Raw genomic sequence first — 108,449 nt, forward strand, 5'->3', positions numbered from 1 at the left:
GAGGATTTCCTTGCTCTTGTACTCAATTCCCTTTGTAATAAAGGCCAACATTCCATTAGCCTTCTTCACTGCCTGCTGCACTTGCTCATTCACCTTCAGTGACTGATGAACAAGGACTCTGAGATCTCTTTGTATTTCTGCCTTACCCAACTCTACACCGTTCAGATAATAATCTGCCTTCCTGTTCTTACTCCCAAAGTGGATAACCTCACACTTATTCACATTAAACGCCATCTGCCAAGTATCTGCCCACTCACCCAGCCTATCCAAGTCACCCTGAATTCTCCTAACATCCTCATCACATGTCACACTGCCACCCAGCTTAGTATCATCAGCAAATTTGCTAATGTTATTTTCTATGCCTTCATCCAAATTGTTAACGTAAATGGTAAACAGCTGTGGTCCCAATACCAAGCCCTGTGGCACCCCACTAGTCACCACCTGCCATTTCAAGAAACACCTAAGTTACAGAGAAAGGTTGAACAAGTTAGGTTTTTATTCTTTGGAGCGTAGAAGGTTGGGGGGGGGGGACTTGATAGAGGTATTTAAAATTATGAGGGGGATAGATAGAGTTGACGTTGATAGGCTTTTTCCATTGAGAGTAGGGGAGATTCAAACAAGAGGACATGAGTTGAGAGTTCGGGGGCAAAAATTTAATGGTAACATGAGGGAGATTTTCTTTACTCATTGAGAGGTAGCTGTGTGGAACGAGCTTCCAGTAGAAGTGGTAGAGGCAGGTTTGGTATTGTCATTTAAAGTAAAATTGGATAGGTATATGGACAGGAAAGGATTGGAGGGTTATGGGCTGAGTGCGGGTCAGTGGGACTAGGTGAGAGTAAGCGTTCGGCATGGACTAGAAGGGCCGAGATGTCCTGTTTCCGTGCTGTAATTGTTATATGGTTATATGGTTTTATATTAAAGCAACAAACCCCCACCCACCCACTTCTGCAAAAAGGCATCAGCCCCCTCCACCCACTAAGCAAGCTATAGCAAAGCCCCCAATAAAGGCCATGATCTGCAGTACAACAATTAGATGTATCACAGGCTCTCTCTCTCCCTAATAAAGGGAAAAAGAGGTGTCCACTTTCACAGTGAAAGGGGAGATGTAACAAAACAACTTGTTGATTTACAGTTTTAAAAATCTATCACACCGCTTTTTTTCCCCTGAGTTCTCTGCCCAGAGAATTAGGAACAATCTCTCCTCCATCAATGAGAGAGAGAGAGTGCAATTCACAAGTACAGAGCCCACTACAGCTGATCTGCTGTTCCTGATTTCCACTTCCTCCTGCAATGTTTCAATTGGTGGCACCAGAATCAGCCCATCCAGAGAACTGCAAAATCTTGGAACCCCAAAGGCGCACTTGTCCTCAGGATATCGAAAAGCAGCCGGTCATGAGCCCTCAGCAGCGGGTCCCACAACAGCAAAGAACCAAATTCCGAGTGTAGTTTCTGGTCAGGGTTTCAACAGAGCCCCATCCACCCTGAAAAGCAAAAAGAGAGACATCAAAGGTAGAAATTAAGCTGTTTTTGTTGATGGAAGAGATTGCTGAACCTCTGGCTAGGATCGTTATGTCCTCGTTGTCCACGGGAATGGTGCCGGAGGATTGGAGGGAGGCGAATGTTATCCCCTTGTTCAAAAAAGGTAGTAGGGATAGTCCAGGTAATTACAGACCAGTGAGCCTTACGTCTGTGGTGGGAAAGCTGTTGGAAAAGATTCTTAGAGATAGGATCTATGAGCATTTAGAGAATCATGGTCTGATCAGGGACAGTCAGTTGGAGTACTGTGTCCAGTTCTGGTCGCCTCAGTATAGGAAGGATGTAGAAGCATTGGAAAGGGTACAGAGGAGATTTACCAGGATGCTGCCTGGTTTAGAGGGTATGGATTATGATCAGAGATTAAGGGAGCTAGGGCTTTACTCTTTGGAGAGAAGGAGGATGAGAGGAGACATGATAGAGGTGTACAAGATATTAAGAGGAATAGATAGAGTGGATAGCCAGCGCCTCTTCCCCAGGGCACCACTGCTCAGTACAAGAGGACATGGCTTTAAGGTAAGGGGAGGGAAGTTCAAGGGGAATATTAGAGGAAGGGTTTTCACTCAGAGAGTGGTTGGTGCGTGGAATGCACTGCCTGAGTCAGTGGTGGAGGCAAATACACTAGTGAAATTTAAGAGACTACTAGATAGGTATATGGAGGAATTTAAGGTGGGGGGTTATATGGGAGGCAGGGTTTGAGGGTCGGCACAACATTGTGGGCCGAAGGGCCTGTAATGTGCTGTACTATTCTATGTTCTATGAACGTGGAGTCACCATTGAGTGTTGTCGTAACTCCGCCAGTGGAGGAATCTGAAGTCTGAGGTTTTGGCTTTGAAAGGCTTAAAGTGATGCCAGAGGTGAGGCCTCACTTGGAGTATTGTGAGCAGTTTTGGGCCCCTTAGAAAAGGTGCACTGAAACTGGAGAAGCATCAAAGGAGGTTCATGAAAATGATTCTAGGATTGAACAGCTTGTCATATGAAGAGAATTGATAGTTCTGGGCCATATTCACTGGAATTCAAAAAAATGAGGGGTGACCTCATTGAAACCTATTGAATGATAAAAGGCCTTGATAGAGTGGATGTGGAAAGGATGTTTTCTATGGTGGGAGAGTTTAAGACTAGAGGGTACAGCCTCAGAATTGAGGCATCATTTTAGAATGGAAATGAGGAAGAATTTCTTTAGCCAGAGAATGGAGAATCTGTGGAATTCTTTGTCACAGCAGCTGTGAAAGCCAAGTCTTTGTGTATATTTAAGGCAGTGGTTGATAGATTCTTGATTGGTCAGGGCATGAAGGGATACTGGGAGAAGGCAGGAGATTGAGGCTGAGGGGAAAAAATTAGGTTAGCCATGATGAACTGGCAGAGCAGACTCGATGGGCCAAATGGCCTAATTTTGCTCCTATATCTCATGGTCTTAACTGCATGATGTGGGAGCTGATAAACTCCATTGAGGTTCCTGGTGACAATTGCTGCTCAAGGAACTCAGGCTTGATATTGATGGCTAGGAATCTGAGCTTCAAACATTGCAATACATTAGGGAGGGGGTGTTATCTGTGTTTCACAAGATAGACACGCCTTTAATTTTACAGAAAGAGAAGAGAAATGTTGTTGTGATTTGGGATAGAATTATGGAGGGAATAGACATAATTCTCTATCTCAAGGGTTGAGAGTCAGGAAGGCTGTGCTGTCTGATTGATGCCCAGTTTCAGGACCTCTAGAGGAGCTTGGCCTTCCCCTGGAGGAGCTAGGGGAAAGGTCCATTTGTTGTGGTCCATGTGGGTACCAACGAGTAGGAAGAACAAAAGAGGATCTGCTGAGGTAATTTGAGCAGCTAGGGACTAAGTTAAAGAGCTGAACCAAAAGGTGACAATCTCTGGGTTGCTACTTGAGCCACGTGCAAATAGGCACAGGGTTAAATGAGATCAAAGAGCCACATGTGCGGCTCAAAGATTGGGGTGGGAGGAGTGGGTTTGAATTCATGGGACATTGGCACCAGTACGAAGAAAGGAGGGAGCTGTTCCAGTGGGATGGGGTCCACCTGAACTGTGCTGGGATCAGGGTCCCGCCAAATCATTATAATCAGGGTTGTTGCTTGGGCTTTCAATGAAATAGCAGGGGGTGGGTTCAGCAGCTTAGAAAAGGGTGGATAAAGTAAAAGGGAGAGTGCAGGAGAGGTTACAGATGTCTCCAGAATAAAAGAGAGAGTTTTGAAAGGGATAATTTAACTTTAGGCAACAAGGAGAGAAACTTGAAAAGGATGATCAGTACAGCACTGAAGGTGAATGTGTGCAGTATGCAAAATAAGGCAGATGATATTGTAGTGCAGTTTGAAATTGGCTGGTATGACATTGTGGGCATCAATGGGTTGTGGCTGAAAGAAGATCTCTGGCTTAACATCCAAGGCACATATAGTGTCAAAAGACAGGCAGGTGGAGTGGAGTGGAGGTGGGTGGAGGGGTGGAGTGGATCCGTTGGAAAAAAATGAATCCAATCCTTACAAAGAAGTGACGTAGGGTCAGAAAATGCAGGATCCTTGTGGGTAGAGTTAAGAAACTTAAAGGGTAAAAAGACCCTAACAGGAGCTATATACAAGCCTTCGAATAGCCGACAAAATGTGGGGGCAAACTACAAAGGGAGAGACAAAACACATGTATAAAGGGCAATGTTATGAAAGTCATGGGGGATTTCAATATGTATGTAGATTGGGAAAATCAGGTTGGTGCTGGATACCATTAGAAGAAACTTGTAGAATACCTGCAAGATGGCTTTTTAGAGCAGCAGTGGTCAAGCCCACTCGGGAAAAGACAATTCTGGATTACGTGGAGTGTGATTGAGTAAAAGAACCCTTAAGAGGCAGTGATAATAATATGATGGAATTCACCCTGTAGTTTAAGAGAGAGAAAATAAAATCATATATATTAGTATTATGGTGGAGTAATACAGTGAACTATGGAGGCATTAGCCAAAGTTGAATGAAAGGGGTGATGATAGTACAGCAATGGCTGGAGCTTCTGGGAATAAATTGATAAATGTAGGATTAGTTCATCCTGTACATTTTTGTAAATAAAATGAAGTGAGGCATTTCATGTTTAATAAAACACAACACATTTTTTTGAACTCCGAAACCTAAACACAAAAGCGTGTTAAAAATCTTTACATAACATCATCACGTCAGACAAGTCTCTTAAAGTGAAACCCCAACTCAAATGGCAGTAGTTGTGAATTATGTACATTTCTCCCAATTATGTTACCCTACACAGTGTCCCCCCCCCCATCCTAGAATTCACTAAAACTGGTGCTGTGAGCCTGTCTGGAACTTGGATGAGCCATCTGGCTCGAGTCTGTTGTTCCATGGATGGAGGAACAGCAAGTGCTTCTGGCTTATCCAGAGGTGCATTGACACTCTCAGGATCATGTTGTGTTGTGTCATGTTGTCACAGTGAAGTACTCAATATCTTGGTGGGCCGGTTTAAGGTGATCTACCAAAACATGTTCATGTTTATCCCTCTTATCAATGATAAATGTCTTTTCTCCCACTTCCAGACAATGGAACGTGCCACCATAAGGGGGCCTAAGGGGTTGTTGGTGTGCTTTGTGGTGGATGAAAACAAACAAGGTGGAACGTAGATCAACAGGAACTCAAGAGTTCTGTACGCCATGATAGGTGAAAAGGAATTAAATTTACTGAGGAAGGGGAACGCTGTTGAGAGGCCGACCAGCCAGCTGTGGAGTAAGGAATGAAATCACTTAGGACTGGTAACAGCTGCCTATATATCAACTCAACCAGAGATGACTTGCAGGTCCTCTTTTGGAGCTCTCTGAGCCTCAGCAGGACCCATGAGAGACGATCATGCCAACACTCATCAATCAGGGAACCACTCAGTGCAGCCTTTAAAGGGGAGGTGAAACCACTCACATAGGCCATTGGACTGTGGGTGATATGCCATGGTGTGATGTAGCCTAACGCCGAGGTTCTGGGCCATTGCAGTCCTGAGGTCTGATATGAATTGTGGACTGTGATCAGAAAAAATATCAGATGGGGTGCCAAACCAGGCAACCCAGATGCAGATGCTTACAAAAGGTTCAAAAAACTAACTATGATAGAGATCTAGAAGATTAAAAGTTTACCAGAAAGGAGCTTAAGAATGAAATTAGGAGAGCCAGAAAGGGCCATGAGAAGGCCTTGGCGAGCAGAATTAAGGAAAACCCCAAAGCATTCTACAAGTATGTGAAGAGCAAGAGGATAAGACGTGAGAGAATAGGACCAATGGAAAGTGTCAAATGTGACACTTGACCAAGTGTGGTCCAAGTGTGACAGTGGAAAAGTGGAACTGGAGGAGATAGCAGAGATACTTAATGAATACTTTGCTTCAGTATTCACTACGGAAAAGGATCTTGGTGATTGTAGGGATGACTTGCAGTGGATTGAAAACCTCAAGAATATAGACATTAAGGAATAGGATGTGCTGGAGCTTTTAGAAAGCATCCAGTTGGATAAGTCACCAGGACCAGACGAGAAGTACTCCAGGCTACTGTGGGAGGTGAGGGAGGAGATTGCTGAGACTCTGGCAATGACCTTTGCTTCATCAGAAGTTCCAGAGGATTGGAGGGTTGCAGATGTTGTTCCCTTATTCAAGAAAGGGAGTAGAGATAGCCAAGGAAATTATAGATCAGTGAGTCTTACTTCAGTGGTTGGTAAGTTGATGGAGAAGACCCTGAGAGGCAGGATTTATGAACGTTTGGAGAGGCATAATATGATTAGGAATAGTCAGAAAAATAGAGGGCTATGGGTAACCATAGGTAATTTCTAAAGTAAGTACATGTTCGGAACAACATTGTGGGCCGAAGGGCTTGTATTGTGCGATAGGTTTTTTATATTTGTATGACGAACACCTATCTATGGCCATTGTTGATACTAAGGGATGACCACTGGCTACCATGGTAAGGAGATGTGTGAAACCTTAGGAGGGAGACAGAAGTCCAACAAGGTCCACATTGACATGGTCAGACTGTCGCTCATGGACATCAGAAGGTGCCAATGGTGCCTGAACATGATGGTGAATTTTTACCTGCTGACTACACTCCAATCACACATGTCCTTCCTCGGCCATGCCAAACAAACTTTAGTGCAATCAGAATCTGTGAGGCCTTCCAGCCCAGATGCAAAAGACCGTGAATGGAGCTGGAAAAAACCTATCTCTAGTTTGCAGGCAATATGGGGCGAGGGTGACCAGTTGAGGCATCGCACAGGAGAGAAAGCCCAGCTTCCCCAAATTTAATGTCATCCAACAGCAGGCCCGTAACTGCTGTTCGTAAGCCCGGACCTCTGGGTCAGTAGCTTGGTCGACTGCCATGCCAGCATAGTCAACCCCAGTGTGTACGGCCTCAAGGGCTGGCTGTGAGAGGTAATTAGCCATGGTGTTGTTTTCCCCTTGATATCCATTGTGAACTCTGATATGTAGTCCAGGGGGCGTTGCTGCCGTACAGATCAAGCATTTGATATTTTGGCCATTGCTTGCACAAGGCGTTTGTGGTCAATGAACACTGTGAAATAATGACCCTCTAGAAGAAAATGAAAATGGCAGACAGCCAGACAGAGACCAAGAAGCTCGCGGTCAAACATGCTGTACTTGCTGTCAGGGGACAGAGCTGACGGCTGAAGAAAGCAAGCGGCTACCACACACCTCCGACCAACTGTCCGTGCACAGCAGCCACAGTAGTAATGACATTGGGTGTATTGGGACGCATTTGAAAGAGCTCATTTTCTATCATCAAGTGCCTCGGTCCTATCCACTGACCAGTCAAGCACTTGATTAGGGGTATAGTCTTTAAGCGCACTATATGGGGGAGCACAGTTTCAACAGCTTGCAGAGTGAAGAGGTAACAGAAAGTTATCATGCCTAAAATGTAAATAGAATGGTCAGTGGTGAGGTAGTGGAGGCAGATGTTGGTAAGACCTCAGACAAAGTTAGGAATCAAAAGGCTGAGCAAGGTGCAATGAAGTGTCCTGAGCTGTGTATATTTCAATGCAACGAGTATCATAGGAGAGGCAGATGATAGTGCTGAAGACGAGGTAGTTTGTTTACAGAGACAACGTGTAGTGAGGGGAGGCTGATGGTAGGGCAAAATTGCAGTCAACAGGATGAGATGTCATGTAAAAGGCAGACAAATTGAAAAGGGTGAGTACAGGACTGAAGGTGTTATATTTGAATGCACGCAGTATATGGAATAAGGTCAATGAACTTGCAGGACTATTGCATATTGGCAGGTAAGACATTGTACACATCACTGAATCATGGCTGAAAGAAGATTATAGGTGGGAGCTTAATGTCCAAGGGTACACATTGTATCAAAAAGACAGGCAGGAAGGCAGAAGGGGTGGCATAGCTCTGTTCATAAATAATTAAATCAAATCATTAGAAAGAAGTAAGGGTCTACAAATTACAACAGGCAATAGAAAATACATACTGAAAGGGCAATGTTAGAATAGTCATGGAGGGGTGGGTTTCAATATGCAGGTGGATTGCGAAAATCAGGTTGGTGCTGAATTCCAGGAGGGGCAATTTCTAGAGTGCCTAATAGATGGCGTTTTACAGCGGCTCATCGTTGAGCCCGTTAGGGGACCAGCTCTTCTGGTTTGGGTGTTGTGCAATGAACCAGAATTGATTAGGGAGCTTAAGGTAAAAGAACCTTCTGGGGAAGTGGTCATGATACGATTGAATTCTACCTGAAATTTGAGAAGGTAAAGTCAGGTGTATCAGTATTACAGTGGAGTAAAGGGAATTACAGATGCATGAGAGAGGAGTTGGCCAGAAATGATTGGAACAAAAACACTGGCAGGGATGACACCAGAACAACAATGGCTGGAATTTCTGGAAGCAATTCAGAAGGCACAGAATACTTAGGCACCAAAGAGGAAGAGTATTCTAAAGGCAGGATGACACAACCGTGGCTAACAGCAGAAGTTAAAGCCAACATAAAAGCCAAAGAGAGGGCATATAATAGAGCAAAAATTCATAGGAATTTAGAGGACTGGGAAGATTTTAAAAACCAACAGAAGGTTGGTTTTTAGTAACTAAGAAGGTAAAAATTTAATGCAAAAAATAAGCTGGCCAGTAATATTATAGAGGATACCAAAAGTTTCTTCAGTTACATAAAGTGTAAAAGAAAAGTGAGAGTGGATATTAGACTGCTGGAAAATGATGTTTGAGGTAGTAATGAGGGTCAAGAAAATGGCGGGTGAGCTGCTTTTGAAGTATTTTGCGACAGTCTTCACTGTGGAAGACAGCAGCAGTTTGGTGGAAGTTCCAGGTGTCAAGAAGTGTGTGAGGTTCCATTACTAGAGAGAAGGATCTTGGGAAACTGAAAGGTCTGATTGTAGATAAGTCACCTGCACCAGATGATGTACACCCCATGGTTCTGAAAGAGGTGGCTGAAGAGATTATGGAGGCATTAGTAATGATATTTCAAGATCAACTAGATTTTAGAAGAACGGGAAATTGTAAATGTCACTCCAGTCTTCAAGAAGAGACAGAGGCAGAAGAAAGGAAATTATAAGGCAGTTAGTCTGACCTCAGTGGTTGGGAAGAGGTTGTAGTCGGTTAATAAGGATGAGGGTCTCAGGTTATTTGGAGTACTTGGTGGCTCATGATAAAATAGGCATGGTTTTCTCAAGGGAAAACCTTGCCTAACAAATCTGTTGGAATTCTTTGAGGAAATAGATAAAGGAGAATCAGTTGATGTGCACAAACACGAGGAAGTATGCAGATGCTGGAAATTAAAGCAACACACACAAAATGCTGGTGGAACGCAGCAGGCCAGGCAACATCTATAGGAAGAAGCACTGTTGACGTTTTGGGCAGAGACTTGTTGCAAAGTTTGCAGATATGAAGATGAGTGGAAGGACAGGTAGTTTTGAGGAAGTACAGAGGTTACAGAAGGACTTAGACACATTCGGAGGATGGACAAAGAAGTGGCAGATGGAATACAGAATCAAGAAGTATATGGTCATGCACTTTGGTAGCAGAAATACAAAGGTTGGCTATTTTCAAAATGGAGAGAAAATACAAAAAAAACTGAGATGCAAGGAAACTTGGGAGACCTTATGCAGGATTCCCTAAAGGTTAATTTGCAGGTTGAGTCTGTGGTGAGGATGGCAAATGTGATGTCGGCATTCATTTCAAGAGGAATAGAATATAAAATCAATGATGTAATGTTGATGCTTTATAAAGCATTGGTGAGGCCTCACTTGGAGTATTGTGAGCAAGTTTGGGCCCTTTAGAAAGGATGTACTGAACCTGGAAAGGGTTCAAAGGAGGTTCATGAAAATGATTCCAGAATTGAATGACGTCATATAAAGAGCGTCTGATGGCTCTGGGCCTGTATTCACTAGAATGCAGAAGAATGAGGGGTGACCTCGTTAAAACTTATCAAATGGTTAAAGACCTTAATAGAGTGGAGGTGGAGAGAATGTTTCCTGTGGTGAGAAAGTCTAAGACCAGGGGACACAGCATCAGAATAGAGGGGCATCCTTTTGGGATGAAAATGAGGAGGAATTTCTTTAGCCAGAGGGTAGTGAATCTGTGAAATTTTATGTAACGGTCAGCTGTGGCCAAGCCTTTATGTATGTTTAAGGCAGAGGTTGATAGATTATTGATTTTTGGAGCATGAAGGAATACAGGGAAAAGGCAGGAGATTGGGGTTGAGAGGAAAATTGGATCAGCCATGATGAAATGGCGGAGCAGACTGGATGGGCCGAATGGCCTAATTCTGATCCTAGATCTTATGGCCTTATCTATAAACCAGCAGTTCTTAAGATCGACTAATAGTCCTGGGGCACACAAGAAATCTACACCAAGCAGAGGTCTAGCCACTGTAGCCAGGATGAAGTCCCATGTGTAACATCACCCACTGAAGCAGAGTGTCACACGTTGTGTCCCATAAGTCTGGATCCTGCTGCCACTGGCGGCCTCCAGTGAGGTTTCGTTACTTCTCACCTTCTCACCAACAGGGGATCCTGGCAGTACACTCACTTGAACACCCGCGTCACACAGGAAATGTTGCCCTGAAAGGGTGTCCATAATGAACAGTTGATGTCCCTGGCAGCCGGAACCCATGGTGTTCACTGACCTCTGACGTCCTGATGTACTGGATATGTCAAAGCTGCAAGGTAAGCTTGGTAAAGCACAGGCCCGGCAGTGTCTGTTTCACAGCCACGGGCATACTTATGTTGGGATCCTTGTTGACAGGGTATTCTGAGGTAGAGAAAGGGGGAGGGCTGATGCACCATGCCCTCGCTGAGTGTAGATTATCAAACATCTTTGCAAGCTCCCTATAATCCATCATGGGTGCCTTAGCGAGGGCTATGTGAACTTGATCAGGCATTTGGGGCATGAAGAGTTCTTTAAAAATAAAACAAGGATGGTAATTTCCCAGGAGAGACAGCATGTGGTCCATTTGCTCCAAAGGCCTAGCATTGCTGAGGCTGGGCAAGGAGAGCAACTGTCTAATGAGCTCAGACTTCATTAGCCCTGAAGTCTGTAAATGTTGAGTTTTCAGTGTTCGGTATTATGTTCAGGTGAGTGTTCAAGTAGATTCAGCACTCATTCAGCCATGGAGTTGCTGAGCAATGTAAGAATGTAAGAGATTTAAGTAGGAGTAGGCCATCTGGCCCATCGAACCTGTTCTGCCATTCAATAAGCTCATGGCTGATCTGGCCGTAGACTCATCTCCACCTCCCTGCCTTTTCCCCATAACCGTTAATTCCCCTACTATGCAAAACTCTATCCAACTTTGTCTGAAATATATTTACTGAGGTAGCCTCCACTGCTTCATTGGGCAGTGAATTCCACAGATTCACCACCCTCTCAGAAAAGCAGTTACTCATCTCTGCCCTAATTCTACTCCCCTGAATCTTGAGGCTATGTCCCCTACTTCTGGTTCAGTTCAGTTCAGTTTCAGTTTATTGTCATTTAGAAACCACAAGTGCAATGCAGTTAAAAAATGAGACAACATTCGTCCAGAATGATATCACAAAAGCACATGACAAAACAGACTACACCAGAAAATCCACATAACGTTTGGCAATCCCTAATCCAGAGTCCGGAGAGGCTGCTGCGTATTAATATCACGCTACCATCTTAGCGCGTTCCCCAGAAAGGAGCTCCAAACCTACTGGTCTCACCCACTAGAGGAAACAACTTTCCTGCATCTATCTTATTAATCCCTTCCATAATTTTATATGTTTCTATAAGATCTCTCATTCTTCTGAATTCCAGTGAGTACAGTCCCAGGCAACTCAACCTCTCCTCATAGTCTAACCCTCTCATCTCTGGAATCAACCTGGTGAACCTCCTCTGCACTGCCTCCAAAGCCAGTATATCCTTCCTCAAGTAAGGAGACCAGAACTGTATGCAGTACTCCAGGTGTGGCCCCACCAGTACCCTGTACAGTTGCAGCATAACCTCCCTGCTCTTAAATTCAATCCCTCTAGCAATGGCCAACATTCCATTTGCCTTCTTGATAGCCTGCTGCACCTGCAAACCATCCTTTTGTGATTCATACACAAGCACTGCCAAGTCCCTTGGCACAGCAGCATGCTGTAATCTTTTACCATTTAAATAATAATCTGCTGTTTCAGTTTTCCTACCATCTTAGTAAAACATGATTTCTTTCCCCTTTCTGGACCCATTCTGGCTCTCTGCTCACATGTCTGTTCTTATCAGCTGTTTCTCGAACTCATTCTTTATTGTTGTTCCCATTATCTTGCCTGCATTACACGTTAAGCTTACTGGTCTATAGCTATCAGGTCGGTGCAGTCACCCTTCTTATGTACTGGGACAATGTTAACCCAGCTCCACTCCTTAAGTGTTTCACCAGACTTCTCAGAATTTTGAAAAATACTTGTTAGGTGTTTGTATTTTTAAACACAGACCTCTTTAAGTACCCTTGGATATATGTTGTCTGGCCCTGGAGATTTATTAACTTTCAGCTGAAACAGGACCTCACTTTCAAAGAACTCTGTGACTTAAAACAACCTTATTTTTCTCTGCACCTACTGGCATATTGCTAACATTTTCACAGGTGAATACTTCAGCAAAATATGAGTTAAGAGTATCTGTCCTTCTCTGCATAATTTAACACTCTGCTATTATTCCTAATACACTCGACTTCCTCCTTGACTTTACTTTTATGACTAAAATATTGACAAGATCTCTTGGGGTCAATCTTAGCATTATCAGCAATATCCTCAACTTGCCTTTTGGCTCTCATATTTTCATATGCCCTATAGTTAACCCCTTCACTATTTTTATGTATTCCTTTTCCTCAATAATTTTTATATAGAACTTTATTCATACATGTGGTTGATCTATGTCTTTATTGCTTCTCTCAACCTTGGGTATGAACATTTCCTGCTGAGTGTGTATTTCCTCTGTAAATCAACTCTAGTTCCTCAACTGACTCAACGTCAAGCAGTTCCTTCCAGTTTATCTTCTGAGGTCCTTGCCGCATCTGCACAACCTTTGCCTTTCTGAAATTCAATGTAATGGCATTGCTCTTTACTGATATACTTCGAGACTAACTAAGTGATGATCACTTGTTCGTAAAAAGGCTCAACAACTTTGGTACTGATTGTTCCGGAATATCAAATCTAGACAGGCTTCCCCTCTTACTGGTGTATTAACATACTGGGTCAATAAACAATCCAGTGCATTGTGGTATAACAAGTTGAAACAGTAACAAAATGCAGAATAAAGTATAAGAGCTACAGAGAAAGGTAAATCATAAGGTGCAAGATCATTAAATGGCAGATTGTAAGGCCAATAGTTCATCATATAGTGTTAGTCTGATAACAGTGTGATAAGTGTGGTCATTTAGCCCCAAGGTGTGTGCTTTTGGGGTGATTTCTTAGTCATTCCTGTGTCTTTGCAACTTTCTTTCCCGTAAGAGAGATGGGAGCGTAGACTTGAATATCTTTCAACAGCCGTTGGTGAGTACTTGACAAAGGGGTGAACGTTTACCGTGGGTATGTGGGGATATGGAGTTGGGGTTCTAATGAATTTGTTTCTAATAATGAATGAAAAAGTGTGCTTGCACAGTGGAGTGGGGATTGCTTCTCCTAATTTTAATGTCAGTGTGTCTGTATGTTACTGTGGTGTAATGACCAGGACTCTGCGCAGTGCTTCATGTGTTTCTCTAGTTCCAGCAGAGCTCCCTGCTCTGACATTCAGTACCTTCACCCAACAAAGGCAAGTCTCCATCCATCTGTTAAATGACTGACTGAACTAAGCCCCTATCTCAGAGATCTGTCTGCATGCTTTCCAGGGTCCCTATGTTTCTTCACATTCCATCATTTGTTATCATCCCCTGGCCTTGCTTGACTCTTCACCTGCATTGCCTCACTTCCGCATAGACACGTAACTTCCAGATTTAAATGGAAAAGTTTCCTGTTACTCATCCACCTATGACCCTCATGGCTTTTAAAAATCTCAAACATCACTCTTACCTTCCTCTGCTCCAATGAAAGCAAAGTCACACAAGGCGAATACTATTAGAATATTCATTCATGCCAGGCTTCTGGCTGGTTACAGGTTTCAATTATAACCAGCGTTTTGATGACAAACTCTGCCATCTTCATCAAGGATGATGCCTGATGGCATCGAGACGTTGAGAAGAGTATATTTGTCAGATACACTGGAAAAGCACTAGATCCTTTTTCATTCATTCATATCCGGTCTAACAGTGTGGCAATATTTGTTCCGATGATCACAGGGAAGGTGAGGATGTAATTCAGCCCCTGTGTAAGGTGGTGGTTGCACAATGGACAAATTGTGACCTAGTGCACAATCAATAAGCAGAAGCTGTGAGTTCCAGTGACCGTGGGTAAAGGGGACTGAGATCGGCAAAGCAGTGAGTTCCAGTCATTTGTACATGTTGTATTGGAGATATAAACACCTAGTACCAATCCCTCAGGACTCTCCACAACCAAGGTGCTGTTCCCAGTGGACTGATCAGTATAAGGTCTAATTCCAGTTCCACTGAGAGCTCCTCCCAGACCCAGGACAAGACAAAATGGCAGTACCGCCCTCTGTGAGTGTAATCGTATTTCCAGTATAATATTCCCACCCAGCCGCAGCGAAGCAACTCCACTGGTCCCAGGATCGGTAAAAGTTGCAGCTGAATTCCAGCACTGGCTCTGGCTATGCTACCATGTAGCAAAATTTGGTGTTGTCGACAGAGAGTTCACGCAGAGTGAACTAGGCCTCAGCTTGTACAAACCAAATGATGGCATTTTTGCTCCCAAAACTCTGGCAGTTTGAAAGCAACCTTGCTGGCTGACATGTTCGATAACTCTAGAATCATTCTAGAGCACCATGGTCACCAATGTAGGCTTTCACAAATAAAAACAAGTGAGGTGTTTTATGTTTAATGTAACTCGTAACACATTCTATTAAACTCCAAAACCTAAACAGGCTAAAAATCTTTACATAATAACGTCATCATGTCAGACCAGCCTCTTAAAATGAAACCACAGCTCAATATTGGTGGTTGTGAATTATGTACATTTCTGCCAGTTATGTTACCCTACAATCCCAAAGAAGAAGAAACATTTTATAGGGTGGACGGGGCAACCATTGCTGAATAATGAAGTCAAAGACAGAAAAAACTCCAAACAGACAGCATACAATTTAGCAAAAATAGTGGGAAACTAGAGGATTAGGAAGCTTCTAAAAGAGCCACTAAAAAAGCAATAAAGGATGAAATATGAAAGTAAGCTAGTCGATAATATGAAAGAGGATACCTAAAGCATTTTCAGTGATCTAAAGAGTGAAAAAGAGGCAAGAGTGGAAATCAGATTGCTGGAAAACTATTCTGGAGAGGTAGCAATAGGGGACAAAGAGATGGCAGATGAACATTCTTCACTATGGAGGACTCCAACAGCATGCCAGAAATTCAAGAGTGTTAGGGGGCAGAACCTCCAAGAGGACCATAAAATGTAGGAGCAGAATGAGGCCATTCAGCCCATCGGGTCTGCTCCACCATTTCATCATGGTTGATCCCAGATCCCACTCAACCCCATAAACCTGCCTTCTTGCCATATCCTTTGATGCCCAGGACTTGCTTTCACCGCAGTCTGTGGCAGAGCATTCCACAGATTCACTACCCTCTGGCTAAAAAAATTCCTCCTTACCTCTGTTCTAAAAGGATGCCCCCCAATTTTGAGGCTGTGCCCTCAAGTTCTGGATACCCCCACCATAGGAAACAGCCTATCCTGAAAATCCAAGTAAATGGACATCCACTGCCTTTCCTTTGTCCACCCTGCTTGTTACTTCCTTGAAGAATTCTAACAGATTTGTCAGGGAAGATTTCCCTTCACAGAAACCATGCTGACTTTGACTTATTTTATCATTAGTCTCCAAGTACTTTGAAACCTCATCCTCAATAATGGACTTCAACACTTTCCCAACCACTGAGGCTAGGAAAATAATAATAGGTCTATAATTTCCTTTCTTTTTCCTTCCTCCCTTCTTAAAGAGTGGAGTGACATTTGCAATTTTCCAGTCTTCTGGGACCATGCCAGAATCAAGTGATTCTTGAAAGATATCGAGCAATGCATCTGTTATCTCCTCAGCAACCTCTCTCAGGACTTTGGGGTGTAGTCCATCTGGTCCAGATGACTTCTCCACCTTAAAACCTTTGAGTTTGCCTCACACTTTTCCCTCTGTAATAGCAATGACATTCGCTCCTGCTCCGTGACACTCATGGACCTCTGGCACATTGTTGTGTCTTCCACAGTGAAGGCAGATGAAAAGTGCCCATTAAGTTTATCTGCTATTTCTTTGTCCTCCATTACTACCTCACCAACATCACTTTCCAATGGTCCATTATCAACTCTCACTTCCCTTTTACTCTTTATATAACTGCAAAACCCTTTGGTATCCTGGTTTATATTATTGGGTAATTTGCCCTCATATTTCATCTTTTCCTTTCTTATAGCTTTTTTAGTTACCCTTTGTTGGATTTAAAAGCTTCCCAATCATCCAACTTCCCACTCACTTTTGCCACCTTAAATGCCCTTTCCTTGGCTTTCATGCAGTCCTTGATTTCTCTTGTCAGCTACAGTTGCCTATCCTCGCCTTTTGAGAACTTCTTCCTCTGTGGGACACATCTTTAATGCACCTTGTGAACTATTCCCAGAAACTTCAGCCATCTCTGCTCTGCCATCATCCCTGCCAATATCGTCTTCCAATCCACCCCTTCTTCCATTGTGATACTGAATCATGTGACTTGTGATTTTCCCTCTCAAATTGCAGTATGAATTAAATCATATTACGATCACTGTCTCCTAAGGGTTCCTTTGCATTAAGCTCCCGAATAAGATCTGGGTAATTACACAACACCTAATCCAACCTTGCGTGCCTCAATGACATGAAGGGCTGTGTTGGCTGAATCAGAGCTTTATGCCTTGGGTCTTTTGGTGGGGTCACCCACGCACACAGGTCAAAGGGTAGAGGCCAAACTAGGAATGGTCGACTGGTCCACCAGGTTCGGGAGTTCAGCTCAGGGCTAACAATCTTGACTGGTCAAACAGAACTGTTGTGGAAATAGCTCTGAGCGTGATGGTATTCTTGAGTCTTCACCTGGCATGGCTAACAGTAGTGAAAACTGAGAGGAACCTACTGGCACAATAAAGGAAGCTCTAGATCAAAACCAAAATTATTTTTTGGAATGTATGAACCATGTACAACACTGGCAAGCTGGCTCAAAGAGCTGCAGAAATGCATCATTGCAATTCACGTATACGGACGACTGTGAAAGCAGATGGACAAGGTCTGGCAGACTAGTGGAACAGTTTTATACTCAACAAGGAAAGATGGTCAGCCTCATGATGGTTTAGCTGTCATTTTGAAGAAAGGCATTGAGAAATGCTTGCTGGAGTAGAAACCAATCAACAGTCGGCTGGTGAGGGTAAAGCTGAAAGGGAAGCAAGTGAATGTGACTGTGATCCAGTGCTACACTCCAACTAACAATAGTGACATTAAAGAAAAGGCTTCTACGGACAGTTACAATTGGAGTTAGAGTTAACATCACACCATGATATAATCATCGTCATAGGAGATCTAAATGCCAAAGTGGGAAATAACAACTCAGACTTCACTAGCGTCATGGGCACACATGGATGTGGAATGATGAATAACAATGGTGAAAGACTGGTGGAGTTCTGTGCCAAGAACAATCTGGTCATAGGAGAGACGCTCTTTCCACACCATAAAGTCCAAAGTTCACCCAGTGGCTGCAACAAGAACCAGACTGACCATTTGATGATCCTTGCAGGATGTAAAGGTGGAGAGAGAGAGTGGAGCAGATACAAGAAGTAATCTCCACCTTGTTGTAGCAGTGATGAAACTCCAGCTGAGAACCACTGGGACCTGAACGCATGTACAAAGATGTGCTGAAGTTGAGAAGCTCAAGGTCACCAGCGTGAGATCTGCCTTCACCATTCAGCTTAAGTATAGATCCCAGGCCTTGCAAAACCTTGATGAAGATGTGTCAGTAGACAAGACTGACACAACATGAAAGCAGATTACCTCAGTCTTCAAGGAGAGCAATGCGACTTGTCTAGGACACAGAGCTGGAAAGGAGAACAGAGAATGGATACAGCAGGAAACATGCACAGTCTGAGAAGAAAGGTGGAACATTAAGAAAAAATTGTTAGATGCAAAGTCAACACCATTTAGGGTGACAACTTCAACCAGTATACACTGAAACTCAGAAGAAGGTGAAGAGACTTGTAAGAAAGGGTAAGAGAGTCTACATGGTAGACCTTGAAGAAGAGGCCAAAGAAGAGCCAATCGAGGTGACCAGGGAAATATATACAAGATTTCAAAACTGGTATGCAGAAAGTTCCAACCCAGATACAGTGTCCCATGAGAGTTAAGAATGGTCTGCTTTTGACAACCAAGAAAGAGCAAGAAGCATGATGGACAGAGTATTTTGGAGAACTACTGAAGGCCTACCTTGACATCAACATTGATCCACCCAAGAAAGATCCCTTCCAAAATTGTCCAGCCCATCCAGAGTTTTAATGTGAACTTCACCTGCACAATTCAGGACAGCCACTTTGAGCTTTGAAGTAAAGAGATGAATCAGATGTATGATGTTGGAAGTATTGTTTAACCTGGTGATTAACTGGGTTATGGGCCAAATGGCTTAATTCTGCTCTGAAACAAGAGAAAATCTGTGGATGCTGGAAATCTGAGCAACACACACAAAATGCTGGAGGAATTCTGCAGGCCAGGTAGCGTCTATGGAAAAAAGTACAGTTGACATTTTGGTCTGAAACCTTCGGCAGGACAGAGTAGGGTTTTAGCATGAAACGTTGGCTGTACTTTTCTTCGTAGATACTGCCTGGCCTGTTGAGTTCCTCCAACATTTTGTGTGTGTGGCTATAATTCTGCTCCTATATCTTATGGTCTTATGACACAACCAATGAAAGATAAGCTGAGAGGCATTAGGTGGACTGTTCTCTGCTTTAGAAGATTTGGCAGATGACCTCGCATACACACCAGCACATGCAAGAGGAAACTCAGTGCCTATGTACATCCTGGACCCAGTCAGCCAGAGAAAGACTGAGACCATGACCCTCAGTGTAGAGTATGGAGGAATGGGAAATTGTAAATGTCACTCCACTCTTTACGCAGTGAGGAGGCAAAAGACAGGAAGTTATAGGCCAGTTAGCCTGATGTCAGTGGTTGGCAAAATGTTAGAGTCCATTATTGAGGACAAGGTTTCGGGATACTTAGATGCACACGATACAATAGGCTGATGTCAGCGTAGTTTCCTTAAAGGGAAATCTTCCTTGATAAATCTGCTGGAGTTCTTTGAGGAAATAACAGGCATAATAGACAAGGGAGAGACAATGGCTATAGTTTACTTAGATTTTCAGAAGGCCTTTGACAAGGTGCCACACACGAGGATTCCATTATATTACAGGGAAGATACTAGTATGGATAGAACATTGTCTGAACGGTAGGAGACAAAGAGTGAGAATAAAGTGGGCCTTTTCTGGTTGGCTGCCTGTGACTAGTGGTGTTCTGCAGGGGTTGGTGTTGGGACCACTTCTTTTCATTTTATATAGTATGTCAGTGATCTGAATGACAGAATTGATGGCTTTGTGGCCAAGTTTTTGAACGGTACAAAGATAGGTGAAGGGGCAGGTAGTGTTGTAGTGGCAGGGAGTCTGCAGAAGTACTTAGATAAATTAGGAGAATGGGCAAAGAAGTGGCAGACAGAATACTGTGTAAGGAAGTGTATAGTCATGTACTTTGGTAGAAGAATAAAGGCCTAGACTATGCATGTTAGGATGTTCTTTACTGTGCATCTGCAGAAGGTCATGAGTATTGATGTGCATAGTCCCGCTGTCTTCAGCCTCCTCAGAAAGTACAGGCATTGGTGAGCTTTCTTCATTGTGCAGGATGTGTTCTGATACCATGAGGAGTTATGTGAGATGTGCACTGAGGTCTTGGTTGGATTGTTCTTTGTCTGGAACTTCCCCCTTGACCTTACTGCCATGGGTGATCCTACCAGGAGCTAAAGGCCATATGGCTAAACTCCAGACAGCATTGGTCAGCATCTCAGAAACTCATAAGCCTTTCGACCATGAAAAGGTGCCGTTCCTTGGAAGAGATTAAGACCTATGTTCTGTAGATCAGCATAGAAACAAGCTTTTTGACTCACCATCTCTGTGGCAGCCAAGGTACAATGGAAAAGTTCTGTGGATTTGAATAACTCAGAAAAAGATGTGAAAGAGTGAGAGAGAAAAGAAAAAAAAGAACTACAGGCCAATCAGCTAACAAGGATTATTGGAAAATGCTGATGTGTTATTAGGGAAGTGATGCAAGGTTAACATGAGTAATCAGAGTCAGTATGTTTATATGAAAAGAATTTTGTGTTTAATAAATATTATATTTCTTTGAAGGGGTAACCAGCATTTAGAGGATCCGGTGGATGTATAGAATTTCCAAAAGACATTTGATAAGATGCCACCTAAAATATTATGCATGGTAAGAAAGGATTTATGGGATTATGTTACATATAATATGTATGTTAGTTAACAGTCTAGTAACAAAAATGAGGGATAAACAGGTGAATGTAAGATGGTTAATTAGTAGCTAGCGGGATGCCTTATGGAATCATGTTTGGACCTCAGCTGATACCACTCTGAATTAATGAGTTTAAATAAAAGACAGAATGCAGTGTATCCATGTTTCTTGATGGCTATGAGTGGGACAGAGTGTCAGCAAAGGTATATTGACAGGTGAAGTGAATGGGCAAAAATAAAGTATCATGAAGAGAAACTTGAAAATATCCATTTTACTTAGAAGAAGAGTACTATTTAAGTATTGTTGATCTATTAAACATTAGTGTCCAGAGAAGAAAAAAACTAAATTAGCACTTAGTTACTGCAATTAATTAAGAGGGCAAATGTTATGCTGGCTTTTTATTGCAAAAGCATGGAACATAAAATTAGGGAAGTCTTACTGAAACTTAATGAGATCACACCCAGAGCACCACCAGTTTTGGTCTCCATATTTAAGGAAGGAAGTATTTGCCTTAGAAGTGGTGAAGATTAACCAGATTAAATCATTGTCTTCAGACGGGCGTTTAGAAAACTGAGAAGTGATTGCATAAAAGGTCTTGAGGATTTGACAAAGTAGATGCTGAGAGGACAGTTCCCCTTCTGTAGAATTCTGGAACTAATCACCCATTTCTGACAGAGATGAGAAGAAAGTTCTTCTGTGATGGCTGTGAACTTGTGGATTTCTCTAACCCAAAGATCTGTGGCTATTAAGTCATTAAATATTTTCATGCTGCGAAGTATGGATCTTTGTTCTATAGGCATATGTTCAAGTTTAATTGTCATTCAACCATACACATGAATACGATCAAATAAAACACATTTCTCCGGGGTCAAGGTTCAAAATGCAGTACCCACAGCACACACCACATATAGTTATAATAGCAGAAATATATACACTCACCAAAGACTAATATAGCCCAAATGCCCGAGTGGCAAGACTGATGGTGCTTAGGATGTTGTTATGGTCCAGCTTGCCATCCACTGAGTGACAACTAGAGGGCAGCACCGAGTGAACACTGGAGGGGCCAGCCCCAACCCAGTACAAATTCCAGTGAGCCCACTGCTCTCTCCCACACCACCTCTAATGTCCCCTATCCTGGTGACACCGCAACATGAGGCTTGGTCCATGCAACAACCAAGGCAATGCAGCTCCCCTGCCATTGGTCTTGCCAATGAGACAGTGAATTGGACTTACAATATTCTACATTACCAATGTCCAACAGAGTGTTATGATCACAATAAAAATGCCCAACATTTGCACTTTTTGTTGGACTGAACAATGATACAACACAATACGCAACAAGTCCAGCTCCATTGCTATTGGGCAATTTGCTGATGGGGTGCACCGGTAGAACTTGATGCTCTTAATATCCAGCAGTGTTTTGCGATTGTGTAAAGGAACAATTGCACCTTTGGTTGAACCCAAGAAAGGCCATGTGCAGCACCCTCTATCCTTTAATTGAGGCCAAAGGTCAGGTCAGTGGAGTAGGCTTGAGGGAGTCTTTGGTGCATTACTGTTCTTGTTTCTTGTTTCAATGCAATTACCTGTCAGCCTTCTGAATTCCTCAGGTTATAGCTCTATCTGTTCGATTGTTCACAGCCCTTCATCATAGAAGTCTAGTGAACCACGTCTAAGGCAGCTAGATTCTAGTTGTGGTCTCACCGATGCCTTGTGAGTTTTTTTAAACTTTTCTACTCCATCCCTCTTTCCATAAAGACCAACATACCATTTACCTCCTTACTTCTTTTTTATGTATGATTTCCTTTCATAAAGTCTGTAAGGGAAATGAGAAGAAGCCAAAATAAGGTGGGGAAAGGGGAAGAAGTACAAGCTGGTAGGTGATAAATGAAACCAGCCAAGAGGGGAGGTAAGTGCAGGGGGACAAATTGAGAAACTAGGAGGGGATAGGTGGAAGAAGTAAATGGCTAAAGGAGAAGGAATCTGATAGGAGAGGACAGTGGACCATTGGAGAAAGGGAAAGAGAAGGGGCACCAGAGGGAGACGATGAGCAGGTGAGAAGGGGTAAGAGGGGAGCCAGAATGCAAAATGGAAAAAGAGAAAAGGAAAGGGGAGAAATTACCAGATGTTAGAGACATTAATGTTTATACCATCAGGTTGGAGGCTACTCAGGCGGAATAGGTCATAAACACAAGAAAATCTGCAGATGCTGTAAATCCAAAGCAACACACACAAAGTAATGTAGGGATTCAGCAGGTCAGGCAGCATCTATGGAAATGAATAAACAGTCAATGTTTCGGGCCGAGACCCTTCATTCATCAAACCTGAGAGTTTTTCATTGTGTCCATACAAGGCATGGACTAACAAACCAGAATAAGAATGGCAAATAGAATTGAAATTTCCTGGTGGCTACCCATTTCAATTTTGAAGAATCTGGGCAATTCAGGAAGATCAAAACAATTGTATTCTTTATACTGCTTTAAATTCCTAGGAAATAGGCCAGCATATCCATTGACATTTTGGTCCCATTAATTTGTCCAATTCCCATCCACTACTTGGGTTGACTGTTAGCATGCTATATCTCTAAATTGAAAACATAAATAAAAGATATCAAAGTTGCATTACATTTCAATAGAATTGTTTTTATTGTCAATTGCATCAGTCTTTTATCTATATAGTGATTGACAAAACACAAGGGGTGATTGATAAGTTTGTGGCCTAAGGTAGAAGGAGTCAATTTTAGAAAACCTAGCACATTTATTTTTCCTACATTTACACACTTACTCCAGCCGTCGTGGAGCATTCGGATCCCTTCTTTGTAGAAGTCAGCATTTTGAACCTCCAGAAGTGGTCCACAGCATGGGGTGATTGAAAGGTTCATGGCCTAAGGTAGGAGATGAGTTATTAACTTCAAACTTTCTGCATTTTCAAAGAGTTTAACTGCATGTGCATGTAACGAGAGCTGTATAACCCATCTCCTTCTACCTTAGGCCACAAACTTACCTATCACCCCTGCTGTGGACCACCTGGCAGTCCAAGATGCTCTCATTACATGCACGTGCAGTTCAACTCTTTGAGTGAAAATGCAAAAAGTTTTGAAGTTAATAACTCATCTCCTTCTACCTTAGGCTACAAACTTATCAATCACCTATGCTGTGGACACTTTCTGGAGGTCTAAGATCCGTATGCTCCACAACCACTGGACTAAGTGCGTACATGTAGGAGGGGACTATGTTGAAAAATAAATGTGCTAGGTTTACTAAAATTGACTCCTACCTTAGGCCACGAACTTATCCATCACTCCTCATAGTAAAGGGGCAAATTTCCTTTCCTGTAATATTCTAGTCCGGTAGTGTTGTGGAATTATGATAGTATTTGATGGGAGTAGATATGGAAATACTCATGTGCATTGTGAAAAGTAAATGCTCCTGAAGTTATTAACCATAGGTTTCTGATAGTTCATTAAAGCTTATGAGCTGTTTTAGAAAGGCAAGGAATTAATATCCAGCTTTGGACAGAAGCCCATTTTGCTAGATCAGCCAAGGTCACTGGAGACAGACTTGAAGAGCTAAAACTTCTGCTGCTATTTCAGGGTTGACTTTATTTAGAACTGAAGAAGATCCCTCACTGAACATGTAATAAAGTGCAGCTACAATAGTTAATGTGATGTTCATGCCATGGATTTCTACTTTTGGAAGCAAACACATAGCACAGCATTATGATGGCACAGAGATATTTTATTTTCAACTGATAAGATACAGAAAGACCAGCATTTCTGTATCCTAGCGAACAGAACTGGTGACCTTTTTATTGTGTTCTATAACCAAATCAAATACAACTACAAAGCTTGACAGTTAAAAGTGTTTTCACATTCATTCATAACAAAAATAGAACAATCTTTATAGACAATCACTTACACTATGAACAAAGCTAACATTTGTTTTGTACTTGAGTTTAATTGATTGTACAGTACATCTCTGCAGGCTCTGAGCTGTCATTCAAGTCCTGGGAGTAGGTCAGCCACGCTATTCACATAGTAAGTTGGGACCAACTTGTGCCGTTCTGGGGAATTACTTTCCTGATGGGCTCTCACTTCTTCCAGGGTAGAAACCCCAGTTAGGGCCAGAATGGTGCGGAGGCCACAATTAGTGCCCATGAGAATGTCAGTGTCCAGCCGGTCTCCCACCATCAGCGTCCTGCTTGGGTCAATGTCGTTCTCTTTCACCAAGCACTTGAACATAAAATCATTGGGCTTGCCGATGACATAAGCAGTGCGTTTTGATGCTGCCTCAACTGCCTTTACCAAGCATCCTGTTCCTGTGGATGAAAGAAAACAGTTCAGGGATATAACTGCATCACAGCACTGAGAGGCAAGAGTCTAAACTCAAACAGCGGCGGCTGAAGCTGCATTTATTTCAAAGTGGCTTAAGACATTCCAATTGCTCCAAGCCTCAGGAATTAATATGAGTAAGACGACCGCATTGCTTAATCTATCATTGTTTCCAAACTGTTAATAAAGTAATTCACAATATTTCTCAGAATGCCCATGTCAGGGTTTTGGTGAAAGGTGCTGTTGTCCACTAGTGACAATGTTTTCAAATTACTTTGGGGGAAAGGTATGCCTCGATTCTGATCCTAGATTGACTGTATTTCAGAGCCAGGACAGTCTGTGACTTGCAAAGGTCCACACAAGTGGACAATGAGTCTTCTTACACTTGGCCTTATTGAGAGAACTAATGCACTTGGAAGTTGACCTTGAAGCTTAGGGATGCTACAATGACACTAAATATTGCAATAGTGGAGGGAAGGAATGTTCAGTTGAGAGATTACTTTGGACTTTTAAAAATCATTTTTGGAAAAAAACAGCATTTATCTCATCTTCCTTACTGCTTTCATCTTTTTGAATTAGTACAGTCCTTCTGCTGAATGTACTTGTACAGAATTTCTGAAGGTAGTTTCCAGATTTCAACCCAGTGATAAAGAACGTTTGGCTGTTTGACCTGAACAGGAATCTGTAGGTAAAGTTCCCCAACACTCTTGGGACAAGAGCATTGTCAAGGTGAATAGCTGCAGTTAACTTTGTAGATGATTTTGAACTTCTTGAGAATTGATGGAGTTTCACTAAGTCAGACAAGTGGAGAGTATTTTGTTACGTGCCTAATTTGCCTTAAGAATCATGGCAAGTCTTTGGATATTCCAGGGTCTGTGCTATCTACGTCATTGCTTTTGTATGTCTTACTAGCTAATACATACAATTATTAGAAGGTCCAGATAGAGTGGTCATGATGCAGATGTTCCCATTAGTGGGAGAGTCTAGGACCAGAAGACACAGCCTTAGAATAAAGATGAAGAATTTCTTTAACCAGACGGTGGCGAATCTGTGAATTCATTGCCACAGGCAGCTGTGGAGACCAAGTCATTGGGTATGTTTAAACTAGAGGTTGATAGGTTCTTGACTAGTTAGTGTGTCAATGATTACAGGGAAAAGGTAAGAGAATGGGATTGAGAAAGAAAATGAATCAGCTATGATTCAATGGCAGAGTAAATTTGACAGCTTAATTCTGTGCCGATGTCAGATGGCCTTATAGTGATACAAACCCAATTGTATCCAATTACAGTGATGGTACTTCATGGAGAAAATGGTTTGACTTTTTATTAATGATATTGTCTGTCAGGCTGAATTAATTTCAATTATCAGCCTATTTAATATAGTCAAGTCTGACATCATTGCCCTAGGAGTTGCAAGTAAAAAGGACAGAGGAAAATTATCAACAGGCATCCATCACTTTATGATTCAAATAAAGTCACTGATAAAGTAGTTGATGGATTCTGGCTGGTATACTACCCCTACAGTGACATCTGGAAACCAAAACGATTCTACTGGAAAAGATGCAAAATAAAACCATGATCATAGCAAATAGCTATGCAGTTGCAATTGACTCATTTCCCAAGGGCATTTTCTGACCTAGGACAGCGCTTAAAATTTCAAAAAAAAAATCTCCCATCAGATTATAACAAAAAGAGAAAAACTGCAGACGCTGGAAATCCAAGTAACACACACAAAATGCTGGAGGAACTCAGCAGATCAGGCCGCATCTATGGAAAAGAGTGAACAGTCGACATTTCGGGCCGAGACCCCTCCAGAATTTCGTTCCTCTCATCAGTTTACGATGGGATTATGATGATCAAAGCAGCAGAATTAATCAATACCTCATTTACATTGACCACAACAGACCGGGAAAGAACAACAACTAAACAATGTCTTCTTTTGAAGAAAGCCTGAGTATTACGTTGAACTGTCATTTATGGAATCAAAGGCCTCCGAATGGAATCAATGACCTTGTTTCCCCAGCCAGATACCATTAACATTCCGGGTCTCTCCCTCAGTGTTAGTCCTGCTTCCTCGGTTCCTTACTGTCTTCCCCGCCGAACCCACACCAATTCCCAGCCCGCCCCGCTAGCCTTCCTCAGCCCTCTTACCCGGAATCCCGCCGCCCTCCAAAGGCAGCAGGGTGTCAGTGTTGGTGGCCAGGAAAATGCAGGCGGGATCCTGCAGGTAGCGGGCGGCCCGGCACAGCTTTGTGTACGTGAAGTGTTCATCGAAGCCAATGAGTACTGCGGCCACAGCGGGGTCCAGGGGCTCGGTCGCCATTGCCGGCGCAAGCCCAGGGCCCGGGCCCGAGTCGGAGCAGGCGATGTTCTGGGCCTGCAGTTCCCCGCGCAGGGCCGCGCCGCCGATCAGATAGACGGAGCCGCAGAGCCCGGCCTCCTGGCGCAGGTACAGGGCAGCACAAGGCGCAGTGCCGAATACTTGTTCGCAGTGCGCTTGGAAACCCAGGCGCCGGAGTTTCTCCACGTACATCTCTCGGCTCTTGGTGCTGTTGTTCGTCAGGAAGAAGACCAGCTTTCCCCGCTCTTGCAACCTGTTTACCAGCGCCGCCGCGCCGGGGATCATGCTGTCCCCTTTCCACAGCACCCCGTCGCAGTCGAACAGCAGCACGTCCACCGAGTCCAGAACCTGCGAGCTCAGATCCCCGCTCAAACGAGTACAGCCAGCAGCCATGGTGAGAGACTGGGCCCCGCACAACGCGGAACCGGCAAGAGCATCGCAAGTCCCGCCCCGGGCCGCTGGCTTCACAGAGCCCGCCCTGCGTGAGCGGCTTTCCCAGTCACCAAGCCTCACACACCATCTCCGCTCCGCCCCTCTCTGCCCGAGCCACTCCCGTTCCTGATTTGGAGCTTTCTGCACACAGCCAGCTCTCCTGATTCTACGGCACTCATACAGCACGCTTTCCAAGTTCATACAAATCACTCCAGTCTCTTACTCCGCTAAAATAATCATCATTCAACTTTTTAAAGATCATAGATTCTGCAAGCGAGAAAATCTGCAGATGCTGGAAATCCGAGCCCCCCCCCCCCTCCACACACACACACACACACACACACACACACACACACACACACACACACACACACACACACACACACACACACACACACACACACACACACACACACACACACACACACACACACACACACACACCAAATCTTGTCAGTCGTTTGAACTTTGAAAGGTCTCGTCCGACAACTAGCTGAGAGTTTGTATTGTTGCTCAGGACCTGCAGAACCCCTTGTGTTTTTAAAGACCAATCAGTCGAACCCTGTCAGTGTGTAGAGCACAAGAGATCAAATGCACACCCATCTGATTGATGAAATCCTGCTTGACAAATTGGCACACGTTCGGACGGCAACTGGAACGCTGACCCTTATTTCTAGGGGGTTGCAGTTTAACGGTAGCAAAGTCTTACATAGATCATATTTAGAGTACTGTGAATAATTTTTGAGTGAGTTAAGGAGAGATTCTTTGGATGTGGTTGACTGCGATGATTATGGGTATGAAGGGAAAGGTAAAGTAGGCTGGGAGCCTAGTCACTGGAGATTTGAAGAATGAGAGATGATTTTATTGAAATGTGTAACTTAGGGAACATGTACTGCACTTGTATGTGAGCCTTCTCTCTTGCACATGCAAGAACTTGCAAATCTGTAGTCCTCATATATGCTTGTATGTAATTTATAGATAGATACAATTTTGATTGATAATGGAATCAGGTGTAATAGGGAAGGTGAGAAGTGTCAGATTGGCTGTGAATTTATTGAACACTTGGGCAGGCTCTGTGATGGATACTTACTTCCTGGTTGTTAGCTAACCTGGCTTTCTAATCACACCATCTACTACTTGTAAGATCAAAAACAGATGTAAATAAACATACAACGAATAGTTTGTTTAGCTTCTGGTCATAAGAGGAAATCAGTTTCAGTTCTTAACATGTCTGTGTGGAAAGCAGTGATCAGCTTGAAATTAAAACAAAGTATTGTTCCCAGACAGCTTTGCAAACAAATTATGTCCATATAGCAGACTATTTTATAGTTGGAAATTTTATGTACACAAGGAAGCTAGCTTCACTGCATTAAGTAGAGGAAGCTAGTTTCACTGCATTAAGTAGAGAAAGCTAAGATCTGTGTCTCCAATTTACTTTTAGACCTTCTGTGTCAAAAGGATATCTGTTGAAAATCTCATATGCAGTTGAAGTATTCCAAGTGGTAGGAAAAAGGTATAAATGTAGGCAGCTGTTCAGGCGTCTTGGGAAAGGGGTAAAGAAAATCAAGAAACATGGAACTAAAGAATTGTACATGTGTTTTAGAATTCCTTTGTGATTGAGAAATCGTTTACTCATTGTGGTTTGTATTTTAGCAATGGCTTATGATTTGGAAATGTTTAAGACAGAAATCCTCTGAATTTTAAATGCGTTGTTTTGATTTAAATGTGTATCACTGAAAATAAATGAATTTTGTTTAAACAGCTTTGTTAGGTGGAAATGTCTTCTCCTTGGTAGGGAGGGGGAACCCATCCTTTGAATAGGCAGATAGTTTTGCTGTGGAGAATAAACAGCTAGTCTTTGAAGATTGGGTAGTTACAGTAAAATCCCTCTATTTTATCTCTTGAGGTGCAGTTTGTTATGTATGCAGTTTGATTTGTACAAATATCACTTCCTTTTTGTAAACTTTTTCACATCTTTTTCTGCTCAGGATTTCAATTTATAGCACACACGGTAGAAAGACATCCATCTCCATCCACTCTTTATTTGCCCTTGAAACAGCAATATCTTTTTAACAAAGTTTTTTCATTTAAAAATCCTGAAGAAAGCTCCCGGAGTCGGGTGATTTTTGAGGAAGTGTTTAACACCTCACCTAGCTTTGTACACAGTGCACTGCAAGGGCAGTAGACTCCCTTTAGCGAGAGTACTTGTGGTTATTTATATCCAATAGAGTTTAAGGTCATTGCTGGAGTTTAGAACTTTGTGGTCAGCAAACCCAATACTGTCACAGCTCAAGAGGCTAAATGGCTTAATCCTACTCCAACTTTTATCTAAGAAGGCAGATCAATGTTTTTTAAAACTGTTTAGTAGGCTTCCCTTATATGTTACTGTTTTTATTTGAATCATCAATTTCATCTAACCCCAGTACAAAGATTCAATGTTGTTTACTGTTATTCTTCAGTACCCAAGTGTAAAGGAGAGCGAAATGATTGCTACTCCAGATCCAATGCAGCATAAAAAAACACAATAAATATAAATACACAAGATTCTATACATTGACTGATTGTATATCCATAAAGTGACTCTAGGTACCGAAACACGTATGTCACATGACTGATAGGAAATGATAAAGTAGGGGTACTGTGGGGTGTGCGGCGTGCCGGCTTGGGTAAATGGGCGGAGTTGTTGATCAGCCTGACATTTAGTGGGAAATAACTGTTTCTGAGTCTGATGGTCCTGTTGTAGCCTCTTCCCTGATGGGATTAGGACAAACAGTCCATGAGCAGGTGTGTGGAATCCTTTCTTGATGGCGGGTATAGAAGAAACTAGGTTCTTCGATAGTCCTGTTCAGTAAGGTGTGATGAGGAGATGTCAAACACTGAGGTTTAGTGACTGAAACCACAAAAGTCACACATCAAGATACACACACTGTAGTTCTTAAAATTACATACACACTCAGTAAAGTGAACTTTGGATAATTGGGACATATGAGACCAGTACATTTTGGCCCAATTAAGTGGCTGCCCCAGTTTGACCATACAAGACCATAAAAAGCAGAATCAGGCCATTTGGCCCATCGAGTCTGCTCTGCCATTCAATTATGGCTGATCCTATTCTCCCCTCCTCAGTCCCACTCCCCAGCATTCTTCCCATAACCTTTGATGCCATGTCCTATCAAGAACCCTTCAAGCACTGCCTTAAATACACCCAATGACCTGGCCTTCACAGTTGCCTATAGTAATAAATTCCACAAATTCGCCACCATATGGCTAAAGACATTTCTCCACATCTCTGTTTTAAATGGGTGTCTCTCTATCCTGAGGCTGTGCCCGCTTGTCCTAGACTCCCCCACCATGGGAAACATCCTTTCCACATCTATTCTGCCTAGGCCTTTCAACATTTGAAAGGTTTCAATGAGATCTCCCCTCACACTTCTCAATTCCAGCAAGTACAGGCCCAGAGCTATCAAACGTTCCTCATATAATAACCCTTTTCATTCCCAGAATCATCTTTAACTTCCTATGAACCCCCTCCAATACCAGCTCATCTTTTCTTAGATGAGGAGGCCAAAACTGTTCACAAAACTCAAGGTGATGCCTCACCAGTGCCTTATAAAGCCTCAGCGTCACATCCCTGCTCTTGTATTCTAGACCTCTTAAAATGAATGATAACATTGCATTTGTCTTTCTCACTACCAACTTTACCTGCAAATTAATCTTTAGAATGTTCTGTACAAGGATCCCAAGACCTTTGCATCTCAGATATTTGGATTTTCTCCCCATTTAGAAAATAGCCTGCACATTTATTTCTACTACCAAAGTGCAAGACCATTCACTTTCCAGCATTGTATTTCATTTGCCACTTTCTTGTCTATTTCCCTAATCTACCTAAGTCCTTCTGCAGCCTACCTGTTTCTCAACACTACCTGCCCCTCCATCAATCTTCATTACATCTGCAAACATGACAACAAAGCCATCTATTACATCATCTAAATCGTTATATACAGCATAAAAAGAAGTGGTCCCAACATGGACCCCTGTGGAACACCACTAGTCACTGGCAGCCAACCAGAAAAGGACTCTTTTATTCCTATTCACTGCCTCCTACCAAACAGCCAATGCTCTAACCATGCCAGTAACTTTCCTGTAATACCATGGGCTCTTAACTTGGTAAGCAGCCTCATGTGTGGTACCTCGTCAAAGGCCTTCTGAAAGTCCAAATATACAACATCCAGTGCATCCCTTTTATCCATCCTACTTGTAATCTCCTCAAAGAATTCCAGCAGGTTTGTCAGGCAAGATTTTCCCTTCAGGAAACCATTCTGACTTTGTTCTATCTGTCCTGTGTCACCAAGTACTCCATAACCTCATCCTTGACAATTGACTCCAACATCTTCCCAACCACTGAGGTCAGGCTAACTGGTCTGTAATTGCTTTTCTGCTGCCTTCCTCTTTTCTTAAAGATTTGCAATTTTCCAGTCCTCTGGCACCATGCCAGAGTCTAATGATTTTTGAAAGATCATTACTAATGCCTCCACAATCTCTAATGCTACCTCTTTCAGAACCCTAGGGTGCAGTTCATCTGGTCCGGGTGACTTAGGTACCCTTAGGTCTTTTAGCTTTTTGAGCACCTTCTCCCTTGTATTAGTACTCACTTCTCTTCCTTCACACCCTTCAACACCTGACACACTGTCTTCCACAGTGAAGAATGATGCAAAATACTCACTGAGTTCATCTGCCATTTTCTTGGGCCCCATTATTATTTCTCCAGCCTGATTTTCTAGTGGCCCTATATCCACTCTCATCTCTTTTATTTTTTACATACTTGAAAAAGCTTTTACTATCCACCTTGATATTGTTTGCTAGCTTGCTTTCATGTTTCATCTTTTCCTTCCTAATGATCCTTTTAGTTGTTCTCTGTAGGTTCTTAAAAGATACACTATCCTCTACCTTCCTGCTAATTTTTGCTTCTTTTGTTTTTACATCAGCTTTGACTTCCCTTGTCAGCCATGGTTGTACTATCTTGCCATTTGTGTATTTCTTCATTTTTGGAATAATCTATTCTGCACCTTTCTCATTTTCCCCAGAAACTCACGTCATTGCTGTTCTGCTATCACCCTGCCAGCATCTCCTTCCAACTTACTTTGACCAACTTCTCTCTCAAACCACTGCAATTTCCTTTAGTTCACTGAAATTCCAAGTTGAACTCAACTTAATTAGCCGAAGATTCATGTAAATAGCTAAAGAGGTATAAAAAAGGCAAACTACTGTTTAATTGAGTAGCAACTGAGTACTGTTTAATTGATGAGAAATTGAGGGTGGAGAGGACACAGAATATACTCTGGGCAGGGGACTTCAATGTCCATCACCAAGAGTGGCTTGGTTGTACCACTACAGAACGAGCTGGTTGGGTCATACTGGATATGGCTGCTAGACTGGGACTACAGCAGGTGGTGAGGGATAAACACACTTGACCTCATTCTCACCAACCTGCCTACCGCAGAAGCATCTGTCCATGACAGCAAGTGACCACCGCACAGTATTTGTGGAGACTAAATCCCATCTCCACATTGAAGAAACCCTCCACTGTGTTGTGTGGCACTAACACTGTGCTAATGGGATAGACTTTGAACAGATCTAGCAGCCCAAAGCCATGCATCTATGAGACACTGTGGGCCATCAGCAGCAGCAGAATTGTATTCAAATACGATCTGTAACCTCATGGCCTGGCATATCCCCCACTCTAACACTACCACCAGGCCAGGGGATCAAACCTGGTCATGCCGAGAACAACACCAGGCATATCTCAAAATGAGGCATCACCTTGGTGAAGCCACAATACAGGACTACTTGCATGCCAAACACCATAAGCAACAAGTAATAGACAGAGCTAAGTGGTCCCACAACCTACGGATCAGATCTAAGCTCTGTAGACCTGCCACATCCAGCCGTGAATGGTGGTGGACAATCAAACAACTCACTGGAGGAGGAGGCTCCACAAATATCCCCATCCTCAATGAAAGAGGAGCCCAGCACACCTGTGCAAAAGATAAGGCAGAGGCAGTTGCAACAATCTTCAGTCAGAAGTGCCGAGTAGATGATCCAGCTTGGCCTCCTCCAGAAGTCCCCAACATCCCAGATATCAGTATGCAGCCAATCCTATTCACTCCACGTGATATCAAGAAACACTGAAAGCATTGTGTACAGTACTGCGAAGGCTATGGGCCCAGACAAAATCCCTGGCAGTAGTCCTGAAGACTTGTGCTCCAGAACTTGCCACACCACTAGCCAATCTGTTCCAGTACAGCTACAACACCTTCATCTACTCGGCAATGTGGAAAATTGCCCAGGTAGGTCCTGTACACAAGAAACAGGAGAAGTTCAACCCAGCCAATTACCGTCCTATCAGCCAACTCTCAATCATCAGCAAAGTAATGGAAGGGGCCATCAACAGTGCCATCATACAGCATCTACTCAGCAATAACCTGTTATGGATGACCAGCTTGGGTTCTGTCAAGGCCACTCAGCTCCTGACCTCATCACCTCCTTGGTCCAAACACGGACCAAAGAGCCAGAGGTGTGGTGAGAGTGATAGCCTTCGACATCAAGGCAGGATTTGACCAAGTGTGGCGTCAAGGTGCCCTAGCAAAAATGGAGTCAATGGGAATTAGGGGGAAAACCCTCTGCTGGTTGGAATCATACCTGACAGAAAGGAAGATGGTTGAGGTGGTTGGAGGTCAATCATCTCACCCTCAGGACATCACTGCAGGAGTTCCTCAGGGAAGTGTCCTAGGATCAACCATCTATAAATCCTTCATCAATGACCTTCCTTCTGTCACAAGGTCAGAAGTAGGGATGTTCGCAGATGACTGCACAATGTTCTGCACCATTCGTGATTACTCAGATAGTGAAGCTGTTCGTGCCTAAATGCAGCAGGACCTGGACAAGACCCAGGTTTGGGCTGACAAGTGGCAAGTAACATTTGAGTCACGCAAGTGCCAGGCAATGGACATCTTCAACAAGAGAGGCTCTAACCATCGTCCTTTGACATTCAGTGGCATCACCATCACCGAATCCCCAACTGTCAACATCCTGGGGGGTTAACGTTGACAGGAAACCGAACTGGTCTAGCCATATAAACACTGTGACTACCAGAGCAGGTCAAGGGCTCAGAATCCTGCAGTGTGTAACTCACCTCCTGATTCCCCAAAGCCTGTCCACCATCTACAAGGCTCAGGTCAGGAGTGTAATGGAAGATTTGTCACTCGCCTGGATGAGTGCAGCTCCATCCACACTCAAGAAGCTGGACATCATCCAGTACAAGGCAGTTCATTTGATTGGTACCCCTTCCACAAGCATCCAATCCCTACTCCATCGACCATCAGTTGCAGCTGATCCCACCCACCTTTCTCATGCACTGTTTGTCCCACTTGCACAACAGCCATGCGAGGACCACCAGACACAGAAACAGTTACTTTCTCCAAGGCAGCACCTTCCAGACCATTGACCACTACCATCTAGAAGGATGAGGACAGCAGATAATTGGGAACACCACCACTTGGAAATACCCCTCCAAGTCATTCACCATCCTGACTTGGAAACATATCGCCATTCCTTCATTGTCGCTGGGTTAAAGAAATGGAATTCCCACACTAACAGCACGGTAGGTGTACCTACACCTCAGGGACTGCAGCAGTTCAAGAAGGCAGCTCATCACCACTTCTCAAAGGCAAATAGGGATGGGTAATAAATGCTGGCCTAGCTGACGATGCTCACATCCCATAAATGAATAATAAATTTAAAAATGTATTTAAATGAAAAACAGAACAAATTTGAATGCTATCAATAGTACTATAAAACTGTGTATTAATTCCTAATTATTATTGATGAGGAATTCATCTGCTGTATTCTTTTGACTGATGCTTAATGAACAAAATCAGTGCAGACACCTAGTGGAGTTAATAGACTACCTTTAAACAATGCTTTTGACCATTCCATTCCCCAAATCTTTATTTTCATTGTAACATTCAAGATGATTGTTTACACCTTTAAATTCTTCATAGTCCCTAACTTGCTGAAATAGTGAAATTGTTTATTTCCACGCCTGGCCATTTCTTGCATCTCCAAGCCTGAATGTTTGAAACTGCAGAGAGCAAAACTGTTCCGAATTGATTTACTGCTTAAATACTGCTTTTTGAACACAAGCACACGCAACTGATGCTATTTACAACTGCTCGCTCTAAGCATAGTAGTGTTTAGTGGCCGTACAAGAGCACGCATCTGAATCAGTATTAGTCTCCTGTGTTCCAACTGAGCTGCACAGAATCCTGAATAAACAAAGGGAATCCCAGCTAGTTTCTGAATTAGTTTTTGTTCTTTAAGAGTTGTTCCAAATAAGCAGCTGCTCTGATCAACCAATAGCCCAATAAACTGGAATCCACTGTATTTTCAATGGATTTTATTTTCCATTGGAGGCATTGATGTTCAAGATAAAAAAGTTATTATTTTCAAAATTCAAATAGGATGAAAATCTAACAAGTATTGTGCATTTCGTGTAATTCACCTGCAGGTAGGATATACATTGATTTTATTTCCTGCCTTAGAAATTTTACTGTCTTATAGTATATTTCTTCCCTTTCACTCATCAGTATTTATACAGTGTACTTCAACTCCCAATTTTCTTCTTTAAAAAGGTAGTCAGGGAAAATGAATCCTATATTTAAAATAAACACTTCTATAATTGGCAGCACTCCAATTATAAAGAATATTTACAAATAATTTTCGGCATTGCATACATAAAATTCCATTCCTAACGTTGTGCCGGGGTGCCAAGGCGTACAAACTACAACTCCCAGCTCTCCCGGCGCAGAGCAGCCGCAGTACGGCACGCAGGACTCCCGGCTGGCTCCACCTTTGGCGGCAGGTCGTAAATCCGCCATTTTGTGTTCCTTGCGACAAGTGAGAGGAAGTCCTGATGAATTCTGAGAATACGGCAGACGGGCAGCGAGCGGCGGGCCTGAGAGGTGCCGGTGGGGAGGAAGGTAACGCCACTCCGGGGCTTTGTGCCGGTGGAGACCATAGGCCCCGGCTGTTATAGAGACACCCGGTCTGGAGGGGTCAAGGCCAGGGTTGCGTTTCCACGCTATCGGGCACGGGGTGAGGAGAGGCCGGTTTATGTGGGATTGCCTCAGTGGTTGAAGCAGGATTCCGGCTCCCGTCTTCTCCAATGAAGATATTCTGTGCGCCACCCCACACGCTGTCCCCTTGTGGGGGGGGGAACTTGCCGCCACATCCCCATTAATAACGCCTCCCACTCACTACTGCTTCTGTTGCCCCACCTCCTCCCCTGGGATGAGGGGCTCCACACACTGGATCCCCATCTCTCTTTTACTGGCCAGCCACCTCCACTCCCTCGATACCCATGGGATCGCCTGCCACCCCGCACTTCTTGATTATCATCCTCAGGCATCAATTGATTTTACCTGCTCCAACTTTCCCCTCGGGCTGGCCTCAGCTATAGTCATCTCTTCACCGGGGTCAGTCCTATGCGCTGTGATTGTCCTATTCCCTCAGCTCCAACTTGCATCCAGCTGCTTGATCCCGTTTCTGGAGACAACACTGGGAGAGGGAGAGAGAGAGAGAGCTGTTCTTTTATTGGAGTGATCTCTTACCATCTTAGGTCTCCCGTTTCCAGTTCTCTAGTAGGCCACTGCATGCCCATCATTATTTCCCCCTCACAACTGCTCTTTCTGGTTATGTAGGGGACCAGAATTTGCTGCTGAGTTAACTGCTTTACAATCACAATGGCTGATTGCCATTTCAGAAATGCTTAAGAAGGGTGAAACACTTAAAGACAAACAAAGTTTGTTCAAATCTCTCAATATAAATTTTTCCTTTGTCTTGCAATTAATTTTGCAATATTGTCAGCCTTGGCTACCTGCTTAATTTAGAAATGTCAAGATATTCTAGTAGAGTGATCCATTATTGGGGATTCTGTTTTTTTATAGCATAGTGTGAATGAATGTAATGGAGTCTTAGAGATCATTTGAAGGGTCAGGAATTATAGCCGCCAACATTTTAACCATTTTATTAGATAAATAATTAATTATGAAGTGCTTTTGTAATACAGCACAAATGTAAATGCAAGTTCATTGAAATAATACATCTACTAAATCAACATTAGCAACGGCCCAACTACTCTGAAAGGACATGATATGCAAAACTTTTGTCTACTTGTTTCATTAAGTGTGCATATTTTCATTCATTGATTAATGGATAAGCCCACAACAAGACATAGATGCAGCAGATCAATGCCTTGAACATAACTTTCAGCTTTTTCATATCCTTCAGTGGCCTTACCACATACTCACTCTATAACCTTCTCCAGTCCTACAACTGCTAAATCACAGCCTACCAACTGTGTTCGCTGACTGTGATTTCAGCTACCAAGGCATTAAATTCTGCAGGTCTCTAAATCTAAACATCTGTCTCTTCTGCTTTCACTACATTTGAAGAGGTCCTCAAACAAACTTTTTATTCTTTACTTTTTCTTTGATCAGGTGTGCTGTTTGTTTGTGGTTTGAATGTTCTCCGTGTGATTGCTTGGATTTTCTGTCCAATTTCCACCTGCCCTGAAAGATTGATTGATCAGTTAATTGGTCCTAATGTTTAGATAGGTGATATAATCTGGAGGGAATTAATGAGAATCTGGGGAGATAACTTTGGATCATTTAGAATTTGTATAAAGTGATGCTTGATGGTTGGTGTGGGCTTTGTGGGTGAAAGGAGCTATTTCCATTAGACCATAAGACATAGGAGCAGAATTGGGCCATTTGGCCAACTGAGTCTGCTCCGCCATTTAATCATGACTGATCCTTTTTTTTCCCCCCTCCTCAGCTCCACTCCCCAGCCTTCTCCCTGTAACCTTTGGTCCAATCAAGAACCTATCAAGCTCTTCCTTAAATACACCCAATGATGCTGTATGTCTCCAAATCTCGCATAGACAGCTTCAAATCCACTGTCCCGAACCCCTCATCGACACTCCAAGTGTCAAACTGATATTATAGCTTAGGAACCGGTACTCTGACATGGGTATTGTGGCTTGAAATAGGACGATAAAACATAGGAGCAGAGATAGGTTGCTCCACCATTCCATCATGGCTCATTCATCATCTCTCACAACCCCATTCTCCTGCCTTTTTCCCATAAAATTTGAAGCCCTTGCTAATGAAGAACCTATACTTTAAATATACCCAAAGATTTGGCCTTCACAGCTGTCTGTGCAATGAATTCCACCACCCTCTTTCTAAAGAAATTCCTCCTTATCTCTGTTGTAAAGGAACGTCCTTCTATGCTGAGGCAATGACTCTGCTGCTATTGGAAATATCCTTTCAACATCCACCCTATCTAAGCCTTTTTGCCCATTCTTCCAATTTGTCTAAGTCCTTCTGCAATTGCATTGCTTCCTCAGCACTACCTACCCCTCCACCTATCTTGTATCATCTGCAAACTTTGCTACAAAACCATCAATTCCATTATCTAAATCATTGACAAACAATATGAAAAGTAACGGTCCCAATACTGACCCCTGAGGAACACCACTAGTCACTGGCAGCCAACCAGAAAAGGCCCCCTTTATTCCCACTCGCTGCCTCCTGCCTGTCAGCCATTCCTCTATCTATGCCAGTATATTTCCTGTAACACCATAAAATCTTGTTAAGCAGCCTCCTATGAGTCACCTTGGCTTATTTTATCATTGGTCTCCAAATTCACCAAAACCTCGTTCTTAATAATAGATTCCCAACACTCCCAGCCTCTGAGGTAGGCTAACTGGCCTATAATTTCCTCTCTTTTGTCTTCCTCCCTTCTTAAAAGAGTGGAGTGACATTTGCAATTTTCAAGTACTCTGAAAACATTCCAGAATCTAGTAATTCTTGGAAGATCACTACTAATGCCTCCACAATCTTTTGGGCTAACTTTTTCCACTCCTGTTCCCTCTCGAATTTCAGCCAGTGTCTTCCACAGTGAAGACAAATGCAATATACTTATTGAGTTTGCCACTTCTTTATCCTCCCATACTACCTCTCCAGTATCAGAGGCTTCAGTCAGGGTAGCTTGAAGAAATCTCTGCTTGACCTCATCACCACATCATATGCAGTGCCAGAGGACTCAACCATTGCTACACTATCATCAAGAACGTCTACCATTTCATACCTCAACTTAATTTCAGGAAATCTGTTCATCTGGCTGGCCACCTTCTACTTGTGTATAGGTCAAGGCAACAGAGGAATTCCTATTGGATCAGGATTCAAGATGTCATTTTCAGGACACAAGTGTAAAGGAAAATTAAGCAATTGATTCTCCAGATCAGTTGCAGTACAAAAAACACATGAGATAAAGAAGACAATGATAAAACATACAATAAATATATGTAAGCTAGCATATATGCACAGATTAATTGTATGTTATAAAGTTATATAGGCACAGGGTGTCTTCATAAGGTGACTGGCAGGAAATGACAAAGTAGTGGTGGTGGGGTGGTTTAGTGGGTGAAATTGTTGATCAGCCTTGCTTGGAAAAAGTAACTGTTTCTGAGTCTGGTGGTCCTGGCATGGATGTTGTGGGAGTGGGTCAAACTGCATGAGAAAGGTGGGTCGGATCTTTCATGATGTTACTGGCCCTTTTCCAGCACTTTTCTGTACAGTTGGCTTTCCTTATCTGCGGGGGATTGGTTCTGGGACCCCCCGCGGATACCAAAAAACGCAGATACTCAAGTCCCTTATATAAAATGACGTAGTATTTGCATATAACCTACGCACATCCTCCTGTATACTTTAAATCATCTCTAGATGATTAATACAATGTAAATGCTATGTAAGTAGTTCTTATACTGTATTGTTTAGGGAATAATGACAAGAAAAAAAGTCTGTACATGTTCAGTACAGACGCAACCATCGAAGCTCTTCTGGGAATGCTGATGCCACCTCGGCATCAGCCGATCCGGATTCTCCTGTGATCTTTAAGTTCTTGAGGCTGTAGTGCTTTACATAGCAGCCAGCCATCCCTTACTAGCCTTAAACTCTTTCCTCTCGCACACAACACAAGTAGCGAACGAATGAGACGCGAGGCGAACAATGATGAACTTCTGGGTTTTCCTGATTTGCGGTTAGTTGAATCTGCATGTGGAACGCGCGGATAAGGAGGGCCGACTGTATATCTGTCCTTGATGGCTTGTAGGCTGGTGCAGATAAAGCATTGGGCAGTTTTGACTACCCGTTGTAGAGCTGCCTTGTCCACTGCAGCAGTTTCCACAGCATGCAGTGATGCAGCATGCTAGGATGCTCTCTACTGAGAATCTGAAAAAGGATGTCAGTATTTATTTTTTTTAAATTTTTTTATTAGTTTTTCAAAACATTTTACAAAATTAAAAACCCCAAATCCCAATGGGGAGCATTAATACAGTGCAAGATTAAGCATACAATAACAATATGCTACAAACGAAGAGAATTTAACAAAAAAGCACCTAAATTAAAGACAAGTGAGCTTAGTGTCCTCCCCAAGCCCCACAACACAAGAAAAAAACAACAACTCCAGACCAACCATCACACAGTATAAAGAGTATAAGTCCGGACAGTCAAACTCCCAGACTGTGAATACACTTAGTAACAGAGGATAATAATGCCTACTACCAGAAAAAAAAAGGGAGCTGAAAGCAAGAGACCGAAAAGAAGAAAAAAAAAACCCTAGTCAAGAGGAAGGTTATGAAAGTACTCGATAAAAGGTCCCCAAACCTTATGGAACTTTAGATCCGAATTAAGAACTGAATAATGAATTTTTTCGAGGTCCAAGCAGGCCATAATGTCGTTAAGCCATTGCGCATGAGTGGGCGGGGCAACATCTCTCCATCTAAGGAAGATCAAGCGTCTCGCCAGGAGAGAGGCAAAGGATAGTATTCGGCATTTGGTCGGACCCAGACATAAATCTGTCTCGCCCCAAAAACCGAACAGAGCAATTAAGGGGTTAGGTTCTAGGTGCTGATTCAGAATACCCAATAATGTAGTGAAGACATCTTTCCAGAATTTCTCCAAGCTAGGACAGAACCAGTACATGTGGATGAGAGAGGCCTCGCCCCTCTTGCATTTATCACAGAGCGGACTAATGCCAGGGTAGAATCGAGATAGTTTAGATTTAGACAAATGGGCTCTATGAACAATCTTAAACTGTAAAAGGCAACGGCGAGCACAAAGAGAGGTTGAGTTAACCGATTTGAGAACTGAGTCCCAGCTCTCCTCGGATAAGGAGCTATTTAAATCCTGCTCCCAGGCCATTTTAATTTTATCCCCAGGGGCCCGTCGTAAGGCTGCTAGTTTATCTCGGATAATTGAAATTAAACCTTTACCTAGTGGATTAATGGAAAGAAATAGGTCCATAGCATTTTTTGCAGGCATTTCAGGAAAGTTAGGAATTAAAGGAGCAGTAAAGTGTCGGATTTGGAGATATCTGAAAAAGTGAGCGTTAGGCAGGTTGAACTTAACGGAGAGCTGCTGAAAAGAAGCGAAGCGATTATCAATGAAGAGATCTTCAAAATGTCTAATGCCCTTCCTGTACCAAACATGGAATGCTGAATCGTACGTAGTAGGTAAAAAAAGGTGATTATGTGCGACAGGGCTAGAAACGGAAAACCCCTGGAAACCATAGCATTTCCTGAACTGAGCCCATATACGCAAAGTGTGTCTGACCAGAGGATTAGCTATTGATCTGGGCAGACTGCTAGGGAGTGCAGAGCCAAGAAGTGCAGATATAGATAATTCTTTAGTGGAGCTCAACTCCATTGCCACCCAGTTAGGGCACTCGGGTTGACCGTGGAAGAAAGACCAGAAGGCAGTACAACGTATATTAGCTGCCCAGTAATATAAGCGAAAGTTAGGTAAAGCCATGCCACCCTCTTTTTTAGATTTTTGGAGGTGGATTTTATTAATTCTAGAGCGCTTATTCTGCCACTGATATGACAAAATAATAGAGTCTAAGGAATCAAAAAAAGATTTAGGAATAAAAATTGGGATAGATTGAAATAAGTATTAAAATTTGGGGAGAACATACATTTTAACAACATTAATACGACCTACCAAGGACATAGATAGAGGTGACCATTGTACCAGACTCTGTTTTATAGCATATGAAAGATTGACAAAGTTTTCACGAAAGAGATCTTTAAACTTCCTTGTGACTGTAATTCCAAGATAAGTAAATTGATTATGGACTACTTTAAAAGGGAGATCACGAAATATAGTTCTTGTGCTTCTTTATTAATTGGGAAAAGTTCACTCTTATGTAAGTTGAGTTTATAGCCAGAGATCTGGCTAAACTGGTCAAGAAGTGATAACATTAGAGGTAAGGATGTAGACGGATTTGAGAGAAAGAGTAATAAGTCATCAGCATAGAGAGAAACTTTATGCTCAACACCCTCTCTCCAAATCCCGGTCAATTCAGGACAATTTCGAAATGCTATCGCCAGAGGTTCTATAGCCAAATCAAAGAGAAAGGGACTTAAGGGGCATCCCTGACGGGTGCCACGTTTGAGATTAAATACTTGGGATTTCTGAAAATTAGTTAGAACAGAAGTAGTAGGACACAGGTACAGCAATTGGATCCAAGAGATGAAACTTTGGCCGAGGTCAAATTTTTCTAAGACTGCAAAAAGGTAGTTCCACTCTATACGGTCAAATGCTTTCTCCGCATCAAGGGAGATAACACATTCAGGAGTCCCAGTTGGAACTGAGTATAAAATATTAAATAGACGCCGAATGTTAAAAAAAGGGAGACGGTTTTTAATAAAGCCTGTTTGGTCATCAGAGATAATGGAGGGAATAACGGTTTCTAATCTATGAGCCAACACTTTAGCTAAGATCTTTACATCAGCATTGAGCAGAGAGATCGGCCTGTACGAGGAACACTCTGTTGGGTCTTTGCCCTTTTTTAAAAGAAGAATAATAGATGCCTCATTGAAAGAGGGTGGCAATTTGTCGTAATTAAACGAGTCAGATAATACTGAAAGTAACTGAGGAGAAAGAAGTGAAGAGAATGATTTATAAAATTCCACAGGGAACCCATCAGGTCCAGGAGATTTCCCTGAGGACAGTGCAGAAATTGCAAAAGATATTTCTTCTGGTGATATAGGCGCATTGAGTTTGGCTTTGAAATCAGATGAAAGTGAGGGGATATTCAGATTCTGTAAAAATTGATCCACAGAGATATTGTCATTCAGGGATTCAGAGGAATAAAGCCGAGAATAAAAATTTTTAAATGCGTCATTAATTTCTAAATGATCCGATGTAAAGTCTCCGTTCTCCTTCCGGATCTTTGTAATATGTTGTTTGGCTTTGGAACGCCTCAGCTGATTGGCTAGGAATTTACCAGACTTATCCCCATGAATGTAAAAGTGGCCCTTGCTTTCGAGAAGTTGGCGTTCGACAGGTTGAGTGGACAGAAGGTTAAATTTAGTTTGGAGTTCAACGTGCTTCTTGTATAATTCAGGGTTCTTAGTTTGGGCATATATTTGATCCAAATCTTTAATCTGGTTAATGAGGTCTGCTCGATCTGCACGGGATCTTCTGTTGAGATTTGCTGTGTAAGAGATTATTTGACCCCTCAGATATGCTTTCATGGCATCCCAGACAATCTGGGATGGCACTTCAGGTGATGTATTAGTGTTAAAATAAAAGGTTATCTGGTCCTTAATAAATTTTACGAAATCCTCATCCGATAGTAAAGTTGAATCGAACCGCCAGTGTTTGTTCCTCTGAGGGAGACCAGGAAAGTTCAGAGAGAGGGTAATTGGGGCATGGTCAGAGATCAGTATACTCTGATAGTCACAAGAGTGGGCAAATGGGATAAGTTGGTTATCGAGTAAGAAATAGTCAATTCTAGTGAAGATATGGTGAACATGTGAGAAAAAAGAATAATCTCTCTCCGTAGGATGGAGGAAACGCCATATATCAGAGATACCAAAATTAGAGAGAAATGATTGAATAGCTAAGGCAGATTTAGTAGGTGATCTGGTAACAGAGGACGATCGGTCCAGTTTAGGATCCAACCAACAGTTGAAGTCACCACCCAATATAAGAGAGTATGAGTTTAAGTCTGATAGTGAGGAAAAAAACCGTTCAAAAAAGTTAGCATCATCAAAGTTGGGGGCATACAGGTTTGCTAGTGCAACTTTAGTGTTATATAGTTTACCAGAAACAATAATAAAACGGCCATTTGTATCAGATATTTTATTATGGAGTTCAAAAGGAATATTTGAGTTAATAAGAATGGAAACTCCCCTAGCTTTAGCGGCAAAGGATGAATGAAAATGCTGACCCGCCCACTTTGACAGAAGCCAGGAGTTATCAAAACAACGAATATGAGTTTCTTGGAGGAAAGCAATGTCAGCTTTGAGTTGTTTAATATGTGAGAATACCTTCCTCCTTTTAACAGGGTGGTTCAGTCCCTTTACATTCCAGCTCACAAATTTAAGTGCACTAGCCATTATCAATTACTAATGCATAAAAGGCAGCAGGCATATAAAAAATCAAGCAGTACAATAGCAGTCTGGGAGCAGAGATGTAAACATAGATTCGTAAGGTCAAATTATAAACATGTCCTAAGCAATAAAGAGATGTTGGAACTGGAAAACCCACCCCAGCCGCACAACCCAAAACTAGACGGCTACCAAAACAAGTAGCTAGCTCTACCAAAAAAATTAACCCAAATACAACTTCCAGATCTGTGTCATTAACAACAGTTCCGTATAAATACTATAGCAAATAATAACTAGTTTATGCACTAGAAAACATAACTACAGATTAGAACACCTTCTGCAGAAATATACAACTTAATACAGAGAAAATCGGAAGAAAACCAAAACTAACCTACCCACGAAAAATTATAGAAGAATAAAGTAAGAGAAAGGGAAAAAAAAAGGTAAGAAGGAAAAAGAAAAAAGAAAGGGAAGGGGAAAATTATAAATTCAAGACGAGTATCAACCATTTACAGAGAAGGGAGAAAAAAATTCAGAGATTAGAAAAAAGTGGTGAAGAAAAGAAAAAGATAAAATAAATAAATATTTAAAGCAAAGGAAAAATAAATCAGCAGTTGAACTGTGAACCGACAAACAGGGAGGCCTTCACTAAAGACTTTGGACCTCCAAAACAAGTTAGAATTAGTTGTAGAACTCTGTAGGTAAAGTTATACAAGAATAAAAATAGGTTACACACACACCACATCCCGGGAGAGATTGTCAACAGCCCTTAAAGTTTCAATGAATAATGTCTGAGTGATTCAAGTGAATTCCGAGTCCAGAGAAAGTAATTTTACTACGAAGATTACTTATCCACCATTTTAGGAGGTCCGATCAGATTCCAAAGATGACTGGATAGCCGGAAGACTTGCCACAAATGCTTCAGCTTCCTTTGCTGATTTGAACCACTTGAATTCCCCGGTATTAAGCTTGATTCGTAGATCAGCAGGGTTACGAAGGGAAGGTTTGAAACCACGATCAAAAAGCACTTTCATTACGCCTTTAAACTCAGCGCGCATCTTTAAGGTCTGGGGTGCAAAATCTTCCACAGAGCGAATGGTTGTATCCTGGAAAGAAAAAGAACCTCTGCGACGTGCCTCCACAATCAGACTGTGTTTTACCTGGTATTGATGGAAACACAAGATTACTGGTCGCGGACGGGAGCCCAGAATTCCGGGGGAAACGTAAACCCTGTGTGCCCGTTCGAGCTCGGGCGGCTTCGGAAGCAAATCTTTCCCGAATAACTCACAGAGAAACTCGGCGAAAAACTTCACGGTTGGTCCCTTTTCAGTCGCCTCTGGTAATCCCAGAATTCTGATGTTGCAGCGTCTGCTACGATTTTTGAGATCCACCATTTTGGAAAGAAGTTTATTAGATTTTTCCTCTAAGCTGGAACAGAGAGTCTTCAAGTCTCGAACACGACTTTCTAAATCTTCAGAAGTCGAATCGATGCGAGATAAGTGTTCAGCATGTTTGTCCACTTTATCGTTGATCCGATCCAGTTTGTCTTCTAACTGTTTGAAAGCGGTTTTAAATTCCTTTAAGATTTCGTCTCGGAGCTTTCCCAGCGCAACCATCGTCTCGTCCGACGGGGTCATAGCTTCTTCCGGATTTAGAACTCTTGCTAGACATTGTAAGTTAGATATATTCACAGGCAAGTAAGAGATACCGAAATAATTCCTAACTAAGGTTTAAAAAATGGAGACATTTAGTGCAAAGGTAGCGACAGTAACGGAACAAAAGTTCGGAGCAGCTAAACAATCGGCATCTTACCGGAAGTCCGGATGTCAGTATTGATGTGTATAGTCCAGCTGTCTTCAGACTCCTCAGAAAGCAGAGGTGTTGGTGAGCATTCCCCATTGTGTAGAATGTGTTTTGGGTCCATGAGAAACAGGCACCCCAGAAGTGTGAAACTGCTCACTGTTTCTACTATTATGCCACCACTGTAAAGAGGGTGTGAGCGGAGCGAGTTCTCCTGAAGTTGATAACCATCTCTTTTGTCTTATTGACTTGAGGAAGAGGTCATTAGCCTGGCACCAGGCCTCAAGCTCTTCTGCCTCCTCTCTGTAGGCCGTTGTGTTGTTGTTGGTGATGAGTCCTACTATTGTCATGTCATTGGTGAACTTGACAATGTGATTACTTGGGTGTTTGGCCGTGCATTCGCGTGTAAGTAGAGTAAACATCAGTGGGTTCAGCACATAGGCCTGGGAAGGCCCCCATGCAGAGGATGTTGGTGAGGGAGGAGCAGTTGTACATCCTGTCTATGTGAGATCTTTGGTTAGGAAGTCCAACACTCAGCAACACTGGTGTATTTAGACTGAGGAGTAAGGAGTTTGTTCACCAAGGTCACTGGGGCAATTGTGTTGAATGCCAAAATGAAATCCAGAACCAGCATGGTGCTTCTAGACCAAGGGTTTAGCACCCCACTCTGCAAGTAGATCCTTGACTTCATGATCAACAGACTGCAGTCAGTAAGGATAGGCAGCAGTGATCATCCTCCACAAAGCTATGTCCTCAGCTCTCAATTATCTATGCACTCACACCTGTGTGACTTGATGCTGCTCCAGTTATATGTTCACAAATGACACCACCATCGTGGACTGGATCTCAAATAACAATGTGTAGGACAGGAAGGAGATAGCCTAATGGCATGTTGTCATGGCAACAACTTTACCCTCAATGTGGAAACCATAGAATGAGGAGATTTACAAGGATGTTGCCTGGATTGGGGAGAATAGGTTGAGTGAACTCGGCCTTTTTTTCTTGGGAGTGAAGGAGGATGAGAGGTGACTTGATAGAGGTGTATAAGATGATGAGAGGCATTGATCCTGTGGATAGTCAGAGGCTTTTTCCCAGGGCTGAAATGGCTAATGTGAGAGGGCACAGGTTTAAGGTACTTGGAAGTAGGTACAGAGGAAATGTCGGGTAAGTTTTTTACTCAGAGAGTGGTGAGTGTGTGGAATGGGCTGCCGGCGACGGTGGTGGAGGTGGATACAATAGGGTCTTTTAAGAGACTCCTGGACAGGTACATGGAGCTTAGAAAAATAGAGGGCTATGGGTAAACCTGGGTAATTTCTAAGGTAAGGGCACATTCAGCACAGCTTTGTGGGCCGAAGGACCTGTATTGTGCTGTAGGTTTTCTATGGTTTTTCTATGTTCTAATGTCAACAAAACAAATGAACTGGTCATTGACTTCAGGAAATGGGGTAGAATATATACTCCCACGTGCATCAATAGTGCTGAGGCGGAGATGGTTAAGAGCTTTAGGTTCCAAAGTGTGACTAGATACCACCATGTTTACGCCATGGACAAGAAAGCATATTCGTGTCTACTTCCTCAGAAGGCTAAGGAATTTTGAAATGTTCCCTTTTACCCTCACAGGTTTCTATAGATACAGTCTACCTGGATGTATCACAGCTTAGTATAGCATCTGTTCTGCCCGCAAGACCACAAGAAACTATGGAGAGTTGTGGACACTGCTCAGCACATCATAAAAACCAGCCTCCCTTCCCTGAACTTTCATTTTAACACTTTAAAAAGCAGCTAGCATGATCAGCAACCTCACCCATCTTGAATATTCTCTCTTCTTTCCCCTTCCATTGAGCAGGAGATACAAAAACTTTAAAACATGTATTAAAACAACAACACACACAAAATGCTGGTGGAACCAGCAGGCCAGGCAGCATCTATAGGGAGAAGCGCTGTCGATGTTTCGGGCCGAGACCCTTCGTCAGGACTAGCCTGTATTACCATGTTTCAGATCAGTAATCCTGCTATTATGGTATTCGTGACCAAACCTCTTGTATGATAAGGATGAACTTTTGCCTTCACAATCTGCATTCAGTAGACACTTTATTAGGTACCTCCTGTACCGAATGAAATGGCCACTGAGAGTATGTTTGTGGTTTACTGCTGTAGTCCGTCCACTTCAAGGTTCAACATGTTGTGCATTCAGAGATGCTCTTCTGCTACCTCTGTTCTAAACACATGGTTATTTGAGTTACTGTTGCCTTTCTGTCAGCTTGAACCAGTCAGGCCATTCTCCACTGACCCCTCTCATTTACAAGAGGTTTTCACAGAATCTTAGGTTGCATGTTAATATTTACCTGCACTGCACTCTCTGAAACTCAGCATGGTATTCTACATTCTGTTACTAATTTTCCCTTGTACTAACTCTTATGTTCGAAATGAGCTTCCTGCATGGCTTGTAAAACAACTCTCCATAGTTTCTTGTGGGCAGAACAGATGGCATGTCAAGTATCTCTGTACGTATGGCAATAATAAACCAATTTAATTGGACAGAAAATGCCCAGTTCAAATAGCAAGATAGTAGATACTTGACCTTTTGAAAAGTCAAATCCTATTAGGAACCTGTCTTCATGTATTGGACTTTGCCAATATGAATAAGCTAGTCCAACTTAGCTAACTTTCTTTGTGGAATCAGTGACCCTCATGATCATCTGGTTTATGGTCACATTGAATCAGTGTTCTGTGGTCATCAATGCATAATTGTGGAAGCAAATGACTCCAAGGAAAGTTAGTACTTCAACTTGGAAAAATTCCTGAGCTGCCTCTCAGAGGGAGACAAGATGATCTTTAATAACCATGATGGAAATCTACTCACAAAGAGAAAATCCGCAGATGCTCAAAATCCAAGCAACACACGCAAAATGCTGGAGGAACTCAGCAGGCCAGGCAGTATCTGGAAAAGCGTACAGCCAACATTTTGAGCCAACACCCTTCAGCAGGACTGGAAAAAAAGATGAGTAAGGTTTAAAAAATGGGGGGGGAGGGGAGGGAGAAACGTAAGATGTTAGGGGAAACCAGGAGGGGAAGGAGTGAATTAAAGAGCTGGGAAGTTTGTGAAAGAGATGCTGGCTGGAGAAGGGGGAATCTAATAGGAGAGGACAGAAGGTCATGGAAGAAAGGAAAGTGGGGAGGAGCACCAGAGGGAGGCAATGAGCAGGCAAGGAGATGAGGTGAGAGAGGGAAAAGAAGGTGGGGAATGGTGAGGGGGGGCCATTAGCAGAAGTTCGAGAAATTGGTTCCTGCCATCAGGTTGGAGGCTACCCAGGTGTTTTTCCTCCAATCTGAGTGTGGCCTTATTGCGACAGTAGAGGAGGTAATTGATAGACATATTGGAATGGGAAGTGAAATTAAAATGGGTGGCCACTGAGAGATCCCGTTCTGATGGACAGAGCGTAGGTATTCGGTGAAGCGGTCTCCCAACCTACGTTGGGTCTTGCAGATATACAGGAGGCCACACTGGGAACACCAGACATAATATATGACCCCAACAGACTCACAGGTGAAGTGTTGCCACACCTGGAAGGACTGTTTAGGGCCCTGGCTGGTAGTGAGGGAGGAGGTGTAAGGGTGGATCTAGCACTTGTTCTGCTTGCAAGGGTAAATGCCGGAGGGAGTTTAGTGGGGAGGGATGAACGGGCAAGGGAGTTGCGTACGGAACGATCTCTGCAGAAAGCAGAAAGTTGGGCGGAGGGAAAGATGTGCTTGTTAGTGGGATCCCATTGGAGATGGCAGAAATTGCGGAGAATTATGTGCTGGATGCTGAGGCTGGTGGGGTGGTTTGTGAGGACAAAAGGGATCCTATCCCTGATAGGGTGGTTGGAAGACGGGGTGGGATGAGAACAGACGTCCCTGAAATGAAAGAGATGCAGTTGAGGGCAGCTTTGATGGTGGAGGAAGGGAAGCCCCTTTCTTTGAAGAAGGAGGACATCTCCTTCTTTCTGGAATGAAAAGCCTCATCCTGGGAGCAGATGTGGCGGAGACAGAGGTATTGAGTAAAATGGGTGGTGTTTTTGCAAGTAATGGGTGGGAGGAGGTACAGTCCAGGTGGCTGTGAGAGTCTGTAGGTTTATAATAGACATCAGTATATAAGCTGTCTCCAGAAATAAAGAGAGATGAGAGAGATGTTGGAAATGGAAATGTATAATTGGGTTGTCCTACTATGTGGAACATGTTCTAGAGATAACCGACACCTGTATCTCCAGAGAGACCATGTCAGGTAGTGGTTATAAGTATAAGTGATACGCACACGCACACGCACACACACACCCTCCCCCCCCCCCCCGACTAGCATAGCTACCAATGACTGTAGACTCCACTCTGTGCTGAGCCTGATTGAGTTTTTTGAGGACGTGACTAAACACATTGATGAAGGTAGAGCAGTAGATGTAGTGTATATGGATTTCAGCAAGGCATTTGATAAGGTACCCCATGAAAGGCTTATTGAGAAAGTAGGAGACATGGGATCAAAGGAGACATTGCTTTGTGGATCTCGAACTGGCTTGCCACAGAAGACAAAGAGTGGTTGTAGATGGGTCATATTCTGCATAGAGGCCGGTGACCACTGGTGTGCATCAGGGATCTGTTCTGGGACCCCTACTCTTTGTGATTTTTATAAATGACCTGGATGAGGAAGTGGAGGGATGGGTTAGTAAATTTGGTGATGACACAAAGGTTAGAAGTGTTGTGGATAGTGTAGAGGGCTGTCAGAGGCTACAGCAGGACATTGATAGGATGCAAAACTGGGCTGAGAAGTGGCAGATAAAGTTCATTGGGATAAGTGTGAGGTGGTTCATTTTGGTAGGTCAAATATGGCAGAATATAGTATTAATGGTAAGACTCTTGGCAGTGTGGAGGATCAGAGGGATCTTGGGATCCGAGTCCATAGGACACTCAAAGCTGCTACTCAAGTTGACTCCGTGGTTAAGAAGGCGTATGGTGCATTGGCCTTCATCAATCATAGGCTTGAGTTTAAGAACTGAGAGATAATGTTGTAGCTATATAGGACTCTGGTCAGTTCCCACTTAGAGTACTGTACTCAATTCAGGTCGCCTCACTACCGGAAGGACGTGGGAACCATAGAAAGGGTGCAGAGGAGATTTCCAAGGATGTTGCCTGGATTGGGGAGCATGCCTTATGAGAATAGGTTGAGTGAACTCAGCCTTTTCTCCTTGGAGCGATGGAGGTTGAGAGGTGACCTGATAGAGGTGTACAAGATAATGAGAGGCATTGATCATGTGGATAGTCAGAGGCTTTTCCCCAGAGCTGAAATGGCTAGCATGAGAGGGCAGAGTTTTAAGGTGCTTGGAAGCAGGTACAGAGGAGGTGTCGGGGGTAAGTTTTTTACTCAGAGAGTGGTGTGTGCGTGGAATGGGCTGTTGGCGACGGTGGTGGAGGCAGAAACAATAAGAGACTCCTGGATGGCTACATGGAGCTTAGAAAAATAGAAAAATATGGGTAAAGCCTAGTTCTAAGGTAGGGACATGTTCGGCACAGCTTTGTGGGCCAAAGGGCCTGTATTGTGCTGTAGGTTTTTTATGTTTCTATGTTACTTTGCAGCAAATGAAAAGCAACAACACAAATGTTACTGCAAGAGGATCAGTTTTGCTATTCCCAAACTGGAAAAAAAAGCTCTTGTGGGCTATCTGATAGGTCTTTGGAGAAGCTCTTAGCTTTTTTACATAACAGAACCAGGATTAGTTTGTTGAGCAACAAACCATCTGCTGGAAGAACTCAGCAGATTCAGCAGTGAGGTGAAAAGGAAATGTGATGTTTCAGGTTGCAATCTGCATCACCACTGAGACTCTGATGAGGATGTACATGAGATCCAGGAATAAATTAACAGTAAACACAATACTGCTGCAGATAGAGACTTAAGAGAAGCCAGATGATAGAATTTGGACCAAGAAAACTGCTAGAAGAACTCAGCATTTCATGATGCCTCTGTGGAGACAAAGCAGTGGCAATCATCATTTCAGGTTGAGATCTTCCATTAGGACTGATTTAACACTGAAACCCAGACAGTTCAATGGACTTTGCAAAGGCTATTTGGGAGAAGCAATTAATGGCAAGAACTAATGTTCTTATCAAGAAGAGAGGCAGCCAGCATCTGCTGGAAGGAGCACTTCAGAGATATACTCAGCTTCACCTTTAGTGTCAGCATTTTTGACTTAATTGAACAACAACCAATCTTGCAGCCAGCCCTGATTCTCAAGAACTTGAAAAGGTTATTTGCTTATTTAAAAAGCAACAGGGCCTTGGGAGCAGACAATATCCCTGCTGAGAAATGACTTCAGTCATGAAACCTCATGTCATTGTCCTAATCTGAGAAGAGGCAGATGTGTCAAAGTACCTTGGATGTTGTGATTGTGATCATCTTCAAAAAAAAAGACACATCTGATGTATGTTTTTACTGATTGTCACAGGGAAAGCCATTTACCGGCTGTGTCTCAAGGGTCATTGGCACTAATGATTTTAGGGAGCTCAGATTTACCACTCATGCCATGTGCTAGTGAGGTAAGAAATGGGAAGGTAGTGCAGTTCATTATGTAGCTGAGGAGCTGGAGCGGGAGGGAGGGCTTCATTTGTGGATCATCAGGCTTTCTTCCAGGGTAAGTGGAACTTGTACGAGGGATGGGTTGTGTCTGAACTAATGCTGCTTGGAAGGGTTCAAACTTAAGTGATGGGCTTGGAAACCAGAGCAAGAGGTCAGTAAGTGGAAGGATTGAACCAGAACAAAGATCCTGACCGCTCAACTGTATGCATGTATTTGGAAGCTGACCTCCAAGTTGTCAACTCATAATTGGTGCTTTTGCAAGTGGAAGTCTGCAAATGACAATATAATTTTGTTCATTGCTGTTAACTGAGGGCTAAACATTGCCTTTGAACCCATTTTTTCTTTAGTAAATTCACCTGAAAGAGCAGACCAAAATGGCATCTTGGATAGTACAATGATCTGTTGTACTTCACTGGATTCATTTTTATTCAAGTTTCTAGAGTGGGCCTTTTGACTCTTGAGCAAAAGTGTCAGGGCATCAACAATATCTGGTGATAAAAGGGCAAAAGTTGAGGTTTTAGATTATATCCAAAATCTTTGTTAAGCTGTAGTTTAATGAAGAGGACAATGCGTTCCAAAGAGATGGTTTGGACTATTGATGTGAATTTGCAAGATGCTAGGCTGCAATCATTACTGTGCACATATGCGCTGCACAAACTCGGTCATTACATTGATCCTTTTCATTTGTTTCAAAAGTGGACAATGTTAAAGGCACACAAACGAATCCAGATTCAAAATGTACATCCTCTGGAATGGATATGAGGCCATAGAGAGGTGTCAGCAATAAAGAGAGAAAAGAGATAGAAGGACAGTGTAATCAACTGTTAAATGTGATTGAAACTGCACTAAGGAAAGTATCACAGTGCAGTCACTAGTTGCAACTAGTGACCTTGATCACGGTGATAGGAGGAAGCAAATCTGTACAGGACTGGTTGAGACCCCTTTTGGATTTATTTTATGCATTTTGGTCGCCTTACCTTTGGAGGAATGTTCTTGCCATGGAATCTAACAACGGTTTACAAGACTGATTTCGAAGTTGGCAGTACTGACATATGAAGAGAAATTGTATTAGTTAGGCATAGATTCACTGAAGTTAGAAGAATGGAAGGTAATCTCATTGATACTGATAAAAATTTTAGCTTGACTATACAAACCAGTTAGACAGAGGTGTTCTTGATAGCTAGAGAGTCTAGAACTAAGGATCACAGTCCCATGATACGTGAATTTTAAAACCGAGATCAGGAGAAAGTTCTTTACCTGAAGGATGGAGAACAGTGGAATTCCCTACCACAGAAGGCAGTGGCAGCCAAAATGTTAAACATATTTAAGAAGGAGTGCATAATGATACAGGAATTGAAGGATATGGGGAGCGTGAGCAAGCGCAAGCAGAAACGGGGTACTGGTCTGGATGATTAGCCATGATTAAACTTAATGAGGAGCAGGCCAAAGGGACTATATGACCTATTCCTTCTCCTATTTTCTCTTCTGAAAGATTCTGGATTAAAATGTTATGGAAGATGGAAGGGGAGTGTTGGCTGCACGGTCAAGTACAAAGCATGAAAATCAAGCTTTATCTTTTAAGAAGCAGTGATTGTGCTTTTGTGTTTCATTGTCTTCAACCATGAAGGAAATTTTGGCTTCCACAAAGGAATTGTAGACTAATCTAGGGTTTGTTTAGGTATGATTAATTTATTTGTGCCATTGGCTACAAGCTCTTTAATAAATGCATGCACGTAGATATAACTACAAAATAATAGGTAAATATTCCAACCAAATGTTGCTGAGTTGCAAACTCCGGAGAAACAGCTTTAAATAACTCATAGACTTTGGTGATCATGTGAGTGTGGGCACAGGTTTATATTCTATTCGTAAGGTAACACCTATAACAATTAGTATTAGTGCACTGAAGTGTAATCCAGTCTGGATTGAATGGTCATGTCCATAAGGCATTTAAAACAAATGTAAAGGAAGAAGGTTGACCTCTTGGTCAAGTAGAAACAGTACAAATGTAATGTTTGCAATCTGTACCTTACAGAGTTGATTCACTTTAATTTCAAAGATATTCACAAATTTGCACTGCTATCTGTGCATTATATATCTAATGAAAGTCCTTCTATTCCTCAATTCCTTGTCATTTAAAGTATATTTCTTTTGCCTACCTGTACTTTAAGGATAAACTCTTGATCCATTAGTCTACCTCACTGTGGTTCTTGCACCTTATTGCCTACCTGCATAACACTATATTCTGCATTCTACCTTTTCCATTGTATTACCTCACTGTACTTCTGTTTGAAATGGTTTGTCTGGATAGCATGCAAAACCTGACGAAGGGTCTTGGCCCGAAATGTCGACAGCGCGTCTCCCTATAGATGCTGTCTGGCCTGCTGCGTTCCACCAGCATTTTGTGTGTGATGCAAAACTAAATGTTTTTACTATATCTTGATACCTGTGACACTAATAAACCATTTTCATCTTTATCACAATTTTCCTTTCCTTTTCCAGTTTCCTTTGCTTCACAGAAGACAGTGCCAGCCTATCCAAACTTTCCTTATAAGTTTCCCTCCAGTCTTAATAACATACATACATACATCTTCTCTATCTTAATCACATCCCTCCTATGGCAAGGCAACCGGTACTGCACACAATACACCAGGTGCCGTTCCACTAAATGCCATTTATAGTTGTAATATGATGTCCTAACCCTTATACTCAATCTCCTGAAACGTCAACAGTGCTTCTCCCTATCGATGCTGCCTGGCCTGCTGTGTTCTACCAGCATTTTGTGTGTGTTGTTGTTTGAATTTCCAGCATCTGCAGATTTCCTCGTGTTTACTCAATCTCTTATCTGATGAAGCCAAATGTGCCATGTACCTTCATTGTGTTTACCTGCATCATCTCAGCCTTTTTGGGAACCAAGTGCGTGAAATTTCTCGGTCTCTCTGTTCTATAATACTATCCCGTGCCTGTCATTTACTGTGCACATCCTGTCCGGGTTTAACCTTCCAAAATACTTCACTCTACATGAATGAGTTAAATTCCATCTGCCATTATTTGCCCACTTTCCCAGTTGATTTGGGAATACCAGCAGTATTGGTGGCATTGGCAAATTTGCATTCTTGTCAAAAGCCTTGCTAAAGTCCACATTAACAATGTTGGCCACTGTGCCCTCATCATTTGTCTTCATTACCTCTTTGAAAAGCTCAAGGAATTACAAAAATTTGTGCCAGAGCCCAGCAATTTCTTTCTTTGCTTCTGAAAACATTGAAAGAAACGCTTGGTTATGCTCCAGGGATTTATCCATATTCAAGTGCTTCAAGACCTACCAAAACTTTCCTTTTGTAATATCAATATGTTTCAGGACAACGCCGTTTCCTTCCATTAATTCCCTAGCTTCCATAACCTTCTCCAGGTTAAATACAGATAAGATGTTTTCATTTAAGACCTTCCGTGACTCCACACATAGATGACCACACTGATCCTGAATGAATTCTATTGTCTCTCTAGATACCATTTGTTCTTAATGTACTTATGGAATCTTGTAGGATTTTACGAAGATATAACTCTGGTATTATTTCTGCTCTCTCTATTTCCTACTCAAGAGTACTTCTAAGTCCTGCATAATCATGAAGGGTTTTTCTTGATCCAAGCTGCTTATATCTGACATGCCACTTTTTTCCTGACCAGACCTTTAATATCCCTCATCAGCCAGGACTCACTAATGCTGACAGCCTTGCCCTTCATTCTAACATTATGAAATTAACTGTTCTATATACATCTCGTAAGAACTCTGTAATTCAAACTTTCATTTCTCTTGTGATTTCTGACGAACGGTATATATTTAGTTACTGTTTTCATCTCTCTGTGTCGCATCATCCCCTTTCAGCCTCCTCTTCCTAAGTTTGTTGCACGTGAACTACAATTAATTTGCTGTCTTCTCAGTACAACCATGCTACAGGAACACTGTCAGCTGTTCAGTCTTCAAACCGATTTTTGAATTTGGTTGGATGATGAATTTGCTTGAATGATGAGTTATCTGTCTCTTAACCTTTTTTATTCTTTGCTTGACTCTGTGCTTACTGAAAACATTGATTTGAGTTAAGTAATGTTTGCAATGCTAGAGCTTATTCATTGTGTTAACTCTTGGATCTTTTTTTGCAGAAGAACATGATGTTCATAAATGCGGCCGATGTCAGGCAGAATTTTGCAGCTTGGAGGGGTTCATTACTCACAAATTGCAGAAAGCATGCCAGCGGAACCAGGCCGCATCCACAGGTTGTCCTAAGCATCTCCATCTCAACCAAGCAGCCTTTGAGGTAGTTGGTTCTTAATGTATTGATACCCTAGGTGCAATCTCTTTTGTAATTAGCATTTTGGTTTTTCCTGTGTACTCAGCTCTATAATTTTGCACCTCCTTTCTGACTTTTTTCATTCCTTTTACTTGTTATCGCTTCCCTTCGTGAGACCTCCCTATCTTCACCTCATTGGCTTGCATTAACTGTCGCAACAGTAAGAGGATGTGGTAATTCCAGAATCATTTAAATTCTTCTCACAATTTTTTGATCTCCTCTTTTCTTGTTTGTCAATCTTTTTCCACCTCTTCATCTCATCACTTCTCCCCACTGTTTCATCCCAACTCAAGCAACACACACAAAATGCTGGTGGAACGCAGCAGGCAAGGCAGTATCTATAGGGAGAAGCGCTGTCGACGTTTCGGGCCGAGACCCTTCGTCAGGACTAACTGAAAGGAAAGATAGTAAGAGATTTGAAAGTAGGAGGGGGAGAGGAAAATACAAAATGATAGGCGAAGACCGGAGGGGGTGGGCTGAAGCTGAGAGCCAGAAAGGTGATTGGCAAAAGGGATACAGAGCTAGAGAAGAGAAAGGATCATGGGACGGGAGGCCTAGGGAGAAAGAAAGGGGAGGGGAGCACCAGAGGGAGATGGAGAATAGGCAGAATGATGGACAGAGAGAGAAAGAGAAAAAAAAGAGAGGGGGAAAAAAACTATATCAGGGATGGGGTAAGAAGGGGAGGAGGGACATTAATGGAAGTTAGAGAAATCAATATTCATGCCATCAGGTTGGAGGCTACCCAGCCAGTATATAAGGTGTTGTTCCTCTAACCTGAGTGTGGCTTCACCTTGACAGTAGAGGAAACCATGGATAGACATATCAGAATGGGAATGGGACGTGGAATTAAAATGTGTGGCCACTGGGAGATCCTGCTCTCTCTGATGGACAGAGCATTGGTGTTCAGCGAAACGGTCTCCCAGTCTGCGTCGGGTCTCACCAATATATAAAAAGCTACACCGGGAGCACTGGACGCAGCATACCACACCAGACGACTCACAGGTGAAGTGTCGCCTCACCTGGAAGGACTGTCTGGGGCCCTGACTGGTGGTGAGGGAGGAAGTGTAAGGGCAGGTGTAGCACTTGTTCCGCTTGCAAAGATAAGTGCCAGGAGGGAGATCGGTGGGAAGGGATGGGGGGGGGGGGGATGAATGAACAAGGGAGTCACGTAGGGAGCGATCCCTGCAGAAAGTAGAGGGGGGGGGAGGGAAAGATGTGCTTGGTAGTGGGATCCTGTTGGAGGTGGTGGAAGTTTCGGAGAATTATACGTTGGATCCAGAGGCTGGTGGGGTGGTAGGTGAGGACAAGGGGGACCCTATCCTGAGTGGGGTGGTGGGCGGATGAGGTGAGGGCAGATGTGCGGGAAATGGGAGAGATGCATTTGAGAGCAGAGTGGATGGTGGAAGAAGGGAAGCCCCTTTGTTTAAAAAAGGAAGACATTTCCTTCGTTCTGGAATAAAAAGCCTCATCCTGAGAGTAGATGCGGCGGAGACGGAGGAATTGTGAGAAGAGGATAGCATTTTTGCAAGAGACAGGGTGGGAAGAGGAATAGTCCAGGTAGCTGTGAGAGTCTGTAGGCTTATAGTAGATATCAGTAGATAAGCTGTCTCCAGAGATGGAGACAGAAAGATCAAGAAAGGGGAGGGAGGTGTCGGAAATGGACCATTTGAGGGCAGGGTGAAAGTTGGAGGCAAAGTTAATGAAGTCAACGAGCTCAGCAAGCGTGCAGGAGGCAGCGCCAATGCAGTTGTTGATGTAGCGAAGGAAAAGAGGGGGATGGATACCCGTATAGACTTGGAACATGGACTGTTCCACAAAGCCAACAAAAAGGCAGGCATAACTGGGACCCATGCGGGTGCCCATGGCTACATCTTTGGTTTGGAGGAAGTGGGAGGAGCCAAGGGAAAAATTATTGAGAGTAAGAACTAATTCCGCTAGATGGAGGAGAGTGGTGGTAGAGGGGAATTGGTTAGGTCTGGAATCCAAAAAGAAGCGGAGAGCTTTGAGACCTTCCTGGTGGGGGATGGAGGTATATAGGGACTGGACGTCCATGGTGAAAATAAGGCGGTGGGGCCAGGGAACTTAAAATCATTGAAAAAATTCAAAGCGTGAGAAGTGTCACGAACATAGGTGGGAAGGGATTGAACAAGGGGGGATAAAACAGTGTCAAGGTATTCAGAAATGAGTTCGGTGGGGCAGGAGCAAGCTGAGACAATGGGTCTACCTGGACAGGCAGGTTTGTGGATCTTGGGTAGGAGGTAGAAACGGGAAGTGCGGGGTGTGGGAACTATGAGGTTGGTGTCAGTGGATGGGAGATCCCCAGAGCCGATAAGTTTGGTGATGGTATAGGAGACAGTGGCCTGGTGCTCCTTAGTGGGTTCATGATCAAGGGGTGAATAAGAGGAGGTATCAGAGAGTTGTCGCTGTGCCTCGGCCAAGTAGAGGTCAGTATGCCAGACTACAACTGCTCCCCCCTTATCAGCGGGTTTTATAGTAAGGTTGGGATTGGTGCGGAGGGAGCGGAGAGCAGAACGTTCGGAAGGAGAGAAGTTGGAATTGGAACAGGGTGCAGTGAAGTCGAGACGGTTGATGTCCCGTCTGCAATTAGCAATAAAGAGATCCAGAGCAGGCAGAAGACCAGAGTGGGGTGTCCATGAAGAGGAGGAGGGTTGAAGACAGGAGAAGGGGTCATCAGTGGGGGTAGGAGAGTCCTTGCCAAAGAAGTAAGCTCGGAGACGGAGCGAGCGGAAGAAGAGTCATGGCGTGCGCGGAACTCGCCGAGGTGTGGGCGAAGGGGACAAAGCTGAGGCTCTTACTGAGGACAGAGCGCTCTGCCTCAGAGAGTTGAAGGTCGGAGGGAATAGTAAAGACCCGGCACGGATGAGAGATGGGATCAGAGGGGGGGAGGGAGGCTGGTAGTGTCGGTGGAGAGGGAAGGGTTGGGGTGAGAGGAAGATTTAGCCTCTGAGGGCCCAGGAGCTGACGATGGGATCTGAGGGAGAGGGGATTGCAGAGTGGTGGTGGGGGAAGGGGAGACGGGAGTCACAATCGCAGCATGTGAAGACCCGGCCTGGAGTTCAAGGCTGGAGTCACAGTCGGTGGTTGCACAATTGCTTTGAAGCTGTCCATGGTCGTTGGAACACGCAGTGATGGTGCTGGAGTCCGGGTTCTGAACACGCCCTGGGTGGCTGGGGCAGCCGAGATCGACAGCCGGGCCCGTGGCCGCGATACGAAGTCCATGTTCTCGAGTCTGCAGATGGAAGATCTTGCGATCCTTGCAGGACGTGATAAAGTCAAAGAAACTGTGATTGCACGCATGGATCCGACGGAGGATGAAATGACGGACAGGTCCATTGCAAACGGAGAAAAAGGTGTCCCGGAGGTGTGGAAGGGATTGTGATGGGGACACCAGGTACCTTCTCATGGCGGAGAGTGTCGCCCTCAGAACTCGATGGGAGCAACAACGGGAGGCAAAGTCAATTAAATGTGAGTACCTGGGATCCTCAGAAGGACGAAGGGTCTTGGCCCGAAACGTCAACAGCGCTTCTCCCTATAGATGCTGCCTGACCTCCTGTGTTCCACCAGCATTTTGTGTGTGTTGCTTGAATTTCCAGCATCTGCAGATTATCCTCATGTTTGCCTAGAGTTTTACTTCTTTTTGGCTAGGCTTAATGGTTAACTACCCTCCTTGGGTATTTGAGAAGGGAATTATCTAACAGTAGAGATTTTTGCATTCCACCTTTCCAGTTGAAAGTAAACCATTTGTGTAACTGTAATGGACTTTGCCATCTTGGAGCCTGGTTTTCATCCTCTTCACTGTGTTTTCAGGAGTCTGTGCCCTTGGACTCGGCAATCACTCTCACACAGTTGGTTGTGGCTTCCCTTGCACAAACTGAAGCAAACAGCAAATCACATTCAGGTAAGGTAGCATTGGAAAAAGATTAATCTTTATATATTTGTTTCCTTGTCAAGTGAATAGATGCCAGTTTGAAATTAAAAACATTGATCTGTCTGAGCACTCATTGCTGCCATTGGATACTCCCAAATGAGGCATGAAGTGCAGCAAAGAAAAGACTGTTGGAAGAGCTCAGCTTGTCAAGTATCAACTACGGAGGTAAAGCGATGGTTGACATTTTAGGTCGAAACCTTGCATCCGAAACCCAAAATGTCAAGTTCTATTGCTTTCACAGATGCTGCTCGACCTACTGAGTTCCACCAATAGTTTATGTCTTTGCTCTGATTCCAGCATTTGCAGTCTCTCATATCTGAGGTATGACATGCATTTGTCTACTAAGTGAAATACCCATTAGATTCCTGTTAATCCTTTAAAACCCAATCAGCAGAATGCTTCAAGTGCACTCCTTTTTAGAGTCATAAGAGTCATAGAAAAGTACAGCACAGAAACAGGCCCTTTGGCCCATCTTGTATCTTGTCAACATCAAACTATTTAAACTGCCTAGTCCCATTGACTTGTGCCCAGACCATAGCTGTCCATACCCAAGTACCTATTCAGACTTTTCTTAAATGTTGAAATTGAGCTCACATGCACCACTTATGCTGGCAGCTCATTCCACAGTCTTGTAACACTCTGAGTGAAGAAATTTCTCCTCATGTTCCCTTTAACCTTTTCACCTTTCATCCTTAACCCATGACCTCCAGTTGTAGTGTCACAAACATCAGTGGAAAAATCCTTCCTGTATTTACCCTATGCCTCTCATAATTTTGTATGCCTCTGTCAAATTTCCCCTTAATAGAAACATAAACATAGAAAACCTACAGCAGAATACAGGCCCTTCGGCCTACAAAGTTGTGCCGAACATGTCCTTACCTTAGAAATTACTAGGTTTACTGATAGCCCTCTATTTTACTGAGCTCCATGTACCTATCTAAAGGTCTCTTAAAAGACCCTATCGTATCTGCCTTCACCACCGTCACCGGCAGCCCATTCCACGCACTCAACACTCTCTGAGTAAAAAAAACTTAACCCTGACATCTCCTCTGTACCTGCCCCCCGCCATCTTAAACTTGTGTGCTCTTGTGGCAATCAGTTCAGCCCTGGGAAAAAGCCTCTGACTATGCACACGATCAATGCCTCTCATCATCTTATACACCTCTATCAGGTCACCTCTCATCCTCTGTCACTCCAAAGAGAAAAGGCCGGGTTCACTCAACCTATTCTCAAAAGGCATGCTCCCCAATCCAGGCAACATCCTTGTAAATCTCCTCTGCACCCTTTCTGTGGCTTCCACATCCTTCCTGTAGTGAGGTGACTAGAACTGAGCACAGTACTCCAAATGGGGTCTGACCAGAGTCCTATATAGCTGCAACATTAGCTCTCAGCTCCTAAATTCAATTCCACGATTGATGAAGGCCAATACACTGTATGCCTTCTTAACCACAGAGTCAACCTGCGCAGCTGCTTTGAGTGTCCTATGGACTCAGACCCCAAGATCCCTCTGATCCTCCACACTGCCAAGAGTCTTGCCATTAATACTATATTCTGCCATCATATTTGACCTACCAAAATGAACCACTTCACACTTATCTGGGTTAAACTCCATCTGCCACTTCTCAGCCCAGTTTTGCATCCCATCAATATTTTGTAACCTCTGACAGCCCTCTACACTATCCACAACACCTCCAACCTTTGTGTCATGAGCAAAATTACTAACCCATCCCTCCACTTCCTCATCCAGGTCATTTATAAAAATCACGAAGAGTAAGGGTCCCAGAACAGATCCCTGAGGCACCCCACTGGTGACTGACCTCCATGCAGAATATGACCCATCTACAACCACTCTTTGCTTTCTGTGGGCAAGCCAGTTCTGGATCCACAAAGCAATGTCTCCTTGGATCCCATACCTCTTTACTTTCTCAATACTTGCATGGGGTACCTTATCAAATGCCTTGCTGAAATCCATATACACTACATCTGCTGCCCTTCCTTCATCAATGTGTTTAGTCACATTATGGCGACCCACTTCCTAGCGCACTCGAACCGGCTCACAAATAGCCAGCGCGCAGGCACAAAGGCCAGGTCCGCAACAAAGGGAAAAAGCCTGCGGGGGTTTGTGAGTACGTGTCCCTTAGAGCATCCGCGCCTGGGGAGGGTGGGATGAGGGAGGCTTTAAAGCAAGGCTGTGAAGTTCGAATAAAATCATCTTTAATTGCAGTTTACCGACTCCGTGTCGTTATTTTAGCGCTGCGTGTAGCACACCGCTACAATTGGTGACCCCGACGGTCCAAACGATTTTTGGACCGGAGATGACCGACGCAGCATCTGTTCATGCGGTTTCGTTGAAACTGCCAAGCTTCTGGACGCTGCGACCTCACCTATGGTTCTAGCAAGCTGAAGCCCAATTCCACGTTCGGCAGATAACCTCAGAGGACACACGTTACTACTACGTGGTGAGCTCCCTCGACCAGGACACAGTGGCCCAGGTCGTGGAGTTCGTACAGTCTCCCCCGGCGGACGGCAAGTACACGGAATTCAAAGCCCTGCTCCTAAGGACTTTCGGGCTCTCACGGTTTACCGACTCCGTGTCGTTATTTTAGCGCTGCGTGTAGCACACCGCTACAACATCCTCAAAAAATTCAATCAGGCTTGTAAGGCACGACCTGCCCTTGACAAAGCCATGCTGACTACTCCTAATCATATACCTCTCCAAATGTTCATTAATCCTGCCTCTCAGGATCTTCTCCATCAGCTTACCAACCAGTGAGATAAGACTCACTGGTCTATAATTTCCTGGGCTATCTCTACTCCCTTTCTTGAATAAAGGAACAACATTCGCAACCTTCCAATCCTCTGGAACCTGTCCCGTCCCCACTGATGATGCAAAGATCATTGCTCAGCAATCTCCTCCCTCGCCTTCCACAGTAGCCTGGAGTACATCTCATCCAGTCCTAGTGATTTATCCAACTTGATGCTTTCCAAAAGCTCCAGCACATCCTCTTTCTTAATATCTACATACTCAAGTTTTTCAGTCTGTTGCAAGTCATCACTCCAGTCATTAAGATCCTTTTCCATAGTGAATAATGAAGTAAAGTATTCATTAAGTACCTCTGCTGTTACCTCCGGTTCCATACACACTTTCCCACTGTCACACTTCATAGGTCCTATTCTTTCACGTTTTATCCTCTTGCTCTTCACATACTTGTAGAATGCCTTGGGGTTTTCCTTAATTCTGCTCGCCAAAGCCTTCTCAAGGCCCCTTCTGGCTCTCCTAATTTCCTTCTTAAGCTCCTTCCTAGTAGCCTTATAATCTTCTAGCTCTCTAACATTACTTAGATCTCTGAACCTTTTGTAAGGTTTTCTTTTCTTCTTGACTAGATTTATTACCGCCTTTGTACACCACGGTTCCTGTATCCTACCATAACTTCCCTGTCTCATTGGAATGTACCTATACAGAACTCCGCACAAATATCCCCTGAATATTTGCCACATTTCTTCTGTACTTTTCCTGAGAACATCTGTTTCCAATTTAAGCATCCAATTTCCTGATAATTCCCTTATGCCAATTAAACACTTTTCTAGCTTGTCTGTTCCTTTCTCTCTCCGTTGCTTTTATAAAGGAGACAGAATTATGATCACTATCTCCAAAATGCTCTCCCACTGAGAGATCTGACACCTGACCAGGTTCATTTCCCAATACCAAATCAAGTACAGCTTCTCCTCTTGTAGGCTTGTCTATATATTGTGTCAAGAAACTTTCCTAAACACACCTAACAAACTCCACCCCATCTAAACCCCTTGCTCTAGGGAGATGCCAATTGATATTTGGGGAATTAATATCTCCCATCATGACAACTCTGTTATTATTACACCTTTCCAGGATCTGTTTCCCTATCTGCTCCTCGATATCCCTGTTACTATTGGGTGGCCTATAAAAAACACCCAGTAAAGTTATTGACTCCTTCCTGTTCCTAACCTCCTCTCACAGAGATTCCGTAGACAATCCCTCCATGGCATCCACCTTTTCTGCAGCTGTGACACTATCTCTGACCTCGTGCCTTCCTCCCTGTCCTTTCTGAAACATCTAAAACCCGGCACTTGAAGTAACTATTCCTGTCCCTGAGCCATCTAAGTCTCTGTAATGGCCACCACATCATATCTTCAAGTATTGATCCATGCTGTAAGTTCATCTGCTTTGTTCACAGCACTCTTTGCGTTAAAATAGACACATCTCAAACCTTCGGTCTGTGCTTGTCCTTTCTCTATCATCTGTCTATCCTCCCTCTCGCACTGTCTACAAGCTTTCTCTATTTGTGAGCCAACTTCCTCTTCCCCAGTCTCTTCAGTTCGGTTCCCACCCCCCAACAATTCTAGTTTAAACTCTCCCCAGTAGCCTTAGCAAACCTCCCCGCCAGGATATTGGTCCCCCTGGGATTCAAGTGCAACCTGTCCTTTTTGTGGAGGTCACACCTGCCCCAAAAGAGGTCCCAATGATCCAGAAATTTGAATCCCTGCCCCTGCTCCAATGCCACGCATTTATCCTCCACCTCATACTATTCCTATTACTGTCGCGTGGCACAGGCAGTAATCCCGAGATTATTACCTTTATAGTCCTGCTTCTCAACTTCCTTCTTAACTCCCTGTAGTCTTTTTTCAGGGCCTCTTCCCTTTTCCTACCTATGTTGTTGGTACCAATATGTACCATGACCTATGCCTGTTCTCCCTCCCATTGCAGGATAGCTTGGACGCGATCCGAAGCATCCCGGACCCTGGCACCTGGGAGGCAAACTACTATCCGAATTTCTTTCCTGTGTCCACAGAATGGCCTGTCTGAACCCCTGACTATAGAGTCCCCTTTCACGACTGCCTTCCTCTTCCCTTCCCTCCCCTTCTGAGCCACAGGGCCAGACTCTGTGCCAGAGGCACGGTCACTGCCGCTTCCTCTAGGTAGGCTGTTCCCCCCCCCCCCCCCCCCAACAGTACTCAAACAGGAGTACTTATTGTCAAGGGGTACAGCCACAGGGCTCCCCCTCCTGACTGTCTGTCTGTCTCCCATGGCCCCCATGTGGCCACCTGCCTATAACTCCTTTATGTCACCTCACTCTCCCTGACCAGGTGAAGGTCATCGAGCTGCATCTCCAGATCCCTAACTTGGTCCCTTAGGAGCTGTAGTTCAACACACTGGGTGCAAATATGGCCGTCAGGGAGGCTGGGAGACTCCAGGACCTCCCCGCCCCCAACCCATACCTGATACCGAGAACAGAAAACTGGCCTCACGCACATAGTTCCTCCTTTCCGCAAGTAACACAGGTAAACCTACCTTGCCTCGTCCCGTTATTGCCTAAGCTCATTGAGCCTATTAAAGCCTATAAATAAAGTCCAAACCTATTCAATTTTTCCTTATAACTCCTCCAGTTCTGGCAGTATCTTTCTAAATTTTCTCTGTACTCTTTCAACTTTATTTACATCTTTCCTGTGGGTAGGTGACCAAAGCTCCACTCAGTACTCCAAATTAGGCCTCACAAATGTCTGATAGAACTTCTGCACTACATCCCATCTCAATATCTTGATTTATGAAGGCCAATGCGCCTAAAGCTTTCTTACGACTCTATCTACCTGTGATGCCACTTTTATTGAATTATGGGCCTATATTCCCAGATCCCTTTGTTCTACTGCACTCGTCAGTGCCCTACCACTCACTGTGTAAGACCTGACCTGGCCGGTCCTACCAAAGTGCAACACTGCACACTTGTCGGAATTAAATTTGTCTGCCATTTTTCAGGCCATTTTTCCAGCTGGTCCAGATCCTGCTGCAAGGTCTGATAGTCTTCCTCACTGTCACTACACCCCAAATCTTGGTGTCATCCACAAATCTGCTGATCCATTTTCCATCATCCAGATCAATGATAAACATGACAACAATGGACCCAGCACAAGATCCCTGTGGCACTCCACTAGTCACAGGCTTCCAGTCAGAGAGGAAACCATCTATTACCAGTCTTTGGCTTCTCCCACAAAGCCAATGTCTAATCCAGTTTACTACCTTTTCCTGAATGCCAAGTGACTGAACCTTCTTGACCAAACTCCTATATGGGACCTTGTCAAAGGCTTACTAGAGTCCATGTAGATGACATCCACTGCCTTGCTTTCATCAACTTTCTTGCTAACTTTCTCGATAAAGTGTATAAGATTGGTTAGAGATGACCTAGCATGCACAAATCCCTGCTGGCTATCCCTAATTAATCAGTCCCTGTCTAACCAAATACTTACATATTTGGCCTCTTAGAATACCTTCCAATAACTTCCCCACTACTGATGTCAGGCTCGCCAGCCTATAATTTCCTGGTTTATTTTTAGAGCCTTTCTTACACAGATGGTGGTTGGCTGGTGGTGCAGTGACATCAGCGCTGGACTCCGGAACGGAGGTTCCCGGGTTCGAATCCAGTCGGGCCGTTCCCAAGTACGCTTTCCATCCATGCCGGATTGAGTGTTGAGCTCACAACTCGACCTCGTAAGATAAAGAAAAACACTGTGAAATGTCTGTGTGAGGAGTGGCGCACCACACAGTCTTTCGTTCCGCGCCTTGTAAGGCATGAAAATGCCCGACGCTGGCCTCTCAGGCCTGAGTCGATGTCATCATCATCATTAAACAGCAGAACAAAATTAGCTATCCTCCAATACTCTGGTACCTCACCTGTTGCTAAGGATGATTTAAATATCTCTGCTAGGGACCCTACAATTTCCACTTGCCTTCCACAGGGTCTGAGGGAACATTTTATCAGTCCCTGGGGATTTATTCATCCTACTTTGCCTCAAGACAGAAAACATCTCCTCTGTAATATGTATAGGGTCAGTGATCTCACTGATGCTTTGCCTCACATCTGTCTGTGTCCATCTCCCGAGTCAATACAGATCCCCATCCTTTTTGGCACCGTGCACAGATTCTGAACTTCCAGAGGACCAATTTTGTCCCTTGCAATCCTTTTGCTCTTTACGTATCTGTAGAATCCCTTAGGATTCTCCTTTACCTTGTCTGCTAGGGCAACCTCTTGTTTCTTTTAGCCCTCCTGATTTCCTTCTTAAATGTTTTCTTGCATTTTTTATACTTCATAAGTACCTCATTTGTCCTACCTGCCTATACCTGCTATGCACCTTTCTTTCTTAACCAGGGCTTCAAAATTTCTAGAAAACTAAGGTTCCCTAAAGCCTGTTGCCTTTACCTTATATTCTGACTGGCACATACAAACTTTGAATTCTAAAATTTCACTTTTGAAGGCCTCCCACTTACCAAGTATACCTTGCCAGAACACAACCTGTCCCAGTCCACACTTGCCAGATCCTTTCCGATACCTTCAAAATTGACCTTTCTCCAATTTAGAATCTCAACCTGTGGACCAAACCTATCCTTTTCTATGTTTACTTTGATCTAATGGAATTATGATCACTAGACGCAAATTCTTCTACATAAAATTCTGTCAAGTGCCCTGTCTCATTTTCTGTTAGTAAATCAAGTATCACACATTCTCTCGTTGGGACTTGTGTGTACTGATTAAAGAAACACATTTGACAAACTCTATCCCATCTAGTCCTTTTACAGTATGGAAGTCCTATCAACATGTGGAAAGTTAAAATCAGCTATGTTTCTTGCAACTGTCCATGATCTCTGTGTACAAATTTATTCCTTTAAATCCCGTGGAGGGTTGGGTGGTCTGTATTACAGCTCCATTACCTTTTTTATTCCTCAGTCCCACCCATAAAGCCTCACTAGACGAGCTGTCCGGTCTGTTGTGACTGAGCACTACTGTGACTTTTTCCCTGACTAGTAGTGCCTTTCCTCCCAATTTAATCGCTCCTGCTCTGTCACATCTAAAACAGTGATATGGTGGAGTATTGAGTCCTACCCCTCCTGTAGCCAAGTCTCAACTAGTGGCTGCAATATTATAATTCCAGGTGTCAATCCATGCCCTGAGCTCATTTGACGTTCCATCAATACTTCTGGCATTGAAATATAGGTAGATCAGGACATCAGTTGCACCACGCTCAACCTTTTGATTCCTGACTTCGTCTGAGGTCTGAAGATTATCGGTCTCCACAACTACTATTTGTTCTAGCACTCGGGTTCCCATCCCTCTGCATCTCTAGTTTAAACTCCCCCCCAACCCCCAATGTAGCTCTAGCAAACCTTTCCGCTTGGATATTAGACCCCTCTATTTCAGGTGCAAACCATCTCTTCTGTACAGGTCCAATCTTCCCTGGAAGAGAGTCCAGTAACCCAAAAGTCTCTCCCACAACTCAGCCACTTCTTGATTGGTCGGGCTAATTAGGTGTGACTTCGTACTGTGACACTATTCAGGCAAAACTCACCTCTTGTTGGTGTTTCTGAATCAGCAAATATGCAGTACTTAAATATGGTGAATTTTCTTTTCCAATCAGTCCTCTCATTTAAGAAAGTTTTGAGGTAAAAGTTTTGGGAAGATTATACGTACTGTGACTTTAAACTGGGCAGTATTCAAAGAATAACATTTGTCCTGGATCAATGTAATACATCTTCAAGAATGGCAGCTGTATCAGACTCTGGTCAATGTGATGCTGTATTTTGCATTCTAAGTTCTGATTCTATTTCCAGATGCTGGGGCCAACAAGGCATGTCAGATCTCAGAGGAACAATTTTGTGAATACTCTCAACTGCAACAGACAGAACAGCTTACCAGTGAAGTAACTGATGGTCAGAACTGCCAGAAGAACTTGGAAGAGAGTGGGGCTGAAAAGAAGAGATATGAAATGGTTCTGACTGATGAAGGACGCTTCATGTGTCAAGTCTGTGAAAAGACCTTTAAAACGGTCAGTTTGATCATAAGACAGGAGTAGAATTAGGCCATTTGGCCCATCAAATCTGCTGCACCATTTCATCATGGCCGATTCATTTCCTTCTTAACCCTGTTCTCCTACGTTTTCCCTGTAGCCTTTTATGCCCAACCTCTGCCTTAAATGCACTCAGTGACCTGGCCTCCACAGCTGTCTGTGGCAACAAAATCTACAGATTCATCACCCGCTGACTAAAGAAACTCCTCTTCATCTCTGTTCTAAATGGATCTCCCTGTATTTTGAGGTGTGCCCTTTGGTCCTAGACTCCCCCACCATAGGAAACATCCTCTGCACATCCACTCTATCTCAGCCTTTCAACATTTGATATGTTTCAAGGAAAGCCCCTCTCCCATTCTTCTAAATTCCAGCGTGTACAGGCCCAGAGCCTTCAATCACTGATCATATGATAATCCTTTCATTCCCAGAATCGTCACTGTTCCTTAACACTACCTGCCCCTGCACCTATCTTCGTATCAGCCGCAAGCATAACCGCAAAGCCATGAATTTTATCATTCCAATCATTGACATACAACGTAAAAAGAGGCGGTCCAAATACAGACCCCTGTGGAACACAGCTGGTCACTGTTGGCCAATCTGAAAAGGATCTCCTTATTCCCACTCTTTGCCTCCTGTCAATGCTCTATCCATGCTAATATCTTTCCTGTAATACCACGAGCTCTTGTTCAGCAGCCTCATGTGCAGCTCCTCGTCAAAGTACTTCTGAAAATCCAACTACACAACATCCATTGATTCTCCTTTGTTTATCCTTGTTATTTCTTCAAAGAATTCCAACATATTTATCAGGAACAAACACGAGGAAATCTGCAGATGCTGGAAATTCAAACAACACACACAAAATGCTGGTGTAACACAGCAGACCAGGCAGCATCTATAGGGAGAAGCACTGTCGAAGTTTCGGGCCGAGACGGCGACAGTGCTTCTCCTAATATTTATCAGGAAAGGTTTTTCCTGAAGGAAGCCATGCTGACTTTAGTCTGTTTTGGAATGTGCCTCCAAGTACTCCCAAAACCACGATCTTAACAATCTACTCCAACATCTTCCTAACTACTGAGGTCAGGTGAACCTCTTCTGCCTCCCTCACTTGAGGAGTGGAGTGACATTTGTAGTCCTCTGGAACCATGCCAGAGAATTATTGATTCTTGAAAGATACTACGAATGCCTTCAGATACTTCTTTTAGAACCCTGGGGTATCAAGTCCAAATGACTTATTTACCTTCAAACCTTTCAATTTCCCAAGCACCATCTCCCTAGTAAAAGCAATTGCATTCACTTCTGCCCTTTGACACTCAAAATCCTGGCATACTGCTTGAGTCTTCCACAGTGGTACGTACGTGGGTTTTGACTGAAGAAAAGAACAGCTGGAGTCACTTGGCACTGTTGTGCAAGGGTATTTATTTGGTGCATCAAAATGAAACTTACAAAAATTAGTAAAAATAGTAAAAAGCAAACTGCCAATACTTACAAAAAGATATCTACCACAAAACACAATTTAAAGCTATATACTTTGTGCAATGTGAACTGCTGGTAGCTCGATCTCCCTCTCCCTCTCCCTCTCTCCCTCTCTCTCTCTCTCTCACTCTCGCTGTCTCTCTCTCCCTGATACTAAGAGTGATCAGCCCCATTTTGTTTAGGCACCAGGACATCTTTAATTTAAAGTTGGGAAAACACTATAAAGTCAACCCATTATAAGAATATACCGGGGGAAGACATTGAAGTGCACACACTCAGCACAATGACAGCTGAATGAGAAGGCAATGTTCGTGTTGATGTGTGAATGCATATGTGTACAGAATGCAGTTATCGAGCACTCTCCATCATGCACAGTGAAAACTGATGCAAAATACTTCTTCAGTTCGTCTGCCATTTCCTTGTCATTTTCCAGTGGTCTTATATCTAATCTCACCTCTCTTTTACTCTTTGTATATCTGAAAAAACTTTTGGTATCATTTTTAATATTATTGCCTAGCTTACCTTCATGTTTACTCTTGCTCCCCCATCCTCATGGAATTTTTAGTTGCCTTCTCTTGATTTTTAAAAATGTCCCAATCCTTTAACTTCTCACTAAATTTTGCTCTATTACATGCCCTCCCTTTTGCTATTATGTTGGCTTTGATTTCCTTTGTCAGCCAAAGTTGCGTCATCCTGAATTTAGAATACTTCCTCTTTGAGTGTGATAGTAAATGATAATAAAACTAATCATTAGTAAAATGTGAAATGGGGTACTGTGCTAGAAAGATAATTGAAAATAACCAAGCAAATTTTTTTTGAGAGGAAGTAGACATGTGTTCTCCATTTACAGCACAAATAAGAATTGTGAAACCCTGCAGCCGGGAGTGTCCCTGAAAGTATTCTGCAGGCAGTTAACTCAAAAACTGAAGAGGGAACCCAGAACCCAATTCAGGAGCTTTATTACAGTGTGTGAATTAAGAAGCTTGTGGATGTGCAGTGTTAGTGAGGTTACTAGGATTTAATTTCTGCTGTGTCTGAATTTCAGTGCAGCAGTTCAAGCTTGAGGTGTGTGCATATGTGTATGTAACTTGAATCCAACAACCTTGAACTTTTCAGAGGATCTGATGTTGTATTTGCAGGCTGTCATCTTAAAGGCACACATGGTTACCCATAGTGACAAGAAGCCTTTCAAATGCAAGATATGTGGAATGGCTTTCAGAACCAAGGGATCTTTAGTTAGACACAATCGACGCCACACAGGTGAGAAATACCATATGAGGTGAATGTTCTGGCTCTAACAAATTTTGCACTTCAGTAAGTAGGGAGCATATTGTTCCCTTTCCTTCGCACGACTATCAACAATTTTTTACTTCTCTAGTATTTGCATTAAGTTCTGTTACTGTAGCTACTGTTAATTAAACAGTAGCCCTGTTGTTTACTAATATTGATCCAGTTCTATGACACTGGAGTTAAATAATTTCTGAAAAGATGTGTATCTTTGTTGTGTGTCCCTATATTCTCATTCTCTGTTGCGTGTTTTCTTTCATCTATATTGCATGTTGATGAAAGAAAAATGGAGGACTATGTGAATGGAAAGCTTCAGATTGATCTTGGAGAACTAGAGTAACAATCATATTGTTCTCCTTTACACTCATGCACTGAAGAATGACAATAAACAATTTTGAATCTTGTGAGTAGGTTAAAAGGTTGGCCAATATGGTGGGCCAAAGAGCCTGTACTGTTCTCTGTTCTGCGTTTATTTCTGTGTCTGTTTATATCCTCAACCTTTGACAACCAAGTGATTTAAGAGTGACTCATGACATGGTGAAATTTACAGCATGAATAGGCTTAATTTTATAAAGCTGAGGTTTATTTGACTGCTGTAGTGTTAGTCTGATCATGGCTAAGTAATATTGCAAGATTTACTACTTAGGTGAGTTTAAACCAATTAAATTCTTTGGAAGGCGAGAATATTCTTGAGTCTTGAGTCCGAACGATTGCTGGAACTGGCAGATACTCTGAAGATTTAAACTGTTGTCATTTTTTCTCACAGATGAACGCCCATATAAGTGCCGGATGTGTGGGATGAGTTTTCGGGAATCTGGAGCTCTCACTCGTCACCTGAAGGCTATCACTCCTTGTACAGAGAAAGTAAAGTTCCAACAGATGAAATTAATTTCAACAACCAACCAAGATGGATCAGTGAATAAACTTGAAACTCAGGAAGGTATTGTTATGTTTTGTAAAATCAGAACATAAAATTAATTGAAAGAAAAACACAGGAGCCCAGGATGAGTGTGTTTATTTTTGTTTTACTTTCGTGAGACACACAAAATATGACGTCGTTGAAATAAAATATGCCATTCACGTACTTCTTACATACAACTGATAATGAAATATGCAAACAAAGAAAGCTTAATCAAGCAATATTACTCATATATTACTGAAATATTAAATATGCAACACTACTGTCTTCTAGCTATAAACTCCAACTCGATATAGAGCACATCTCAACTATATACATGGTATACTACAGTATATAACTACTGTGTAGTAGGCCTCTGTTAGTCTCGATAGACCATTGATTTGTTCCTTCGAAAGTTTCCAAGGCGCAAGCCTGGGCAAGGTTTTTTTTTAATGGAAGACCGGCAGTTGCCCAAGTTGCAAGTCTCCCCTCTACGCCACCGATGTTGTCCAAGGGAAGGGCATTAGGACCCATACAGCTTGGCACTGGTGTCATCGCGGAGCAATGTGTGGTTAAGTGCCTTGCTCAAGGACACACACGCAGCCTCAGCCAAGGCTCGAACTAGCGACCTTCAGATCACTAGATGAATGCCTTAACCACTTGGCCACGCGCCAACACTATAACTACTGTATAGTAAATTTTAAATTGTCCTTTTCAGGCTGAAATATTTAATCTCTGTGGAGGATTTCATACTCTTGTGGGATAATGACTTTCCTGACAAGAGGGGTCACTCTGCTTGGCAGCTGAGACTTGTGGCTGTGAAACAACCTTAGGTTCTGGGGCTTCTTCCATGGTGGTTGTAGAAGTTGACTTTGGAACAGCAATAAGTGATTCCTTCAGCTCTGAACACCTCTCCTCTGGATGTGTTGGCATCCCATACAGTGCATGGCAAGCTGCTTGATCTGCTGATCTATCCCAGGCCACCAGACAAAGCTTTGAGCCAATGCTTGCATTTTGACCACACCTGGATGACCAGCATGTAGCTCCTTCAATACTTTAGCTCTCAGCTTGGATGGTACAACATCTCTCAATCTCCACATAAGGCGACCCATTCAAGAGGGTTCATTCCACCACTGGTAAAAATGGGACAACTGGAATTTCTGCTGCACATTCCAGCCATTTTGGGTGGCCATATAGATCTGAGACAGTGTGGGGTCTTTTCTGGTTTCTCTTTACATCATCTTTGTTGTAATAGGGAGACTTTTGATTTGTATTAGGGAGAATACATCAAGAGGCATGTCCTCTTTTGTAAATTTTTCAAGTATTTTCAGCATTTCCATGATTAGTCGACCTCTTGAATTTGATCTTGTAATTGAGTCCTCCAAGAAACAGAGCTGATCTTTACATTTGTTCTGGTGCTGTTAGTGGAGCACCCTTCTGGGGATTGAAAATGGACACAAGTGGTTGATGATCAGTAACAAGGGTAAACTCTCATACAAGTATTGATTAAAACATTTTTCACCCCAGACTAGATACAAGATTTCTCTGTCAATCTATGCGTAACTTTTCTCTGCAGTGGTAAGGGAACATGATGCAAAAAGGCTATGGGGCCTTCACTTCCTTCACTCGTAACATGTGACCTAGACCAAATGGTGAGGCGTCACAGGCAAGCTTCACTGGACAATGTGGATCATAATGTGTGAGTACAGTGCCTGACATCACAGTTTCCTTTACCCTTTGCCCATTGCCATTTCTTCCCCATCTGTAGTAATGAGTTCAAGGGGTGGAGCGCAGTAGCCAGGTTTGGCAGGAACCTGTTAAAGTCATTGTCAAATCTTAAAAAAGACCGCAACTGTGACATGTCTTTTGGCCTTGGGGCATCCAGCACTGCTTGAATATTCTCAGCACACATCTAATCTTTGTGCATCAATGGTGTGGCCATGGTAAGTGATGCTAAGTTTAAATAATTCTCACTTGTTTCGTTGAGCTCTGAGCCCATAATCTTACAATCATTTTAGCACTGTCTTGAGACCTTAGAGATGTTCCTTGTCATCCTCGCCGGTAACAATGATGTCATCCACGTAATACTAAGTGCCTGGGCAGCCTTGGAGCACCTGGTCCATAGCTTTCTGCCAGAGTGCAAGTGCAGATGCTACTCCATAAATAAGCCTTTGATAGTGATAAAGCCCTTTGTGAGTGTTTATGATGAGAAACGCTTTGGACTCTTCTTCCGTCTCCATCTGTAGGAAGGCCTCAGCTAAGTCCACTTTGCTGAAGTGTTTTCCTCCAGAAATGTTTGCAAAAATGTCCTTCTCCTGGGCAGAGGGTATTGATCTATTTTCAATACTGGGTCAATGGTGACCTTAAAATCACCACAGATCCTGACAGATCTATTCTTGGCTACTACGATCGCTGGAGTTGTCCATGGGTTCCACTCAACCTTGGAAAGAATTCCTTCAGCCTCCGTGCAGACTAGCTCACTGACTACTTTAACACAGATGACATAAAGGAACTGGGCGGGCTTTGTAAAACCTGGGGTATGGCATTTTCATTTTAGCACTATTTTACCTTTGATATATTTGAGTTTTCCAATGCCATCCTTGACACTGCTGGTGCATCATCCAGTTCCTTTCTTAATTAGTTTCAGTTGACTCTATTGCAGGGGATGTGGCTTGTACATCTCAAGGCTACTCAGTCCTGTGTCACTCTTATCATTATCAGATTTTTCACCAACAGCATGCAGAGTTAAAACTGCAACTTGACTTTTTGATCTTTTATCTTTCCTGTGCAGTCCATTTATTTTTGTCTGTCCAACACACTCTTTGTATGTGTCCTTTGTTGCATTTTCTGTAAGTTTTGCATTTAAACCTGCATTTGTCTGATATATGTGAGCCTCTGCTACAATGGTAACACAGTTTGTTCTACCTAGCCAGTTTCTATTTAGACATTGCAATCTTGTTCATGTTCACTTTCATTTGTGACTGCAACTCAATTATGTCTCTGACTGCTGTTTCCATTGATAGTGATTTCAACTGCTCTTTTAAATGTGAATTGTGCTTCAGTTAGGAGTAATTTATAAATGCATTCTTGTAACATTCTACAAACTAAACAATTTCACAGTGCGTCATTAAACCCGTCACTGAACTGACAATGCTCAGACAGTTTCTACTATTCAGCCATATAAGCTGAAATGGACTCCCCTTCCTTTTGATTCTGCTTATGAAACCTAAATCGTTCTGCAATCAGCAGTGATTTTGGTTCTAACTGTTCCTGTATTACTTTCATGATATCAGCAAAGGTCATTTTGGCTGGTTTGGTTGGAGCAGTCAAACCTCCAAGCAAGCTGTATGCTTTTCCGTCTATTATACTCGACAAAAGTGGCAATCGCTTTGCATTGGCTATTTCATTTGCTTCAAAGTACTCAATTTGTTCAGTATACATCACAGTTTATATATTGTGCAGTTGAACTCGTCTCTGTTTCAGATGTAGCCAGTCATTTCTGCTTTTTATTTTAATCACCTGGTACTCACTGTTTATGAACCTGTAAATTTGTTCATATTCTGCCCTTTTTTGAATTCGAATGTGTCGCTGCACTTCTGAAGAAAGAAAAAACACACACTCTTTAAAAACTTGAATGTCTCTCTCTCTCCCCCTTGTGAAGAAAGAATGTGCTGCCCTTCAACAGGTAGGTCGTTGTCTTGGGTCGTTTTAAAACTACTCGTCGCCATTGTTATGTTTTGTAACTCCAAAACATGAAACTAATCAAAAGAAAAATATGGAGCCAGGGATAATGTGTCTTCTCTTAGTTTTTTTAGTGAGGCTCACACAAATGATGTAGCATAATGACGTATGCTGTTCATGTACTTCTTGCATATAACCTGTAATGAATTATGTAAACAAACAAAGAATGCTTAATCAACAACATATGTACAATATTTCTCAAATATTAAATACACAACAGATATAGCACTGACCATGCATTATATGACATATGTACTCTTGGAGTTCAAACAATAATTACCACATTTCATCAAGTACTTTTAAAAAATGGGTTAAGTCACCATGCAGCGATTTAGAGCAGTAAAGTGCAGGTTGGAATTAGTTTCCAATGTTTAAGGGAGATAGAATTGAAGGGATAAACATCTGAATGGAACTGTGGTTTGACCTATCAAAAAAAGATATTTTTGCGTAGGAAGAAATCAGAGTCACAGGTACAACATTGATGCAGGCCCTCAAGTCCATCAAATCTAAGTCAATCATTGAACCTAAAGTTCTAAATTAATTCTACCCTAACCCATTTTGTTTTCTCTGCATTTCCATAATTTGTTTTTAACTCACCTCCCCACTCATATACATACTAGAGGGAATTTGCAGTGGCCAAATAAGTTACTAACCATCACATTATTGGCACATGTATAATTACCAGAAAACCCAGAGGTAAGTCCTCGGGTTACAAGGAGAAAGTGTAAACACCATATAGATAGCATGGGTCAGGATTGAACTCAAGCCACTGCAGCTTTATGAATGTACTATAGAAAGAATCCTGTCTAGATGCATAATGGCACCTGCTCTGCACATGATCACAAGAAGCCACAGAGTTGTGGACACAGTTCAGCACGTCACGGAAAATAGCCTCTCCTCCATTGCTTCTCACTGCCTCAATAATGTAGCCAACACATTCCAGGACCACTGCTCCCCATGGACATTCTCTCTTCTCTCCTCTTCCACTGGGTAGAAGGTACAAAGGTATGGCTCGCTAGTAGGATAAAATGGGCTCTTTACCTCATAATCTACAGTTGGCCTCGTTATGTTCTTGCACCTTATTGTTTACCTGCACTGCACTTTCTCTAGCTGTTGCATTTTATTCTGCATTGTTATTATTTTACCTTGCCCCACCTTAATGCACTGTGCAATGATTTGATCTATAATAACAGAATGCAAGTCCAGCTTTTCACTGTATCTTGATACCTGTGATAGTAATAAACCAGTTCCAGTAGTTGTGAGGAAGCAACTCTACGGGCTGAGACAAAGTAGTGTCCCTGCACTTGGAGTCTGTGGAATGATGTTGAGGCTCAAGGAGTTGATTTAAAAGGACAGGTTGCATAAACTAGGCTTCTATTCCTTCCAATTGAGAGAATGCTAACTGAGAGGTTCTTAAGATTTCTATTATGAGACTGGAAGGATTGGGTGGAAATTGTTGCTGGATGGAAATCCAGATCAAGGGCTGTAGCAAAATTATAGATATGCCATTTGGGAATGATATCAGGAAACACCCTCAGAGGACAGTAGAAATCTAGAATCATCTTAAAGCTGTGGGTGGAGTGATGGGTCATTTGAAAATTTGAAAATGTTAATAGATTTGTACAGGAAAATATTCAGGATTACAAAACTAAGGTCTATAGATAGAGTTAAGATAGAAGTTAGCCTGCAGTAATTGAGTAAAATATTGTACATAGGGAATCTCAGTAGACTCTGCCGTATGTCCTTTGCTGCGTCCAGCCTGAGCAACGATATGCGGAAGTTCTTGTTTTTAATTTGCTCTTGTAAAACTTTGCAGTTATACTTGTAATTGACCCCAAGATGCTAGTGGTTGTCGATCTTTCTTTGGTTAGCTTAACCATTTCAAAGAGCTGTTTTGGCTCAACTCAATTATTGTGAATCAAGAATTACATATAGGGCAGGCTTAATAGGGATGACAGATTTCCTTCCCTAAAGGATGTTATTGAAACGGATCAATTTTCAAAAGTTTTGTAGCATTGCTTGTAATACCTTTATATTCTAAATCTGTTTTAACTAACTGATTTAAATTAACCTGATGCCTCACTGGACCTGACCCATGTCTCTAGATTATAAGAGCTGTGATATCATCATTATACCATATTCCCCTGAGCAAAAAGAAAGTTTCAGTGAGTGAGGGAAACAGATTTTCAATGAGCATTCAGTGGCCACTAGGCAGTTAAGCAAAGTATTAATTACAAATAAAATTTATATTGGGATATTTAATTAATTTAATCACATCCGAAATGTAAACTTTACATCCATTATTCACTGTTTTAGACAGCAAATGTTCATGATTGATGTTACTTCAAGAAGCTGATTTATTTTAAATAATGATCCACAGCACTCATAGCCAAAATCGATTTTGTATTTGTTAAAAGAGTAGTTTAGTGTTTTTTTGGGGGGATATATATTTTTTTTCTTTTGTTTTGGATATGTTAATCCTTTTTTTGTGAACTCTACATTTGTATTTAAACATCTTCGGGAGGTTTATTACCTTTGTACTAACTGAATATATAATTATATACGTTATCTATTAACAATGTAATCCAAACAATTGTGTAGCAATACTATATATATATCCACTATTTTGATATTAATAAAAAGATTGAAAAAGAAAAAAAAGAAAGAAAAGAGAGAGTGGGTTTTATGTTCTGTAACATATTGCTCAGTAAGGTTTATTTGCCCTCCACACCTCATCTCTTTTAATTTTACAGGAAATAAGCAAATTGAAGAGTTGGTTTCTGCAGCAGCGCCAGAGTCTCCGGAAACAACAGCAGTGATCAGTGTGCTTACGAATTCTGAAGGAAGCATCGAGGAAGTGCAAGTTCATAATGTGAGCCAAGCTCTGGATTCTGAAGCTGCACAAAAACCACAGGTAAAGTATCACCAACACTCTCAGGTTTCTTGGGTCAGGAAGGGTCAAACATTTTATCTTTGAGTGAAATAATACAGAAAGAATGTTTTTTCCTTCTTATAAAATATGTTAAACAATTAAACAAAGCCTCATGGTATAGCCAAAGATAAATTAATAAAATAGGCCCATAACTCTCTGGTGTATTTCCTTTCATAAGCAGGAAAATACCGAATTAGATTCTTTATTGATCAGGGCACAAAGGGATATGGAGAAAGCAGGAGATTGGATCAGCCACGATGAAATGACGGAGCAGACTCAATTGGCCAGATGGCCTAATTCTGTTCCTATATCTTAGGGTCTTATAAATCTTATTTGCTACTCTTCATCCTTTGCCATAATTTCCTGTATTAAAATAAACGATGGCAACTGCTTCTCCTGCCTAGTCTTAATCCTGTGACTCTTTTTACTCCCATTAATTTTAAATTTGTTTTCAGAACATATGCCTTCCTCATCATGCTCTGTTATCTCATGTAGTTTATTGCAATACTTCTGATAGGGAAAAAACACTTATTTAGTAACTTTAATGTCTTATGACTTAGTCAGAAGGTAATATATATTCAAGTTTCCATTCAGAGAAGAGTGCATAATGAAGGATGGTATATGAAGGAATGCATTTGGTTAGAAATACAGTTGGCCCTCCTTATCCGCGGGGGATTGGTTTCGGGACCCCCCCCTCCCCCCGTGGATACCAAAAAACACGGATGCTCAAGTCCCTTATATAAAATGGCGTAGTATTTGGATATAACCTACACACATCCTCCTGTATATTTTAAATCATTTCTAGATTACTTATAATACCTAATACAATGTAAATGCTATGTAAGTAGTTCTTATACTGTATTGTTTAGGGAATAATGACAAGAAAAAAAAATCTGTACACGTTCAGTACAGATGCAACCATCGTAGCTCTTCTGGGAATGCTGATGCCGCCTCGGCATCAGCCGATCCCGATTCTCCTGTGATCTTTAAGTTATTCAGGCTGTAGCACTTTACATTGCAGCCAGCCATCCCTTACTAGCCTTAAACTCCTTCCTCTCGCTCACAACACAAGTAGCGAACGAATGAGATGCGAGGCGAACAATGCTCAAACAACGAGTAATACTTTTAATGATCTCTAGATTACCGTACTTATAATACCTAATACAATGGAAATGCTATATAAATAGTTGTTACACTGTATTGTTTAGGGATTAAGGACGCTTTGGTGGAAGATCATTAATACTAAAGTCAGGATCTGTGGAGGTTGAGGGCTGAGGAGCATTTCGGCAAGCGACATGCCACTTTTCAAAAGATCTAAGATTTCTACTTTCTTGGTGAGAGATAGCACTCTTAGCCTTTGAGGAATTGCTTTGACCACTTAATTGCTTTTTAGGAGCCATTTTTTCACAGAAACAAAGTAGCGACTGAGTAGAGACATGAGGCAAACAATACTCAAACAACGAGTGCTGGAGAGAGAACTTCTGGGTGTTCCCGATCCGCGGTTGAATCTGCGCATGTGGAGTCCACGGATAAGGAGGGCCGACTGTATTGCTTTTCAGATAAGGCATTAAACCATTAGCTCTTTGAGATCCAAAATGTACCGTGGCACAATATTGAAGAATAACATAAGATTATGACATAATCATATCTATGATAAGAACATAACATAGCAGATTATCTGGTCATTATTACACAACTGTTTGTACAACTTGGCATCTAAGTTTACCACTTACAGAAGCACAGTACTGGCCCTTTGGCCCATGATGTTGAGCTGACCTATTAAACTATGCTAAGATCCTTTCGTCCCACATAGCTCTTCGTTAATCCGTCATCCATGTGTCTATCTAAAAATAGAGTTTGTTAAATGCCCTTAATGTTTCTGCCTCTCCCACCACCCCTGCAGTACACTCACCACTTTCTGTAAAAAAAAACTTAACTTTGACAACCCCTCACTATACTTTCCTCCAATCAGCTTATTAGCAATTTTATTAGCAATTCTTCCATGGGAAGTAGTCTCTGGCTGGCCACTTGATTAATGCCTTTATATTATCTTGTACACCTGTCAAGTCACCGCTTATCCTCGTTTGCTCCAGAGAGAAAACCTGCTAGCTCTTGCAACCTATCCTCAATGCAGGCAGCATCCTGGTAAATTTCTGCACCCTCTGTAGAGCTTCCACATCCTTCCTATAATGAAGTGATCAGAACTGAACAGAATATTCAAGTGTGGTCTAACCAAGGTCCATATAGCTACAACATTACCTTACGTCTCTTGAGCTCTATCCCCCAACTAATGTAAGCAAACACACCATGCGCCTTCTTAACAACTCTACCAACTTTTAAAATTTTTTTAAAAAGAGTACAATATGGTTATCTTGATTGCAGATCTTTTTTGAGCTAATTTTTTTTATTTGTGCTGTTGAATATATTGGCTTGTAATTTCAATGTATGCTCTAATGCCTCAAACTTTATATGCCTTTAAAGCATGTGTGTTGGTCTGTGTTTTTCCTATTTCATCTCTAAGATTAGTCACTAATCTCAGGTTTCTTCCCTGTAGTGCCTCCAGAGCTCCATTATTAAATCTCTTTCACACCCTGAAATGACACAGCATCTGCAGCCTGTTATTGCCAGTAACTTGTCAAAAGAGTTTTGACTATGAAATTCAGTATTCTTTTGCTTTTTTTTTTGATGAAGTGGATTTCATAAACAGTTGTGAGGGTACGAACTGATAGCAGGGGTTGGCTGCAAGGAAAAGCACAGCTGAAAACAAGAAAGGAAATGTAAGGATCAGAATCAGGTTTATTATCACTAATGTGAAATTTGTTGTTTTGTGACAGTGCGGTGCAAGACTTAAAAAATTACTATGTTGCAATTAAATAAATAGTGCAAAATAGGTTCAGGGACCATTTAGAAATCTGACAGTGGAGGGGCGAAGAAGCCTTTTCCAAAATGCTGAGTGTGTGTCTTCAGACTCCCTGATGGTAGTGAATGGACAAATAGCCTTCCTCATCCATAACCAACTAATACACAGATTGTCCAGTGGTTCTTATATGTGAAAGGGGTTTGTAATTCTAGAGCTATGGTACTTTGACTTCTATATATTTGAAATTTAGTTCATGCTTAGTATTGTCTTCTTTCTCTAGTCACCTGCTTCCAAGGAGCAGGCTCCAGAGGAGACTTCCAATGAGAATCTGATCTGTCAGGCCATGAGGAATTCTGGGATTGTCATAGAAACTATTACCATTGGAGATTCCCAGAAATCCACAGGAACACCTCCATTGACAGCTGATGGCGACACAGAAGAGGATTTCGTGGAAGACTGTGTTGTGATGGAGGAAGATGATACGGTACCTTTTTGTCTAGTGGTTTCCTGAGAGTTGTCAGTTGGACCCTGGATGTTCGAATTTCCTCTTCAGTACATATCCCCACAGCTCACTCTTCCAATCTCTGAGTTTGTGCATTTCCCTTCAGTAATCCAGTGCACTCTATGGGGATAGTGCCATATGGGTTGTTATTGGTCTGAATGAATGATTTGGAGACATGAATTCAAACTCCCCCACAGCAGAAACATTTAATTACTGTGAAGTGCAAGTGTTCATGAAGCTACTGTACAATCAGTACCCTTAAGGAAAGAAATCTGTCCTTTTACTAGTCTGTATCTCCAGCCCCATGGGAAATTTGTTGATTCTTAACTGATTGCAGATTGTTGCAAGAAACATAAGGTGGTTGTTATAGGCGATTTTAACTTTCCACATGTTGGCTGGGACTCCCATAACAGTAAAAGGACTTGATGAGATAGAGTTTGTCAAATGTGTTCAGGAAAGAAGTCTCAACAAAAGTGTGCAATATGTGATCTGCTATTAAGGAATGAGACCGATCAGATGATGGGTTGAGATTCTAAATTGGAGAAAGGTCAATTTTGATGGGATCAGAAGGAACTTGCAAGTGTGGATTGGGACAGGCTGTTTTTTTTGGTAAAGGTGTACTTGGTAAGTGGGAGGCCTTCACAAGTGAAATTTTGAGAGTACAAAGCCTGTCAGAATAAAAGGTAAAGATAAAAGGTGTAGGGAAACTTGGTTTCCAAGAGGTATTGAGGCCCTGGTTAAGAAAAAAAAGGAGGTGCATAGCAGGTAGGACAAATGATGTACTTATGGAATTTATGAAATGCAAGAGAACACTTTTAAAAAAGAAATCAGGAGGGCTAAAAGAAGGAATGAGGTTGCCTTAGCAGATAAGGTGAAGGAGAATCTACATGATTCTACAGATACATTGAGAGCAAAAGGATTGGAAGGGATAAAACTGGTCCTCTGGAAGATCAGAATAGTAATCTATGCGTGGAGCTACAAGAGACGGGAGATTTTAAATGGATTTTTTTGCATCTTTATTTACTTTGAGATGGACACGGAGTCTATAGAAGTGAGGCAAAGCAGCAGTGACGTTATGGATCCTGTACAGATTACAGAGGAGGAGGTGTTTGCTATCTTGAGGCAAATTAGGGTGGATAAATCCCCAGGGCCTTAGAAGGTGTTCCCTCAGACCCTGTGGGAGGCAGGGAAGAAACTGCTGGGGCCTTAGCAGAGATATTTAAATCTTCCTTAGCAACAGGTGAAGTACCAGAGGATTGGAGGATAGGCAATATTGTTCCGCTGTGTAAGAAAGGCTCTAAAAATAAACCAGGAAATTAAAGGCTGATGAGACTGACATCAGTAGTTGGAGAGTTATTGGAAGGTACTCTAAGGGTATATGAGTATTTGGAGAGACAGGAACTAATTAGGGATTGTCAACATGTACCACCTTCCTGATGGCAGCAACGAGAAGAGAGGATAGCCTGGGTGGTGGGGGTCCTTGATGATGGATGCTGCTTTCCTGTAACAGTGCTCTGTGTAGATGTGCTCAATGGTGTGGACAGCTTTACCCATGATAAACTGGGCCATATCCATTGATTTTGTAGGATTTTCTAATCGAGGGTATTGACGTTTCCACTCGGGATGTGATGCAACCAGTCAATATACTCTTCACAATTATACTTATAAAATTTGTCAGAGTTTTAGATGTCATGCTGAATATTCATAAACTTCTAAGAAAATTGAGGTACTGCTGTGCTTTCTTTATAATTGCACTTCAGTGCTGGGCCCAGGATAGATCCTCTGAATCAGTAACCCTGAGTATAGCCTTGTTCCAAATATGGACACAAAAATGTTAATTTCTAAGGCAAGATAAGAGGGATAGACTTAACATCAAGGCATATGTTGTCTGCGTATATTGTCAAAAGTATAAAATAAGTTTATGTACAAGGGGAATTGGGGAAATTCTCCATTGGATTACCCTACAAACAGTAGGGTAATGATTGTTGTTGATTAATCACCTGCATTGCTTTAGGAATTCTTCAGGGCATTTGTATGTGGTGCATCCCACACACGTCGAGTCATAGAGCAATAGAACACAGCAGAGAAACTGGCCCTTCCGCTCTTCCAGTCCGTGCTGAGCTATTTATCTGCCTAGTCCCATTGACCTGCACCTGAACCATAGCCCTCCATAACCCTACCGACTATGTAACTATCCAAATTTCTCTTAAATGTTGACATAGAACCTGCAAGCACCATTTCATTCCACACTCTCATCACCATCAGAGTGAACTGAGTATAGAAGTTCCCCCTCATGTTCCTCTTAAGCATTTCACCTTTCACCCTTAACCCATGTCCTCTAGTTGTAGAGTCACCCAACCTGCTTGCATGTGCCCTATATATACCCCTCATAATTTTGTATACCTCAATCAAATCTCCCCTCATTCTTCTGCACTCTAGGGAATAAAGTCTCAACTTTTCTCTATAACTCAGATTGTCAAGTCCTGGCAACACCCTTGTTAAGTTTTCTCTGTACTCTTTCAGTCTTACTGTTATCTATCCTGTAGGTGGGTAACCACACAGTACTCTAAATTAGGCCTCACCAACGTTTGATACAACTTCAACATAGTATCTCAACTTCTGTATTCAGTACTTCAATTTATGAAGGCCAGTGTGCCATAAGCTTTCTTAAGTCCCTATCTACCTGTGATGCCACTTTCGAGGAATTATGGACCTGTATTCCCAGATCTCTCTGTTGTACTGCACTCTTCATTGCCCTATGATTTACCATATATGTCCCACGTGTTTTCTTGCCAATGTGCAACACCTCACACTTGTCTGCATTAAAATCCAACTGCTGTTTTTCAGCTTATTTTTCCAACTGATCCAGCTCCCACTGCAAATTTTGAAAGTCTTCTCTGCAGTACACTACATCCCCAATCTTGGTGACATCCGAAAATTTGCTGATCCAGTTTACCACACTATCATCCAGATCGTTGATATAGATGACAAGCAACAACAGACACAGCACTAATCCTTGCAATATCCAGTCACAGGTCTCCAGTCAGAGAGATGACAATCTACAACTATTCTGACTTCTTCCACAAAGCCAATGTTTAATCCAATTTACTACCTCATCTTAAATGCTAAGTGTCGGAATCTACTTAACCAAACTCCTTTGTCCATGTAGACAGCATCCACTGCCTTGTCTTCATTCACTTTCCTGGTAATTTCCTCAAATAACTCTATAAGATTGCTTAGCCATGACCTATTGCACACAATATATCCTGCCCCTTAGAGTAGTTTCCAATAACTGAAGCTTGTCAATTTCATCAGCTTTGCCTCCAGCTTCCACCCTGCTGTCATATTTACATGCCCATTTCCAACACGACCCTCCCTTTCTCGATCTCTCTGTCTCTGTCTCTAGAGACAGCTTATTTATTCATATCTTTTATAAACCCACTGATTCACTTAGCTACCTGGACTATACCTCTTCCCATTCTGTTACTTGTAAGAATGCCATCCCCTTCTTGCAATTCCTCTGTCTCTGCTGTATCTGCTATCAGAACTAAGGAAATGTCCTCCTCCTTCAAAGAAAGGGGATTCCCTTCCTCCACCATCAATGTTGCCCTCACCCTATCCACTCTCCACCCCATCAGTGATAGGTTTCCACTTATCCTCACCTACCACCCCACCAACCTCAGCATCCAGCACATAATTCTGCTATCTTCTTAACTTCTGCTATCTCCAATGGAATCCCACCACCACCCACATCTTTCCTTTCCCCACCCTACTGATCTCCCTCCTGGCACTTATCCTTGCAAGCAGAGCAAGTGGTACACCTGCCCCTACACCTCCTCCCTCACTACCATTTAGGCCCCAAACAGTCCTTCCAGATGAAGCAACATTTCACTAATGACTGTTTTGGGGTCATCTACTGTATCCGGTGCACCCAGTGTGGCCTCCTGTATATTAGTGAGACCTGACATAGATTAGAAGATTGCTTCGCCGAGCACCTATGCTCCATCCGCCAGAAAAAGCGGAATTTCCCGGTAGCCACCCATTTTAATTTACTTCCCATTCCCAATCCGACATGTCAGTGTATGGCCTCCTCTACTGCTGTGATGAGGCCATACTCAGGTTGGAGGAGGAGCAACATCTGTATTCCGTCTGGGTAGCCTCCAACCTGTTGGCATGAACATCGATTTCTTGAACTTCTGGTAGTTGACAGCCACCCCCCTCCCCCCTCACAATTCCTCATTCCCATTTCCCCCTCTCACCTTATCTCCTTTCCTACCCATCACCTCCTTTCTTTCATGGTCTTCTGTCCTCTCCTGTCAGATTTCCCCTTCTCCAGCACTTTATCTCTTTCACCAATTGACTTCCCAGCTCTCTACCTCACCCCTCCCCGTCCCAATTTCACCTATCACCTACTACCTTGAATTTCTTCCTCCTCTCCCCCCCCATCTTCTTGATTTAACCTCATCTTTTTTCTCCAGTCCTAATGACATTGACTGTTTACTCTTTTTCATAAATGCTGGCTAACCTGCTGTTCCCTCCAGCATTTTGTGTGTGTTGCTTTTGATTTATGACTTTGTATGTAGGCTTAATAACATCTTTCCCTATGGCTACTCCCCTATCTGCTCTGGTTCCCATCCCCTTGCATCTCTAGTTTAAGTCCCTCCCTCTGTGCAGCACTAGCAATCCTTCCCACAAGAATATTAGTTCCCCTCCATTTCAGTTTGCAAACATCCTTCTGTACAGGTCCCTCCTTCTCTGGAAGAGAGCTCAATGATACAAAAATCTGAAGCCCTCCATCCTGCACCATAAGACCATAGGACATAGGAGCAGAATTAGGCCATTCAGCCCATCGAGTCTGCTCTGCTATTCTATCATGGCTGATCCTGGATCTCACTCAACTCCATACACCTATCTTCTCGCTGTATCCTTTGATGCCCTGACCGATCAGGAAACTATGAAAGGCCTTCACCGCAGTCTGTGGCAGAGCATTCCACAGATTCACGACACCTGACTAAAAAAATTCCAACTTACCTCTGTTCTAAATTGTCACCTCTCAATTTTTGAGGCAGTGTCCTCTAGATCTGGGTACCCCCATCATAGGAAACATCCTTTCCACATCCACCTTATCTAGTCCTTTCAACATTTCGTAGGTTTCAATGAGATCCCCCACATTCTTCTAAATTCCAGTGAGTACAGGCTCAAAGCTGCCAAACACTCCACATATGTTAACCCTTTCATTCTCAATAATCCTCGTGAATCTCCTCTGGACTCTCCAATGGTATCACATCTTTTCTGAGATATAGGCCCAAATCTATTGACAATACTCCAAGTGCTGCCTGACTAGTGTCTTATAAAGCCTCAGTATTATCTCCTTGCTTTTATATTCTATTCCCCTTGAAATAAATGCCAACATGCCACAGACTCAATCTGTACATTAACTTTCTGGGAGTCTTGCATGAGGACTCCTAAGTTCCACTGCACCTCCGATGTTTGGATTTTCTCCCCGTTTGTACAGTAGTCTGCATCATTGTTCCCTTTACCAAAATGCATGATAATACATTTCTCGACACTGTTTTCCATCTGCCACCTCTTTGCCCATTCTTCCAATTTGTGTAAGTTGGCTAATTTGTCTAAATTATCTAAATCATTGACATTGTGAAAAGTAGCAGTCTCAATACTGAGGAATGCCACTAGTCACTGGCAACCAACCAGAAAAGGCCCCCTTTATTCCTATTCACCAATTCCTGCCTGTCAGTCATTCCTCTTTCCATGCCAGTATCTTTCCTGTAACGCCATAGGATTTTATCTTGTTAATCAGCATCATGTTTGGCACCTTATCAAATGCCTTCTGAAAATCCAAGTAAATGACATCCACTGCCTCTCCTTAGCCATGTTTTAAAATGTATGATCTTTCTATTTTTGGCCTCACTAGTACATGTTGGGGGTAGCAATCTTGAGATCACAACTTGGAGGTCATATGCTTTAAATTGGCACATAATTCCCTGAACTGATTTGGAGGACCTCATCACTCTTCATATCCATGATCTTGGAACAGATGTGGATCGCAACCTCTGACTGCTCAGCCTCCCAGTTAAGAATTCCATGGACTTGATCCGAGATGCCCCTGACCCTGGCACCTGTGAGGCAACGTACGGTGTGGAAATCCTGTTCTTGTTCACAGAACCTCCTATCTCTTCCCCTAGCCAGTAAATCCCCGATCACTACAGATGACCTCTCCACCCTCCCCCCCCCACACACACACCTTCCTTTCTGAGCCACAGAGCTGGACTTAGTGCTAGAGACCTGACCAGTGTGACTTACCTCTGCTAGTTCATACCCCCCCTACAGTTTTCAGAGAGATTTATCTGTTGTTGAGGGCAACGGCCACAGGCGTACTCTGCACTGGCTGCCTAACCCCTTTCCCCTTCCTGACAGTCACGCAATTGCCTGCGTCCTGCTTCTTAGGTGTAACTGTCTCCCTGTATGTCCTTTTGATCAATTCTTCAGCCGCCAGAATGAACCGGAGTTTATCAAGCTCTATCTATAATTTCTTAACACAGTCTTTTAGAGGCTGGAGCTGAATGCAGATTAACTGGCAGATTAATGTGTGGCTGAGAAGCTGCTGTAGGGGATATTAATTTGCCAGATTGACCTGTTTCTACCCTCACTGGCACGTGGCACAGGTGGCAATCCAGAAATTACTACCCGGGAGGTCCTGCTTCTCAGCTTTCTACCTAGCTCTCTAAATTCCCTTTTCTGGACCTCTTTGCTTTTCCTTCTTATGTCATTGGTATCAATATGTACCAAGATATCTGGCTGCTCTTCCTCCCCCTCTAAAATGCTGTGAACGCGATCCAAGATGTCCCTGACCCTGGCACCAGGGAGGCAACATACCATTTTGGTGTCCTGTTCACGTCCACAGAATCTCCTGTCTGTTCTCCTGATTACTGAGACCCCTATCACTACTGCTCCCCTCTTCTCCTTCTTTCCCTTCTGCACACAGACCTAGGTTAAATGCCAGTAACCTGATCTCCATGGCATTCGCCTGGGAGGTCATCCCCCACAACAGTATCCAAAAGGGTATACTTACTATTGAGGGGAATGGCCACACGGGTGCTCTGCACTGTCTATTCACATTTCTGTTTCTCCTGACAGTCACCTGGCTGCTCATCTCTTGCAACTTTGGGGTGACTCTGGGTCTCCCAGGACTCCAACATCCAGCATGAACAACAGACAACAGCCATTTACTACACTGGGTACAGTAAGAGATGGGGAAAAAAAGGGAACTTTAACAGAAGCTTACCTAGAGTGAACACTTCTTTTGAACCGCAACCCCCTTTGAGCTAAACCCTGATGCTGCTGCTCTCACCACTGGCCTACTCACAACAATGTTAGCATCCCATTCACTCCCTCCCGCATTAGCAAAGCACAGCTGCAGTGTGTACCATTTACAAATGTGTTGTTGTTCCTGACTCTTTTGAAGGCATCTCCCAACCTGCAACCCTGACAACCAAAGGGTAATGGGTATATGGAGCACCAACAAAGGTTTCAAAGGTACATATAATGTCAGAGAAATGTATACAATATACATCCTGAAATGCTTTTCCTTCACAAACATCAACAAAAACAGGAGTGCCCCAAAGAATGAATGACAGTTAAATGTTAGTACCCCCCCCAAAGTCTCCTCCAGCTCCCCTCCCTCCCGCGCATAAACAGCAGCAAGCAATGATTCCCCCTCCTACCACCAGCAACAAAAAAAAGCATTGGCAACTGCCACTGAGCACTCATACGTGCAGCAAAAGCAACAGCAAAGACACAGACTTGCAGTACTCCAAAGACTATGCATTCACCTGGTATTCAGCATACCACAGGTTCTCTCTCTCCCTAATAAGGGAGAAAGAGATGTCTCCATTTCACAGCAAAAGGGGAGACAAAACAAACAACTCGCTGGTTTACGATGTTAAAAGTCCATTGCGTTGCTTTTTCCAAGTTCTGTGCCCAAAGATCTCAGGTCTCTGGGTACACAATCAAAGATCTTCCCACTTCTACAACACACCGGTATAGGGCATCGACCTTCAATCCACCCGTCTCCAGAGCCCCGAGATCCTAGGCCTCTAAAGGTGAGCTGAAATCTTAGGCTGCACCCTTGGCATGTCAGATAACAGCCAGTCGTGACACCCCGAGAGCAGGCCCCCTTCCCGCAAAGAACCGAAGTCAGTGTGTAGCACAAGCTGGAAATAGACTACAGGTTCCCTTCCAAATCATATTACTGTTTTACTTTTTCCTCTTCGTTGCTGATTCTAAATCCTGGATCTCTCTACCCAAGAGCATTATGGGTGTACGTTCAAAAGCAATTCAATAGTTCAAGAAAGTGGCTCATTCACATTTTAGAAGAAAATTACAAACACCTGGTAGATGCAGGCCTTGCTTGTGTTAACCTTTTTTGGTATGGCATTGGAAAATAAACTTGCTTGATTGGTGTAGCTATATGATTGGGAATGGATTTGATTTATTTGTGACACTGCCTTCATAAAGGATCATCAACCTGAAATTTAACTGTTCCTATCTCCACAGTCTCTGTCTTATTTAGCTTTTTCCAGCATTTTCTATTTCAGTGCCTGATTATGACATGTTAATGTACGTAAACCAAAGGGTAAAACAGTTTGAAGGATAAACATCTTTCTTTGTCTCTATGGGTTGAGCTGCTAAGCTCTAATGTCATGCCATTGTATGTTGTCTACATCTGCTGCAGTGATATTTTCCAGTGTTTAAGAGCCATGCTACTGTGTTTGAAAGTCTTTGCTTTTAACAGATGTGGCGGCTTTGGACTTTCCCTCTTAATGTATTTTAGGAGCATCTTTCCATATCAGTCACAGATGATGTTTATCTCAAACACTAGTGGCAATATTTCTGAAATTATATTTCAGAAATAATTTGGATATGAGAAGCTCTCTGGTATCCTTGAGATCCTGGATATTATATGCAGGATTGCTTCTTGTTTTATGCTCTGGTTTTGATTTTGATATTTTTATTTTGCCATAACATCATAAAATAGCACAGCATAGAAAATGGCACTTTGAGCCCACCTTGTCCATGCCAACTGTGAGACGTATCTGCACTAATCCATTTGCCTGCATTAGAACTGTATCTCTACCCAAGTACCTTTTAAATGTTGTATTTACCTCTATCATCTCCTCTGGCTGTTTCTTCCAGATGTTTACCACTCTGTGAAAGGAAAGGAAATGTGAAAATCATACCGCTCAGATCTCCCTTATCTTTCTTCCCTCAAGTTCTCGACTCCCTTATCTTGGGAAAAATATTCTGACTATCCTATCTATGCTCCTCAAATTTTATAAACTTCCATAAAGTTAACCCCCCAGCATTCTGTGTTCCAGTGAGAATAATAGCAACCTATCATTTCTCCTTAAAACTGCCATTTTAATTCCGGTCAACATCCTAGTGAATCTCTTCTACCCTCACTTTATTACTACCATATTCTTACTGTAGTGTGGTGACCAAAATTGTACATGATACTCTTAAGTGCAATCTTAACAGCTGTAACGTGATGTCCGAACTCTTATACTCAATGCATTAAACTATGAAGGCAAGCCCTTACACTACTCTGTTCACCTATGTCACCACTTTCAGGAAGCTATGGACTTCCACCCCAAGGTCGCAGTACATAAATGCCCTAATGTCCCTGCCATTAGGAGCATTGAGCAACTAGGATTTAACCAGTTTTTTAAAAAATTCCCTGTGAATTATGTATAAAACTGCAAGAGGTAGTCCCTACAGGATTTACCACAACAAAAATTGCCACAGCCTCTTCAGCAGAGCCTCCCAACTACCAGCACTTTGCACCTATAAGAACATAATGACTTTTAATTCGCCACTTATTCTTTACCAGTCTGATTTGGAGATACCATGCTCTTCTTTCATTATTTTTAGGTCAAAGACTCTTAATAACCCACTCCAGCAGTAATGTGCAAGTTGCAGCGGTTTAGGAAGGTGACCCAGAATCACCTTCTTAAGGGGCAACTACAGATAAACATTTAAACAATTAATCAGCCAGCAGCATTCACATCTAGGTAATGGCTGTTCTTCAGTGGTTTTTACACTTCATTGTTGAATAATACATTGCTTTTTAGTTAAGGTAATATCTAAAGCAATATTTCTTGCTTTCAGTAAGCACTTGCACGCACAAATTTACTTAGCCTGGAAATTTTCTCTTCATTTTGTTGAAATTCTATTAATTTTGTTAAAACATCACTTGTCCTTTTCTGCTCCAGTAAAACTACATCCAGTGTCTCATGTTTGTTCAAATAAATAGTTTCTGATTCTTGATAGCAGTTTGTTACAATCTAAGATGAGATTTGTATTTTTCCGGGTCTTGGTTTGTGGTTTTGAGCAGGGGATCTGGAGGGTTTCCACATTTCATTCAATGGTATATATTCAGTAAGATTTTCTTCATTATGCTTTGATCTATGGTGAATCTGGGAAGGAGTCCTTATGAGTTCCTTCTTCACCAAATCCCTCTGTGGAGTGATGAAATGAAGCCCAGAAATAGAGGGCAGAATCTGATTGTCGAGTACACTTTACACTTACATTTTTTCCTCAAGATGTGGCTACACTGTCATGGCCAAAATTTATTACCCATTCCTAATTGCTCTTGAACTGAATTGTTTGCTTGGCTATTTAGGAAACCAATTAAAGTCAAATGTATTGTGGTAAATATCGAATCGAACTTGGGTCGACCACATAACATTTCCAACAACTGATTTCTTCCCTAAATGAGATTACCAAGCAGATTTTTATTAACAACAGTTCTATGGTTTTGTAGTTGCTGCATCTGATTTTTATTTCAGGCGTAACAAAAAGCTGAGTTAACTTGTTCTAACTTTCCTGATACTTTGAAGAGAACATAAATTGTGTTTCTAGATTGTTTATCCAGATTATGATTAGCAGTCCAGTAACACAAACACCATGCTACTGTTCCATTATTTTATGAGCTACCAATTAAATGTTATGTCTTTCATATGTAGGCAGACTTTAAAAGTGATAGCAATTGCAAACAGTTCAAGTGCCCTCACTGCAGTCGAGTGTTCCGCGGATCTAGCTATTTGCGCCTGCACATTAAAGCCCATTTAGGTAAGTGGACCAGTTATATGAGTCATGAATTTATCTCAGTTTCATAATTGTTTACATTAATGTTTCTCTTCACAACAACAATAAACAACACTGTGATGTAATAAATTTCACGGGAGCTTTGTAGAGTACAAAATCCTTGGAGGATCACCACATGGGGATAGCTGTAACATCTAAAGCGCACTTGTGCATTAATTGCAGTAAGAGTAGCTTTCCTTCAGTCACCATTTCTACTTCATTTCATATCTTTTTCCAGCAACACACCAAACTAGCTCTCTGTTTCTCTGGAAGTTGTACCATTCTGCTTCTCTTTCTTGCTAACCTCTTAAGTTCTGTCAAGCATGAACTGGAATTTATGTACTACATGTTGAGAGATTTAACTGCATCAATATTATTAATTCCTTCAATAAGATCACTGCCCAGGGCAAGAAAGTCCAGAGATTCACCACTGAGAGATATAGTATCATTGCCTCTCAAACTATATCCATTAACTCCTTTAATATCCTTTAATATTTTGAATATAGTGCGGGAGTGAACATCTGTAGCCCATCTGGACAGGAAATTCCAAAGGTTCGTTCCCATTTTTTTATATCTGTCCTGAATAGCTATTATTTTGAGACTGTGAAACTAGACAAACCACTCATATAAAACATCAGCTCTTCATGTCCTGTAAGAACTTAGCTGGTTTTAGGAGGCTGTTTCTCCTAAACTCTTTGGAGTTTGTTCTGCTTAATCCCTCCTAACATGGCAAATTCTGGTACTCAATCTGCCTTTATTGCAAGTATATGCTATCTTAGGGAGGAAGACCAAACATGTATAAAACATTTTACATGTAATTTTACCAGGGCACTATATAATTTAAACAGAGTGTTCTTATTCTTAGAACCATAGAACATCACATCACAGAAACAGGCCTTTTGGCCCCTCTTGGCTGTGCCGAACCATTTTTCTGCCTAGTCCCACTGACCTGCACCTGGCCCATATCCCTCCATACACCTCTCATCCATGTACCTGTCCAAGTTTTTCTTAAATGTCAAAAGTGAGCCTGCATTCACCACCTCAAATGGCAGCTCATTCCACACTCCCACCACTCTCTGTGTGAGGAAGCCCCCCCCCCCCCCAATGTTTCCTTTAAACTCTTCCCCCTTCACCCTTAACCCATGTCCTCTGGTTTTTTTCTCCCATAGCCTCAGTGGAAAAAGCCTGCTTGCATTCACTCTATCTGTACCCATCATAATTTTATACACCTCTATCAAGACTGCCCTCATCTTCTACGTTCCAGGGAATAAAATCCCAACTTATTCAACCTTTCTCTGTAACTCAGTTTCTCAAGTCCCGGCAACATCCTTGTAAACCTTCTCTGCACTCTGTCAACATTATTAATATCCTTCCTGTAATTCGGTCACCAAAAGTGCACACACTACTCCAAATTTGGCCTCACCAATGCCTTATACAACCTCACCATAATATTCCAACTCTTATACTCAATACTTTGATTTATAAAGGCCAATGTACCAAAAGCTGTCTTTACTACCCTATCTACCTGTGACACCGCTTTTAGGGAATCTTGTACTCAAATCTTCATGCATTAAAGCCGAATGAACTGTTTGCCTTCTTAATTGTTTGCTATACCTGAATATTAATCCCTGATGCACCCCCTCATAATCCACACTTGTATTATTGGTATAGTGTTGACATGTGGCCAAGTGGTTGAGGCGCTTGTCTAGTTATCTGAAGGTCGCTAGTTCGAACCTTGGCTGAGGCTTGTGTGTGTGTCCTTGAGCAAGGCACTTAACCACACATTGCTCTGTGACAACATCGGTGCCAAGCTGTATGGGTCCTAATGCCCTTCCCTTGGACAACATTGGTGGTGTGGAGTGGGGAGACTTGCAGCTTGGGCAACTGCCGGTCTTCCATAAAAAAAAACCTTGCCCAGGCTTGCGCCCTGGAAACTTTCCAAGGTGCAAATCCATGGTCTATAAAGACTACACACACACATTATTGGTATATGTTGTACTTGATCCCCTTATCCAAACACTGATATTGATTGCACAGCTGAGCCCCAGTACTGATCTCAGTGGCACTTCACTACAGATTCACAACGCAACAATGGTCCATTTATTCCAACTTTATTTGCTGTCCACCAACCGGTCTTCAATCTACATCAGTATGTTACTCAGTAGTGTGCACTGTTCAATTATCCTTTGTGTGGTACCTTATTGAAAAATTTCTCAAGTCCAAGTATATCTATGTTGCCATTCACAGAAAAATCTCAAAAGTAAGTTTTGCTTTCATAAGTTCCTGGTGACTGTCCAATCGTTGTTACATTCTTCAGTGCCTCTTTACTGGGTCATAAATACATGATTTCAATATTTTGCCTAATACTGACATCAGAATAAAGTGTTTAGAGTTCTAGGTAAATACAGCATGGTGATTAAAAACAAAATTAGTTATCCCATCTCCTGTCTCAGAATCACTTCTCGTACCCACTCTATACTCAGTTCTTTCTCTGTACTGCTTCTTGTTCATCTCTAATTTTAATTATCCCACTATTGATAACCATGCCTTCAGTTGCCAAACCCTTGTCTCTGGAATGACTTGACTGAATGTTGCTTTTCCACTTGTTTTTAAGGTCATCCTCAAACCCATCTTGCCGACTTGAGTCTTGTAATGTCCTCATGCCGGGTGTTGCTTATTGTAAAATTATGTTTAATTATCACTGTCAGAATGTTTTGCTACAATTACAAAATTAGTACATACAGCACAGTACAAGCCCTTCAGCCCATGATGTTGTGCTGATCTTTTTACCTACTCGTAAGATCAATCTAACCCTTTCCAAATAGCCCTTCAGTTTTCTTTTACCCATGTGCCTGTCTAAGATTCTCTTAAATATCCCTAATGTACCTGCCTCTGCCATAACCTCTGCAGGGGGTTCCCAGTACCCACTACACAAAAAGCCTACTTCTGACATCCCCACTATACTTTCCTCCAATCACCTTAAAATTATGCCTCCTTGTATTGGCCGAATGTACAGGAAAATGCTGGAAATACTCAGCAGGTCAGGCTGCATCTGTGGGAAGAGAAACAAGAGTTGCTCATTATCATTGAGTTCTTATGAAGGTTTTTTAGACCTCTTTCTCTTACCTCAGAGTACGTCCAGCAGTTTCTGCCTTTACTTTAGATTTCTATAATCTACATTTTTATTTGATTTATACTAGTTAAGAACAAGTTATTTAATAAAATCCCCACAGTTAAGAATGCATTACGTGGGACTTTCTGTCCTACAATAACTCTTATTCTGAGTTGCCTATCGCCAAGCTTTTACTTCACCTGATACCCTGTGTCTGATGATTTTATGAATGGTATACTTGGATCAGACAAGTCTTGTGAGGAAACATTGGACAAGCCGTGCCTGTATCCAATGGAATTTCAAAGATTGAAGGAGGCAATTGATGTACATATGATCTTGAGGGTTTTTGACAGGTAGATGTGGATAATATCTTTTCTCTTGTGAGAGAATCTAGAACTAGGGTCACGTGTAAAGTAAAGGATCACCCATTGATGGGATGGCATTTTCTCTGAGAGCTGTATCTTCGAAACCCAGATTTGGCACCAAACAACTCCATTGGATCACTAACCCCCAACCCTAGTGTCTGGTTAATGAACATTTATTGCAGTGAGCTTTCCTGGAACTTTGAGTTTTGTACAACAAGATTAACCAGTGTGTTTACTGTTCTGCAGCTGCTTCCTTTAAAACCTTCATAGTGACTTGCCTGCCTTGTGTCCCATAAGATTTTCCGTGACTGGTTCTTTGTTCTTCCATGCTGTTTGAAGCCAACCCATCTGCCGTGTTCACCAGTGAAACTGATGCAAAAAAAATATTGACTTAACCTATTTGCCATTTCCTTGTTCCTGGTTTGATATTTCTACGTTTTTTTCATAACTGATGTTTGGCCTAATTAAATGTTTAGTTTCTTAAGAGCTGATTCCTATAAAATTCTCAGTCCTCCCTGCCTGCTAATAGCCCTTGTCACTCTGACATTGGAGCCCAAGTGCCTGGAGCTGGGCACTTGCTGCATTGAGACCCTCTTTGTTTGTTACTGAGGTTTTGCTGCATTGGTGCTCCAGGCTGAGCAGGAATGCTGGTATACTGGCCCTGCATAGTACACAATGACTTGTATGTATGCCCTTCAGAATAGACCAGCATGTGTTGTGGACATGTCTAATCTTGGGGTAAATTGGTATTATATGAGATTTAAGTATGCTTTTGATGAAGGGATTCTGCTATGACCACGATTACCAAGAATTGTTCTAGTGTGCTAGGTGTCTTTTATGCCTGTGTTGTGTGAAACTGATTTTGTGCAGAGATCAGTTGAGCCTTTGTGTATAATACTTTTCAGGCTACAAGCCCCACAGGTGTGAGCTGTGTGAGAAGGAATTTATGACGGCGTACATTCTGAAAAAACACCTGGAATCACATTACAACGAGAGGCGCTTCAAGTGCGGGGAGTGTGGCAAGCTTTATAAGAGCATTGCCCATGTGAAGGAGCACATGAGGGCACATTCAGATGACCGGCCGTACCCATGTCCAATATGTGGAAAAAAATACAAGACCAAGGTCAGAGAGAGAGTGCTGGACGATCTCATTACTGTTTTAAGTCAGTTTTAGCCTTTTGTGAAATATTTCAAAGCTTACAAAATATTTAAAATATTGCCACTGTAAGAGCCATAGCATGTAATTTGTTTGCAGCTAGCTTCAGTAAGCAGCATGGTGGTCAGGATCAGCTTGAGCAGTATTGAATGGGAACTAAATTGAATTAGGCTGTGGAAAGATCTTTCCTGGTTTGACTCTTAAACACCTTTATTGTATTTGTCTTCACTATCACCCCTGGCAGTGCATTGCAAGCACCCACCATTGTGGTGCACATCTCCTTTGAATTTGCTCCCCTCACCTTAGAAGTCAGGTACTCCCTCAATTTCCACTGCTCCAGAGAAAATAATCCATGTTTGTCTTACCACTCCTCATAGCACGTGTTTTCTAAACCAGTCAACGTCCTGGTTATCATCTTCTCACCCTCTCCAAAACCTCCACATTCTTCCTATCATGGGGTGACCAGAATTGAATACAATACTCTAGATGTGGCATAACCAGAGTTTTATAAAGCTGCAACATAACTTCCTGACCCTTAATCTTTGATTTCTTGTGCATTCAGAAGTGACTATGTAATTAAGGAAAACTTCTTTAATGTTTGATTTCTAATGGTCGGATTTGTGTTTCAGAACGCACAGCAAGTTCACCTGAGGACGCACTCTGAGAACAAGCCATTTGCATGTGACTATTGTACCAGGGCATTCCGAGAAAAGGGCTCCCTCATCCGACATGTGCGCCTGCACACTGGAGAGAAGCCATTCACGTGCTGTAGATGTGGGCGCGGTTTTGCAGAGCATGGTACTCTCAATCGACACCTACGAGCCAAAGGTGTGTTGAAAGCTGTTGGAATTGGACTCGTGTAACTCATGTCTTGTATAGTATCACAGTTCATTGATGTTGGTTATTTAATTGCTGTCATGATTTTCACTTCTGCATTCCATATATCATTACTCCATTTTTTTTTTCTACTGTTCACAGCAAAGTAATGAATCAAAAACTACCATGTGTGTTATGAAGTGTCCTGAGTGTAGGTTACACACTTCAAATAGTGTAATGTAAAAGTAAATATTCGGACAGCTGAAGTTTAAGAGTGTTGATGGTAGAGAGAGAGGTGGGAGCTTTAGCAAGACAATTCCAGAAATAAAGACCAAAAAGGCTTAATTTCTGTTTTTGTTTGTGAGCTGCTGAAGTCCAACTACCTTGTTAAAAGCTGAAGCAGGTGAGACAGAGTGAAGATAAGGTATGCATTCCATTTGGCAAGTGCAGTACACAGTTCTTAGTTACAGAACCAAATACCTAAGACTGATGATGACAAGGAACTAGGTTTCACAGTAAATAAAGGGAAAACAGGGAAAGCAAAGGGGCTGAAAACTGTTCAGATAAAAGGTTACCAATCTGAACAGTTGTTACTGTTTTACTCTGCAGATATTTCCTGATCTGCTGAGAATTTCCAATATTTTCTGATCTTGTATTATAAGGGGACATTGACATTAAGTAAGTGGATTAGACCGTAGAGTATACCCTGGGATGTGTGAAGCCATTCACTATGGACCTGCAAGGTGCTGTGAGATTGCTTGTACAACTAAAGCAAAATAATAAATTGTGAAAAGCTACTAGATAATATAGATTCAGAGTGCAAAAGTTGGGTTAATACGAAGAATTAGGGGTAGTGTTGCATGAAATGCATAAAAGAATTGGTAAGTCAGGAGTTGTAAAGAACACAAACAGGGCCTAGCACATCCATGCTGCGAGTTTGAAAGAGAAACCTTTCCCTGGAGAAATTCAGAATGAACTAAGTCAGAGATGGTGCTGGGGTAACACTTTAAGAATGGAATAATAGAAATAATTCACACCGTTTTCCTCCCTCCAAAATATATCTCTTGGAACTGAGATATTGGTTGTAAATTTCAATACCAATTTTAAATGATTGTTGAAAGACATTGTTAAAAGTAATGGCAAATTGTTAAAATTGAAATCAGCCACAGAATGAACAAGTGGGGCTGAATGGCTTTTTCTACTCTAGTGCAATCTGTCTAAAACTAATAGTTTCTCTTCTGTCCTGAGGTGGTTGTCACATTGGATGTAAAGCACTGGATCAGGTAGAGGTATCACCTGGTGGCCAGTCTGCTGATAGCGTTACCACAGCAATCATCAGTGATGATCCTCATGCAGTACTGGTGGAGTTTTCCTCAATGGTGGCCAACACACAAGAATATATTATTAAGGTACCTGTGACACTTGCAGTACCAATGGTAACAGTAATTGCTGATTGCTCTACACCAAGTGTGGTTGAGCACGAAATTGCACGATATCAATATCCATATGATCTGTGTGTGATCAGTATTGTGTACATGTCAGCAGTTGTATATGTGTGAATTGTGTAGTGCTGCATATTAAATCTGCCATTTGATTCTATTTCTATCAGCAGACTCCGGCTGAAGAGACAGAAGACAGTCAGGCAGACTCCCTAAGCCAAGGCTCGAAGGTTTGGTGGTTCAATTTTTGGATTTGTGAGAGGAGCTGCAGTTGGATAGTTTATGTTGGATGATCTATACTGAGATGCACAGTGTCCATAATAAAACGAGATAAATGGAGAAGGACCGGATACAGAGGGGATTCCTGTGAAATATAATTATTGGAGGATATTAAAATAGGTAGAACAGATAGGAAAATGTTTTAGTGGTGTAGTTGTACTTATTGAAGGTAACTTAATCAATATTAGCCTCATCAATAAGAGAAATATTATCCAAGTGGGTTGAAATACGGTAATCAGCTATCATATCATGAGAAGTCCACAAATTTATTGAGTAGCAACACAGAGGCTGAGATAAAAATGCATTCTTGTACAGCAAAGAAATAGGCCTCTTGGCCTCCATGGCTTTACTGACTCTTGTGTGCCATTCTAATTTAATCTCACTTTTCTTCCAACTCCATCTTCTGCCACTCACCTACACCAGGGCCCATTTATAGTGACCAGTTAACAGACTGTTCAATGCTTCTTTGGCAGATGGGGTAAAAAATAAGAGTACCTGGGGAAATTGATGCAGTCACAAAAGGAATGTGCAAACCATTTAAACTCCGGATTGAAGCCGGTCTCTGGAGTGTCAGAAGCCACACGTTTAGACCATTAGAGTATGAGGCATAAGAACAGAATTAGGTCATTGAGTCTGCTGTGCCATTCAATCATGGCTGATTCTTTTATCCCCTCCTCTACCCATTCTCCAACCTTCCTGTAACCTTTGCCGATTTAGAAAGTGAACCAAAGCGGAACTATAATAATGATGAGAGGTTCTGTTGTCCTGATGAGTATCAAGAACTTATCAATCTCTGCTTTAATATACCCAATGACTTGGCCTCTACAGCCATCTGTGGCAATAAATTCCATCAATTCCACCCTCTGGCTAAAGAAATTCCTCCTCATCTCTGTTCTAAAGGGTTGTCCCTCAATTCTGAGGCTGTGCCCTCTGATCCTAGACTTCCGCATCATAGGAAATATCCTGTCCACGTCCACTCTTATCTTTGGGGCCCAAAACCTATTCAAGCTGAGGAGATGGAGGGTGAGGGGAAATGATTTGGAATAATGAGGGGGGTATTGGGAGCTTGTTACCCCAGGAGACATTGTCTTACCAGAGATGGGATGTTGGGCACTGATCTCCCATTCCCCACACCCATTCTGTTGTGTGACCAATGTCTCTGTCTTCCCTTTCCCTCCTGCTCTGCACCGGTGCAGCAAAAAAACATTAGCAGTGTGAGCCCAGACTGTACAGTTCCTGCCTCTACACTACCTTTCCTCTTCTCCTCCTCCCTATACTAATCTAGAGAAAAGAAGCCAAGTTTGTCTGACCCCTTCTTATAGCTCATGCTGTCTAATCCAGGCGGCATCCTAATGAACGTCTCCTGACGATGTCACTGCCTTGTGGTATTCCTTTGATGTTCTCGATGGTGGGAAGGGTTGTGCCCATTGCGGAGCTGGCTGGGTCTGCAACCTCTGCTGCTTTTTCTGATCCAGTGCAAGATGGTGATGCAGTCAGTCAGTGTACAGGGGTAGGACACACACCGTGAATGGTGGGGAGTGTTGAGGGACAGAGGGACCTTGGTGTACAAGGTTAGGATATTCACTGTGAATCATGGGAAGTTTCGAGGAACAGAGGGACCTGGGTAGGCAGGAACTGGGGAGCATAAATTAGAAACAGATGCACTTAGAGAAATACACAACAGAAATCTGGAGATGTTTAGGGAGCACTTGTGGATGGTTTTACGTAGGTTTGTCCCATTGGGACAGGGAAAAGATGGTTGGGTGAATGACCTGTGGTTGACAAGAGATACCTAGTCTAGAGGAAGAAAGAAATTTACTTCACATTTTAGGAAGCAAGGATTAGACAGGACTTTAGAAAATTACAGGGTATCTAGGAAGGAGCTGATGAATGGACTTGGAGAGCTAGAAAAAGGAACAGAAGGCTTTGCTGAGTAGGATTAAGGAAAACTCTTAAGGTTTTCTACATGTTTGATGATGGCCAGAGTGAGGGTAGGACAAAACAGGGAAAGCAGTTGTCTAGAATTGGAGGAGATAGAGGAGGTCCTTAATGCTTTGCTTCAATATTCACCAGTGAGAGGGATCTCGATGTTTGTTGTGACAGCATTAGAAACAGGCTAATATGCTTGAATATGTCGATGTTACGAAAGAGCATATATAGAAATTTTGAAAGATGTGTCCCTGTGGCCAGATAGGGTATACCTCAGGTTACTATTACTGCAGGCTTGCGATGATCTTTGCATCCTCGCTTGCCACAGGAGTAGTACCAGATGATCGGAGGGTGGCAAATGTTGTTCCTTTGTTCAAGAAGGGGAATTATGGACCAGTTAGTTTTACTTCAGTGGTGGGCAAGTTATCGGAGAGGACTTACGAATATTTGGAGAATACTCCAAATTAGGGATAGTCAACATCGTGCTCCATTCTTTGAGGATGTGATGAAGGTAGAGCGGTTGATGTGGTGTTTATGGATTTTAGTAAGGTGTTTGATAAGGTTCCCCATGGAAGGCTCATTCAGAAAGTCAGGGTCCATGGGATCCAGGGAAACTTGGCTGTGTGGATACAGAATTGGCTTACCCATAGAAGGCAGGCTGTGGTAGTTGATGGGGTGTATTCTGCCTGGTGACCAGTGGAGTTCCATAAAGATTTGTTCTAGGACCCCTGTTCTTTGTGATTTCTTTAAATGAATGAAGAACTGGAATGGTGGATTAGTAAATTCCCAGATGACACGAAGGTTGATGGAGTTGTGGATAATTTGGAGGGTTGTCGTAAATTGTAATGGGACATTGACAGGATGCAGAGCTGGGCTGAGAAATAGCAGAAGTTCAACCCAGAGAAGTATGAAGTGATTCACTTTGGAAAGTAGAATATAGGGTTAATGGCAGGATTCTTAGCAGTATGGAGAAACAGAGATCTTAGGGTTCACATCCATAGATCCCTCAAAGTTGCTGTTCAAATTGATAGGGTTGTTAAGAAGGCATGTGGTGTGCAGCCTTTGTCAGTCAGGAGATTGGGTTCAAGATCTGCAAGGTAATGTTACAGCTCTATAAAAGCCCTGGGTGGATCACTCTTAAGAATATTACTGTCAGTTCTGGTCTCTTCTTTACAGGAAGGATGTGGAGGCTTTAGAAGGGTGCAGAGGAGATTTACAAGAATGTTGTCTGGACTAGAGGGCATGTTTTATGGTTGAGTGAAATTTTTACTGAGCCCCAGGGAGAATGTAGTGAGCATGTTTTTCTGACTGAGGAATCTGCCACCATGAGTCACATTGTCAGAATAAACGGTAGGTCATTTAGTACCTTTTCCAAGGAGGTATCTTTGTAATTCTTTATTTGTGGAGTCCAGTCATTAAGTTTATTCCAACATTTTTATGTCTCAGAAATATTAAGGGCATTGGGGGAAACAGAGAAAATGGAGCAGAATAGAGTTGGAGATCAGCTGTGATCTTGATGAATTGCAGAGCAGTTTTTAAGGACAGAGCGCCTACATCTGCTCACTCTATAATTACATTGCCCCTCACAGCCAGAGTTTCGGTGGACAATGTTTCTGACGCTAAATTACTTTGAATTGTTTTCAGGTTGACAGCCAGATCATGAAAGTTGTACAACAAATTGTAAACCAGACTAGCACCGGCCATCAGATTATTGTCCAGAATGTTTCCATGGAAGAGAACACTGAGCAAGGCACAGATACAATTACCATCGCAACACCTGACAGTCTCACTGAGCAGGTTGCAATGACATTGGCCTCCAGCATAGGCGAAGGAGCAGTTCTGGCAACAGAAGGCAGCCTGGAGACGAGGCAGGACACTGTTACTGTGGTGACAGCTGATGATATCGAGATGCTGGAACATGCAGATGAATATGTGATAACTACTCAAGATGGAGAGGTGGAAATACAGACAGTGGTGGTGGGTGAATAATGGGACTCCTGCTGAGCCTCACTTTACCCTACTCAGGGAAAAGAAATACTGTAATTCAGAGGGTAAATGCAAAAACCCATAAACAAGAACTTGATGCCACAGAGGAGCCAAGTGCTTAAGCTGCAGAGTGTTATTTGTTTTGCAGCACGTGACTAGTTCACAGTAGATTGTACCAAGATAACCAGTCTCTTAAGGCTTTGACCATGCATTGAGTCCAGAGGAGTTGCTTACGTGTCCTGATGCTGAATGTTGGTTTTTAAGGGAGGTCATGGAAAATTAGAATATGCTTGGCCAATGATTTGGATTCATGATGGGTAATAGAATGGGCTCCTGGTGTTTAATTTTAGATCCAGGTTTTGTTTTTTTCCTGCCTCATTCCCTCCATTTCTGTCAATAACTTCCACATGCCAAGTTGAATCCTACTGCTCTATTAGAGTTCTGGATGCTCTGTGAAACACACTGATCTGAGCTCAATACATTGTTTTCTTCTCCATTTAACATGGCTACTCTGTAATTGTCAGTCTGAATCAGGAGTATCGCAACTTAATGTGAAACTGACGTTAATAATTTGCAACAGAAAATCATTTCTAGTGTGAGTTACATCCCAGATCCCAGCTTGTCTGTTCACATAAAGTGGATGAAACTGAAGATGGAAGAAAAAAATTCCAATTGTAATAAGTTCCTACTTAATACGATTACAGTCTTTTATGAAAGTATTGTTAACTTGCTCATTTAAAGACAACGCATGTAATGTCTGTATCTAGTAGTTCTTTACAGGCAGTGATACTGGACACTTGCACCAGTTTTCTTGGTGGAGAAATGGGGGAGGGTGGAATGCTGCATGTGTTTTTATATTGTGGATTACTCTTTAATTCATAGATGACCTCAGCCAGTGACCAATGTAAGGACCCTGCAGGTGACAAGTCTGTAATGTCTGGTATCATCTCTTAAAAAGACAACATTTCTTTTCAGTTTTTGCCAAGGGATATGAAGCATAGCAAAGACACTCATGGACTCATGGGGTGGGGGGGGGGGAGTTGTGTGCTCAAATCTTGTTTAAAATTTTGCAACTCCATGTTGAGTACACAGTACTCTGGTGCTGTGGTCTTTGTACATGATGCACATGCAGTAACTGTATCACACAATAAGCTTATTGGCACTTTTCCAGGTTGTAAACCACTGACATGTAATAAGAATCCAGCTGTCTGTCTTGACTATATAAATAAAAATAACAGCTGTTTAAAACTATTACAAAAAATATAAACATGGCATCTTTCCATCTATGTTATCAAGCCAAATAATGAATTAATGAACAGTATTTAGAATATTGTGAAGGACTACAGGAAGGATGTGGAAGCCATAGAAAGGGTGCAGAGGAGATTTACAAGGATATTGCCTGGATTGGGGAGCATGCCTTATGAAAACAGGTTGAGTGAACTTGGCCTTTTCTCCTTGGAGCGACAGAGGATGAGAGGTGACCTGTTAGAGGTGTATAAGATGATGAGAGGCATTGATCGTGTGGTTAGTCAGAGGCTTTTTCCTAGGGCTGAAATGGTTGCCACAAGAGGACAGAGGTTTAAGGTGCTAGGGAGTAGGTACAGAGATGTCAGGGGTAAGTTTTTTGGAGGCGGATAGGATATGGTCTTTTAAGAGACTTTTGGATAGGTACATGGAACTTAGAAAAATAGAGG

At 42.5% G+C, this 108,449-nt stretch overlaps 2 protein-coding genes across 6 annotated transcripts; one reads left to right on the top strand and one right to left on the bottom strand.

The window, feature by feature from the left end:
• Positions 1-24,349: 24,349 nt before the first annotated feature.
• Positions 24,350-27,798, bottom strand: pgp (phosphoglycolate phosphatase). Its single transcript, XM_073061050.1, has 2 exons — positions 27,114-27,798; positions 24,350-24,950 (listed from the first exon to the last, which is right to left on the bottom strand). The coding sequence occupies exons 1-2, from the start codon at positions 27,694-27,696 to the stop codon at positions 24,628-24,630; spliced, it is 906 nt and encodes a 301-aa protein (XP_072917151.1). The 5' UTR covers positions 27,697-27,798; the 3' UTR covers positions 24,350-24,627.
• An 8,859-nt stretch (positions 27,799-36,657) lies between these two features.
• Positions 36,658-108,022, top strand: e4f1 (E4F transcription factor 1). 5 transcript variants are annotated; one of them, XM_073061052.1, is made up of 15 exons: positions 36,658-36,773; positions 57,813-57,967; positions 61,829-61,919; positions 70,582-70,796; positions 73,430-73,550; positions 74,344-74,517; positions 78,137-78,160; positions 80,970-81,130; positions 84,289-84,492; positions 95,553-95,658; positions 100,056-100,273; positions 100,936-101,134; positions 102,371-102,531; positions 102,732-102,791; positions 106,414-108,022. In XM_073061052.1, the coding sequence occupies exons 1-15, from the start codon at positions 36,707-36,709 to the stop codon at positions 106,756-106,758; spliced, it is 2,301 nt and encodes a 766-aa protein (XP_072917153.1). In that variant the 5' UTR covers positions 36,658-36,706; the 3' UTR covers positions 106,759-108,022. The 5 variants fall into 5 exon arrangements, with proteins under 5 accessions (XP_072917153.1, XP_072917154.1, XP_072917155.1 ...); XM_073061053.1 differs by having other exon boundaries at positions 102,735-102,791; XM_073061056.1 differs by having other exon boundaries at positions 36,772-36,888.
• The last annotated feature ends 427 nt before the right edge of the window (positions 108,023-108,449 follow it).

This window comes from Hemitrygon akajei, chromosome 11 (genome assembly GCF_048418815.1).
Source record: "Hemitrygon akajei chromosome 11, sHemAka1.3, whole genome shotgun sequence".
Taxonomy (NCBI): Eukaryota; Metazoa; Chordata; class Chondrichthyes; order Myliobatiformes; family Dasyatidae; genus Hemitrygon; species Hemitrygon akajei.

What these genes read in the sequence shown, in the direction of transcription:
- pgp (XM_073061050.1), bottom strand. Translation starts at nt 27,696, where the DNA reads ATGGCTGCTGGCTGTACTCGTTTGAGCGGGGATCTGAGCTCGCAGGTT. An exon ending in GGAGGGCGGCGGGATTCCGG is followed by an intron (nt 24,951 to 27,113) that starts GTAAGAGGGCTG and finishes TTTCATCCACAG; the next exon opens with GAACAGGATGCTTGGTAAAG.
- e4f1 (XM_073061052.1), top strand. Translation starts at nt 36,707, where the DNA reads ATGAATTCTGAGAATACGGCAGACGGGCAGCGAGCGGCGGGCCTGAGA. An exon ending in TAAACTTGAAACTCAGGAAG is followed by an intron (nt 74,518 to 78,136) that starts GTATTGTTATGT and finishes CCCCTTGTGAAG; the next exon opens with AAAGAATGTGCTGCCCTTCA. An exon ending in GAAAAAAATACAAGACCAAG is followed by an intron (nt 100,274 to 100,935) that starts GTCAGAGAGAGA and finishes TTTGTGTTTCAG; the next exon opens with AACGCACAGCAAGTTCACCT.